The 132,814-nt window shown below is 44.4% G+C and overlaps 1 long non-coding RNA gene and 1 pseudogene across 2 annotated transcripts; both read left to right on the top strand.

Annotated features, from left to right (window-relative positions):
* The first annotated feature begins 13,015 nt into the window (after window positions 1-13,015).
* On the top strand, window positions 13,016-22,549 carry LOC102143892 (putative T-complex protein 10A homolog; annotated as a pseudogene).
* Window positions 22,550-37,463: 14,914 nt separating this feature from the next.
* On the top strand, window positions 37,464-127,785 carry LOC135970499 (uncharacterized). Of its 2 annotated transcripts, none has more exons than XR_010586161.2 (4): window positions 37,464-38,770; window positions 40,538-40,646; window positions 114,913-115,013; window positions 119,180-127,785. It is a non-coding gene; the product is annotated as an uncharacterized lncRNA (long non-coding RNA). The 2 variants fall into 2 exon arrangements; XR_010586162.2 differs by lacking the exon at window positions 119,180-127,785 and adding an exon at window positions 115,626-116,834.
* The last annotated feature ends 5,029 nt before the right edge of the window (window positions 127,786-132,814 follow it).

Below are 132,814 nucleotides of genomic sequence, written 5' to 3'. Positions count from 1 at the left end.
TTTTCCTTTTTAAAAACTTCTGCACCTTTTTGAAGTATTTTGATTCATCTTCTTAACTTCTGAAAGACACTAAATTGTTTTTCAGACCATCTCTTTTAAAGTTATAATATTTGAGCTTCTCCCTTAGGGATTTTGATTTATTAAACCTTATCACCCCTAGAGACTATTTTCAGTCATTACTACTATTTCTTCAATACTCTACTTGTTTAGGAAACTTCTTTGTGCTCATTTCAATTTTTATGATGTATATTTTATTTACACGTGTGCCTAACTTTAAATGAAAACTAAATTATTGCTTAAACCCACACATACATTTAAGAGTTTTTTGTTTGTTTGTTTGTTTAGAGACAGGGTCTTGTTCTGTTGCCCAGACTGGAGTGCAGTGGCACTATCATAGCTCACTGTAATCTCCAACTCCTAGGCTCAAGGGATCCTCCTGCCTCAGCCTCCTGAGTAGTTAAGACTACAGGTGTGTGCCACCAGACTCAGATACAGAAATTTAATTCTCTGCATTTTTCCTTTCTAATTTTTCTGTTATATCTTATAATAATCAGAGAGATGGTTATTCATAAAGACTGAATGAATACTCAGACTTAGATTCTCCTGCTACTTATTGTGAAGTTAGCCCACTGTGAGGTCTAGGGAGACAATACAGTTCCCACAAGACCACCTTCTGCCTGACATTAACTTAAAGTTGGGGATCCCCAAGACCACTCTCAGGTTAGATAATTCTCTAGAAGGACTCACAGAACTCACAGGAAGCTGTTACATTCTTAGCCATATCTTTTTTTTACAGTGAAAAGACACAGGTTAAAATCAGCCAAGGGAAGAGGTACATGGAACAGAACCCAGGATAATTGTAAGCATGGGGCTCCCATTGTCCTTTTGCTGTGAGTCAGGACAGTGTTACTTTCTCAGTATTGATGGATGACAGTGCCCAGACCACTACCATGCTGGGAAGCTCACCTGGGTCTCCTCATCCAGAGTCTTTACTGGAGTCCCTCACCTAGGCATAGCTGGCCACCTGTGAGGCTGTCTTTAGTCTCCAGCTGCTCTGGGGGCTGAGCCAAGGCTGCAGGACCAAAGCCCCCACCCTAAACCACATTATTACTGTCTGTCTAGCTGAGGGTCCCCAGGCAAACAAAGACATCTCCATTGGGCATGACATCCTAAAGCCTGGGAGATGACCTCCTGGCTACTGAGGGCCGGGATCAGACCTCTTTAACGTTGCCTTTTGGGAAAAGTTAAGCTCTTTTCTTATTTACTCAACAAATTTAGAACACATTGCATGTCACTCATTTCACACTGAGGATACAAATGCTTACAGTGTTACCTGAAAGGGGTCCAGATCCAGACCCCAAGAAAAGGTTCTTGGACCTAGTGCAGGAAAGTATTCAGGATGAATTCATAGAGTAAAGTGAGAGCAAGTTTATTAAGAAAGTAAAGAATGGCTACTCCATAGGCAGAGCAGCCCCAAGGCCTGCTAGTTGGCTATTTTTATGGTTATTTCTTGATTATATGCTAAAAAAGGGGAGGATTATTCATGATTATTCCTCCCCTTTTTAGACCAGATGGGGTAACTTCCTGATACTGCCATGGCATTTGTAAACTGTCATGGCACTGGTGGCAGTGTCTTTTTAGCATGCTAATGCATTATAATGAGCGTATAATGAATAGTGAGGATGAGCAGAGCTCACTTTTGTTACCATCTTGGTTTTGGTAAGTTTTGGCCAGCTTCTTTACCACATTCGTTTATCAGCAAGGTCTCTGCAGCCTGTATCTTCTGCTGACCTCCTATCCCATCCTGTGACTAAGAATGCCTAACCATCTCGGAATGCCGTCCACTAGGTCTCAGCCTTATTTTCCCCAGCGCCTATTCAAGATGGAGTTACTCTGGATCAAACAATAGTACACTCTGACTTTAAGGGGCTTATGTTCTAGTGGGAAAGACGAATGTGGGAACAGACTTGTAGAGAACAATATGATACAATTAGCTAGAAGGTGCCCCTGCAGTGGGGGTGGGTGTTATGGAGAGAGGTGTCATGGAGAGAGGAGAATGAAGAGATGTCAGCTAGGGGGCCGAGGGAAAGGGGAAGCTCTGGACAGGGAATGTCCAGTTGGGCATAAGGAAGGAGACCACCCCTCATATCATCTTGTGCCCAATTTCTGCCTCCAAAGAAAGAAGAAGTAAAAACTAAAAGGCAGAAATGAAATCCTCAGGCAGACAGCCTGGTGCCACACCCTGGGCCTGGTAGTTAAAGATTGACCCCTGACCTAATCGGTTATGTTATCTATAGATTACAGACATTGTATAGAAATGCACTGTGAAGGCCGGGCGCGGTGGCTCAAGCCTGTAATCCCAGCACTTTGGGAGGCCGAGGCGGGTGGATCACGAGGTCAGGAGATCGAGACTATCCTGGCTAACATGGTGAAACCCCGTCTCTATTAAAAATACAAAAAACTAGCCGGGCGTGGTGGCGGGCGCCTGTAGTCTCAGCTACTTGGGAGGCTGAGGCGGGAGAATGGTGTGAACCCGGGAGGCGGAGCTTGCAGTGAGCCGAGATCACGCCACTGCACTCCAGCCTGGGAGACACAGCGAGACTCCGTCTCAAAAAAAAAAAAAAAAAAGAAATGCACTGTGAAAATCCCTATCCTGTTTTGTTCCGATCTAATTACTGGTGCATGCAGCCCCCTGTCACATACCCCCTGCTTGCTCAATCAATCATGACCCCCTCACACGCACCCTCTTCGAGTTGTGAGCCCTTAAAAGGGACAGGAATTGCCCACTCAGGGAGCTTGGCTATTGAGACAGGAGTCTTGCCGATGCCCCTGGAAGAATAAACCCCTTCCTTCTTTAACTCGGTGTCTGAGGAGTTTTGTCTGTGGCTCACCCTGCTACACTTAGGCAGTGTTTGAAGGACTCCTATGGGTAGAGGGAACATACTGGGGAAAGGAAAGACACAGTGTTTTTCTTAGAATTTGAAGAAATTTCTGTAATTGTTTTTTGGAAGAAGAAGTAAAGTATGGGACGCCATAATTTAAAATGAGATACTAAATTGTACTCATTGGTTATAAAAATTAAAACACTCTCATCATGATGCAGAAATAGGAAGATCCATGGAAGAGAAGAAAAAAGAAAATAAAGTTGAGAATGTGGAATATGATAAAGGTGCCTCCACGTGCATTGTACTTGTTTTAAAGAATGTATTCTGCACATTGTTTTCTGTTCCACAATACAGAATTACAGATGCTCTTCCAGGTGGCAGACCTGAGTCAGTCAGGAACTGTCAACCTGGAGATGAGGTGCCTCACTGGGTGGCCTGTGCATCATGTGTGATGAGGGAAGTGCCCCTGCTGTCACCCAGCCATGAATTCCTGCACATGGTGGGTTCCAGCAGTCAGCCAGAGGCCATCATCAAAATTGTTTTGCTTTGTATTAAATTAAACTCTAACGGCCGGGCGCGGTGGCTCACGCCTGTAATCCCAGCACTTTGGGAGGCCGAGGCGGGCAGATCACAAGGTCAGGAGATCGAGACCACGGTGAAACCCCGTCTCTACTAAAAATTACAAAAAATTAGCCGGGCGCGGTTGTGGGCGCCTGTAGTCCCAGCTACTCGGGAGGCTGAGGCAGGAGAATGGCGTGAACCCGGGAGGCGGAGCTTGCAGTGAGCCAAGATCGCGCCACTGCACTCCAGCCTGGGCTGGGCGACAGAGCGAGACTCCGTCTCAAAAAAAAAAAAAAAAAAAAAAAAAAAAAAAAAAAAAAATTAAACTCTAGAAACAGTACCAGGTCAGGAAAGGCAGTCATCAAGGCCATCGACCTCTAGGACTTTACATTTGCTGTGAGTAGACCTTAGTGTGCCAGAAGAAGTTACTCATCGAAACCCAGCTTCCACCAGCAAAGAAAGGAGGAAGCCAAGTCAGGACCAGAGCCCCCTCTCTCCTGCAGATGGAGGATACATTCAGGAACTCAGAACCTGTAAGAGAGGTGAGCAGGGGGTTAGCAATGATATGGTTTGGATTTGTGTTCCCTCCCAAATCTCATGTCGAATTGTAATCCTCAATGTTGGAGGAGGGGCCTAGTAGGAGGTGATTGGATCATGGGGGCAGATTTCCCCTTTGGTGCTGTTCTCATGATAGTAAGTGAGTTCTCAGGAGATGTAATTGTTTGAAAGTGTGTGTCCCCTCCCCTTTCTCGTGATAGTGAGTTCTCAGGAGATCCAATTGTTTGAAAGTGTGTAGCCTCTCCCCCTCCTTGTGATAGTGAGTGAGTTCTCACGAGATCTAATTGATTGAAAGTGTGTGGCCCCTCCCCTTTCTCTCTCTTCCTCCTGCTCTGGCCATGTAAGATGTGCCTGCTTCCCCTTCACGTTCCACCATAACTGTAAGTTTCCTGAGGCCTCCCTGCTGCCATGATTCCTGTGCAATCTGTGGAACCGTGAGACAATTAAACCTCTTTTCTTTATAAATTACCCAGTTTCAGGTAGTTATTTATAGCAATGAGAGAATGGACTAACACAGCAATGACGTCTGACATTGCAAATAACTCATAGCTTCCCTTTCCCAGAGAGTGTGCTCCCACAGGAACATAATTCATCAAATGGCACAATTCCTGTGCACTCGATCTCATGGGCTGAGGATTCTGCCACAGCAATTCTTTCTCATGTTTAAACTCACCATTCTGTAACTTAATTTTAAAATTTATAATTGGTTTCTTATTATCAAGGTAATGTATTCTGTTATAGAAAATATAGGAAAGTGTAAAGTGACATAGAAAAAATAATAATCATTTGTAATCCCACTACCTAGAGATAGCTTCTTGCTAAGATTTTAGTAAATTTTCTCCTAGTATTTTATATAAAGAAGTAAATTGGGTGCTACCGCACACATAATTTGCATTGTGACTTTTTCCCCTCCATTTAATCTGTAATCTTATATAACTTATCATATTAATGTTATTTGAAATATTTAGAACTTGAAAAATTTAGTACCATAAGCACAGTATAATGCATATCCATTCAGCCACATCTTTGTTTATTTAATTAGCTTTGCTTTATGAAAGATTTCAATAACTGGAATTGTGTGTGAAAGGCTCTAGAAGAATTTTTTGCATGTGTTTGATTTTATTTTTTTCTGTTTGCTTTTAAATAATTAAGTGTAAAGTCAACCAAGAATATTTTACATTCCTTTTGTATTCTTTCTACACTTGCTAGGCCAGGAATTGAGGAAAGAAAATAGTACTTTGGAAGAATTTGCTGAGGAACAACTTAAGATGGATTCTCTGACAATAGAAAATTGTGTCCAGCTACTCAGGGAACAGGTGCAGCTCCTTGGTGTAGACGGGCTATGGGGTCGTTTTGTCCACCCATGGGGAATATGTTTGTATCCTGTACAAAGTGTGGTCCTGTCACCTTGTCAGTGGCCTGAAGAGTTGTGGCATGAAGAGGGATGTTTTAAATTCTAATTGAAACTGACTTTCTGTGAGCCTGGATTCCGAGAAGTGCTGCCTGATTTCCATCCAGCTCGAGGCCCTTGGATCCTGCATTTTAGGGACAGGCCCTCATTTTTGTTTCTCTGACTCATGGCTGGCGTTTCTTCCCCAAGCTGTGATGCTCCATGAGTCAGGCCCTTGTATGGTTAAGTGGTGGGTTCCCACAGGGGTCAGGAGGAGCCCCAGGGCTTGGAGGTCAGGACAATTTTTAAAGACAATCAGATTTTATCAATCAAATATTCATTTTCATGTATCTATAGTCATACAAAAACTGAAATGACACTCGTACATAAGTCCTCACAGTTTGGGAGGCTCAGGGAGAAGGAGACTCTGACTTGATACTCAGATGGCAGAGAGTGATGTCTGGGGGAGGTGGGCCTGCCCCTAATATGGCCAACTTCCACAATAGAGAGCTTCACTATGACAGAGGAAAGGAGAGGAGAAGAGGAGCTGGTGCTCCCAGAGGACCTCATGCAGGGCCAGCAGGGCCCCTCAACCTGAGATCTTCCGTGGGGTGGGGGAGTCAAGGGAGCATTTTATATTGTGCCCTAAAATACAACATCTTGGCCACAGTAAACTAGACATTCTCCAGTGCATTTGAAGAATGTTATGATCTGATTTATGAAATTGTTCTTATTGAGGAGATTATAAGGCACAATTACTATATATTATTTTCAGTGTTTTTTCCTCAATGGTCATCCTTAACCACAAATGATCTATGAAATCATAGAATCACAGCTTTTTGGAACTAATTGAGGTCTCAGAAATTAACTGAAATCTCTCACTTTATAGATGAAGAAAACAAACCCTGTGGAGATTTATTGCTTTGACTTTGACCAGGTTCCCTTGATTCATGTCTTTTTTCTCCTTGCATCTTCCTAGAATCCTCGACTGCATCCAATGCTGTGGACAATACTCTCCTGCAATGCCTGGTGCCCTCAGGGCCCGCATGGCCCTGATTCTTCTAATCTGCTGTTTTGTTGGCCAGCCCTCTCTCCTCCTCCAGGTCTATGGTTCCCTGTGGGCAGATCCTTGCCCTGTCCCTCTCTCCTTGTAACTCCAATAACCCGATCTAACTTCTTCCCCTCGACTATCAAACTTGTGCAGCGAGTTGACTCTGTATCTTCAGTATCCTGCTTGTAGCTTAGCTTCGAGCCCACAGTTTCGGATGCTTCCTGCATTAGGGCACCTGGTCAGCCATGCTGCAGACCCAGTGCAACCAAGAGGGGACTCTCCCCTCTGCGGGCCTTTCCTCTGTGCAGCCACTCAGCCTCCTCCTTCCTCTCTGGCTGGAAACGTGAGACCCATCCTGGCCCAGGTGCTTCTTCATCATCATCAGAGCCTCATCGATTTCCGGAACCTCCATTTCTGTCCGCCTAGAGTTAGTAGTGGTGGCTCTTTCTTCATATTTCTGTTCCTTACCATCAGCCATGTTTTCTTACAGTGTCATTCTTGGCACTTGGTCAGAGTAACTTGGGGCACTTATTCCAAATTCATATTCTCAGCCCAGAACTATTGAATCAGAATTTATGTGGGTAAGGCCTAGGAATGTACATTTAAAAAGAGTTTCTGCTGTAACAAAGTACTGAAACTTAGTGGTTTAAAACAACAATCATATGTTCTCTTACAGTTCTGTATGTCAGAATCCTGGCTGAGTCTCGTGGAGCTACAGATCAGGCCTTGGCAGGCTCGTTCCTTCCAGAGGCTGGAAGTGGGCTCTGCTTTCTTGCCTTTTCTGAGGTTGAGAGCTCCTGGGCTCCTGGTCCCTTCCTCTCTTCAGGCAGGAGTGGAGCCTTCTCAAACCTCTCTTTTCCTTTTTTCTTTCTTCTTCCTTTATTTCTTCTTTCTTTCTTTATTTCTCTCTTTCTCTTTCTTTCTTTTCTTTCTTTCCTTTTCTTTCTTTCCTTTTATTTTCTTTCTTCTTCCTTTTTAATTTCTTCTTTCTTACTTTCTCTCTTTCTTCCTTTCTTTCTTCTTTTTCTCTTTCTTCTTTCCCCTTCCCTTCCTTCCTTTCTTTTTCTTTCTTTCTCCTTTTTGTTCCTTCCTTCCTTCCTTCCTTCCTTCCTTCCTTCCTTCCTTCCTTCCTTCCTTCCTTCCTTCCTTCCTTCCTTCCTTCCTTCTGTTCTTTCTTTCTTTATTTTCTTTTCTCTCTTTCTTTCTTTCCTTATTTATTTATTGAGACAAGGTCTCACTCGTCTGCCCAGGCTGAAATGCAGCAGCACTATCTTGGCTCACTGCAGCCTCTGCTTCCCAGGCTCAAGTGATCTTCCCACTCCAGCCTCCCAAGTAGCTGGGACTACAGGTGTGCACCACCACACCTGGCTAATTTTTGTATTTTTCATAGAGATGCGGTTTCATCATGTTGGCCAGACTGGTCTTGAACTCCTGGCCTCAAGTCATCCACCCACCTCAGCCTGCCAAACTATTGGGATTACAGGCATGAGCCACCACACCCGGCTGCCCTCCTTTCATTGTCACATTGTCTCTGACTCTGACCCTCTGGCCTCCTTCATGTAAAGACCCTAGTGATGACATTGAGCCCGCCCAGATCATCCAGGATAACCCCTCCATCTCGAGATCCTTGACTTCAGCACCCCACAGTCCCTTTTGTAAGGTGACATATTTCCAAGTTCCAAGGATTAGGATGTGGGCATCTCTGGCGACCATTATTCTGTCTATAACACATTTTATGCACTAAATATGTAAACTTGGTAGCTTAGACCTTTTTCCCTCATGACTGGATTACTAAGTGGTTTCCTAACTGGGCTTGGCTTCTCTCTCCTCCTCTTCCAATTTCTTTATATGCTTCTGCCAGAATAGTCTTTTATAATCTACAAATTTCATCATGGTAAACTTAAAACCATTCTGTTGATGACCATGTTAAGTCCAGGTTGAGTGTCTGAATTTTGAAAGGATCATGATCTGAGCCATACTATACCTCCAGGTTTATGTCCTGAAGAACAGCTCCTCTACCATTGGGCCAGTCTTTGCACAGCTCCCCACAGGTGAGGAAGCACAGGAGAGGAGGCACAGGTGAGGAGGCACAGGTGACGAGATGTAGGTGAGGTGGCACAGGTGAGGAGGTGCAGGTGAGGAGGCACAGGTGAGGAGGTGCAGGTGAGGAGGTGCGAGTGAGGAGGCACAGGTGAGGAGGTGCAGGTGAGGAGGTGCGGGTGAGGAGGCACAGGTGAGGAGGCACCCACTGCTTCCTCCTGGGCTTTGGTTGACCACCTTCCTTTGGAAATATCCCTTCTCTCTCTCTGATTCTACAGAAAGCTGCCTCAGCTCAAGACCTGGAAAGGTGTCCCCTCTTGTGTGAAATATTCTGCTCAGCACCATGCTATTAATATCTAGATGCTAATTGTCCTACTGCAGTCTCTTTGTCTCTCTTACTATGCCCTGACTTCTCAGGCACCCGGGACCACATCTCATACTCATCTTTAAGCCTTGCAATGGCCTGCACAGTGCTGGGCACTGGAGATTGTCGGTTAGTTTACAGTTAATGAATTAGAATATAACAAGTAACAGAATAGAAACATGTTGCATTGAGCTTTTACCTTCACTGATGACTCAAAAGTCCCATGATTTTGTAGTATTTCGAGACTAATATTATGAGCATTATTTTCATTTTTCTGGCAACTATTTTAGTTATGTCTAACAGAGCTCTGACTGGATAAGTATCAGGTCACAGAATATTTACCATGGGTTCATATGATAGAGTAAACCTGTGTCTTTCATGGGGGCTTTTAGCTAAAGTAGTAATTAGAGGTATCTGTAAGATGAACTCCTTAGCTAATTGTTAAGCTGTACCTGACGTCTCCCGTGAAGACAAGCAGTTAGATCCTGACGTCTCCCATGGTGACGAGCAGTCAGATCCTGACGTCTCCCATGATGACGAGCAGTCAGATCCTGATGTCTCCCGTGATGACGAGCAGTCAGATCCTGAAGTCTCCCGTGGTGATGAGCAGTCAGATCCTGACATCTCCCATGGTGATGAGCAGTCAGATCCTGACGTCTGCCATGGTGACGAGCAGTCAGATCCTGAGGTCTCCCCTGGTGACGAGCAGTCAGATCCTGACATCTCCTGTGATGACGAGCAGTCAGATCCTGAGGTCTCCCATGGTGACGAGCAGTCAGATCCTGACGTCTCCCATGGTGATGAGCAGTCAGATGCTGAAATCCATGACGGTGACTTGTGAAAGTCTAATGGATATTCTGCAATGATGTGTCATGAGCCTCTGTCATTTCACCTCACTATCATGCCACAAATTACTACTCACAGCTGAGAGTTTAGACCTAGAAGAGGCAATAAAATTGAGTTCAAATACTGTATTAAGGGACTTGTTCAAAATTACATAATTCTTTTGTGTAAAGGCCAAATTATACAAATCCTTAGATTCTGAGGTCAGAGTTTCTTTTCCTATAACATGTTTCTTCAAACATGGCTGTATCCACATTTCATATCGAGCAGATCCAGGAAAAATCATGAATAATCAGATAGCATGAGATGGACACAAGGTCATGAGCAATAAAGGGTTTGGATAGAGCTATTAGGAAGAGCATGAGGCGCACGAGCAGTAGGAACATTGTTCTATGTATTTATTGGCCTTGTAACTATGGTTTAGAAGTGGTGGGGATCCACAGAGGTATACCTACAGAAAGATTTAAAAGAAGTAAAACTCCCAGCCTCAATGTGGTATCATCCCACCCTCAGCACCACTGTCTCAATCTTGGCCTTCATACACATATCAAGAAACTTTCCACTTCTTGTAATACAAGAACTTTCAGATGTTAAAAACCTTCTCAGGATTCTCTCTCCTCTGTGGCCTCTTCAGCACTGGTATTGGAAGCCATGGGTTGATGTTATCTGGCTGCGTGGCTTATCTAGAAATGTCTCCTGACCCCTGGTCCCTTTAGGTCTAAGTTAGCTTCTTCCCCTGTCCGCACTCATTCTCAGCTGGTCACTGACTATGTGATATCCTTTCTAATCACTTGGGTCCTATTACAAAACAAAATAACACAACATAGAGTAAATACGTTATCGGGATGGCTAACAATCATTGGACATTCTTCTCTGTTCATTACCTTGAAGAGCATAATGTGCTCTCCCAATTCGTTTTAAACAAAAAACTTTAGAATGTAATTATTGTAAGTACTCACTAATGTGGATTAAGTAGTTTTTGTATGTTGCCTTATCACCTTGTTTAAAGGGGCAATGTCTTTTCTTATTCTCAATTTTTACAAAATATTGTACAGAGAACATGCTTAAAGAGTGTGTAATCCCAGCACTTTAAGAGGCTGAGGTAGGTGGATCGCGTGAGTCCAGAAGTTCAAGACCAGCCAGTGCAGCACTTGAGAGGAGCACAGAAACTAACACAACCCTCACACACCTCAGGACACACACACAACACCTCACACACCTCAGGACACACACAAAACCCTCACACACCTCAGGACACAGACACACACACACACAACTCCTCACACACCTTAGGACTCACACAACCCCTCACACACCTCAGAGACCCACACACAACCACTCACACAGCTCAGGACACACACACAACACCTCACACACCTCAGGACACACACACAACCCTCACACAGCTCAGGACACAGACACACACACACACACAACTCCTCACACACCTTAGGACTCACACAACCCCTCACACACCTCAGAGACCCACACACAACCACTCACACAGCTCAGGACACACATACGACCTCTCACACACCTCAGGACACACACACACACCCTCACATACCTCAGGACCCACGCTCCCACGGTTAGAATGACGCTCAGGGACAAAAGTGCCTCTGTTTCCTCTTTGTGGTAGTTTCTTCATTCATTCACGATGTCGGTGTTTACTTCCTATTGCATATGAGTCGCTTGCAGAACTATCCAGGTGACACACAGCATAAGCAGGCTCAGGGGAGCCCCAGGCGTGTTTTCCACAGGCAGCACGTGGATGAGAAGGACGGCCAGGGCTTAACAGGAACATGGACTCTCACTTGCTCCTCATTCTCTTCTCTATCACAAAAATCACATGACAATTCAGATGGAGATGCATTTTGTGAAATGATGAAAATTTGAATCCTGTCTCCTATTTAAACTCACATATAGTATTTTCCCTTCATAAAATTTTTTTTCTAGTAAATAATTTGACATCCAAAGAAAGTTTATATTTCTTCAAGAATGTATGCTCAGAGAAATGAGCTCTTACTACACGTTGCATATTGAAGACCTGACATTAAACACATGGTTTTTGTCAATGAGAAGGAGCAGTTTGACTCTTTCCAATGTCCTTTGTGGATGGATGGACTCCACTGACGAGCTTCTTTGTTCGAATTGCAGGTTTGGGATGTTTAATTATTGTCTGAGCTGGTCCAGTGGTGATGCTGAGTGAGACGCTCATGCCCCTTTAAGACAGAAAGTCCGTTGGAACCGTCTGCTGCTCCCTGGTCTCCGGAGATGAGGCGGGAGGACTTGGGGACAGCTGTGGGGACACGGCCCAGATGATCCGGTCCCGGCAGAAGTGACTGGCGGGGATCAGGTGAGGTGAGGAGGTCTGGTGTTGGGGCTGAGGGAAGGGGTCTTCCCTGGACTTAGGGGTCACGAGTTTGGGGTCAAGGACACTGGGGTATCCCCTCGGAGGAGCCGGAAAGAAGGAGCTTTCTCAGGGCTGAGGACCCGCCCACTTCCGCAGAAACTGTCCCAGTCCCCGCGGGGAGGGAACGGCCAGGGATCTGCTTACTGGTAGGTCTTGCTCTTGACCTTCGATTCGCTTCCATCAGGAGACTCTCTTTTAAACAGCATTTCTGCGATCACTGTGGTTAAACTGTTCATTCTCAGATTTGTATACAGTGAGAAGTTTATGAATAAACAGTCGGGGTTTTGTTGGGGTCACTCGCTTCCTAAAACCGAGAGGGTGAGGCAGGGGTGGGAGCGGCTTTCAGAGAGGACCCTGCAGGCTTGCAGGAAGGTTTGCGGTTTCTCTTTTGTTTTAGTTTTCTGATTGCTGTGAGCTTCCTAGAACTGGCATAAATGCTGTACCTATAAAAAGGGGTTTCCTTTCCACATCTTCACCACGAATTCACAAAAGACATCTGATGGTTCAAGACTCAGACTCAACACAGTGGAGGGCCTGCCTGTGTCCTCACACCCTGTGACCATCCTGCTCACACCCGCTCACACTCTGTGACCATTCCATTCACATCCCACTCACATCTGCTCACACCTGCTCACATCCTGCTCACACTCAGTCCCTCCGTCTGTGGTGTCCTTTCACCTGGTCAGCTTCAGGCTTAGGAATGTGCACAGGACCCCGGGGGAGAAGAGCGGCTGTGGTTCCTGCTCACCCTTAGGTTGAGGTTGGGGCCTTTAGCCCACACTGACAGGGTAGCGGGGGTCCATTCAGGCCTCACTGTAGCCCTTCACTTCCCAACCAGGATGCTGGAGGGTCAGGTCAGTTCGAGGCCGGGGAGCCTAAGGAGGGCACTCACCCGGAGGACCTGTGCCCAGGAGCTGGGGCTGCCATGGATAAGACAGCTGCAGCAGCTGAAGTCCCCAGGGAGGATGGCAATGCCAGGGAGATGCTGGTGAGCTGAGCTTTGTGGGGACAGTCAGTCTCACCAGGCGGGACCCTGATTCCTGTCCCTGAGGCCTGTCATTGGAGTTTCCCTCGCTGGGCCCCTGTAGGAATGATCCACCCTGGGATGCTGATGCTGAACTTCCTCTCTGAGGGGCACGTGGCTCTCTTCCTCTCTGCAACCTTCTCTCTTGGTGGATGGGAGGCAGGGCAGGGAGTTAAAGAAAATATTAACATTCCAGCTTTGCTCCTTTAATCCAGAAGAAGGCACCAGACTTTAAAAACTTCATTAAAGAAAATCAGAAGGTTGATATGCCTCACATCATCCCAGCACCACCTTCCTCACCAGACCCTGTTGGACAGTGCTTGCTCTGATGAAAGTGCCACGGGTCCCTGTGGCCAGGGCCACGCAGTGCAGGGCTGTACCTTTATCACGATCCTGCTTATTATTCAAAAAAGGAAGGAAAAAGAATACCAGCCTCTTATTGCTGTAGTAGTGTTTTAACAAAGAATCATAATTCACTAACCATCTTTATCTGGTTATAGTATGTGGACTAACTCATAATAAACACTACTTAATAAGAATAAAGTTGTGGCCAGGCTTGGTAGCTTATGCCTGTAATCCCAGCACTTTGGAAGACTGAGGTGGGTGGATTGTTTGAGCCCAGGAGTTTGAGATCAGTCTGGGCAACATGGTGAAACCCCATCTCTACTAAAAATGCAAAAGTTAGTCAAGTGTGGTGGTGCATGCCTATAGTCCCAGCTACATCAGAGGCTGAGGCAAAAGGATCACTTAAGCTCATGAAGTTGAAGCTTCAGTGAGCTGAGATCATGCCACTGCACTCCAGCCTGGGTGACAGAGTGAGACCCTGCCTCAAAAAAAAAAAAAAAAAAAAAAAAAAAAGACTGCGATTGTCCTGTTTATCTCATCGGGTATCTTTTTGTCTAGAAAGATGTTGGTCTTACATCAGAGAGGGCTTAAGTATTTTGCAGATGAATGTGCTGGTTGTGTGTCTGAGAGATTTTCTGGTGTTCTTTTCCCAATAACAGCCATTACAGCAGCAGATCACCAGACTCCAGCAAGAGCTCGGGAGATAGGAGTCTCTGTGGGCTGATGTTCACAGAAAACTACAGAGTCAAATAGATGCTTTGAGGAAGCAGAACCTGGAGCTCTGAGAAGAGCTGAGAGGTCTGCAGTGGCAGAGTGGAAAGCCAGGAAGAAACCTGCAGTGTCCCGACACGCAGGGCGAGAATCACACACTCTGGTACCAAAAGTGCATTTCCATTTTTGTGTCGTTTGCATTATGTAAAAATAGCGTCCCCGTAAAGATGTGTATTTTATCGCTGGGTGACGTGGTATCACTCACGCTCCAGGTGGTGGGGGGTTCCCTATCTTTCCATCAACTCCATTTCCCATAAGTTCCCATGATTAAAGAACTGGATACATCAGGCCTCTCAGCTGGCGCTCCAGCAGGCAGAAGCACAGCCGCCTCCAGGCTGCGTGTCTCATGTCTAGAATTCTAAGACATCTCATAATGCTTCAGGGCAACAGCAGCAGACCCTTACTGTGGACTTTACATGGGCTAGGTAGGGAGCTTTACCGTCTTACTCTCTACGACGACCCTATGAAATGGATATTATTACTAACTCCATCACAGTCATAGGCTGGAGAATGCAGAGCTGGGATTCGAACCCAGACTGACTCCAGAGACAGCTCAGGGGCCTGGTGTCCTTCTGTTCATCCACTAGGACAGCTGTGTAGAATGCAATAGAGACCTGTTGAAATGGGAAAAGTTCCCTTGTCCTCCTCACAGGGTGTGCGATGCGGGTGTGGCTCACTTCCTCAGTGTCCCACTGCTCAAACCTCCAGGGGAGTGTAGAGACCGGCAGGCTGTGCAGCTCTGACCCCACGGCAGTGTCTGGGGTGAATGTTTACAGCTGAAGCCCCAGTGGGCGTGTGTTACAGGGCGCTCTTTCAGTTTAGCTGTCTGTAGGCGGCTTGTGTTTATCAGCTCAGTTAGACCCTCTGCCCTATCACTAGGACAGAGGGCTTTCTGTATCCTGGGTTCTTGCTTTGGTGTACTGGAAAAATAAGATCACATGTGGGCTTGGAGGATGGGTGCAAGGATTTTTACTGGGTGATGGTAGCTCTCAGCAGACGGGGGAGCCAGAATGGAGATGGAGTGGGAAGGTGGTTTTCCCATGGAGTTGGGCTGCCCAGCGGCCGTGCTCTCCTCTGACTGCCCTGACCAATCTCGGTGTCATTCAGCCAGTCAATGGCTTGCTGGCATCTGCCAATGTGTTCCTTTTGAGGCCAGCCACTTGTGTCTCTGCCCGCTAGGGTCTTGGGGATTTTATAGGCATAATATGGGAGTGTGGTGGGCCAGGGTGGTCTTGGGAAATGCAACATTTGGGCACAAAAGCAGAAATGCCTAGGTCCGTGGGCACAGGCCTGGGGGCGGAGCCCTAGCCAGGGACCTGCCCTTCTCTACCCAGGACTTTCCTGCCCCCATCCTGTGTCACTGCCCTGCTCTCTCCCAAAGGAAGAACCAGCATTATCACGCTGAAGTAGTCAGTGCCTCCCAGCACCTGCCTGCCTTTATAGAACACTGAGCTTTCGAGCTTGATCACATGTGGCTCAAAGACCGAGCCTAAGACAGTGTGAATGTGGCCAGTGTTACCACTGCCTTGTCTGGGCTCTGTTTCCCGCACATGGGTCTAAACAGCTTGAATCATTAAAATTGTATGTACAGGTAACGACACATGGAACCATGTGAACAGCCTCCAAATGTAAGTGGAGATGTTTCTCAGTGGGTTAAGAAAAGTACTGACATTTCCTATCTGCACTTATGGTGTGAACTTTTAAATCGGTACTTCCAGGACTTAGAATAGTTCCTATACGGCACAGTGATTACAACACATGCACACACACACACACTCTCTCACACACATACACACACACGCGCACACACACGCATGCACACACGCACCCACGCACCCACGCACACACGCATGCACATGCATGCACATGCACACCCGCACACGCATGCACACACGCACACACGTGCACACGCACGCACGCATGCACACACGCACACCCGCACACGCACGCACATACACACACGCACACATACACACACACATACACACACACACGCACACACATACACACAGGCACCCACGGAATACATTCCAGAGGAGCTTGCTCTGTGGTCGGTTCTCCCAGCATGGCAAGAACAGCCACAAATTCCTCTACAAGAAATTACGGGAAATCTTGGAAGTTACTCCCACTCTTCGGGAGCTCTGCGAGAGCTTTTTCTCCATGGAGATGGCTTCTGTTGCCTCAGAAAGAAAGCGGGTTTAGCCTCTCAGCACAGCAAAGCGCCCAGTCCTTCGGTGGAAGGAAGAGTGGAAGCTGGGCAGGCTGTTCCTCCGTCAGAGGTAGAGAGGGGGAAATTGCCACAAATACTGGCCGGGATTGTTTGCCTTCTGTGGGGAGACCCTGAAAAGACCCACAGGGACTTTTTTCGCTGCGTATACTGTATGCCAGTTCCTAAAAAATAGCATCTACTGCCCCATTTGCATCATTGTATGTTGGTCGAAATGTTACCATAACAATAACCCCAAGAGTCAATGAAGTCTCATTCTGTCTTCACACTCCCTGCAGTTTTGATCATTCTCTTATTTCGAGACTGGAGTTTGGTGAATTTCCAAATGTTTTTGATTCTGTGCATCGTACTGGCCACCATGGGGCTGTTTATGAGAAGAGGATCTATGCTCACAAGAGCAGACCTGATCTGAAGAAAGAGGACGGGACATGTGAATCCCACACTTCAAATATGCGTAGGTGTATCTGTGTAGTCGCAGTTTTAGGGACTGAGTATCTAAAAGGCTGAGGCACGAGCACCCACGGAACGCGGGCACGGCTGTGTGGGTGAGCCACTCCGGATCTGGTATTAAGGGTTCATTCATAGCAACCGTCTCCCCTTCTCACTCCCTCCTCCTCCTCAGAGGGGACAGCGGGGGATAATTAGACATTCCAGACCGAACACACCTCCTCCCACCTGAAGGATCATGCTGTTCAGGTCAGTCTGCTGGTAACAGGGAAAGTTGGGAATTTGCATTTCAAATCTTAGACAAGTTGTAGAGACAACACTAGAATGAGCATCACACTTTCCTCCTCCGTTACCACATTCCCCGTTGAAGACACAGGAGTCTAAAGGAAGATATGTTGGGTATTGTTGATTCTGTGGCCTTTGGGAGCCTGTGATCATTTTGAAACAGGGAACCACAATAAGAAACACAAAGCAAACATGGGCTCCGCAAAGGTTGCTTCACAAACACTGGGTGAGGGTTTGTGTTCTTATCAACATGTTAGGGGGAAAACCCAGTCCAAGTCCCCCCACCTTGTACCCTAATATTTTCTAGGACAGTCCAGTTATTTTTGATTGTATTAAAATTTGAATTTATTTTCCCTTCGAAAATGTGAACATTTTCCCTGCATTTTGTCTTTTAGGCATGGGAATCTGCTTTTGGAAAAATTTCATCTCTGTCATTTGATGAGGAGACGATGCCCAAACACATTTGCCACAAGAGTCAGAGTGCCACTGTCCTGAGACAAAGGTCGTCATCTAACAACTTAACTCCTTCAAAGGTGACCCTTCATGCTTATCATCTATAAAGAGCAGCAGAGGTTCTGGACGCAAACACACACACCCCGTCAGCTCCTCACCACACAATCTCACCTCCCTGGGCGAGCATGGTGCTCCCTGGAGTCCCGCGTTCTTTTAAGGACCCAGGTGCGTGCCTTTCAAACAAGATCCTAACCCACAGCACTTCCGCTGTAGAGCGGATTCCAAGTCCTCCCAGCGGCTTCCCTCTGAGCACACTCACAGCAGCAAATGTCTGGCTGGGGCCAAGTGGACTCAGGGCTTTGCTTCCGTGGATGCCACCCATGGAAGTGACATGCATGGTGCTCTCTCCACACGCCGTGGCCCATGTGTCTTGGGGCTCACAGCCTCCTGAGCTCCCTGCTTCTGCACTGCGGTCTTGCACCTGCTGCTTGTCAGCGTGGACCCCTCAGAATGGGGGCTGTGCTGCTTGCTTGGGAGCCACAGTGCAGGATGCTATTTTGTCTCCATCACATTTTTCCTTGTTAAAATTAGCTCCTCTTTAGAACATTCTGCTGGCCAGTGTGTCTCTTCCCGTCCCAGCTTTGTGTCACCCTCACACTTGAGAGGAAATCTCGTGAGTCCTCAGCCAACAACTGAAACTAGTTGATGTGGATGGAGAAGACAGCCCCCCAACTCCTGAAGATGATTTATCCCCTCGAATTCTTTCCCAAAGCAACTGCTGAGCAGATAATACTTTATTCCCTGAAGGAAGATCAGATCTACTCCAAGCATTTGTCACAAGTAGGAAAATAGCCTTTTCAGATCCTATGAGTACAAAACATCGAAAGTCTCAGGATGGACTGCATATGTCCAGCCTCCTGTGAGATGTGGACTCCTCTCACACTCCCTCATTGACCTGAGTTAATCACATGTGTGCCGGGCAATGTACGAGTAAATAGATAACTGAATGGGTGGCTTATCCACGCCTCGAAACCATGAATTTTTAAACAGCAGAAAAGGTAGAACATTATTTTCATTATGCATTTTTGAATTGAGTTTCAAACACTTTATTTCACTGTTGACTTTATTCTACAATATCAGCCATACAGTTCCTGAATTCCTCAGGAGCGTGGAAGGTAAAGTGTAAAACGTAAAATGGGGAATGAGAGACACCAAGTGTGGATGCCTCGTGTGTCCTTCTGTAGGAAACGGGGATAGAATCATCTAGATTCTGTGGTAGCTGGTGTGATGTGTTGCTTAACATTTTAAAATAATATGATGGTTACTAATGCAAAAATATTCCCACATTTATTTTCAGCCAATGAGTTTAAAGACAGAAAGAATTAGCTTGGGGAAAACACCACCACAGGAAGATAGAGAGAAAGGTCCTCCCGGGAGACATCAAGACGGAAATCTGACACCCACTGGAAGGCCGACTTCCGGTGCAGAAAGACGGGGGGTGTCTGAAGACGGAAAGGTGACTTTGGAAACCTGGGTCACTCTACACTGGCCGCATGGAAAATTCAGATTCAGATAAACTTCCACTTAGGTCTATTAAGAGTACTCAATTTGGTATTCAAAATAGACCTAGTATTAACCTAATTATGTTTTAATTTATGTATTAATATAAATAAATAACATTATTTATTAACCTAAATATGTTTCTATAGATAAAACCTTGAATTTCTTCAGACATGTCTTTAATGCTAAAAAACTGAACAACTTGAATTGGGTTTGAAAAATCAATTGCTTTCTCGAGCTCTGGAGTTGGTACATTTCTGCAGAGTCTTTAAAAGAATTGACCTACCTTGTAGTGTGGAGTGCAGGGCTGTTGGGTGAGCCCTGGGTTCTTGCTGGAAACTGTGGATGGCTGAAGATGGCTTCATGCTCCCAGCCTTTGGGCATGAGGCATTGCCGGCTGCAGGGACCTTGTGACAAGGGGGGCCTCTGACTGTCGTTGCCCCAGGTTATGCACCCATCTTCCCGAAGTCCACAGAACTCCAGTGGCAGAAAATCACCAGTGCAGGCTTCCCAGGCCGCCACGCTGCAGGAGCAGACGGCAGCAGCTGGAGGAGCTGGTGAGCAGGGTTGGGGACTCCTGTTTCCATGCTTCCTGTAAAATGTGGGGCTTTCTTGTCGATACGCGTGAGTAGAACATCCTACTATAGCAAGGACATGTCCTTCATGGAGCTGCCTAATTTCTGGCCGCTTTTTGTCTGATTCCCTCATTGGGTCCTCACCTGGGAGTCTTGCCGACACCCCCAACTGCCACCCCACACACAGCCCACATGCTGGTCTCCAGGGGCTGTGGCTGCAGATTCCGAATCCTACTGGCTGCTTCCCCCTGAGCACACTCCTAGCAGAAGGCTGGGCCTGGGTGGCCTCAGGGGCTCTGTTCCGTTTTCTCTGTTTGCCTGCGCATGGCATTGCTGCCACCCTGATGGAGTGCCCTCTCATCTGGCACCTGCCTGGCCCCTTTCCCAATCCCCAGCTCTGTCCATGCAGCCGTGGGTGCTTTCTGCATCAGGGGTCCCAGCAGGAGGAGCCAAGAGTGCCCCTGGGAGAGTCGGGAAAGAATTCCTTCCTCACGTTGCTGCCAGAAAATGACCATAGCAGCTTCACGAACCCCGCAGGAACCTATCTTGGTAAAGAAACAGAGGCCTTGTAGTGGGCAAGCCTCAGGTGTGGTCCTTATGCACAACACAGCCCAACCCCGTGGGCACCACATCCCCTGGGCTGCCTGGCACCTGGACTCCTTCCCATCCTTGGCCCAGGCCTGGGTGGCCCTGCAGGGCAGAGCCCAACACTGTTTTCTTCCCAGGTCTGCTCCCTAGGCCTTCTGTCCCCCAGGCTGCTTCATGGCCTCTGCAGGGAGCTTCGTAGAGGTGAGGCTGGTGCCATCTGTCTGCTTCAGACCACCCCAGGCTCTGCGTGCCCTCACAGTACCTTCTGTGCTCCTCTGCGGGGCAGGGAAGCCCTTCCCATCGGGTCTGCACCAGCCTGGCCACCTTGTTCCTGCCGCCCCTTTCCCTTCAGGTGCCCGGAAAAGACATTAGTTTACTTGCTGGTGCCGGGCAGAACGGGAGGCCTTGTCTCCCACATACCTGCTGGCACCTCCGCAACCTCCAGGCATCATCTCAGCTGCCAGTGAGGCCACCCTGGGGAAGCCCCCGCTGATCCCTGGCTCTCCTGGAAGCCTGTGATGCTCCTTCACCACGGCCCTGTCCCTTCGTAGGTCCCGTAAGCCAGTGGCGCAGGGATCCGGCTTTTCTCTCCTGTGTCTGCCTCCCGCAGTACCGGGAGAAGCTTCAGGGCCGAGGCAGTGCCTTTCCATCCATGAATCACCTGATCCATCAGAATACTCGAAAGAGAGCGAAGCCCAAGAAATACTGACTGAGTGTATTCATTAAAGAAGTAATGTTCCTTACAGGATCACCTGTTGTTGAACTGACCTGACATGTGTATAGTGATCTCATGAACAAGAGAGAACCTGTTCACCCGTTCACTTAGCAATTGCATTAGAATAATGATATTTCCACAATATATATGCACTGTCCTTCTAAATTTAACTTTTTGCATTTTAGACGGAAGCTCATCAGTCTTAGAGAGTTCTGAAGGCAGATTTCTCAGCCACGTTGAAGCTGACGAGTTGACCGGTTCTTCCCCAAACATTGAAGAGCTGCAGGTAGGTGAGCTGAGTGGCTTCTGCGAGGGTGGCTGGCCCAGCTCCCCTCAGGGAGACCTGAGAAGGTGACCTTTTCATCTTGGGGAAGTGAGATTCAGAGCGGGTGTCAAAAGACGGTTGCATCTTCCCATCTTCTCGACAAGAACAGAAAATTAAGATGATTCTAAATGTCTCTTTATTTCCTGAGGTTCAGCCTTTCAAACAGAGACTTTCTTTTAAAGCTTTAAGTTGGTTGCGTTTAGCACATAGTCAAACAAGATTAATATTTTTCATGACTTATGAGTTCCCCGTGTCAAAATTTCATTTTTTATCATTTTGATTTACAGTTTTCAGTTGACATTAATAGACTGGAAGGCAAGAATAGCAAACATACTTCTAAGCCCTAGCTAGTGGTCCACTTGTAACATGCTGTATTTTACAAAAAAGTGTCTGTAAAATGAAATTATTTTCTCTATGGCAGGAAATTTGGGCTGTGAACTTACATATGATGTAAAAGTAGGCACCTGGCAAAAGCCCACATTCTGTTCTGCCCTTTCTGACATCTTCAGTTGGGGGATGGGTAGGAACATCTTTCTTAGGGTTTTGTTTTGTTTGGAGATCCAGCTAATGAGTTCACCTGGAAGCCTCAGGGCTAATGATCTGCATTTAGAAAGGGCAGTAGCCACGGCAGGTGGTGTCTGTGTGTTGTTTGTATCAGGTGTTGAATGGGGCAGTTGTCACTGTGGCCACCCTGGCCCCAGGGCAAACATACAAGTAGGAGATAAGCACTTTAATAAAACATACAAGTAGGAGACAAGCACTTTAGTAAAACACAAAACATAGTCCAAAGTCCTGGTGCTGATTGTCTGGGGCTCAGCTGCACCCACCGACTTAGAGGCAGAGGCTGCAAAATGCCAGGGCGAGGTGCATTTCTCCCACCTCATACTGCAGTGTTCATGGAGACCACGGGAGACTAGGATTATGCTCTTTCTGCAGAATCTTCCTGTAAACCCACCCCCTTCCCTAGAAACAGCACAGGCCATGGACACTAAGATGAAAAAGGAGGAAATACAGGAAGAAAAACGACATCCAAATGGCAAGGCAGATGGCAGCCGGTGGTCCGGTTTCCCCGAGTCAATTTCCAGGAGCTCTGCATGCCGCTCCCTCCAGACAGGCCACGGGGCCCTGACCTGGAGGCCAGACATTTCTAGCATTGTTGACTGCCAGTTTATTTCCAGCAAATAAAGCAATACACTTTTCAGGAGGAAAATTTGTTTTAAATACTTAAAAATTCCCCCAAACTATAGCCTCAAGTATCTTCCAGCCACATTTTAGCCCTTGAGGAGAGCTCAGTTCCGGAACACGTCAGTTCCAGACACGTCAGAGTGGCGGTGGTCGGCATTGACTCAGGAAGGGGTTAGAAGAGGCACCAGCTGAGGCTGCAGCCACGGTGTTTTGTGAGCTCTGAGGCGACCCCGTCCTGCTTGGGGCAGCACATCATTGCTGCTTCTTCAGCTCGACAGGTCATTCATCTCGCACCTCTTGTTGGTCTGTTAGAAACTGGAAGTCGGCCTCATGCTTGCTTTGCTGAGTAAACTCTGCCTCAGTGAAGGCGAATTTATGTCTTGCAAGCGCATAAAGCATTTGGACAAGTGAGCAACAGGGAATGCTACTTGCAGTAACAGTTTGAATTCACTGAAATGCTTTTGTCTTTAGTGCAGTGGTTGTAGCAGTTTGTCAGGGGAAAAGGAAACCCACATCATTTGAGTACCTGATCTTGCCGTCTCCATAGGTAGGTCCATGAGACATAAGTGATGTTCCTCCTTGGCTAAGTGCATGGAGGAATCAATCACTCAAGCTCATGAAACTGTAAAGGTGAGGACATAAAAACTAGGTAACGTGCTGTGCCCTCTGCTAGTGCCATCCTTCCCTTCTCCCCACAACCAATGGTCTCCCACCTCTGCCTGCCCCTATGTCCGTGGCTCCCCCACCCTCCCTCCCAGGTCTTCATCATGTTCCTCTTCTCGTGACTCATCTTGCCTCTACTTCTTGTGTATCTTGCACTGGATATGCCAAAGTTCTTTCCGTGTTTTGTTTCTTTTAATGATATAAACTCCAAAATAGATTGTATGATTCTTTTCATGTGGAACGTTTTAAAAATTATTTGTGCTTTATTACTTCTGATTCTTTAAACGATGCTGGAGTTTTTAGTGTTGGTTAAAAATTCACCTTCGGATACAGAACTGAACACATCCTTGCTTCATTCACCGAGTTGGTTTGAGAGTAGGTGAAGGAGTCGTCTTGGTTCAAACCCCATCAAATAGGAGGCTGCTGTCCCGGCCAGCAGGTGGCGCACACCGTCAAGGTTTGTTTGGTGGATGGTTGAAGACAGTTTAAGCAGTCAAGCATTCGCTTTTATTCCCTTTGTGTTTTCTCAGCTGAATTAACGCCTATATTTCTGAGCTATGGTTAAGAGTGACAGTGTGATATAAATAATGAAAACACATTTTGCCATTTGGAATTTTCAAATGCACTTATCTTAACTCCCCAGATCTTGAGACTATTTCTCTCAGATATTTTCTTTTGCTAATTTTCACGAGTAATATTTTCAATGCGAAGACAAAGATATTCTTTCTACATTCCTTGTCAAGCATTATGCATATGAGGTTATATAATATTTGCTGATAGTTAATGAGAATCAATACATCTTTGGGATGGGCCGTAGGAGCGTACAGATCAGAAGAATGGGATGAAAAGGAAAGAAAAAGGTGCCAAGAGTAATTTTTACATAGTAATTACCACAATTCCTATGGCCCAGGATTCTAAACTCACCAAGTCACCAGCCATGGATGATCTAGACTGATGGCCACTGTGTGACACAAGCTCATAAAAGACGGATGTTTGTGGGACAGATTGTAGCACTTATTCATTACTGATAACCACCCTCATGGATGGGAATTTGGACCTGATCTATTCCGTTAGTACAATCTGGGGGGAAATATCACAGCTGGTGTCAAGAATGCTATGTAGGCGATAATCATATAACAATTCTGAATAGGAGAAAAAAAATGAAACCACAATAATCAGGCTTTACATCATTTTTCATCTTGGAGTTTTTGTGTTTCCATGAAGGTAGGACGGGCACCGAGCGAAGGTTGTGCCATCACCACCTTCCCCGACACCAGCCAGAAGGACCCGAGCATGGATAAGAAGACGACCATCATCCGGTTTTCTAACGGCAACGTGAAGAAGGTCAAACCCGATCAGAGAGTGGTGTGTACAATGGATCTTTTTTGTTTTTAAAGAGTCTTTTTTTTAAAGAAATCAAAACTAACTCAGTTATTAGGAACGATTTTGCACGTCCCATACCCCTTTCCTCTGGGTGTTCAGGATGGGTTGAGGGGGAACAGGCAGAGCACAGGCTGTGGAGTCGGGCGAGCCTGTGTGTTAGCCTGGCTGTTCTGCTTCCTCGGTGCACTCAGGCGAGTAAGACCCTGTTGTCAAGACCCTCCGATCTGCGTGGTGACACAAGAGTGCACCAGCACCCCTCCTGGCTCTGAGTTCAGTCATTGTTTTCAGCTTTTCTAAACCTCTGCAAAATGTGGTGGATAATTACGAACTAACTCAACAGATGGCTATGAAAGTTAACTAACATAGTCCACTAAATAAAGTCTCTTCTGCAGAACTCTCTAGAAACACAATGGCAAACACTTAGTAAATGTGCATTGATTGTAGAACTAGCATTAGTATTGCAACAAAGTTAGAGTCAGGAGCTAATCCCTGGTACAAGCTGGAGGTGAGATCCAGGGAGATGGTTTTTACAGCCGGGAGGAGGCACTGTGCCCGGCAGCCACCTCGCAGGTGGAGCAGAAAGCATGGACTTGGGGTTCACAGGCTTGGCCGACTCGCAGCTCTGCCAGACCAGCTGTGCCAACACCAGCCAATTAATTGATCTCATCAATTTCTGCATCGAAAAAAATCAGGAAATATTCCCAGGTCTTCTTCTCAACTGGGGGCAATTATTCTCCCTGCCTTGAGGGCATTTGCAATGTCTGGAGACATATTTGGTTGTCACAACTGGGGGTGGTGTGGGTGCTACTGGCATCTAGATAGTGGGGCCTGGGGATGTTGTTAAACATCCCAATGCCCAGGAGAGCCCCCCCAACCCCACAAAGTTATCCTGCCCAAATTGTCAATAGTTCTGAGGCTGGGAAAGCCCCTTGTAGGTTATTATAAGGACCAAAGTTATGCCATGCATGTATTGCTTGGCACACAGCAAGTACTCAGCAGTTGACAGCTGCTGCTACCATGACGATCTTCACTGGTCAAAGCCCATGAGGTGTTTGTGGAAGAAAAGCCGCAGATGACAGTAGTTGGGGCCCACTTGATGCTGAGGAGCTGTGAAGACACTGTGACCCCTGGTTCCCACTACATGTCTCTGTGTGTCCAGGGGTCACAGACGGAAAACACAGACGTTGAGGAGTCTGGAGGGTTTCCAGTCAAGGTCTCCAGGGTGGTAACACTTTTGTCCAGATAATCCAGGGTATAACTTGATTCTAACTGAAGAAAACCTGGGTAATTTACAAAACAGATTGTAAATAAGGTGAGATAAGGGAGGTTAGGGCAGGGCTTGTAGTGCATTGAGAATAGTCTCTTAGTACCCACACATTACCAAATTCTAAACATTTCCTTCTTTAGAATGATCAATTTCCCTGTTGTTAGCCAAGCTTTGGGTACAAATTTAGAGGCACAGGGTCCAGGAGTTCCAAGAGACTGCAGAGCGCGTCTCTGGTTTTTGTGTTACTTGCTTTAATGAGAGGTGCCTATTTGTGGCTCTGTGATTTTTATCCCAGCTGAGCTTCTCAACCCTTCCTGAGGGTGGATGCTAGAAGCCCTGAGTGTGGACACAGGTGTGGTGTGCCCATCACGTGCTCTTCCACCAACCTGAACTAACTCGCATGCTCCCTTTTTCACAGGGAAATGCAAACAAGGAGAGCTTGCATGACCCCCTTTAGACGGTGGCCTGTGTTATACCACGGCCCAGTGGAGGAATCTGTGATACTGATCTCATAGCCTGCCCCAGCCTTTCATTGTGAGGTCTGGGTTTCTGTCACTTTAGAGTAGGAAATAGCTATTTCTTAGCCAGACGTGCAGGTGTAGAGAGTCAGAGTGTGACAATTTAAGAATTGATGAGGTGAGGATGAGTCAGTGGGAGAGAAAAGGGCCTGGCACAGGTCTTGGAAGGACATCCTCTTGTTCCAACCTTTTGCGTAGTCAGAGGTAATGGCCACTGCAGGCTAGTGAGTGTGCACCTCCCCAGGTCTCCTGAGGGCACCTCCATTCCCTTCAAACCTCTCTGGTCTCCTAAGGGAACCTCAACCCCAGCAAGGAGCCAGAGCTTGGACTTGATCATTATTGGAATGATGCAGAATTGAGCATTTGTGGCTTTCTTCTGACATTTGGACAAATTTCCCATGTGAGAAAAATGCCTTTAAAATAATGGCACAGAAATAGTTCCTTCGACTTCAGTGTGGTGGTTTTTCTAAATAAGTCACCTCTCCTATTCTCTTCTGCCTTCTCTCAGCCTTTCTTTGACGGGCAGCGATGCTCTTGCCCTGATAGATGCAGACATGCAGTGACCCGCCAGGGTCCCAGAGCTCGGGAGAGAGTGGATGCCTGTCCGTGGTCCCTCTGCAAAATGAACATGTACTTCCCACGGTTTTCTAGTTCTGAATCCTTAATTTTTAAATAATTCCCCCTCCCCTCTTGGATGACTGTCCTCTTCCAAAGCAGCTCTTCCCCTCTTTTTTTCCCCAGTTTATTGGAAACCAGAGGGGGTCACAATGGTGGGAAACTTCACAGTAACATGACAATTCGAGGCACAACCCGGGACAGTTGATGACTGGAGCATTTATGTTGTTTGGAGCTGCTGGGAGACCCTTGGTCTGTGAGCTGTGGGGTTTGGGTCTTAGGGTCTTAGCTTTAATTTTGAAGATTATATTGATTTCATTTGCTCTTTTTCAAAACCACCAAAAATTTTTTCTCTTTCATTTTTAATTTTTAAAATATTCTACAAACATTTGCCTTATATCTGTTTCTGGTAGCATGATACTTGCCGTCTCGGAGCTCTGTGTGGTGCTGGCTGCCACTGGCTTGTCTCTGCTGTTACTTCCTCATGGTGTTGCATTCCCTCACCTATTTTATGTTTGTGCTGGCAGCTTGTGTTGGTGGCAATCCTATGGGGCCCAGTCTGGGAGATACTATCCAGAAAGCTTTGTGTTTGCTTCTGCCAGGTGGCCCAGGGCACGACCAGCCTGGAATCACTTCACATTAGCTTCTTAGTTTAAGGTGTTCCAGGTACAGGTAGCAGAACTGCAATTGCTGATGGTAAATGAGGGTCACCCGGTAGTGACACATTTTTTGGAAATAGCTCAGAGATAGACAGCCACACTCCTTGTGCTCTCCATCTGCCAGCAGGGAGATATTTTCTAGTTCCCTCTTTCCTTGGGGCTCTAACCTTCAGAGAGTGTCCTCTTTAAGCATGGACGCAGTTTCAATTCCCAGACAAAGCCCTTCATCCTATCCCAGCAGAGTGACTAAGGGCCAAACCTCCTGGAGACTGCAGAGGACAACAGGGCAGCCGCAGGTCAGGTTCGGGTCTGCGTTCCAGCACCTTCTGGGATTTGTGGCCCCTTCCATGAACTTGGGTATTCATTTCCCAGGATTTTTGTGATTTGCTTGAGCATTCCTCAGGATTTGTAGTGGATGTGTGGGTGGGATGTCTGATCTGCCCACTGCAATGGCAGAATCAAGGCCTCTGTGGGTCATCTGCTCCTCTGTGACACAACAAACCTCCAGATGGGCCCTTGAAGCTGCTGAGACTTAGGCTGTCCTACGAGTTCCTGGCTCCCAACCCTTTTTCTTTTTGTCCTAATATTTCAGCCAGTGCAGCTGTGTGTCTTGTTAGAATTTTTGCCGTCATAAACTGTCATTTAGGCTCTGACTGGGTATGTAGCAGCAAAGTGGGCACTAGAGCAATTATTTTCTTGAGTGACCTCCAGCAAACATTCAACAAAAAAAAATTACACTTGCTCGTTTGCAAAGACCATGCTGAGCGATTGATTAATATTAGTGCCAGTCTTTTGAAAAGTATTTATAGGTCTGTATTTTATTTTTGTTTAAAAGGCCTAAAACTGACTCTCAGCTGGTCCATGTAGAAGGTCTCTGATCAGTTCATTTTCCAGCAGGAATTCTAAGTTCTGTTACTATTCTTGGATATATTTGTCATACGTTCAACAGTTTTGCCTATGGCTGACATTTCCAGAACAGAGTGAAGCAGAAGTGCCATTGTTTCCACTCCTTCCATTTTACAGGTGCAATTGTGTGTGACGTGCATGGTTCTTATACATTCAGTCAAGAGTCGTGCATTGATATGGACCAGGCAGTGAGTGAATTCATTTGCTCTCAGCTGTGGACACAAAGAAGAGCCCCCAGTTTCTCCAGGGTGTTCCATTAATACACAACAGGAAAACAATCTTTTACAATTTTGTGCTAAAAATCATTTTAAGGGGTAGAATTTTTCCTCAGTTGTCAGGTTCTTCACTGTATTCATTTTTCTTAAATATATTTTGTGGGCTGGGCACACACTTAAATATATTTTAGTGTGTGGGCTCACACTAGTTATCCTGGTGCTTTGGGAGGCCACAGTGGGAGGGTCTCTTGAGGCCAGGAGTTAGAGACCACCTGGGAAACATAACAAGACCCTGGTCCTACAAAAAATAAAAAATTAGCTGGGCATCGTGGCATGCTGTTATAGTCCTAGCTACTTGGGAGGCTGAGGCAGGAGGATCACTTGAGCTCTGAGTCTGAGGCTGCAGTGAGCCATGATCACACCACTGCACTCCAGCCTGGGCGACAGAGCGAGGCCTTGTCTCTAAACACACACACACACACACACACACATACACACACACCAAAAAAGAGGCAAATGGATGTTAAAAGAACAAACGGAGGCCGTGCATGGTGGTTCACACTTGTAATCCCAGCACTTTGGGAGGCTGAGGCAGGCAAATAACTTGAGATCAGGAGTTCGAGACCAGCTTGGCCAACATGGTGAAACCCTGTCTCTACTAAAAATACAAAAATTGCCAGGTGTGATGATGTGTGCCTGTAATCCCAGCTATTGGGAGGCTGAGGCAGGAAAATCGCTTGAACCTGGGAGGTGGAGGTTACAGTGAGCTGAGATCACACCACTGCACTCCAGCCTGGGTGACACAGTGAGACTCTGTCTCAATGAAAAAAAGAACAAATGGAAACTCATCAATTAAGTTTAATTTGGCAGCTTTTCTTTTGTTCACAAACACATCAAGCAGCTGTGCATGTACCCCACACGCAGGCACTGTAATCACGTTCCTGTTCCTATAATGAAATAGGCACAATGCAGCAGTATTTCAGCAGGCTCCACAGCCAGTTCCTCTGCGTCCAAGGGTTCTGTCTCCAGTACAAGGTGAAAATCACTGTTAATCATCCCTGGAAGATACTGTAGAGGGTGAATTGTGGCCCTTTCCTACAATTTATTATCCAGCTGAAAACTGCAAATCAATATGAAAATGTAAAGTTGAATGTTTACCATAGTCAGTCAAAAGCATTCAGAAGCAGAGGGCACTGACTGTGCGGTTAATAATGGACCTTTGACCTCAAACACAGGGACTCAGGGAGTCAGACAGCATATGGGAGGGAAAGGAAAATTTCAGCCAGAGATGACTCAGCAAAGTTGGGAGAATCTAAATTTTGTGTTTTAATGAGACCAAGATCATTCTGCCTACAGCAAGATGTTCAAGTGTAAATAAAAAATGACAGAGCAGGTACAAAACTGCATGTTGAATATTGGTTCTTTATGGAGTGTGCCTTATCCTGTTCAGGCTGCCATAGCAAAATGCCACAGACTGGCTGGCTTGCCAACAACGGTGTTGGGGGCTGGAAGTCCATAATGAAGGTGCCGGCAGCTGCAATGTCTGGTGAGGGCTGCTGCCTGGTTCACAGGTGGCATCTTCTCTTTGCAGCCTCACATGGTGGAAGGGACGAGACAGCTCTCTGGGGTCCCTTTAGTAAAGGCGCTAATCCCATTCATGGGGCTCCACCCTCATGACCACATCACTGCTCAAAGGCCTCATCTCCCAACACCATTGCTTTGGGGATTAGGTTTCAACACAGGAATTTGGGGAGGGCACAGCATTCAGCCCATGGTAGAGCAGATCAGCACCAAATATATTTAAGCAGCTAAGTGACACACAAGTGTCCTGGTTTACAAATATAAATCTACTGAATTTGCAAAGATAGGTGTGTATGTTATTTACATCCTGGTTGAAACAGTGAAACACAGTAAATGCGCTCGCAGATGTTCACACAGTTTTTCTTCTTGAGTATTTTCATATAGTATTGAAGTCCTTAAACTCTTATTATAAGTAGGGTTGCCAGATTTAACAAATAAAGATTCAAGTCCCTCACTGAATTTGAAATATCAGATACACAACAAGTAATTTTTGGTATAAAAGTATGTTCCATGCAATATTTGAAATATACTTATGTTAAAAAGTATTCATCATTTGGCCAGGCACAGTGGCTCACGTCTGTAATCCTAGCACCCTGGGAGGCCGAGGCAGGTGGATCACCCGAGTTCAGGAGTTCAAGACCAGCCTGGCCAACATGGTGAAACCCTGTCTCTATTAAAAATACAAAAATTAGCCAAGCCTGGTGATGCATGCCTGTAATCCCAGCTAGTCAGGAGGCTCAGGCAGGAGAATTGCTTGAACTGGGGGGGCAGAGGTTGTAGTGAGCCGAGATCATGCCACTGTACTCCAGCCTGGGCAACAGAGTGAGATTCTGTCTCAAAAAAAAAAATAATATAAATAAATTATTCATCATTTATCTAAAATTCAAACTTCACTGGCCATTTTGTATTATACCTGGCAACCCTAGTTATAAAGCCAGATGATTAGAAAATACTCTCTATATAAATCTCAGGAATATTTTATAGATTACTAGGATAGAACATGTTTCTAAACAGATTCAATGTAACATACACTTAAAAACTGCATTCTGCAGAAAAATTCTACCCCGATGGCTCCAAAGAAATTGTGTTTCCTGCCGGGACAGTGAAACATCTCAAGGATGGACAGGAAGAGACCTTATTTCCTGATGGGACAATCGTAAGGGTGGAAAGGTCAGTAATGTCAGACAATGCGAACCCGAAACATCCCCAGTTTTTGTTTGTGTATTTAATAATTTCCTTATATTAATTTAGATTTTTGCAAACATTTAAGTGCTTGTATAAAAAAATAGAAAATAATGTCATTGACTCTAGAAGTTTTGTCTTATGGCCTTGATTTAAATCCCTTTATAGAGACTGTGGGTTTCAAATGGACTTTTAGGTATTTACTTCACCGACATTAGCTGCCTTTGAATTACAACCGTAAAAATCACTCCAGTTTTCAGTGCCCACTTCAGACCACGTGGTCTAGAAGCCCGAGTCTATTGCAGAACATGTGCAAGCAAATATTTAAGGCACACCAAGGAAGAGCTCATCAGAGCTACAATTTCAATGCTAGTTTGTGCAGAAAGTAAAGATCCACCCAGCTGCCTGAGGGAAAGTGTGGGAAGTTTAGACCTTCCCTTTCTTTCCTGATATCAAAGTGAACACCGAGCGCTGTGGGCTCTGTCTCCTCGCTGCCCCACCTCCACCCTTTCTTTGAGTTCTGCCGTCTCCCCCTCTCACCATTTCTCTCCTGGACAATTACAATAGACTCCCATAGCTTCCTCATGGCAGTCAGAATCTTTTCTGAAATGATTCAACGTGTGTCCCTGTCACTCCCTGTGTCAACCCTGCTGTCCCTCTCACCATCAGAGCCAGCTGTCAGCACAGGCTTCAGCCTGCAGGTGAGCAGATGCGACTGACCTCCCGCCCTGCCTCCTGGCCCTCCCCACCTGCCCCCTCTCACCCACACTGAGTTTCTGCCAATTCCCTGAGCCCCCCGTGCACCTTTCCTGCCCCTGCCTATGGCCTTCTGCACCCTCATCTAACGAGATTTGGAAGGAAGGCTCCAGACCCGGGTGGGGGCATTATTCTGTGCTCCCTCACCCCCCACTGGCCGCCACACTGGCAGCACTGGCCCTGGTGCAGGCCACCTTACCATGTGTTTCTCCTCTTCTGGGAATGGCGACAAAACTATTGTGCTCACCAATGGGCAGAAAGAAATCCACAAGACCCAGTTCAAGAGAAGGGAGTACCCAGATGACACCGTAAAGACTGTGTATTGCAGCGGCTGTCAGGAAACCAAGTACATCTCCGGGAGGGTAAAGATCAAAGATGAAGCTGGAAACATCATCCTGGGCAAGAAACAGATGAGCCTGCAACACGCAGCATCACATGGGAAATGCCAATTGCAGTTTTTTGCTAAAACAGACGAAAACTAGTAACACATTAGCTGCCCTAAATGATCTTGGAGAACCACCAAAACTTTAGGACTACCCAAGTCATCTAGAAATTGCAAAGGAAAAGACATTCTCTCCTCTATTTAGGAAACTTGGTTAGAGCAGCATGCGTCGGAGAACAGGAGGCTCACAAAATAATGATTTCCAGTGCCCCCAGCAAGGCTGCACCCTCTTTGATCATGACGGGACATTTCTGCCTTGTGATGAATCCAGGAGGTCTCTGCAGAGCAACTGCCCTTGGACCAGCTGATTCACAAAGTGCTGAGCCCCTCTTCCCTGTGTGGCCCACCCCAGGCATGGCTCATTCCTCCAGCATTATAGAAACTTAGCCCGGAAAGTTCACCTCTGCTCACCGACACCCCTGTCCTCGCTGGGACAAGAGGGAGACAATTCTAGTCACTACAAGGATACTCAAGTGGCGTCCAAGTCAGGTCAGGTCTCCAATAGTGCAGTTATCATGGCCTGTCGCTGCCCGGGGAGCATGTTGCCTCCTGAAACTCGAGATTTTTAAAATCCCGATATAAAAATAATAACCAGTTACTTACTTCTTTTGTTGTTTTGCAGGCCACCTAGAAATATAAAAGCAGACTGGCATTCATCTAATTTTTACACTGAAATGTAGATGCCCCCAAACGTGATTTTGGAAAGAGATAATTTCTTGAAAATCTTATCAGAAGATGCATAGTTTTTTAATTTTTTCCAGTATGTACTCATGTTTTTATGAAATACAATACCATATTTTAGTGCCAGGGATTATTTTAACCTTAAACAATATTGTGCACACATCATCGTAGTCCTCAATATATAGTAATGCTATTTACAGTAACTCAAGAACCATGTGCTACCTGGCTTTGAAGGAAAAAAAAAGAATTCTACTACATTACAGTGGATGGAGGCCTTTTGTTTTCAGATGAATGCTACAGCAATGCGAGGCCGTTTGTCAGGCATAACTGGCAAAACAAATCCATTATTAAAAAGCCACTTTGGACTTTCCTATTGCTCTGATTGTTTTAAATCAGCTTATACTAAAAATTGTCACTGAAGCAAACAAAACGATACACGGCTGTACTGAAAAAATGCACTTCTCTTTATCTGTGGGAGATCAGGGAAGAATCAAACATGCAATTTTATCAGGAAGCCGTGCGCAGGCATCAGATCACCTGCCTGACTGGAAGTTTTCATTAAATATCATCTGCAGTACACTCTCCAGTAGTGACGGGTGCAAAATCTGTCATCCAAATAAGATTAATTCAGTGTGCGCATTCGGCGGGAAGCCCTTTGTGGAATATATATTCTGCAATATTGTAAATCAGTACAAGCTTATTAAAACAACATTTCATATTGATTTGCAAAAAACCAGAATTTACTTTTAGTTCTTAACAATTTCCTGAAGGCTTCTCATTAGATGTACAATCTGATTTATTACATTAATTTTGAGGAGGGGGGTCTCTATCCAACTATTTGCAAACACGTTTATTTGAAAATCGTACCAAGCATGTTTACTTGTTCAAAAAGGTAGCATTAAGACAATCATAAAACAACGATGGAGTATAAAGAGCTGGAAGATGGGATGAGTCACACCTATCTGGGTCACTGTCTACTGCCACCTTGGAAAAAACCCTCAGCTGTCCCCCACTTCCTTTTCCCTAAGTGGGTGACATTTCATCCCCCGCATGGCTCAGGGATGCTGGGGGATGGATGAGAAGGGACCAGGACAGAGTCGTCCCATCCATTCCACCCAGGTGCTGCTCCTGAAGGGAGTCTTGGATGCAGCCCTCCTCTCTCTGCACGTGGAGTCCTGTGGAGCTCCATGTTTTCCTAAGGAGCACAGGCCCTTTCAGAGCACGGGCCCCAAGTTTCATGGCCATCAGGTGCAGCCCCTCCTGCCTCTTCTGTCCTTGCAACAGAGCAAGTCACACAAATATTTTGTTTTCCCAGTGCCTATAAAAGTTTGGTTTATGTTATACTGTAGTCTATTAAGTGTATAATAGCATTATGTCTAAAACACGAACATATCTTAAAAGTACTATATTGTTTATAAAAAGGCTAATGATCATCTGAGCCCTCAGTGAGTTATAATTGTTTTACTGGTGGAGGGCTTTGCCTGGATGTTGATGGCTGCTGACTGATCGGGGTGGAGGTTGCTGAAGGTTGGGGTGACTGTGGCAATATCTGAAATAAGACCACAATGAAGTTGACTGCATTGATTGAATCTTCCTCTCATGAAAGTTTTCTCTGTAGCATGTGATGCTGTTTGATAACATTTTACCCACAGTATGACTTCTTTTAAAATTGAAGTCAATCCCCTCAAACCTTACCCACTGCCTCATCAACTAAGTTTACGGACTATTCGAAATCCTTTGTTGTCATATCAATAATGTTCACAGCATCTTCACCAGGAGTCAATTCTATCTCAAGAAACCACTTTCTTTGCACAACCATAAGAAGCCGCTCCTAATCTGTTCAAATTTTATCCTGATATTGCAGCAATTCAGCCACATTTTTAGGCCCCACTTCTAATTCTAGCTCTTTTGTTATTTCCACCTCATCTACAGTTACTTCCTGCACTGAAGGCTTGAACCCCTCAAAATCCTCCATGAGGAATGAAATCGACTTCTTCTAAACTCCTGTTAATGTTGATATTGTTTCTCCTCCCATGAATCATGCATGTTTTTAATGGCATCTAGAATGGTGAATGCTTTCTAGATGGTTTTTAATTGACTGCCCAGATCCATCAGAGGAATCACTATGTATGGCAGTTACAGCCTTTTGAGATGTATTTCTCAAGTAACAAGACTTGAAAGCTGAAATTACTCCTTGATCCATGGGCTGCAGAATGGATGTGGTGTTAGCAGGCATGAAAGCAACATTACTCTCCTTGCACATCTCCAACAGAGCCCTTGGGTGCATTGCCAACGAACAGTAATATTTTGAAAACGGTCTTTTTTCTGAGCAGTAGGTCTAAACAGTGGGCTCAAAATATTTAGTCAACCATTCTGTGAACAGATGTGCTGCCATCCTGGCTTTGTTGTTCTACTTATAGAGCAAAGACAGAGTAGATTTAGCATAATTCTTTTTTTTTTCTTCTTCTTTCCGAGATGGAGTTTCGCTCTTGTTGCCCAGGCTGGAGTGCAATGGCACGATCTTCTCTCACCGCAACCTCTGCCTCCTGGGTTCAAGCAATTCTACTGCCTCAGTCTCCTGAGTAGGTGGGACTATAAGCACGTACCACCATACCTGGCTAATTTTTGTATTTTTTTTTTTTTTTTTTTTTTTTAGTAGAGACAGGGTTTCTCCATGTTAGTCAGGCTGGCCTTGAACTCCCAACTTCTGGTGATCCACCCACCTTGGCCTCCCGATTTAGCATAATTCTTAAGGCCCCTAGGATTTTTGGAATAGTAAATGAGATTGGCTGCAAGTTTAAGTCACCAGCTGCATTAGCTCTTAACAAGAGACATCCTGTCCTTTGAAGCTTTGAAGACAGGCATTGACTTTTCCTCTCTAGCTATGAAAGTCCTGGATGGCATCTTCTTCCAACAGAAGGTTGTTTCATCTACACTGACAATCTGTGGTTTGGTGTAGCCACCTCCATCACTTATCTTCACTAGGTCTCTGGATAACTTGCTGCAGCTTCTCCATCAGCACTGGTTGCTTCATCTTGCACTTTTATGTTATGGATATGGTTTATTTTCTTAAACCTAATGAGCCAACCTCTGCCACTTTCAAACTTTTCTTCTGTAGCTTTCTCACTCCTCTTAGCCTTTGTGGAACTGGAGAGAGTTGGGGCTTTACTCTGGAGTAGGCTTTGGCTTGAGGGAATGCTGTGGCTGATTTGATCTTGCATCCAGACTACTCAAACTTTCTTCATATCAGCAATAAGGCTGTTTCACTTTCTTGTCATTAATGTGTTCACGGAAGCAGCACTTTTAATTTTCTTTAAGAGGTTTTTCTTTGCATTCACAACTGGGCTAACTCCTGGGTGCAAAAGGCCTTGCTTTCAGCCTATCTCAACTTTGAACAGGCCTTCTGCACTAAGCTTAATCATCTCTAGCTTTCAATTTAAAGTGAGAGATGTGTGTCTCTTCCTTTCACTTGAACACTTAGGGGCCATTGTGGGTTATTAATGGTATAATTCCACAATTGTGTCTCAGGGAATAGGGAGGCCTGAGGGGAGGGAGAGAGATGGGGGCAGCTGGTCAGTGGAGCACATGGAACACACCTGACATTTATTATGTTTTCCGTCTTACCTGGGTGTGGTTGTTGGTTCCCCAAAACAATTACAAAGTAAAATCGAAGATCACTAAGTACAGATCACCATGACAGGCATAATTATAATGAGAAAATTCAAAATATTACAAGAATTACCAAAATGTGACACAGAGATATGAAGTGAGCACAAGCTGTTTGAAAATGGGACCCATTCATGTGCCCCAATGGAGTTGCCACAGACTTTCAATTTGTAAAAACAAGTGCAGTATCTGCAAGGCACAATAGAGCAAGGCGCAATAAAACGAGGTCGGCCTGTGCGTGCAAACCCCTCACAGAGCGCTGAAAACACAATGTAGGAACGTCATGGAAAAGCCCGTTCTGAGCACCGGGCTACAGGGGGCGCTGTTGGGTAAACAGGTTATTTGGCGGCACAAAGCAGCTCACGGCCCATCTCTGAGGTAACGCGGTCAGATTTACCTTTTCAGCATGTGCCGGGCCACAAACTGGGTCACTGAAAACCGCGGAAGTTCATTCTTCGCCCCCGGACCAGGCGGGCTGCGCCCTCAGGGAGCTGAGCGGTCCCCGTGAGGCCCCTTCGCTGCCCGCGCAATTCAGCTGTGCCGACCCCAGCGCGGCGGTGCCGGGACCTGGTGTGCAGAGGAATCGTGGTGAGAAATGTGCACACGTCGTCCAGACAGACGGTCCCGTGAGTCTCCCGACAGAAAAGAGGACGGCGAGGCGGAGTCCTGAAGGCGAGGCTTGCAGAGGCGGGAGAACCAGGCAGACGGCCGCGGGCCTGCGGGGCTCCCGACGGCGACGAGGGCGGCGCCCCCCACACGCCTGCGCTCCGGGAAGGCGGAGTCTGTCAGCGCCGCCTGCGGGGTGTGGGAGCTGCGCGCTCCTTCCCTGTGGGGCGGAGCTGGCTGGAGCCGCTGCCTGAAGAAACCGGGCTGTGTCCTCCGCTCCGGGGAGGGGAACGTGGCCAGTGGAAGCCGAGTTCCTTCTGTTGCCTTCCGCAGCCCACAGCGAAGTCACTCTGAAGAGCACCTCGCAGGCCTGCGCTTCTGCTTCTCGTCGCCTTCGAGGCGGCTCTGACCCTGACACCCCTTTCCTCCTCTTGTCTCCTCGAATCCTACAGTAAGGGAAATGGGGGTCCTGTTTTGAAACAAAATGAGAAAGAACCATAACCTTCAACTTCAAAACACTTCCAGTCTCCTGAAGATTTTTCACATTCAGAGATCTCCACCCATTTCCCAGGGTCCTTGAAATATTTCCTGGAGCCGCGCCTCTCCCAGTGCTCTGGCTGGAGACAGCAGCGGGGGCTGTCTTCCTTTGCGTCCTCTTGAACACCCAGTTTGGGGTGGAAGAGTCAAAAAGAAAACCCAGGAACGCCCCATCCTGTCGTTCTCATGGTCCCCCGAATCCCCGGGGCTTCCTCTCTCCGCCTCTGGTCTTCCTGCGTTTGTTTGACGGGCCCTGCCCGAGGTTTCCGGTTGCACCTGCGGGAAGGAGGAAAACGCACGCCTGTTCCATCTTCCTAGGAGGGGAAATCTGAGGCTTTTTGAATGGCCACCATATATTGCCTTAATTCTCCTTCACTTTCAGCGGTTTTGTCTGCCCCACCTCAGGAAGACCGTCTGTGTTCTCCATAGCCCGGGCACCGAAGGCACATGCCGTGCCTATAAATTTCCTGTCTGCTGTCAAACTCTAGGTGAGCTCGTTATTTCTTCAGTTTAATCTGCGCACGTTTCACCCTAGGAGAGACACTGCCCAGATGTGGCAGCTTTTCCTGACAGATAGCCCGAGGCTATTCTTGCCCTAAAACTTGAAATGCTCACTTAAAATCATCCTTCATAACAACACAGGTTTTCCCATTTCTATGAGGTTGACCTTTACACCTGAAGAGTCATCAAAACCCAGCTGGTGATGAAGAAGTGACGATTTCAAAAAAACGGAGGGAGAATGGAATCTGGTCTGTGGTTTTCAAGTGATTCCAGTTGCTTGATTTGGTCTCATTGGAATGTCTGAGTATTTGTGGAAAAGGCCCTTAACTCGATTTGCCAAACCCCATAAAGCAGGAGCTAAACTGACATTTAAGTCTTTCTTGTGTCCTTTAAATCTTTTTCTGGAAAGATTTTTCTCTGGGTTCACTCTTACATTGCATGAAAACAGGCAATGAACAAAGTGTTCATTCCAGCCTCACGTCGAAACCCCTGGAACATGTTTTTTCTCTTGTCTTTTTTTCTGAACTCCTTGCAGGTCAAGTCACAGGCCTTACTATTTTTTTTTTTTAAAGACAGATTCTCACTCTGTGGCCCAGGCTGGAGTGCAGTGGCGCGATCTCAGCTCACTGCAACCTCCACCTCCCAGGTTCAAGTGATTCTCATGCTTCAGCTTCCCCAGTAGTTGGGATTACGGGCACACCCCCACGCCTGGCTGAGGTCATAGGCTTTGTCAGCTGTATCCTCAGCCTCCCTGTGACCCAGCCACGGTTAGAGGTTGCTATATTGACCCTGACAGTGACCCTTGCTCTTTGCAGTTTTGCCGCCCACTCTGCATTCCTATTCGCAGCAGCTCAATCTTGTCTCTTTCAAAATAATTTCAAACAACAATAATTATATATATGTATTAGGTACAATGTGAATATATGTTTTGATATATGTTTGCATTGTGAAATGATAGAATCAAGCTAAATAACATTACTGCACATCTTTTTTTGTGAAGAAAACATTGAAAATCTGTTATTTTAGCAATTTTGAAATATGCAATACAATATGTTGACTATCATCACCATGCTATGCAACAGATCACTAGAGCTTCTTTTAAAAAAAAACACACTTAACTTTATTTCTTCATTTTTCACTTAAAGCTTGATTTTATAAAACAAGTGTTTTTAAGAATTCTGCATCACAAGACACTAAACAGCAGAAATATTCATTGCTTCACAGGTTCAAGTTATAGAAATTAAATCTGTAAATTTATTCAATATGGAAAGCTAGATGATGAAATAAATGTGAAAAGGTCCCGGTAGAGCAATATTGCTTTGCTTATGGATTATTGGTTACTTTCAGGATTTAAACAAAGATTCTAAGTATTTAGACTTCTTTCATTGTATTTTATATTTAAATATCTCCCTACCTGTACTGAGTTAAGCTACTTGACCAAAATGTCTGATTTAGGGAAGCATTTCATTTTTTCCATCTACAGTTACCATCTGCAATGGAATTTACATTAGGGTGCTGACAAAAACCTCCTGGTTCCTTTTGAACAATGTGCAATGAATTCATTATGTCAACCCCATGGTGAGTCAAACAGGTATCAAAAAACATGGAACAATTACACACAGTTCAGTAAAGTATAATATTGATTTTTTCCATGTAAACATTAACCAATGAAATAAAATGTATCAGCTGTAGTTGACTTGGTTTCAGGAAAACCACATTCGAAAATTACATTATCTTCCTCTTGTCATCCTCAGTCGTTGTGGGCCACCATGCTGTGAGCTGTGTGGATGTAGCAGTAAGTGAACGAAGGCAAATTTCCTCGGATTGGTAATGAACTGAGGTCCTCACTCTTCCATCTTCCAGGTACAACCAGATCTTTGCATAAATCACATATCAAATAAACATGAAAATTCCAACAGTGGCAGAAATGTCATTAACTATGGGGCATCTGATCCCTGGATGGATTGTGTCCTGGATAGCTCTCTGAGGCTTTTCTCAGGGTCCACTGTCGTCTTCTCTCAGGGCACACTGTCTTTTCTCTGGGTTCACTGTCACCTTTTCTCTGGGTACACTGTCATCTTTTCTCTGGGTTCACTGTTGTACTTTCTGTGAATTCACTGTCGTCTTTTCTTTGGGTTCACCGTCATCTTTTCTCTGGGTCACTGTTGTCTTTTCTCTGGGTTCACTGTTGTTTTTTCTCTGGGTTCACTGTTGTATTTTCTGTGGGTTCGGTGTCGTCTTTTCTTTGGGTGTACTATCATCTTTTCTCTGGGTTCACTGTTGTCTTTTCTCTGGGTTCACTGTTGTATTTTCTCTGGGTGCACCGTTGTCTTTTCTCTGGGTGAACTGTCATCTTTTCTCTGGGGTCACTGATTTATTTTTTCTGGCTTCTCGTTTTTTCTCTGGGTGCACTCATATTTTCTCTGGGTGCACTGTCGTCCTTTCTCTCGGTGAACTGTCATCTTTTCTCTGGGGTCATTGTCATCTTTTCTCTGGGTTCACCATTGTCCTTTCTCTGAGTGAACTGTCATCTTTTCTCTGGGGTCACTGATGTATTTCTCTGGGTTCACTGTTGTTTTTTCTCTGGTTTCACTGTTACGTTTTCTCTGGATGCACTGTCATCTTTTCTTGAGGTTCACCATTGTCCTTTCTCTGGATTCACTGTCACCTTTTCTCTGGGTGCACTGTCATCTTTTCCCTGGGTGCACCGTTATCTTTTCTCTGGGTTCACCATTGTATTTTCTCTGGGTTCACTATTGTCTTTTCCCTGAGATCACTATTGTATATTCTCTGGATTCACCATCGTCTTTTCTCTGAATTCACTGTCATCTTTTCTCTGGGTTCACTGTTGTTTTTTCTCTAGGTTCACCATCATCTTTCCTCTGGGTGCATTTTCATCTTTTCTTTGGGTTCATCGTCATCTTTTCTTTGGGTTCACTGCCGTGTTTTCTCTGGGTGCACCATCATCTTTTCTCTGGGTAAACTGTCATCTTTTCTCTGGGTTCACTGTCTTTTCTCTGGGTTCACTGTCGTCTTTTCTCTGGGTTCACTGTCCTCTTTTCTCTGGGTTCACTGTTGTTTTCTCTGGGTACACTGTCATCTTTTCTCTGGGTGCACCATTGTCTTTTCTCCAGGTTCACCGGCTTCTTTCCTCTGGGTTCACTGTTATCTTTTCTGTGGGTGCACTGTAGTGTTTTCTCTGGGTTCACTGTCATATTTTCTCTGGGTTCACTGCTGTATTTTCTCTTGTTTCACCGTCATCTTTTTTGTGGGTTCACTGTCGTCTTTTCTCTGGGTTCACCGTCGTCTTTTCTCTGGGTTCACTGTCGTCTTTTCTCTGGGTTCTCTGTTGTCTTTTCTCTGGGTTCACTGTTGTATTTTCTCTGGGTTCATGGTTGTCTTTGCTCTGGGTTCACTGTCCAATTTTCTCTATGTTCACCGTCGTCCTTTCTCTAAATGCACTGTCATCTTTTCTCTGGGTTCAGTGTTGTCTTTTCTTAGGGTGCACTGTCATCTTTTCTGTGGATTCATGGTCATCTTTTCTCTGGGTTCACTGTCGAATTTTCTCTATGTTCACTGTTGAATTTTCTCTACATTCACCGTCATTCTTTCTGTGAATGCACTGTCATCTTTTCTCTGGGTTCACTGTCGTCTTTTCTCTTGATTGACTATCGTCTCTTCTCTGGTTTCACTGTCATCTTTTCTCTGAGTGCACTATCGTCTTTTCTCTGGGTTCACTATCGTGTTTTTTCTGGGTTCACTGTGGCCTTTTCTCTGTATTCACTGTTGTCATTTCTCTGGGTTCACTGTCCGTTGTCTGATTTCACTATAGTCTTTTCTCTTGGTTCACCGTCGTCTTTTCTCTGGGTTCAGTGTGGCCTTTTTTCTGGGTTCAGTGTGGCCTTTTCTCTGTATTCACTGTTATCTTTTGTCTGGGTTCATTGTTGTATTTTCTGTGGGTTCACTGTAGTATTTTCTCTGAATTCACATCTTTTCTCTGGTTGCACTCTTGTTTTTTCTTGGGGTTCACCTTTGTCTTTTCTCTGGGTTCACTGTTGTATTTTCTCTGGATTCACCATCATCTTTTCTGTGGGTGCACTGCTGTTTTTTTCAGGGTTCACCTTCATCTTTTTTTCTGGGTTCACTTGTCTTTTCTCTGGGTTCACTGTTGTCTTTTCTCTAGGTTCACTGTCATCATTCCTCTGGGTTCACTGTCATCATTCCTCTGGGTTCACTGTCATCTTTTATCTAGGTTCACTCTTGTTTTTTCTTTGGGTTCACTGTTATATTTTCTCTGGATTCACTGTCATCTTTCCTCTGGGATCACTGTCATGTTTTCTCTGGGTGCACCATCGTCTTTTCTCTGGGTAAATGTCGTCTTTTCTCTGGGTTCACTGTTGTCTTTTCTTTGGGTGCACTGTCATCTTTTCTCTGGATTCACTGTTGTCTTCTCTGGGTTCACTGTTATATTTTCTCTGGGTGCACCATCATCTTTTCTCTGGGTTCACTGTTGTATTTTCTCTGCGTGCACCATCATCTTTTCTCTGGGTTCACTGTTGTATTTTCTCTGGGTGCACCGTCATCTTTTCTCTGGGTTCACTGTTGTATTTTCTCTGAGTTCACTGTTGTATTTTCTCTGAGTGCACTGTCATCTTTTCTCTGGATTCACTGTTGTATTTTCTCTGGGTGCACTGTCATCTTTTCTCTGGGAGCACCGTCGTCTTTTATCTGTGTTCACTGTATTTTCTCTGGGTCCACTGTCATATTTTCTCTGGGTTCACTGTTGTATTTTCTCTGGGTGCAGTCGTCTTTTCTCTGGGTTCACTGGTGTATTTTCTCTTGGATCACCGTCGTGTTTTCTCTGGGTTCACCATCATCTTTTCTCTGGGTTTACTGTCATGTTTTCTCTGGGTGCACTGTTGTATTTTTTCTGGATTCACTGGTGTATTTTCACTGGGTTCACTGTCATCTTTTCTTTGGGTTTGCTGTCATCTTTTCTCTGGGTTCACTGTTGTATTGTCTCTGGGTGCACTGTCATCTTTTCTCTGGATTCTTTGTCTATTTTCTCTGGGTTCACTGTCATCTTTTCTCTGTGTTCATCGTCGTCTTTTCTCTAAGTAAGTTCACTGTTGTCTTTTCTCTGGGTTCACTCTCATCTTTTCTCTGGGTTGACTGTCATCTTTTCTCTAGGTGAACTGTTGTCTTTTCTCTGGGTTCACTGTTGTATTTTCTCTGGGTTCACTGTCGAATTTTCTCTGGGTTCACTGTCGAATTTTCTCTGTGTTCACCATCGTCCTTTCTCTGAATGCACTATTGTCTTTTCACTGGGTTTACTGTAGTTATTTCTTTTGGTTCACTGTCGTCTTTTCTCTGGGTGTACTTTCATCTTTTCTCTGGGTTCACTGTGGCCTTTTCTCTGGGTCGACTGTTGTTTTTTCTCTGGGTTCATTGTCATATTTCCTGGGGGTTCACAATTGTATTTTCCCTGAATTCACCGTCATCTTTTCTCTGGGTGCACTGTTGCACTGTTGTTTTTTCTCAGGGTTCACCTTTGTCTTTTTTCTGGGTTCACCAATGTCTTTTCTCTGGGTTCACTGTGGCCTTTACTCTGGGTACACTTTTGTCTTTTCTCTGGGTTCACTGTGGCCTTTTCTCTGGGTTCACTGTGGCCTTTTCTCTGGGTTCACTGTTGTCTTTTCTCTGGGTTCACTGTTGTCTTTTCTTTGGGTTCACTGTTGTCTTTTCTCTGGATTCACTGTTGTATTTTCTGTGGGTTCACTATCGTATTTTCTCTGAATTCACCATCGTCTTCTCTCTGGGTTCACTGTCATTTTTTCTCAGGGTTCACCTTCGTCTTTTCTCTGGGTTCACTGACATCTTTTCTCTGGGTTCACTGTCATCTTTTCTCTGAGTTCACTGTTGTATTTCCTCTATGTGCACTGTCATATGTTTTCTGGGTTCACTGTCATCTTTTCTCTACGTTCACTGTCGTCTTTTCTCTGTTCTCAGTCGTCTTTTCTCTGGATTCACCATCACCTTTTCTTTGGGTTCACTTTTGTGTTTTCTCTAGGTTAATTTTTTTATCTCTCAGTGCGCTATCATTTTTCCTCTGGGGTCACTACTGTCTTTTCTCTGGGTTCACTGCTGTCTTTTCTCTGTGTTCACAATCGTCATTTCTCTGGGTTCACCGTCATCTTTTTTGGGGGTTTACTGTTGCCTTTTCTTTAGGTTCATTGTCGTTTTTTTCTCTGTGTGCACTATCATCTTTTCTTTGGGTGCCCTCTAATTTTTTCTCTGGGTTCACTGTCATCTTTTCTTTGGGTGCACTCTCATCTTTTCTCTGGGTGCACGGTCATCTTTTCTCTTGGTTCACTGTTGTATTTTTTCTGGGTACACTTTCATCTTTTGTCTGGGTTCACTATCGTCTTTTCTCTGGGTTCACTGTTATATTTTCTTTGGGTTCATTGTTGTATTTTTTCTGGGTTCACTGTTGTATTTTCTCTGTTCACTGTTATTTTTTCTCTGGGTTCACTGTTGTTTTTTCTTTGGGTGTGCTGTCGTCTTTTCTCTGGGTGTACCGTCATCTTTTCTCTGGTGTCACTGTCATCTTTTCTCTGGATTCACTGTATTTTCTGTGGGTTCACTGTCGTATTTTCTCTGGCTTCACTATCGTCTCTTCTCTTGGTTCACTGTCATCTTTTCTCTGGGTTCTCTATCGTCTTTCCTCTGGGTGCACCATTATGTTTCTCTGCGTTTCTCTGTTGTATTTTTTCTGGGTTCAATGTCGTCTTTTCTCTCGGTGCGTTGTCATCTTTTTTCTGGGTTCACTGTTGTCTTTTTCCTGGGCTTACCATCGTCTTTTTTCTATGTTCACTGTCAAATTTTTTCTAAGTTCACCTTCGTGTTTTCTCTGGGTTCACTGTTATCTTTTGTCTGGGTGTACCGTCGTCTTTCTCTGAATTTCTCTGTTGTATTTTCCCTGTGTTCACTGTTGTATTTTATCTTGATTCACCGTTGTCTTTTCCTGTTTCACTGTCATCTTTTCTCTGGTTTCACTGTTGTGTTTTCTGTGAGTTCATCATCTTCTTTCCTCAGGGTTCACCATTGTCTTTTTTTCTAAGTTCACTGTCATCTTTTCTCTGGGTTCACTGTTGTATTTTCTCTGTGTTCACTGTCGTCTTTTTGCTAAGTTCACTGTTTTCTTTTTAGGTTTTGCTGTCATCTTTTCTCTTGGTGCACCATCGTCTTTTCTCTGGGGTCATTGTTGTCTTTTCTCTGGGTTCACTGTATTTTCTCTGGGTTCACTGTATTTTCTCTGGCTTCACTGTCGTGCTTTCTCTGGGTTCTCCATTGTCTTTTTTCTGGGTTCACTGTCTTCTCTGGGTTCACTGTTGCACTTTCTCTGAGTTCACCATTGTCTATTCTCTGGGTGCACCATCATCTTTCTCTGCATTTCTCTGTTGTATGTTTTCTGGGTTCACTGTCATCTTTTTTCTGGGTGCTCTGTTGTCTTTCCTCTGGGTTTGCTGTCATCTTTCCTCTGGGTTCACTGTCGTCTTATCTCTGAGTTCACTGTCATCTTTTCTGTAGGTTCACTGTTGTCTTTTTTCTGAGTTCACTGTTGTATTTTCTTTAGGTCTGCCATCGTATTTTTTCTGGATGCGCTGTCATCTTTTCTCTGCATGTCTTTTCTCTGGGTTCACTGTTGTCTTTTCTCTGGGTTCAACTTCGTCTTTTCTCTGGCCTCACTGTTTTCTTTTCTCTAGGTTTACTGTCATCTTTTCTCTGGGTTCACTGTTGTCTTTTTTCTGAGTTCACTGTCATGATTTCTCTTAGTTCACTGCTGTCTTTTCTCTGGGTGAACCTTCGCATTTTCTCTTCGTCTACCGTCGTCTTTTCTCTGGGTTCACTATTTTATATTCTCCGGGTTCACTGTCGTCTTTTCTTTGAGTGCACTATTGTCTTTACTCTCGTTTCATTGTCTTTTCTCTGAAAGCAACGTCGTCTTTTCTCTGGGTTCACCATCTGTTTTCTCTGGGTTCACTGTCATATTTTCTCTCGATTCAGTGTCATATTTTCTCTGGGTTCACGTTGTATTTTCTCTGTGTTCTTTTTTGTCTTTTCTGTGGATCCACCATGTTTTCTCTGGGTGCACTCTCATCTTTTCTCTGGGGTCACTTCTGTATTTTCACTGGACTCACTGTCATCTTTTTTATTGGGTCACTGTCATCTTTTTTTGTGGGTTCACTGTTGTCTTTTCTCTGCGTTCACCATCATCGTTTCTCTGCGTGCACTGTTGTCTTTTATCTGGGGTCACTTTTGTATCTTCACTGATTCACTGTCATCTTTTTTCTTGTGTTACTGTCATCTTTTTTCTGGGTTCACCATTGTCTTTTGTCTGGGTTCATGGTCATCTTTTCTCTTGGTTCACTGTCATCTTTTCTCTGGGGTCGTTGCCTTTTCTTTGGGTACATGCTCCTCTTTTATCTGGGGTCCTGTTGTCTTTTCTCTGGGTTCACTGTCTTATTTTCTCTGGGTTCATCATTGTCTTTTCTCTGGGTTCACTGTCACCTCTTCTCTGGGTTCACTGTCATACTTTCTCTGAGTTCACCGCCATCTTTTCTCTGGGTGCACAGTCATATTTCTCTGCCTTTCTCTGTTGTATTTTTTCTGAATTTACTGTGTTTTTCTCTGAAAGTACTCTCATCTTTCCTCTGGGTTCATTGTCACGTTTTCTCTGGGGTCACTGTTGTATTTGCTCTGGATTCACTGTCTTGTCTTCTCTGGGTTCACTGTCTTCTTTTCCCTTGGTTTACTGTCATCTTTTCTCTGGGTTCATTGTCATCTTTTCTCTGTGTTCATTGTTGTCTTTTCTCTGGGTGCACTGTCATCTTTTCTCTGGGTTCACTGTTATATTTTTCTCTAGGTGAACTGTCGTATTTTTTCTGGGTGCACTGTTGTCTTTTTTCTATATTTACTGTCGTCTTTTTTCTAGGTTCACTGTCATCTTTTCTCTGTGTTCTCAGTTGTCTATTCTCTAGGTTCATCATCATCTTTTCTTTGAGTTCACTTTCATCTTTTTCTAGGTTCGTTTTCTTTTCTGTCGGTACACTATCATCTTTTCTCTTGGTACACTATCATCTTCTCTCTGGCTTCACCGTTGTCTTTTTTCTGGGTTCACTGTTGTATATTCTCTGTGTGCACTTTTGTCTTTTGTCTGGGTTCACTATCTTTTATCTGGGTTCACTGTTGAATTTTCTTTGGATTCATTGTTGTCTTTTCTCTGGGTTCACTGTTGTAGTTTCTCTTTGTTCACTGTCATCTTTTCTCTGGTTTCACTGTTGTTTTTTCCTCAAGTGCACTGTCATCTTTTCTCTGGGTGCACCATCATGTTTTCTCTGGGGTCACCATCGTCTTTTCTCTGGGTTCACTGTATTTTCTGTAGATTCACTGTCATATTTTCTTTGGCTTCACCATCGTCTATTCTCTGGGTTCACTGTCATCTTTTCTCTTGGGTTCACTGTCCTACTTTCTCTGAGTTCACTGCCATCTTTTCTCTGGGTGCACCATCATGTTTCACTGCGTTTCTCGTATTTTTTCTGGGTTCACTGTCATCTTTTCTCTGGGTATACTTTCATCTTTTTTCTGTGTTCACTGTTGTCTTTTCTCTGGGGTCACTCTTTAATTTTTGGATTCACTGTATTCTTTTCTCTGGGTTCACTGTTGTCTTTTCTCTGGGTTCACTGTCATCTTTTCTGTGAGTTCACTGTGTATTTTCTCTGGGTTCACTCTCATCTCTTGTCTGCATTCACCATTATCTTTTCTTCAGGTTCACCATTGTCATTTCTCTGACTTCACTGTCATCTTTTTTCTTTGTGCACCATGTCTTTTCTTTGGGTTCACTGTTGTATTTTCTCTGGGTTCACCATCGTCTTTTCTCTTGGTTCACTCTTCTTTTCTGTGGGTGCACCATCCTCTCATCTCTGGGTTCTTTTTTCTCTATTCTTTAGGTTCATTGTTATATTTTCTCTTCATTCATTGTCGTTTTTTCTCTGGCGGCACTGTCGTGATTTCTCTGGGTTCACTGTTGCCTTTTTTCTGCATGCATCTTCTTGTTTTCTCTTGATTCACTATCATCTTTTCTCTGAGTTCACTGTTGTATATTTTCTGGATTCACTATTGTGTTTTCTCTCGGTGTACCGTCATCTTTTTTCTGGGTTGCTGTCATCTTTTTCCTGGGTTTACCATCGTCTTTTTGCTACATTCACTGTTACATTTTCTCTAAGTTAACCATTGTCTTTTCTCTGGGTTCACTGTCTTCTTTTCTCTGAGTGCACTGTCATCTTTCTCTGCATTTGTTGGTTGTATTTTCTCTGTGTTCATTGTTGTATTTTCTCTTGATTCACTGTTGTCTTTTCTTGATTCGCTGTCATAATTTCTCTGGTTTCTCTGTCGTTTTTTCTCTGGGTTCACCATCTTTCCTCTGGGTTCACCATCGTCTTTTCTCTGAGTTCACTGTTGTCTTTTCTCTGGGTTCACTGTTGTATTTTTTTGGGTTCACTGTCTTTTTTTTTCTAAGTTCACTGTTGTTTTCTCTTTGGGTGCACTGTCATCTTTTTTCTGGGTGCAGTGTTAACTTTTCTCTGGGATCACTGTTGTCTTTTTTCTGGGTTCATTGTGTTTTCTGTGGGTTCACTGTTGTATTTTTTCTGGGTTCACCGTTGTCTTTTCTCTCTGTTCATTGTTGTATTTTCTCTGAGTTCACTGTCGTCTTTTCTCTGGGTGTGCCGCCATCTTTCTCTGCATTTCTCTGTTGTATTTTTTCTGGGTTCACTGTCATCTTTTCTCTGAGTTCACTGTCATCTTTCCTCTGGCTTCACTGGTGTCTTTTCTCTGGGTTTACTGTCATGTTTTCTCTGGGTTCACTGTCATCTTTTCTCTGAGTTCACTGTTGTATATTCTCTAGGTGCACAATTGTATTTTTTGTAAGTGCACTGTCGTCTTTCTTTACGTTCACTGTCGTCTTTTCTCTAGGTTCACTGTTGTCTTTTCTTGGTGTTCACAGTCATCTCTTCTCTGGGTTCACCATCATCTTTACTCTGGGTTCACTGTCATCTTTTCTGTCGGTTCAGTTCATCTTTGAATGAACTATTATCTTTTCTCTGGGTTAACTGTTGTCTTTTCTCTGGGTGAACCTTTGTGCTTTCTCTTGGTCCACCATCATATTTTCTCTGAGTTCACTGTTGTACACTCTCTGGGTGCTCCATTGTTTTTTTCCTCTGCGTTCTCTGTTGTCTTTTTCCTGTGTTCACCATCATTTTCTTCTACATTCAGTGTCGCGTTTTCTCTCAGTTCGGCGTCATGTTTTTTCTAGGTCCACTGTTATCTTTACTCCTGGTGAATCATCATCTTTCTCTGTGTTTCTCTATTGTATTTTGTCTGGGTTCACTGTTGTATTTTCTCTTGATTCACTGTCATCTTTTCTCTTTTCGCTGTTGCCTTTTCTCTGGTTTCAGTGTTGTGTTTTCTCTGGGTTCACCGTTGTCTTTTCTCTGGGTTTGCTGTTGGTCTTTTCTGTTAGCTCATCGATGCCTTTTTCCGGGTTTATTTTCTGTTCTCTGGGTTAACTGTCGTCTTTTCTCTCAGTTCCCTGTTGTCATTTCTCTGGGTGCACCGTCGTCTTTTCACTGGGTTCGCTGTTGTGTTTTCTTTACATTCATTGTTATCTTTTCTCTGCGTGCACTATCATCATGTCTCTGGGTTAGTTGTTGTCTTTTCTTTGTGTGCACCTTCATCTTTTCTCTGGGTTCACCTTCGTCTTTTCTCTGGGTTCACTGTCATCTTTTCTCTCGGTTCACTGTCATCTTTTCTCTGATTTCACTGTCGTCTTTTTTTTCTGGGTTCACTGTCATCTTTTCTCTGAGTACACTATCATCTTTTCTCTGGGTTCACTATTGTCATTTCTCTAGGAGTACTGATGTCTTTTTTCTGGGTTCACTGTCATCTTTTCTCTATTTGCACCATCATATTTTCTCTGGGTGCACTGTCATCTTTTCTTTATGTTCCCTGTTGTCTTTTCTCTAGGTTCACTGTTGTCTTTTTTCTGTGTTCACAGTCGTCTTTTCTCTGGTTTCACCATCATCTTTTCTTTGAGTTCACTGTCATCTTTTCTCTAGGTTCATTGTTATCTTTTCTCTAAGTGCACTATCATCTTTTCTCAGGATTAACTGTCATCTCTTTTCTGCGTTCTCTGTCATCTTTTCTCTGTGTTCACAGTCGTCTTTTCTATAGATTCACCGTCATGTTTTATTTGGGTTCACCGTCGTCTTTCCTCTGTCTTCATTGTCACCTTTTCTCTGGGTGCACTATCATTTGTTCTCTTAGTTCACTGTTGTCTTTCCTCTGTGTTCACAGATGTCTTTGCGCTGGGTTCACTGTCATCTTTTCTTTGGGGTCACTGTCATCTTTTCTCTAGGTTCATTGTCGTCTTTCTTGTGGGTACATTATTATCTTTTCTCTGGGTTCACTGTTGTCTTTTCTCTGGGTTCACCATCATCTTTTCTCTCGGTACACCGTCATCTTTTTCTGTTGTGCACCATCAGCTTTTCTCTGGCTTCACTGTCGTCTTTTCTCCTGGTGCACTGTCATCTTTTCTGTGTGTTCACTGTCATCTTTACTCTGGGTGTACCATCGTCTTTTCTCTGTGTTCACCATCATCTTTTTTGCTGGGTTCACTTTTGTATTTTCTCTGAATTCACTGTCATCTTTCCTCTGGGTGCACTGTCATCTTTTCTCTTAGTTCACAGTCATCTTTACTCTGGGTGTACCATTGTCTTTCCTCTGGGTTCATTATCATCTTATTTCTTGATTCATTGTCATATTTTTTGTGGGTTCACTGTCGTTTTTTCTCTGTGTGCGCAGTCATCTTTTCACTGGGGTCAGTGTTGTCTTTTCTCGGGGTTCACCGTCGTCTTTTCTCTGGGTTCATCATCGTCTTTTCTATGGGCGCGCTGTCATCTTTTCTCTGGGTGCACCATCATCTTTTCTCTTGGTTCAGTTTTATTTTCCATGGGTTTACCGTCATCGTTTTTCTGGGTTCACTGTTGTATTTTTTCTGGGTGCACTTTCGTCTTATGTCTGGGTTCATTATCATCTTTTCTCCAGGTTTACTGTTGTATGTTGTTTTGGTTTCATTGTTGTCTTTTCTCTGGGTTCACTGTTGTATTTTTTCTGTGTTCACTATTGTCTTTTCTCTGGGTTCACTGTTGTTTTTTCTTTGGGTGCACTGTCATCTTTTCTCTGGGTGCACCATCATCTTTTCTGTGGGGTCTCTGTCATCTTCTCTGTGGGTTCACTGTATTTTCTGTGGGTTCACTGTTGTATTTTCTCTGGCTTTAACATGGTCTATTCTCTGGGTTCACTGTCATCTTTTCTCTGGGTTCACTGTCATAGTTTCTCTGAGTTCACCGTTGTCTTTTCTCTTGTGTTTCTCTGTTGTATTTTTTTCTGGGTTCACTGTCATCTTTTTCTTGGGTATGCTTTTGTCTTTCTTCTGTGTTCACTGTCATCTTTTTTCTGGGGTCACTGTTGTATTTTCTCTGGATTCACTCTCTTCTCTGGGTTCACTGTCATCTTTTCTGTGAGTTCACTGTTGTATTTTCTCTAGGTTCACTCTCCTCTCTTCTCTGCGTTCACTGTTATCTTTTCTTCAGGTTCACCATCATCATTTCTTTGGGTTCACTGTCTGTTCTCTGGCTTCATTGTCGTCTTTTCTCTTTCTTCACTGTTGTGTTTTTTCTTTGTGCACCGTTGGCTTTTTTTTGGTTGCACTGTTGTATTTTCTTGGTGTTCACCATTGTCTTTTCTCTTGGTTCATTTTCGTCTTTTCTGTGGGTGCACCGTCCTCTCATCTCTGGGTTCTTTGTTCTCTATTCTCTAGGTACACTGTTGTATTTTCTCTTCATTCATTGTCATTTCTTCTCTGGCTTCACTGTCATTATTTCTCTGGGTTCACTGTCGTCTTCTGTCTGGGTGCACCTTCGTGTTTTCTCTTGGTCCACCATTGTCTTTTCTCTGGGTTCACTGTTGTATATTTTCTTTGTTCACTGTTGTCTTTTCTGTCGGTGCACCATGATCTTTTTTCTGGGTTCACTGTTGTCTTTTTCCTTGGTTTACCCTCATCTTTTTTCTATGTTCACTGTGACATTTTCCCTAAGTTCACCGTCATCTTTTCTATGGGTTCACTGTCATGTTTTGTCTGGGTGTACTTTCATCTTTCTCTGCATTTCTCTATTGTATTTTCCCTGTGTTTGCTGTTGTATTTTTTCTTGATTCACTGATTTTTTTCTTGGTTCACTGTCATATTTTCTCTGGTTTGACTCGTGTTTTCTCTGGGTTCACCATCTTCTTTCTTCTGGGTTCACCGTCATCTTTTCTCTAAGTTCACTGTTGTCTTTTCTCTGGGTTCGATGTTGCATTTTCTTTGGGTTCACTGTTGTGTTTTTTCTAAGTTTACTGTTGTTTTCTGTTTAGGTGCACTGTCATCTTTTCTTTGGGTGCACCGTTATCTTTTTTACTGGGGTCACTATTGTCTTTTCTCTGGGTTCACTGTATTTTCTGTGGGTTCACTGTCATATTTTCTCTAGATTCAACATTGTCTTTTCTGTGGGTTCACTGTCATCTCTTCTTTGGTTTCACTGTCATACTTTCTCTGAGTTTACAGTCATCTTCTCTCTGGGTGCACTGTTATCTTTCTCTGCATTTCTCTGTTGTATTTTTTCTGGGTTCACTGTCATCTTTCTTCTAGGTACACTGTCGTCTTTCCTCTGGGTTCACTGTCGTCTTTTCTCTAGGTTCACTGTCGTCTTTTCTCTGGATTCACTGTTGTCTTTTCTCTGAGTTCACTGTTGTATTTTCTCTAGGTGCACTGTCCCATCATTTCTGGGGGCACTGTCATCTTTTCTCTACATTCACTGTCATCTTTTCTCTGGATTCCCTGTCATCTTTTCTCTGGGTTAACTGTCATCTTTTCTCTGTGTTCACTGTTGTTTTTTCTCTGGGTTCATTGTCATCTTTTCACTGAGTTCACTGTCGTATTTACTCTGGATTCACCATTGTTGTCTCATCTTTTCTCTAGGTTCATTCTTGTCTTTTCTCTGTGTTCACAGTTGTCTTTTCTCTGGGTTAATCATCGTCTTTTCTCTGGGTTCACTGTCGTCTTTTCTCTAGGTTCACTGTCATCTTTTCTCTGGGTGAGCTATGTTCACCTTCATCTTTTCTCTGGGTTCACTGCTGTCTTTTCTTTGGGTTTACCGTCCTCTTTTCTCTGGGTTCACTGCCATCTTTTCCCTGTGTTTACTGTCGTCTTTTCTCTGCATTCACTCTCGTCTTTGTTCTGGGTGGACCCTCGTCTTCTTCTTGGTGCACTATCTTCTTTTCTCTGGTATCACCGTCATCTTTTCTCTGGATTTACCAGTCTCTTTTCTCTGGGTTCACTGTCGTCTTTTATCTGAGTTCGCTTTCGTCTTTTCTCTGGGTTTACTGTCATCTTTTTTCTGGGTGGACCATCATCTTTTGTCTGGGTGCACTGTCATCTCTTCTCTGGTTTCACCGTTGTCTTTTCTCCAGGTGCAGTGTCATCTTTTTTCTGGGTTAACCATTGACATTTCTCTGGGTTCACTGTCATATTTTCTCTGGGTTCACTGTTGTATTTTCTCTGGGTTCACCGTTGTACATTCTCTGGGTTCAGCATCATCTTTTCCCTGGGTTCACTGTCATCTTTTCTCTGGGTTCACCAGAGTCTTTTCTCTGGGTTCACCATCGTCTTTTCTCGGGTTTCCCTTTCATCTTTTTTCTGGGTTCACTGTTGTTTTTTCTCTAGCTGCACCTTCATCTTTTCTCTGGTTGAACTGTCATCTTTTCTCTGGATTCACTGTCATCTTTGGGTTAACTGTCGTCTTTTCTCTGTGTTCACTGTCGTTTTTTCTCTGGGTTCATTGTCGTCTTTTACTGAGTTCACTGTCGTATTTACTCTGGATTCACCATTGTTGTCTCTGTGGGTTCATCATCGTCTTTTCTCTGGATTCACTTTTATTTTCTCTGGGTTCACTGTCATCTTTTCACTGGGTTCACTGTAGTGTTTTCTCTGGGTTCACTGTTGTTGATTCTCTGGGTTCACTCTCATATTTTCTCTGGATGCACCGTCCTATATTCTCTGGGTTCTGTTTTATCTTTTCTCTCGGTTCACTGTAGATTTTTCTCTGGGTTCACCATCATTTATTCTCTGGGTTCTGTTTTATCTTTTTTCTGGGTTCACTGTCATCTTTTCTCTGGGTTCACTGTCATCTTTTCTCAGGGTTTCCTGTTGTCTTTTCTCTGGGTTCAGTGGCATCTTTTCTCTGGGTGCACTAAGATCTTTTCTCTGAGTACCCTGATGTCTTTTCTCTGGGTTCACTCTTGTATTTTCTCTGGATGCACAGTCATCTTTTCTCTGTGTTCACTATCATCTTTTCTCTGGGTCAGTGTCATATTTTGTCTGTGTTCACCATTGTCTTTTCTCTGGGTTCACAGTCGTCTTTTCTCTGGGTTCACCTTTGTCGCTTCTATGGGTTCACTGTCATATTTTCTCTGGGTGCACCGTGCTCTATTCTCTGGGTTCATTTTCATCTTTTCTCCGGATTCACTGTAGAATTTTCTCTGGGTTCACTGTCGTCTTTTCTCTGGGTTCACCATCGTCTTTGGCTGCACCTTTGTCCTTTCTCTGGGTTCACTGTTGTATTTTCTCTGGGTTCACTGCCGTCTTATCTCTGGATGCACCATCTTCTTTTCTCTAGAATCACTCTTGTCTTTTCTCTGGGATCACTGTTGTATTTCCTCTGGATTCCCGGAGGTCTTTTTTGCTGGTTCACTGTTGTCTTTTCTGTGTGTGCACTGTCATGTTTTCTCCGGCTGCACTGTGGTATTTTTCCCAGGTTCCTTGTCATCTTTTCTCTGAGTTTTCTATTGTATTTTGTCTAGGTTCACTGTCATCTATTCACCGAGTTCACTGTCATCTGTTTCCTTGGTTCACCATCATCTTTTCTCTGGGTTCCCTGTCATCTTTTCTCTGGGTTGACAGTCTTTCGCATGAGTGTGCTGTCATCTCTTTTCTGGGTTTATCATCATCTTTTTTCTGGGTTCACTGTTATATTTTCTTTGGGTTTAACCTCCTCTTTTCTCTGGATTCACTTTGCATTTTCTCTGGGTTCACTGTCATCTGTTTTCTGGGTGGATGATCATCTTTTGTCTCGGTGCACTATCATCTCTTCTCTGGCTTTATCGTCATTTTTTTCTCTGAGTTTACCATCCTCTTTTCTCAGGGTTCACTGTCATCTTTTCTCTGTGTGGACCGTCATTTTTTGTCTGGGTGCACTATCATTTCTTCTCTGGGTTCACCGTCATCTTTTCTCTGGGTTCAATGTCATCTCTTCTCTGGATTCACTGTAGTATTTTCTCTGGGTTCACCATTGTTGATTCTCAGGGTTCACTGTCATATTTTCTCTGGGTGTACCATCTTCTATATTCTGGGTTCAGTTTTATCTTTTCTCTGGCTTCACTGTAGAATTTTCTCTTAGTTCACCTTCATCTTTTCTCTGGGTTCACCATCGTCTTTTCTCTGGTTTCACCATCATCTTTTCTCTGGATTTACCGTCATCTTTTCTCTGAATTCACTGTTGTCTTTTCTGTGGGTGCACTATGCTCTTTTCTCTGGGTACACTGATGTCTTTTCTCTGTGTTCTCTGTTGCCTTTTCTCTGGATTCACTGTTGTGTTTTCTCTGGGTGCACCATCGTTTCTTCTCTATGTTCACTGTCATCTTTTCTCTTGGTCACCACCGTATTTTCTCTGGGTCCACCATTGTCTTTCCTCTGGGTTCACCATCATCTTTTCTCTGGGTTCACTGTCATCTTTTCTCTGGGTTCACTGTCAGATGTTCTCAGGGTGCACTGTCATCTTTTCTCTGGGTTCACAATTGTCTTTTCTTTGGGTTCACTATTGTCAATTCTTTGGGTTCACTTTTTTATTTTCTCTGAATGCACCATCCTCTATTCTCTGGATTCACTTTCATATATTCTCTGGGTTCACCTTAGGTTATTTTCTCTGGGTTCACCTTAGTATTTTCTCTGGGTTCACCACCATCTTTTCTCTGGGTGCAGTATCATTATCTTTTCTTTGGGTTCAACGTTGTCTTTTCTGGGTTCACTGGTGTCCTTTCTCTGGGTGCACTGTCGTCTTTTCTTGGGGTTCATTGTCATCTTTTCTCTGTGTTCGCTGTCGTCTTTTTTCTGGGTTCACTGTCATCTTTCTCTGGGTGCACTGTCATCTTTTCTCTGGGTGCAGTGTCTTTTCTCTGGGTGCAGCGTCTTCTTTGCTATAGATTCACTGTCATATTTTCTCTGGGTTCACCATCGTTTTTTCTGTGGCTTCTCCTGTATTTTCTCTGGGTACGTGGTTATCTTTTCTCTGGGTTCACTGTCATCTTTTTTCTGGGTCATTCTCGAATTTTCTCTGGATGCCCCATTGTCTTTCTCTGGGTTCACTGTTGTCTTTTCACCGTCATTTTTTTCAGTGGGTTCACTGTTGTCTTTTTTCTAAGTTCAATGTTCTCTGGCTTCACTGTTGTCTTTTCTGTGGGTGCACTTTCTTCTTTTCTGTGAGTTCGCCGTGGTCTCTTCTTTGAGTGCACGGTCATCTTCTCTCTGGGTTCACTGTCATATTTTTCTGGGTTTACTTTTATATTTTCCCTGGGTTCATCATTGTATTGTTTTGGGTTCACTGACGTCTTTCCTCAGGGTTCACTGTCATCTTATTTCTGGCTTCACTCTCATCTTTTTTCTGGGTTCTCTGTCGTATTTTCTCTGGGTTCATCGTATTTTCTCTGCGTTCATCATCGTGTTTTTATGGGCTCACTGTTGTATTTTCTCTGGGTTCACTGTCATTTTTTCTCTGGGTTCACCGTCATCTTTTCTCTAGTTTGATCATTGTCTTTTCTCTGGGTGCATTGTCGTCTTCTCTGGGTTCACTCTTGTCTTTTCTCTAGGTTCACTATTTCTCTGGGTTCACTATCTTTTTTCTTCTTTCCCTGTCATATTTTCTCTGGATTTATTGTCATCTTTTCTCTGGGTTCACTATCATCTTTTCTCGGGGTTCATTTTCATGTTTTCTCTGGGTTCACTGTCGTGTTTTCTCTGGTTTCACCATCGTCTTTTCTCTAGGTTCCCTGTTGTCTTTTCTTTGGGTGTACTATTATCTTTTTTCTTGATTCCATGTTGTATTTTCTCTGGGTTCACTGTCATCTTTTCTCTGGGTTCAACATCATCTTTTCTGTGGGTTCACTGTAGTCTTTTCTCTGATTTCACTCTCTTTTCTCTGGGTACACTGTCATCTTTTCTCTAGGTTCACTGTTGTATTTTCTCTAGGTTCACTGTTGCCTTTTCTCTGGGTTCACTTATGTATTTCCTCTGGTTACACTATCATCTTTCCTCTGGGTTCACTGTCGTCCTTTCTTTGGGTTCACTGTCATCTTTTCTCTGGTTTCTCCATCATCCCTTCTCTGGGTTCACTACCTTATTTTCTCTTGGTTCACCATCATCTTTTCTCTGAGTGCACTGTCATCTTTCTCTGCGTTTCTCTGTTGTATTTTTTTCTGGGTTCACCATCATCTTTTCTCTGGGTCCAATGTTGTCTTTTCTCTGGGTTCACTGTTATCTTTTCTCTTTGTTCACTGTTGTATTATCTCTGGGGTCACTGTCATCTTTTCTCTGGGGTCACTGTCGTCCTTTCTTTGGGTTCACTTGCATCTTTTCTCTTACTTAACTGTCATTATTTCTCTTGGTTCATTGTCATATTTTCTCTGGGTTCACTGCCATCTTTTCTGTGGGTGCACCATCATCTTTTCTCTGAATTCTCTGTCATATTTACTGTGGGTTCACTGTTTAATTTTCTGTGGGTTAACCATCATCTTTCCTGTGGGTTCACTGTGGTCTTTCTTTGGGTGCCTTGTCATCTTTTCTCTGGATTCACTGTCATCTTATCTCTGGACTCACTGTTGTCTTTTCTCTGAGTGTACCATCGTCTTTTCTCTGGGTGCAGTGTCATTTTTTCTTTGGGTACTTAGTTGTCTTTTCTCTGGGTAAACTGTCTTGTTTTCTCTGGGTTCACAGTCATCATTTCTCTGGGTTCACCATCGTCTTTTCTCTGGGTTCACTGTTTTTTTCTTTTGGTTCACAGTCATCTTCTCCTTGGTTTCGTCGTCATCTTTTCTCTAGATTCACTCTCATCTTTTCCTTGACTGCACCGTCATCTTTTCTTTGGGTGCACCATCCTCTTTTCTTTGGGTGCACCATCATCTTTCCTTTGGGTGCATCGTCATCTTTTCTCTGTGTTCACTGTCATCGTCTTTGGGTCACTCTCGAATTTTCTCTGGGTTCATCGTCTTTTTTTCTCTCGTTTCACCACTGTTTTTTCTCTGGGTTCACTGTCATCTTTTCTCTCGGTTCTCCATTGTCTTTTCTCTGGGTTGACTGTCGTCTTTCCTCTGGGTTCCCTGTTGTCTTTTCTCTGGGTTCACCATTGTCTTTTCTCTGGCTTCACCGACATCTTTTCTTTGGGTGCACTATCATCTTTCCTCTGATTTCACCATCATCTTTTCCCTGTATTCACTGTCTTTTTTTCACTGGTTCACTGTCGTCTTTTCTTTAAGTTCACTATTCTCTGGCTTTACTGTTGTCTTTACTCTGGGTGCACTTTCTTCTTTTCTGGGAGTTTACCATCATCTTTTCTTTGGGTGCATGGTTGTCTTTTCTCTGGGTTCACTGTTGTATTTTTTTTGGGTGCAGCATCATTTTCTTTCTGGGTTCACTGTCATCCTTTCTCTTGTTTCACTGTCATCTTTCCTCTGGGTTCACCGTCGTATTTTCTCTGGGTTCTCTGTCATCTTTTTTGGGTGGTTCACTGTCAATTTTAGTTTCCCTGTCGTCTCTTCCCTGGGTTCTCTGTTGTCGTTTTCGGGTTTCACCATCATCTTTTCTCTGGGTGCCCTGTCATCTTTTCTGAGGTTCACTCTTGCATTTTCCCTGGATTCACTGTTGTATTTTCTCTGCGTTCACTGTTGTATTTTCTCTGCGTTCACTGTTGTATTTTCTCTGGGTTTACTGTTGTATTTCCTCTGGGTGCACCTTCATCTTTTCTTTGGTTTCATCGTCATCTTTTCTCTGGTTTCTCCACTGTCCCTTCTCAGGGTTCGTGGTCTTATATTCTCGGGGTTCATCGTCATGATTTCTCTGAGTGCACTGTCATCTTTCTCTGCATTTCTCTGTTGTATTTTTTCTGGGTTTACTGTCGTCATTTGTCTGGGTGCACCATCCTCTTTTCTCTGAGTTTACCATCATCTGTTTTCTGGGGTCACTGTTTTACTTTCTCTGGATTCACTGTTGTCTTTCCTACGTGTTCACTGTCATGTTTTCTTGTAATTCACTGTCGTCTTTTCTCTGGGTTCACCATCTTTTCTCTGGTTTAACTGTCATCTTTTTTTCTGGGTGCACTGCCTTCTTTTCCCCAGATGTACCATCGTCTTTTCTCTGAGTTAACTGTCATCTTTTCTCTGCGGTCACCTTTTTCTTTTCTGTTGGTTCACTGTCGTATATTCTCTGGGTTCACTGTCATATGTTCTCTGGGTTCACTGTCATTTTTTCTCTAGGTTCACGGTCATCTTTTCTCTGGAGTCACTGCCATCTTTTCTCTGGAGTCACTGCCATCTTTTCTCTGGCATCACTGTTGTCTTTTCTCTTGGTTCACTGTCATCTTTCTCTGCATTTCTCTGTTGTTTTCTGGGGTGGGGGAGTCACTATTGTCTTTTCTCTGAGTTAACCATCATCTTTTCTCTGGTTTCACCATTGTCTTTTCTCTGTGTGCATTGTCCTCTTTTCTTAGAGTTCACTCTTGTCTTTTCTCTGGGTTCACTATTTCTGTGGATTCACTATCTTTTCTTTTCTTTCTGTGTCATATTCTTTCTTGGTTCACTGTTGTCTTTTCTCTGGTTTCACCATCATCTTTTGCCTGGGTGCCCCATTGTCTTTTCTCTGGGTTCACTGTCGTATTTTCTCTAGGTTCACTGTCATCTTTTCTCTGGGTACACCATCGTCTTTTCTCTGAGTTCATCGTATTCTTTTCTCTGATTTAACTGTCATCTTTTCCTGGTTTCACCATCATCTTTTCTCTGGCTGCCCTATCATCTTTTCTCTAAGTTCACTCTTGTACTTTCTCTGGGTTCACTGTTGTATTTCCTTTGAGTGCACCCTCGTCTTTTGTTTTGGTTCACTGTCATCTTTTTTCTGGTTTCCCCATCATCCCTTCTCAGGGTTCATGGTCTTATATTCTCGGGGTTCACGGTCATCTTATCTCTTAGTGCACTCTCATCTTTCTCTGCATTTCTCTGTTGTGTTTTTTCTTGGTTTACTGTCATCATTTCTCTGGGTGCACCATCCTCTTTTCTTTGGGTTCTCTATCGTCTTTTTTCTAGGGTCACTGTTTTATTTTCTCTGGATTCACTGTTTTTCTCTGTGCTCACTGTCATGTTTTCTTGTAATTCACTGTTGTCTTTTCTTTGGGTTCACTGTCATCTTTTCTCTGGTTTCACCATCGTATTTTCTCTGGGTTCACTGCTGTCTTTTTCTTGCGTTAACTGTCGTTTTTTCTTTGGGTTCATTGTCATCTTTTCTCTGGATTCACAGTCGTCTTTTCTCTGGATGCACCATCTTTTTTTCTCTGGGTTCACTGTCATCTTTTCTCTTTGTTCGTTGTTTTTGTTGTTGTTGTTGTTGTTTTTTCTGGATTCACTGTCATCTCTTCTTTGGGTACACCATTGTGTTTTTTCTGAATTCAATGTCATATTTTTCTCTGGCTTCTCTGTTTTATTTTCTCTGGGTTCACTATCATGTTTTCTCTGTGATTACTGTTGTCTTTTTCTGGGTGCAATGTCATCTTTTCTCTGGGTTCACTGTTGTCTTTTCTCTGGTTTCACTAGTCATCTTTTCTCTGGGTGCACCATCGTCTTTTCTCTGGGTTCACTGATGCCTTTTCTTTGGGTGTACCATTGTCTTCTCTCTGGGTAAACTGTCATCTTTTTTCTGGGTTCACTGTTGTCATTTCTCTTGGTTCACTATCGTCTTTTCTCTGAGTTCACTGTTGTATTTTCTTTGGGTGTACCATCATCTTTTCTCTTGGTTCACTGTCATCCTTTCTCTTGTTTCACTGTCATCTTTTGTCTAGGTTCACTGTCGTCTTTTCTCTGGGTTCACTGTTGTCTTTTCTCTTTGTTCACTTTTTTTGTTTTCTGGATTCACTCTCATCTTTTCTCTGGGTGCATCATTGTCTTTGCTCTGAATTCACTGTCATATTTACTCTTGGTTCACTGTTTTATTTTTTCTGGGTTCACTGCTGTCTTTTCTGTGCATTCAGTGTCATCTGTTTCTGGGTGCACTGTCATCTTTTCTCTGGGTTCCCTGTTGTCTTTTCTCTGTGTGCAGTGTCGTCTTTTCACTGGGTGCACCATGGTCTTTTCTCTATTTCTTTGGGTGCACCATTGTCTTTTCTCTGGGCAAACTGTCATCTTTTCTCTGGGTTCACTATCGTCATTTCGGTGGGTTCGCTATCGTTTTTTCTCTTGGTGCGCTGTGGTCTTTTCTCTGAGTGCACCGTTGTCTTTTCTCTGGGTTCACTGCCGTCATTCCTCTGTGTTCACTGTCGTCGTATCTCTGGGTTCACCATCGTCTTTTCTCTGGGTTCACTGTTGTATTTTCTCTTTGTTTACCTTCATCTTTTTCTGGGTTCACTGTTGTTTTTTCTCTCTGTTCACCATCATCTTTTCTCTGGATTCACTGTCATCTTTTTTCTGGTTTAACTGTCATCTTTTTTCTGGGTGCATTACCTTCTTTTCTCTGGATGCACCATTGTCTTTTCTCTGAGTTCACTGTCATATTTTCTCTGCATTCACCATCGTCTTTTCTTTTAGTTCACTGTCGTATTTTCCGTGGGTTCACTGTCATCTTTTCCCTGGGTTCACTGCCGTCTTTTCTCTGGCATCACTGCCATCTTTTTTCTCGGTTCACCATCATCTTTCTCTGCATTTCTCCGTTATTTTTTCAGGGGTTTCACTGTCATCTTTTTTCTGGGTTAACCATCATCTTTCCTCTGGTTTCACCATTCTCTTTTCTCTGGGTACATTGTCCTCTTTTCTTAGGGTTCACTCTTGTCTTTCTCTGGTTTCACTATTTCTGTGGGTTCGCTATCTTTTCTTTTGTTTCCATGTCATATTCTTTCTTGGTTCACTGTTGTCTTTTCTCTGGTTGCTCTGTCATCTTTTCTTTGGGTTCACTGTCCTATTTTCTCTGGGTTCACTGTCGTGTTTTCTCTGTGTACACCATCATCTTTTATCTGGTTTCACTGTCGTCTTTTTCTGGTTTTACCATCGTGGTTTTTTTGGTGCCTTGTCACCTTTTCTCTAGGTTCACTGTTGTATTTTCTCTGCATTCACTGTTACCTTTTCTCTGAGTTCACTGTTGTATTTCCTCTGGTGCACTGTTGTCTTTTCTTTGAGTTCACTGTAATCTTTTCTCTGGTTTCTCCATCGTCCCTTCTCAGGGTTCATTGTCTTATATAATTCTCTGGGTTCACCATCATCTTTACTCTGAGTGCGCTGTTATCCTTCTCTGCATTTCTTTGTTGTATTTTTTCTGGGTTTACCGTCATCATTTCCCTGGGTGCACCACTCTCTTCTCTCTGGGTTTTCTGTCATCTTTTTCCTGGGGTCGCTGTTTTTTTTTTTTTTTTTCCTCTGGATTCACTGTTGTCTTTTCTCTGTGTTCACTGTCATCTTTTCTTGTAATTCACTGTTGTCTTTTCTCTGGGTTCACTGTTGTCTTTTCTCTGATTGCAGCATTGTCTTTTATCTGTGTTTACTGTCACCTTTTCTCTTTGTTCACTGTTGTATTATCTTTGGTTGCACATCATCTTTCCTCTGGGTTCTCAGTTACCTTTTCTCTGGTTTCACTGCTGTATTTTTTGGGGGTTCACCATCATCTTTTCTCTGCATGCACTGACTTCTCTGGGATCACTGTTGCTATTTCTCTGGGTTCATTGTCATCTTTTTTCTGGGTGCACTGTGGTCTTTTCACTGTGTTCACCATCATCTTTTCCTTGGACTCACCATCATCTTTTCTCTTGTTTCACTGTCATATGTTCTCTGGGGTCACTGACACCTTTTTTGGGGGTTCACTGTCCTCTTTCCTTTACTTTTACTGTCATCTTTTCTCTGGGTTAATTGTCATCTTTTCTCTGGATTCACTGTCATCTTTTTCTCTGGGTGCACCATCGTCTTTTCTCTGGGTTCACTGTCATCTTTTCTCTTTTGTTCACCTTTTTAATTTTTTTCTTCTGGTATCACTGTCATCTTTTCTCTAGGTGCACCATCATCTTTTCTCTGAATTCAATGTCATATTTTCTCGGGTTCTCTGTTTTATTTTCTCTGGGTTCACTGTCTTCTTTTCTCTGTGATCACTATAGTCTTTTTCTGGATGCATCGTCATCTTTCCTCTGGGTTATTGTTGTCTTTTCTCTACGTTCACTGTTGTCTTTTCTCTGGGTGCACCATCATCTTTTCTCTGGGTTCACTGTTGTCTTTTCTTTGGGTGCACCATTGTCTTTTCTCTGGGTAAACTGTCATCTTTTTACTGGGTTCACTGTTGTCATATCTTTGGGTTCACTATCATCTTTTCTCTGGGTTCACATTTTATTTTCTTTGGGTGTACCATCATCTTTTCTCTTGGTTCACCGTCATCTTTTCTCTTGTTTCACTGTCGTCATTTCTCTGGGTTCACTGTCGTCTTTTCGTTCACTGTCCTTTTTTTTTTTCTGGATTCACTGATGTCTTTGGGTGCAACATCATCTTTGCTCTGAATTCACTCTCATATTTACTCTGGGTTTATTGTTTTATTTTCCTTGGATTCACCATCACCTTTTATCTGTGTTCACTGTCATCGTCTTTTTTCTGGGTGCACCATCATCTTTTCTCTGGGTTCACTGTTGTCTCTTTTCTGGGTGCACTCTCATCTTTTCTCTGTGTGCACCATTGTCTTTTCTCTAGATTCATTTTTTTTTTTTTTTTTTGTGGGTGTACCATTGTCTTTTCTCTGGGTAACTGTCATGTTTTCTCTGGATTCACTGTTGTCATTTCTCTGGGTTCACCATTGTCTTTTCTGTGGGTTCACTGTTGTATTTTCTCTTTGTGTACTATCATCTTTTCCCTGTGTTCACTGTCGTTTTTTCTCTTTGTTCACCATTGTCTTTTCTCTGGGTTCGTCATTGTCTTTTCTCTGGGTTCACTGTCATCTTTTGTCTGGTTTAAGTGTCATCTTGTTTCTGGGTTCACTACCTTTTTTTCTCTAGATGCACCGTCGTCTTTTCTCTGAGTTCACTGTCACCTTTTCTCTGCATTCACCATCGTCTTTTCTTTTGGTTCACTGTCGTGTATTCTCTGGGTTCACTGTCATCTTTTCTCTGGCATCCCTGTCGTCTTTTCTCTTGGTTCACCATCATCTTTCTCTGCATTTCTCTGTTGTTTTGGGGTGGTGGGATCGCTATTGTCTTTTCTCTGGGTCAACCATAATCTTATCTCTGGTTTCACCATTGTCTTTTCTCTGGGTGCATTGTCCTCTTTCCTCAGGGTTCACACCTGTCTTTTCTCTGGGTTTACTATTTCTGTGGGTTCACTATCTTGTCTTTTGTTTTCAAGTCATATTCTTCCTCGGTTCATTGTCGTCTTTTCTCTGGTTTCACCATCATCTTTTCTCCCGTTGCCCTGTTGTCTTTTCTCTGGGTTCACTGTCATATTTTCTCTGGGTTCACTGTCATCTTTTCTCTGGGTTCATTGTAGTCTTTTCTCTGATTTGACTCTCATCTTTTTCTGTTTTCACCAACATCTTCTCTCTGGGTGCCCTGTTATCTTTTCTCTAGGTTCACTGTTGTATTTCCTCTGGGTGCGCGGTCATCTTTTCTTTGGGTTCACTGTCATCTTTTCTCTGATTTCTCCATCGTCCCTTCTCAGGGTTCACGGTCTTATATGCTCTGGATTCACCATCATCTTTTCTCTGGGTACACTGTCATCTTTCTCTACGTTTCTCTGCTGTATTTTTTTCTGGGTTTGTTGTTGTCACTTCTCTGGGTGCACCATCCTCTTTTCTCTGGCTTCTCTGTCGCCTTTTTTCTGGGGTCACTGTTTTATTTTCTCTGGATTCATCGTTGTCTTTTCTATGTGTTCACTGTCATAGTTTCTTGTAATTCATTGTCATCTTTTTTTGGGGTTACTGTCATCTTTTCTCTCAGTTCACTGTCATATTTTCTTTGGGTTCACTGTCTTTTCTTGGGTTCACTGTCATCTTTTCTTTGGTTTCACTGTCGTCCTTTTTCTGGGTTCATTGTCATCTTTTCTCTGGGTCCACTGTCATCTTTTCTCTTTGTTCACAGTTGTTTTGTTTGTTTATTTATTTTTCTGGATTCACTGTCATCTTTTCTCTGGGTGCAGCATCGTCTTTTCTCTGAATTCAATGTCATATTTTCTCTGGGTTCTCTGTTTTCTTTTCTCTGGGTGCACTGTCATCTTTCTCTGGGTGCACCATCATCTTTTCTCTTGGTTCGCTGTTGTCTTTTCTCTGGGTTCACCATCGTATTTTCTCTTGGTTTACTGTCATCTCTTTTGAGTGTTCACTGTCATCTTTAGTTTCACTGTCATCTTTTCTCTGGTTCATTGTCACCTTTTCTCTGGATTCACTGTGATTTTTTCTCTGGGTGCATCATTGTCTTTTCTCTGGGTTCTCTCTCATTTTTCTCTTGGTTCACTGTTTTTTTTTTTTCTTTTTTCTGCATTCACTCTCATCTTGTCTCTGTGTGCACCATTGTCTTTGCTCTGAATTCACTGTCATATTTTCTCTGGGATCACTGTCCTACTTTCTCTGAGTTCACTGCCATCTTTTCTCTGGGTGCACCATCATGTTTCTCTGCGTTTCTCTCTTGTATTTTTTCTGGGTTCACTGTCATCTTTTCTCTGGGTATACTTTCTTTTTTCTGTGTTCACTGTTGTCTTTTCTCTGGGGTCACACTTTAATTTTTGGATTCACTCTATTCTTTTCTCTGGGTTCACTGTTGTCTTTTCTCTAGGTTCACTGTCATCTTTTCTGTGAGTTCACTGTTGTATTTTCTCTGGGTTCACTCTCATCTCTTCTCTGCGTTCCCCGTTATCTTTTCTTCAGGTTCACCATTGTCATTTCGCTGGGTTCACTGTCTGTTCTCTGTCTTCACTGTCACCTTTTCTCTGGTCGCTGTCTTCTTTTTTCTTTGTGCACCATGCCTTTTCTTTGGGTTCACTGTTGTATTTTCTCTGGGTTCACCATCGTCTTTTCTCTTGGTTCACTCTCTTCTGTGGGTGCACCATCCTCTCATCTGTGGGTTCTTTTTTCTCTATTCTTTAGGTTCATTGTTATATTTTCTCTTCATTCCTCGTCATTTTTTCTCTGGCGGCACTGTTGTCATTTCTCTGGGTTCACTGTTGCCTTTTTTCTGCGTGCATCTTCGTGTTTTCTCTTCATTCACTATCATCTTTTCTCTGAGTTCACTGTTGTATATTTTCTGGGTTCACTATCATGTTTTCTCTCGGTGTACCGTCATCTTTTTTCTGGGTTCACTGTCATCTTTTTCCTGGGTTTACCATCGTCTTTTTGCTACATTCACTGTTACATTTTCTCTACGTTAATCATTGTCTTTTCTCTGGGTTCACTGTCTTGTTTTCTCTGGGTGCACTGTCATCTTTCTCTGCATTTCTCGATTGTATTTTCTCTGTGTTCATTGTTATGCTTTCTCTTGATTCACTGTTGTCTTTTCTTGACTCACTGTCATAATTTCTCTGGTTTCTCTGTTGTGTTTTCTCTGGGTTCATCATCTTTCCTCTGGGTTCACCATTGTCTTTTCTCTAAGTTCACTGTTGTCTTTTTTCTGGGTTCGCTGTTGTATTTTTCTGGGCTCACTGTCTTCTTTTTTCTAAGTTCACTATTGTTTTCTCTTTGGGTGCACTGTCATCTCTTTTCTGGGTGCAGTGTTAACTTTTCTTTGGGATCACTGTTGTCTTTTCTCTGGGTTCCCTGTGTTTTCTGTGGGTTCACTGTTGTATTTTTTCTGGGTTCACCATTGTCTTTTCTCTCTTTTCACTGTCGTACTTTCTCTGAGTTCATTGTCGTCTTTTCTCTGGGTGTACCGCCATCTTTCTCTGCATTTCTCTGTTGTATTTTTTCTGGGTTCACTGTCGTCTTTTCTCTGAGTTCACTGTCATCTTTCCTCTGGCTTCACTGGCGTCTTTTCTCTGGATTCACTGTCGTGTTTTCTCTGGGTTCACTGTCATCTTTTCTCAGAGTTCACTGTTGTATATTCTCTAGGTGCACAATCGTATTTTTTCTAAGTGCACTGTTGTCTTTTCTTTACATTCACTGTCATCTTTTCTCTAGGTTCACTGTTGTCTTTTCTTGGTGTTCACAGTCATCTTTTCTCTGGGTTCACCATCGTCTTTACTCTGGGTTCACTGTCATCTTTTCTGTCGGTTCACTGTCATCTTTTCTCTGAATGAACTATTATCTTTTCTCTGGGTTAACTGTTGTCTTTTCTCTTGGTGAACCTTTGCGCTTTCTCTTGGTCCACCATCATATTTTCTCTGAGTTCACTGTTGTATCCTCTCTGGGTGTACCATCGTTTTTTTTTCTCTGGGTTCTCTGTTGTCTTTTTCCTGTGTTCACCATCATTTTTCTTCTACGTTCACTGTCGCGTTTTCTCTCAGTTCGGTGTCGTGTTTTTTCTAGGTCCACTGTTATCTTTACTCCTGGTGAACCATCATCTTTCTCTGTGTTTCTCTATTGTATTTTGTCTGGGTTCACTGTCATCTTTTCTCTTGTTTCACTGTTGTCTTTTCTCTGGTTTCACTGTTGTCTTTTCTCTGGTTTCAGTGTTGTGCTCTCTCTGGGTTCACCGTCATCTTTTCTCTGGGTTTGCTGTTGGTCTTTTCTGTTAGCTCATCGATGCATTTTTCCGGGATTGTTTTCTGTTCTCTGGGTTAACTGTCGTCTTTCTCTCAGTTCCCTGTTGTCATTTCTTTGGGTGCACCGTCGTCTTTTCACTGGGTTCGCTGTTGTGTTTTCTTTACATTCATTGTTATCTTTTCTCTGCGTGCACTGTCGTCATGTCTCTGGGTTAGTTGTTGTCTTTTCTTTGTGTGCACCTTCATCTTTTCTCTGGGTTCACCTTCGTCTTTTCTCTGGGTTCACTGTCATCTTTTCTCTCGGTTCACTGTCATCTTTTCTCTGATTTCACTGTCGTCTTTTTTTTCTGGGTTCACTGTCATCTTTTCTCTGAGTACACTATCATCTTTTCTCTGGGTTCACTATTGTCATTTCTCTAGGAGTACTGATGTCTTTTTTCTGGGTTCACTGTCATCTTTTCTCTATTTGCACCATCATATTTTTTCTGGGTGCACTGTCATCTTTTCTTTACGTTCCCTGTCGTCTTTTCTCTAGGTTCACTGTTGTCTTTTTTCTGTGTTCACAGTCGTCTTTTCTCTGGTTTCACCATCATCTTTTCTTTGGGTTCACTGTCATCTTTTCGCTAGGTTCATTGTCGTCTTTTCTCTAAGTGCGCTATCGTCTTTTCTCTGGATTAACTGTCGTCTCTTTTCTGGGTTCTCTGTTGTCTTTTCTCTGTGTTCACCGTCTTCTTTTCCATGGAATCACCATCATGTTTTATTTGGGTTCGCTGTCATCTTTCCTCTGTCTTCATTGTCATCTCTGGGTGCAATATCAGTTTTTCTCTGGGTGCACTATCATCTGTTCTCTGAGTTCACTGTTGTCTTTTCTCTGTGTTCACAGATGTCTTTGCCCTGGGTTCACTGTCATCTTTTCTTTGGGGTCACTGTCATCTTTTCTCTAGGTTCATTGTCGTCTTTTTTGTGGGTGCATTATTATCTTTTCTCTGGGTTCACTATTGTCTTTTCTCTGGGTTCACTGTCATCTTTTCTCTCAGTACACCGTCATCTTTTTCTGTTGTGCACCATCAGCTTTTCTCTGGCTTCACTGTCGTCTTTTCTCCCGGTGCACTGTCATCTTTTCTGTGTGTTCACTGTCATCTTTACTCTGGGTGTACCATTGTCTTTTCTCTGTGTTCACCATCATCTTTTTTGCCGGGTTCACTTTTGTATTTTCTCTGAATTCACTGTCATCTTTTCTCTTAGTTCATGGTCATCTTTGCTCTGGGTGCTGTCGTCTTTTCTCTGGGTTCATTATCATCTTATCTCTTGATTCACTGTCATATTTTTTCTGGGTTCACTGTTGTCTTTTCTCTATGTGCGCAGGCATCTTTTCACTGGGGTCAGTGTGGTATATTCTCTGGGTTCACTGTTGTCTTTTCTCTGGGTTCACCATCGTCTTTTCTCTGGGTTCACCGTCGTCTTTTCTCTGGGTTCACCATTGTCTTTTCTATGGGCGCACTGTCATCTTTTCTCTGGGTGCACCATCATCTTTTCTCTCGGTTCACTGTTTTATTTTCCATGGGTTTTACCGCCATCGTTTTTCTGGGTTCACGGTTGTATTTTTTCTGGGTGCACTTTTGTCTTATGTCTGGGTTCATCATCATCTTTTCTCCAGCTTTACTGTTGTGTGTTTTTTTGGTTTCATTGTTGTCTTTTGTCTGGGTTCACTGTTGTATATTTTCTGTGTTCACTGTTGTCTTTTCTCTGAGTTCATTGTTGGTTTTTCTTTGGGTGCACTGTCATCTTTTCTCTGGGTGCACCATCATCTTTTCTGTGGGGTCTCTGTCATTTTTTCTCTGGGTTCACTGTATTTTCTGTGGGTTCACTGTTGTATTTTCTCTGGCTTTAACATGGTCTATTCTCTGGGTTCACTGTCATCTTTTCTCTGGGTTCACTGTCGTCTTTTCTCTGAGTTCACTGTTGTATTTTCTCTAGGTTCACTGTCTCATCATTTCTGGGGGCACTGTCATCTTTTCTCTACATTCACTGTGGTCTTTTCTCTGGATTCACTGTCATCTTTTCTCTGGGTTAACTGTCATCTTTTCTCTGTGTTCACTGTTGTTTTTTCTCTGGGTTCATTGTCATGTTTTCACTGAGTTCACTGTCGTATTTACTCTGGATTCACCATTGTTGTCTCTGTGGGTTCATCATCGTCTTTTCTCTGGATTCACTTTTATTTTCTCTGGGTTCACTGTCATCTTTTCACTGGGTTCACTGTAGTGTTTTCTCTGGGTTCACTGTTGTTGATTCTCTGGGTTCACTCTCATATTTTTTCTGGATACACCGTCCTGTATTCTCTGGGTTCTGTTTTATCTTTTCTCTCAGTTCACTGTAGATTTTTCTCTGGGTTCACCATTTTTTCTCTGGATTCTGTTTTATCTTTTTTTCTGGGTTCACTGTCATCTTTTCTCTGGGTTCACTGTCATCTTTTCTCAGGGTTTCCTGTTGTCTTTTCTCTGGGTTCAGTGGCATCTTTTCTCTGGGTGCACTAAGGTCTTTTCTCTGGGTACCCTGATGTCTTTTCTCTGGGTTCACTCTTGTATTTCCTCTGGATGCACAGTCATCTTTTCTCTGTGTTCACTATCATCTTTTCTCTGGGTCAGTGTCGTATTTTCTCTGTGTTCACCATTGTCTTTTCTCTGGGTCACAGTCGTCTTTTCTCTGGGTTCACCTTTGTCGATTCTCTGGGTTCACTGTCATATTTTCTCTGGGTGCACCGTGCTCTAGTCTCTGGATTCATTTTCATTTTTTCTCCGGATTTACTGTAGAAATTTCTCTGGGTTCACTGTCATCTTTTCTCTGGGTTCACCATCGTCTTTGGCTGCACCTTTGTCCTTTCTCTGGGTTCACTGTTGTATTTTCTCTGGGTTTACTGCCGTCTTATCTCTGGATGCACCATCTTCTTTTCTCTGGAATCACTCTTGTCTTTTCTCTGGGATCACTGTTGTATTTCCTCTGGATTCCCGGAGGTCTTTTTTGCTGGTTCACTGTTATCTTTTCTGTGTGTGCACTGTCATGTTTTCTCCGGCTGCACTGTGGTATTTTTCCCAGGTTCCCTGTCATCTTTTCTCTGAGTTTTCTATTGTATTTTGTCTAGGTTCACTGTCATCTATTCACCGAGTTCACTGTCATCTGTTTCCTTGGTTCACCATCATCTTTTCTCTGGGTTCCCTGTCATCTTTCCTCTGGGTTGACAGTCATCTTTCGTCTGGGTGCACTGTCATCTCTTTTCTGGGTTTATCATCGTCTTTTTTCTGGGTTCACTGTTATATTTTCTTTGGGTTTAACCTCCTCTTTTCTCTGGATTCACTTTGCATTTTCTCTGGGTTCACTGTCATCTGTTTTCTGGGTGGATGATCATCTTTTGTCTCGGTGCACTATCATCTCTTCTCTGGCTTCATCGTCGTTTTTTCTCTGAGTTTACCGTCCTCTTTCCTCAGGGTTCACTGTCATCTTTTCTCTGGGTAGACCGTCGTCTTTTGTCTGGGTGCACTGTCATTTCTTCTCTGGGTTCAATGTCATCTCTTCTCTGGATTCACTGTAGTATTTTCTCTGGGTTCACCGTTGTCGATTCTCAGGGTTCACTGTCATATTTTCTCTGGGTGTACCATCTTCTATTTTCAGGGTTCAGTTTTATCTTCTCTCTGGCTTCACTGTAGAATTTTCTCTTAGTTCACCTTCATCTTTTCTCTGGGTTCACCATCGTCTTTTCTCTGGGTTCACCATCATCTTTTCTCTGCATTCACTGTTGTCTTTTCTGTGGGTGCACTATGCTCTTTTCTCTGGGTACACTGACGTCTTCTCTCTGTGTTCTCTGTTGCCCTTTCTCTGGATTCGCTGTTGTGTTTTCTCTGGGTGCACCGTCGTTTTTTTTTCTGTGTTCACTGTCATCTTTTCTCTGGGTCACCATCGTATTTTCTCTGGGTTCACCATTGTCTTTCCTCTGGGTTCACCATCATCTTTTCTCTGGGTTCACTGTCGAATTTTCTCTGGGTGCACTGTCATCTTTCTCTGGGTTCACCATTGTCTTTTCTTTGGGTTCACTGTTGTCAATTCTATGGGTTCACTTTTATATTTTCTCTAAATGCACCATCCTCTATTCTCTGGGTTCACTTTCATATATTCTCTGGGTTCACCTTAGTATTTTCTCTGAGTTCACCACCATCTTTTCTCTGGGTGCAGTATCATCTTTTCTTTGGGTTCAACGTTGTCTTTTCTGGGTTCACTGGTGCCCTTTCTCTGGGTGCACTGTCATCTTTTCTTGAGGTTCATCGTCATCTTTTCTCTGTGTTTGCTGTCTTTTTTCTGGGTTCACTGTCATCTTTTCTCTGGGTGCACTGTCATCTTTTCTCTGGGTGCAGAGTCTTCTTTTCTATAGATTCACTGTCATATTTTCTCTGGGTTCACCATTGTTTTTTCTATGGCTTCTTCTGTTGTATTTTTTCTGGGTGCATGGTCGTCTTTTCTCTGGGTTCACTGTCATCTTTTTTCTGGCTTATTCTCGAATTTTCTCTGGATGCCCTGTTGTCTTTTCTCTGGGTTCACTGTCGTCTTTTCTCTGGGATCACTGTCGTCTTTTCACCGTCATTTTTTTCCGTGGGTTCACTGTTGTCTTTTCTCTAAGTTCACTGTTCTCTGGCTTCACTGTTGTCTTTTCTGTGGGTGCACTTTCTTCTTTTCTGTGAGTTCGCCATGGTCTCTTCTTTGAGTGCACAGTCATCTTCTCTCTGGGTTCACTGTCATATTTTTCTGGGTTTACTTTTATATTTTCCCTGGGTTCGTCACTGTATTGTTTTGGGTTCCCTGACGTCTTTCCTCAGGGTTCACTGTCATCTTATTTCTGGCTTCACTCTCATCTTTTCTCTGGGTTCTCTGTCGTATTTTCTCTGGGTTCATCATATTTTCTCTGCGTTCATCATCGTGTTTTTATGGGCTCACTGTTGTATTTTCTCTGGGTTCACTGTCATTTTTTCTCTGGGTTCACTGTTATCTTTTCTCTAGTTTGATCATTGTCTTTTCTCTGCGCACATTGTTCTCTTCTCTGGGTTCACTCTTGTCTTTTCTCTAGGTTCACTATTTCTCTGGATTCTCTATCTTTTTTCTTCTTTCCCTGTCATATTTTCTCTGGGTTCATTGTCATCTTTTCTCTGGGTTCACTATCATCTTTTCTCTGGGTTCATTTTCATCTTTTCTCTGGGTTCACTGTCATGTTTTCTCTGGTTTCACCATCGTCTTTTCTCTGGGTTCCCTGTTGTCTTTTCTTTGGGTGCACTGTCATCTTTTTTCTTGATTCCGTGTTGTATTTTCTCTGGGTTCACTGTCATCTTTTCTCTGGGTTCAACATCATCTTTTCTGTGGGTTCACTGTAGTCTTTTCTCTGATTTCACTATCTTTTCTCTGGGTGCACTGTCATCTTTTCTCTGGGTTCACTGTTGTATTTTCTCTAGGTTCACTGTCACCTTTTCTCTGGGTTCACTTATGTATTTCTTCTGGTTACACTATCATCTTTCCTCTGGGTTTACTGTCATCCTTTCTTTGGGTCCACTGTCATCTTTTCTCTGGTTTCTCCATCATCCCTTCTCTGGGTTCACTACCTTATTTTCTCTTGGTTCAGCATCATCTTTTCTCTGAGTGCATTGTCATCTTTCTCTGCATTTCTCTGTTATATTTTTTTCTGGGTTCTCCATCATCTTTTCTCTGGGTCCAATGTTGTCTTTTCTCTGGGTTCACTGTCATCTTTATTCTTTGTTCACTGTCATATTATCTCTGGGTGCACTGTCATCTTTTCTCTGGCTTCTCTGTTATCTTTTCTCTGGTTTCACTGTTGTATTTTTTCTGCATTCACCATCATCTTTTCTTTGCGTGCACTGTTGTACTTTCTCTGGGGTCACTGTCATCTTTTCTCTGGGGTCACTGTCGTCCTTTCTTTGGGTTCACTTGCATCTTTTCTCTTACTTAACTGTCATTATTTCTCTTGGTTCATTGTCATATTTTCTCTGGGTTCACTGCCATCTTTTCTGTGGGTGCATCATCATCTTTTCTCTGAATTCTCTGTCATATTTACTCTGGGTTCACTGTTTTATTTTCTGTGGGTTAACCGTCATCTCTTCTGTGGGTTCACTGTGGTCTTTCTTTGGGTGCCCTCTCCTCTTTTCTCTGGATTCACTGTCATCTTTTCTCTGGATTCACTGTTGTCTTTTCTCTGAGTGCACCATCGTCTTTTCTCTGGGTGCAGTGTCATTTTTTCTTTGGGTACACTGTCGTCTTTTCTCTGGGTAAACTGTCTTGTTTTCTCTGGGTTCACAGTCGTCATTTTCTGGGTTCAGCATCGTCTTTTCTCTGGGGTCACTGTTTTTTTTTCTTTTGGTTCACAGTTGTCTTCTCCTCGGTTTCATCGTCATCTTTTCTCTAGATTCACTCTCATCTTTTCCTTGGCTGCATCGTCATGTTTTCTTTGGGTGCACCATCATCTTTTCTTTGGGTGCACCGTCATCTTTTCTTTGGGTGCATCGTCAAGTTTTCTCTGTGTTCACTGTCATCGTCTTTCTGGGTCACTCTCGAATTTTCTCTGGGTTCATCGTCTTTTTTTCTCTCGTTTCACCACTGTTTTTTCTCTGGGTTCAGTGTCGTCTTTTCTCTGGGTTCCCCATTGTCTTTTCTCTGGGTTGACTGTCGTCTTTCCTCTGGGTTCCCTGTTGTCTTTTCTCTGGGTTCACCATTGTCTTTTCTCTGGGTTCACTGTCGTCTTTCCTCTGGGTTCCCTGTTGTCTTTTCTCTGGGTTCACCATTGTCTTTTCTCTGGGTTCACCGTCATCTTTTCTTTGGGTGCACTATCATCTTTCTTCTGATTTCACCATCATTTTTCCCCTGTATTTACTGTCTTTTTTTCACTGATTCACTGTCGTCTTTTCTTTAAGTTCACTAGTCTCTGACTTTGCTGTTGTCTTTACTCTGGGTGCACTTTCCTCTTTTCTGGGAGTTCACCATCATCTTTTCTTTGGATGTCTTTTCTCTGGGTTCACTGTTGTATTTTTCTTGGTTTACTTTCATATTTTCCCTGGGTTCATTGTTGTATTTTTTGGGCGTTTAGTGTCATCTTTTCTCAGGGTTCACCATTGTCTTGTCTTTGGGTGCTCCATCGTCTTTTCTCTGGGTTCACTCTCATCTTTTCTCTCGGTTCACTGCAGTATTTTCCTGGGTTCGTTGTATTTTGTCTGTGTTCACTCTCATCTTTTTTTCTTGGTTCACTATTGTATTTTCTCTGGGTTCTCTGTAATATTTTCTCTGGATTCTTTGTTTTATTTTCTCTGGTTTTACCCTCATCTATTCTCTGGGTTCTCCATTGTCTTTTCTGTAAGTTCATTGTTGTCTTTTCTCTGTGTTCACTGTCATTTTTTCTTTCTTCATCATTGTCTTTTCTCTGTGTTCATTGTGTCTTTTCTCTGGGTTATTGCTGTCTTTTCTCTGGGTGCACTGTCCTCTTTTCTCTGGGTGCACCATTGTCTTTTCTCTGAATTCAGTGTCATATTTCCTCTGTATTCTCTGTTTTATTTTCTCTGGGTTCACCGTAGTCTTTTCTCTGTGATCACTGTCATCTTTTCTCTGGGTTATTGTTGTCTTTTCTCTGGATTCACTGTCATCTTTTCTCTGGGTGCACCATTGTCTTTTCTTTGGGTTCACTGTTGTATTTTCTTTGGGTGCACCATCATTTTCTTTCTGGGTTTACTGTCATTCTTTCTCTTGTTTCACTGTCATCTTTCCTCTGGGTTCACCGTCGTATTTTCTCTGGGTTCTCTGTCGTCTTTTTTGGGGGGTTCACTGTCAATTTTAGTTTCACTGTTGTCTTTTCTCTGGGTGCCCTGTCATCTTTTCTCTAGGTTCACTCTTAATACAAGAGTATTTTCTCTGTGTTTGCTGTCTTTTTTCTGGGTTCACTGTCATCTTTTCTCTGGGTGCACTGTCATCTTTTCTCTGGGTGCAGAGTCTTATTTTCTATAGATTCACTGTCATATTTTCTCTGGGTTCACCATTGTTTTTTCTATGGCTTCTTCTGTTGTATTTTTTCTGGGTGCATGGTCGTCTTTTCTCTGGGTTCACTGTCATCTTTTTTCTGGCTTATTCTCGAATTTTCTCTGGATGCCCTGTTGTCTTTTCTCTGGGTTCACTGTCGTCTTTTCTCTGGGATCACTGTCGTCTTTTCACCGTCATTTTTTTCCGTGGGTTCACTGTTGTCTTTTCTCTAAGTTCACTGTTCTCTGGCTTCACTGTTGTCTTTTCTGTGGGTGCACTTTCTTCTTTTCTGTGAGTTCGCCATGGTCTCTTCTTTGAGTGCACAGTCATCTTCTCTCTGGGTTCACTGTCATATTTTTCTGGGTTTACTTTTATATTTTCCCTGGGTTCGTCACTGTATTGTTTTGGGTTCCCTGACGTCTTTCCTCAGGGTTCACTGTCATCTTATTTCTGGCTTCACTCTCATCTTTTCTCTGGGTTCTCTGTCGTATTTTCTCTGGGTTCATCATATTTTCTCTGCGTTCATCATCGTGTTTTTATGGGCTCACTGTTGTATTTTCTCTGGGTTCACTGTCATTTTTTCTCTGGGTTCACTGTTATCTTTTCTCTAGTTTGATCATTGTCTTTTCTCTGCGCACATTGTTCTCTTCTCTGGGTTCACTCTTGTCTTTTCTCTAGGTTCACTATTTCTCTGGATTCTCTATCTTTTTTCTTCTTTCCCTGTCATATTTTCTCTGGGTTCATTGTCATCTTTTCTCTGGGTTCACTATCATCTTTTCTCTGGGTTCATTTTCATCTTTTCTCTGGGTTCACTGTCATGTTTTCTCTGGTTTCACCATCGTCTTTTCTCTGGGTTCACTGTTGTATTTCCTCTGGGTGCACCTTCATCTTTTCTTTGGTTTCATCGTCATCTTTTCTCTGGTTTCTCCACTGTCCCTTCTCAGGGTTCGTGGTCTTATATTCTCGGGGTTCACCATCATGATTTCTCTGAGTGCACTGTCATCTTTCTTTGCGTTTCTCTGTTGTATTTTTTCTGGGTTTACTGTCGTCATTTGTCTGGGTGCACCATCCTCTTTTCTCTGAGTTTACCATCATCTGTTTTCTGGGGTCACTGTTTTACTTTCTCTGGATTCACTGTTGTCTTTTCTATGTGGTCACTGTCATGTTTTCTTGTAATTCACTGTCATCCTTTCTCTGGGTTCACTGTCTTTTCTCTGGTTTAACTGTCATCATTTTTCTGGGTGCACTGCCTTCTTTTCCCCAGATGTACCGTCGTCTTTTCTCTGAGTTAACTGTCATCTTTTCTCTGCGGTCACCTTTTTCTTTTCTGTTGGTTCACTGTCGTATATTCTCTGGGTTCACTGTCATTTTTTCTCTAGGTTCACGGTCATCTTTTCTCTGGAGTCACTGCCATCTTTTCTCTGGCATCACTGTTGTCTTTTCTCTTGGTTCACTGTCATCTTTCTCCGCATTTCTCTGTTGTTTTCTGGGGTGGGGGAGTCACTATTGTCTTTTCTCTGACTTAACCATCATCTTTTCTCTGGTTTCACCATTGTCTTTTCTCTGTGTGCATTGTCCTCTTTTCTTAGAGTTCACTCTTGTCTTTTCTCTGGGTTCACTATTTCTGTGGGTTCACTATCTTTTCTTTTCTTTCCATGTCATGTTCTTTCTTGGTTCACTGTCATCTTTTCTCTGGTTTCACCGTCACCTTTTCTCTGGGTGCCCCATCGTCTTTTCTTTGGGTTCACTGTCATATTTTCTCTAGGCTCACTGTCATCTTTTCTCTGGGTACACCATCGTCTTTTCTCTGAGTTCATCGTATTCTTTTCTCTGATTTAATTGTCATCTTTTCCTGGTTTCACCATCATCTTTTCTCTGGCCGCCCTATCATCTTTTCTCTAAGTTCACTCTTGTACTTTCTCTGGGTTCACTGTTGTATTTCCTTTGAGTGCACCCTCATCTTTTGTTTTGGTTCACTGTCATCTTTTTTCTGGTTTCTCCATCATCCCTTCTCAGGGTTCATGGTCTTATATTCTCAGGGTTCACCGTCATCTTTTCTCTGAGTGCACTCTCATCTTTCTCTGCATTTCTCTATTGTGTTTTTTTCTTGGTTTATTGTCATCATTTCTCTGGGTGCACCATCCTCTTTTCTTTGGGTTCTCTATCGTCTTTTTTCTAGGGTCACTGTTTTATTTTCTCTGGATTCACTGTTTTTCTCTGTGCTCACTGTCATGTTTTCTTGTAATTCACTGTTGTCTTTTCTTTGGGTTCACTGTCATCTTTTCTCTGGTTTCACCATCGTATTTTCTCTGGGTTCACTGCTGTCTTTTTCTTGCGTTAACTGTCGTTTTTTCTTTGGGTTCATCGTCATCTTTTCTCTGGATTCACAGTCGTCTTTTCTCTGATGCACTGTCTTTTTTTCCTGGGTTCACTGTCATCTTTTCTCTTTGTTAATTGTTTTTGTGTTGTTGCTGTTGTTGTTGTTTCTGGATTCACTGTCATCTCTTCTTTGGGTGCACCATTGTATTTTCTCTGAATTCAATGTCATATTTTCTCTGGCTTCTCTGTTTTATTTTCTCTGAGTTCACCATCATGGTTTCTCTATGATTTCTGTTGTCTTTTTCTGGGTGCAATGTCATCTTTTCTCTGGGTTCACTGTTGTCTTTTCTTTGGTTTCACTAGTCATCTTTTCTCTGGGTATACCATCGTCTTTTCTCTGGGTTCACTGATGTCTTTTCTTTGGGTGTACCATTGTCTTCTCTCTGGGTAAACTGTCATCTTTTTTCTGGGTTCACTGTTGTCATTTTTCTTGGTTCACTATCGTCTTTTCTCTGAGTTCACTGTTGTATTTTCTTTGGGTGTACCATCATCTTTTCTCTTGGTTCACTGTCATCCTTTCTCTTGTTTCACTGTCATCTTTTGTCTAGGTTCACTGTTGCATTTTCTCTGTGTTCACTGTTGTCTTTTGTGGGGATTCACTGTCAATTATAGTTTCACTGTTGTGTTTTCTCTGGCTTCATCGTCATCTTTTCTCTGGATTCACTGTCGTCTTTTCTCTGCGTGCATCATCATCTTTTCTCTGGGTTCACTGTTGTCTTTTCTCTTTGTTCACTTTTTTTTTTCTGGATTCACTCTCATCTTTTCTCTGGGTGCATCATTGTCTTTGCTCTGAATTCACTGTCATATTTACTCTTGGTTCACTGTTTTATTTTTTCTGGGTTCACTGTTGTCTTTTCTCTGCATTCAGTGTCGTCTGTTTCTGGGTGCACTGTCATCTTTTCTCTGGGTTCCCTGTTGTCTTTTCTCTGTGTGCAGTGTCGTCTTTTCACTGGGTGCACCATAGTCTTTTCTCTATTTCTTTGGGTGCACCATTGTCTTTTCTCTGGGCAAACTGTCATCTTTTCTTTGGGTTCACTATCGTCATTTCGGTGGGTTCGCTATCGTTTTTTCTCTTGGTGCACTGTGGTCTTTTCTCTGAGTGCACCGTTGCCTTTTCTCTGGGTTCACTGTCGTCATTTCTCTGGGCTCATTGTCATCATATCTCTGGGTTCACCATCGTCTTTTCTCTGGGTTCACTGTTGTATTTTCTCTTTGTGTACCCTCATCTTTTTCTGGGTTCACTGTTGTTTTTTCTCTCTGTTCACCATTGTCTTTTCTCTGGATTCACTGTTGTCTTTTTTCTGGTTTAACTGTCATCTTTTTTTCTGAGTGCATTACCTTCTTTTCTCTGGATGCACCGTCGTCTTTTCTCTGAATTCACTGTCATATTTTCTCTGCATTCACCATCGTCTTTTCTTTTGGTTCACTGTCATATTTTCTCTGGGTTCACTGTCATCTTTTCCCTGGGTTCACTGCTGTCTTTTCTCTGGCATCACTGCCATCTTTTTTCTTGGTTCACCATCATCTTTCTCTGCATTTCTCTGTTATTTTTTCAGGGGTTTCACTGTCATCTTTTTTCTGGGCTAACCATTATCTTTCCTCTGGTTTCACCATTCTCTTTTCTCTGGGTACATTGTCCTTTTTTCTTAGGGTTCACTCTTGTCTTTCTCTGGTTTCACTATTTCTGTGGGTTCACTATCTTTTCTTTTGTTTGCATGTCATATTCTTTCTTGATTCACTGTTGTGTTTTCTCTGGTTGCTCTGTCATCTTTTCTTTGGATTCGCTGTCCTATTGTCTCTGGATTCGCTGTCGTGTTTTCTCTGTGTACACCATCATCTTTTATCTGGTTTCACTGTCGTCTTTTTCTGGTTTCACCATCGTGGTTTTTTGGGTGCCTTGTCATCTTTTCTCTAGGTTCACTATTGTATTTTCTCTGCGTTCACTGTCGCCTTTTCTCTGGGTTCACTGTTGTATTTCCTCTGGTGCACCGTTGTCTTTTCTTTGAGTTCGCTGTAATCTTTTCTCTGGTTTCTCCATCATCCCTTCTCAGGGTTCATTGTTTTATATACTTCTCTGGGTTCACCATCATCTTTACTCTGAGTGCACTGTTACCTTTCTCTGCATTTCTTTGTTGTATTTTTTTTGGGTTTACCATCTTCATTTCCCTGGGTGCACCATCCTCTTCTCTCTGGGTTTTCTGTCGTCTTTTTCCTGGGGTCACTGTTTTTTTTTCCCACCCCCCCTCCCCCCCGCTCTGGAGTCACTGTTGTCTTTTCTACGTGTTCACTCTCATCTTTTCTTGTAATTCACTGTTGTCTTTTCTGTGAGTTCATTGTTGTCTTTTCTCTGATTGCAGCATTGTCTTTTATCAGTGTTTACTGTCACCTTTTCTCTTTGTTCACTGTTGTATTATCTTTGGTTGCACATCATCTTTTCTCTGGTTTCTCAGTTACCTTTTCTCTGGTTTCACTGCTGTATTTTTTGGGGGTTCACCATCATCTTTTCTCTGTATGCACTGACATCTTTTCTCTGGGATCACTGTTGCTATTTCTCTGGGTTCATTGTCATCTTTTTTCTGGGTGCACTGTGGTCTTTTCACTGTGTTCACCATCATCTTTTCTTTGGACTCACCATCATCTTTTCTCTTGTTTTACTCTCATATGTTCTCTGGAGTCACTGTCACCTTTTTTGGGGGTTCACTGTCATCTTTCCTTTAGTTTTACTGTCATCTTTTCTCTGGGTTAATTGTCATCTTTTCTCTGAGTTCATTGTCACCTTTTCTCTGGATTCACTGTCATCTTTTCTCTGGGTGCATCATTGTCTTTTCTCTGGGTTCTCTCTCATTTTTCTCTTGGTTCACTGTTTTTTTTTTTTCTTTTTTCTGCATTCACTCTCATTTTGTCTCTGTGTGCACCATTGTCTTTGCTCTGAATTCACTGTCATATTTTCTCTAGGTTCACTGTTTTATTTTCTCTGAGTTCATCGTCATTTTTTCTCTGTATTCACAGTCATCCTTTTCTGGGTGTACTGTCATCTTTTCTGTGGGTTCACTGTTGTCTTTTCTCTGGCTGCACTTTCATGTTCTCTGTGGGTGCACCATCGTCTTATCTCTACGTCCACTGTTGTCTTTTTTTGGGGTGCACCTTTGTCTTTTCTCTGCATAACTGTCACCTTTTTTCTGGGTTCACCATTGTCATTTCTCTGGGTTCACTATCTTTTCTCTGAGTTCACTGTTGTATTTTCTTTAGGTGCACCATCATTTTTTCTGTGGGTTCACTGTCATCTTTTCTCTTGTTTCAATGTCATATTTTCTCTGGGTTCACCATCATATTATCTCTAGGTTTACTGTCGTCTTTTTTTTTTATTTGTGGTTCACCATAATCTTTTCTTTTGTTTCACTGTCGTCTTTCCTCTGGGTTCGTGGGTTCATCATCACCTTTTCTCTGGAATCACTGTGGTCTTTTCTCTGGGTGCACTGTCATCTTTTCTCTGGGTTCACTATTTTTTTTTGGATTCACTGTCATCTTTTCTAGGGTGCATCATCATCTTTTCTCTGAATTCAATGTTGTCTTCTCTCTGGGTTCACTGCCATCTTTTGTCTTTGTTCACTTTTTTTTTTTTTTCCTGGATTCACTGTCATCTTTTCTCTGGGTGCACCATTGTCTTTTCTCTGAATTCACTGTCATATTTCCTCTGGGTTCACTGTTTTATATTCTCTGGGTTCCCTATCATCTTTCCTCTGGGTTCACCATCGTCTTTTCACTGAATTCAATGTTGTCTTATCTCTGGGTTCACTGTTGTCTTTCCTCTTTGTTCAGTGTTTTCTTTTTTCTTTTCTTTTCTTTTTTTTTCCTGGATTCGCTGTCATCTTTTCTCTGTGTGCACCATCATCTTTTCTCTGAATTCCATGTCATAGTTTCTCTGGGTTCACTGTTTTATTTTCTCTGGGTTCACTGTTGTCTTTTCTCTGGGGGCCCTGTCATCTTTTCTCAGGGTGCACCATCATCTTTTCTCTATTTCTTTGGGTGCACCATTGTCTTTTCTTTGGGTAAACTGTCATCTTTTCTGTGGGTCACTGTTGTCATTTCTGGGTTCACTATCATGTTTTCTCTTGGTGCACTGTGGTCTTTTCTCTGAGTGCACCATTGTCTTTTCTCTGGGTTCAATGTCATCATTTCTCTGGGTTCACCATTGTCTTTTCTCTAGGTTCACTGTTTTATTTTCTCTTCATGTACCATCATCTTTTCTCTGGGTTCACTGTCATTTTTTCTCTGTTCACCATCGTCTTGTCTCTGGGTTCACCGTCATCTTTTCTCTGGTTTAACTGTCATCTTTTTTCTGGGTACACTACCTTCTTTTCTCTGGATTCACCATCATCTTTTCTGTGAGTTCACTGTCATCTTTTCTCTGTGTTCACCATCGTCTTTTCTTTTGGTTCACTGTCATATTTTCTCTGGGTTCACTGTTGTTTTTTCTCTGGGTTCACTGTCATCTTTTCTCTGGGTTCACTGCCATCTTTTCTCTGGCATCACTCTCATCTTTTCTGTCCATTCACCATCATCTTTCTCTGCGATTCTCTGGCTTTTGCGGGGGTTTCACTGTCTTTTCTCTGGCTTAACAGTCATCTTTTCTCTGGTTACACCATTGTCTTTTCTCTGTGTGCATTGTCCTCTTAGGGTTCACTCTTCTCTTTTCTCTGGGTTCACTATTTCTGTGGGTTCACTATCTTTTCTTTTCTTTCCATGTCATATTCTTTCTTTGTTCACTATTGTCTTTTCTCTGGTTTCACCATCGTCTTTTCTCTGGGCGTCCTGTTGTCTTTTCTGTGGGTTCGCTGTCATATTTTCTCTGGTTTCACTGTCATCTTTTTCTGGTTTCACCATCATCTTTTCTCTGGGTGCCCTGTCATCTTTGCTCTAGGTTCACTCTTGTATTTTCTGTGGGTTCACTGTCATCTTTTCTCTGGGTTCACTGCCGTCTTTTCTCTCATTTCACCGTCCTGTTTCTCTGCATTTCTCTGTTGTTTTCTAGGGGGATTCACTATCATCTTTTCTCTGGGCTAACCGTCATCTTTTCTCTGGTTTCACCCTTGTCTTTTCTCTGGGTGCATTGTCCTCTTTTCTAGGGGTTCACTCTTGTCTTTTCTCTGGGTTCACTATTTCTGTGGGTTCACTATTTTTTCTTTTGTTTCCATGTCATATTCTTTCTTAGTTCACTGTCATCTTTTCTCTGGTTTCACCGTTGTCTTTTCTCTGGGTGCTCTGTCATCTTTTCTTTGGGTTCACTGTCATATTTTCTCTGGGTTTACTGTCGTCTTTTCTCTGGGTACACTATCATCTTTTATCTGGGTTCATTGTGGTATTTTCTCTGATTTCACTATCGCCTTTTTCTGGTTTCACCATCATCTTCTCTCTGGGTGCCCTGTCATCTTTTCTCTAGTTTCACTGTTGTATTTTCTCTGGGTTCACTGTTGTATTTCCTCTGGGTGCACCGTCATCTTTTCTTTGGGTTCACTGTCATCTATTCTCTGGTTTCTCCATCATCCCTTCTCAGGGTTCACAGTCTTATATTCTCGGGGTTCACCGTCATCTTTTCTCTGAGTGTGCTGTCATCTTCCTCTGATTTCTATGTTGTATTTTTTCTTGGTTTCCTGTCATCATTTCTCTGTGTGCACCACCTTCTTTTCTCTGGTTTCCCTGTCATCTTTTTTCTGGGGTCACTTTTATTTTCTCTGGATTCACTGTTGTCTTTTCTACGTGTTCACTGTCATCTTTTCTTGTAATTCACTGTTGTCTTTTCTCTGGGTTCACCGTCATCTTTTCTCTGGTTGCACTGTTGTCTTTTCTCTGGGTTCACCGTCGTATTTTCTCTGGGTTCACTGTCATCTTTCTCTTGGGTTTACTGTCATCTTTTTTTTTGTTTCACTGTCGTCCTTTGTCTTTTCTCTGGTTTCATCGTCATCTTTTCTTTGGTTTCACTGTCATCTTTTCTCTGGATGCACCATCATCTTTCCTCTGGGTTCACTGTCATCTTTTCTCTTTGTTCACTGTTTTTGTTTTGTTTTGTTTCTGGATTCACTGTTGTCTTTTCTTTGGGTGCATCATCTTTTCTCTGAATTCAGTGTCATATTTTCTTTGGGTTCTCTGTTTTATTTTCTCTGGGTTCACTTCACCATCATCTTTTCTCTGTGATCACTGTCATCTTTTTCTAGCTGCACCGCCATCTTTCCTCTGGGTTCACTGTTGTCTTTTCTCTGGGTGCACTGTCGTATTTTCTCTGGGTGCACCATCGTCTTTCCTCTGGTTTCACTGTTGTCTTTTTTTTTGGATGCACCATTGTCTTTTCTCTGGGTATACTGTCATCTTTTTGCTGGGTTCACTGTTGTCATTTCTCTGAGTTCGCTGTTGTCTTTTCTCTGGGTTCACTGTTTTACTTTCTTTGGGTGCACCATCATCTTTTCTCTTGGTTCACTGTCATCTTTTCTCTTGTTTTGCTGTCATCTTTTCTCTGTGTTCCCTGTCATATTTTCTCTTGGTTCACTGTTGTCTTTTTTGGGGGTTCACTGCCATCTTTAGTTTCACTGTCGTCTTTTCTCCAGGTTCATCTTCATCTTTTCTCTGGATTCACTGCATCTTTTCTCTGGTTTCTCCATTGTCTTTGCTCAGGGTTCACGGTCTTATATTCTGTGGGTTCACTGTCATCATTACTCTGAGTGTGCTGTCATATTCCTCTGCATTTCTCTGTTGTATTTTTTCTTGGTTTCCTGTCATTATTTCTCTGAGTGCACCGTCCTCTTTTCTCTGGGTTGTCTGTCATCTTTTTTCTGGGGTCACTGTTTTATTTTCTCTGGATTCACTGTTGTCTTTTCTAAGTGTTCACTGTCATCTTTTCTTGTATTTCACTGTTGTCTTTTCTCTGGGTTCACCATCGTCTTTTCTTTGGTTGCACCGTCTTCTTTTCTCTGGGTTCACTGTTGTCTTTTCTCTGGGTTCACCATTGTATTTTCTCTGGGTTCACTGTCATCTTTTTCTTGGGTTTACTGTCATTTTTTCTTTAGTTTCAGTGTCGTCTTTTCTCTGAGTTCCTCGTCACCTTTTCTCTGGTTTCACTATCGTCTTTGTCTGGGTGCACCATCATCTTTTCTCTGGGTATACTGTCATCTTTTCTCTTTGTTCACTTTTTTTTTTTTTCTGGATTCACTATCGTCTTTTTTTGGGTGCACCATCTTGTATCTGGATTCACTGTTGTCTTTTCTCTGGGTGCACTGTCATCTTTTCTCTGGGTGCACCATCATCGTTTCTCTGGGTTCACTGTTGTCTTTTTTTGGGTGTACCATTGTCTCTTCTCTGGGTAACTGTCATCTTTTCCCTGGGTTCACTATAATCTTTTGTCTGGGTTCACTGTTGTATTTTATTTGCTTCCACCATCGTTTTTTCTCTGGGTTCACTGTCATCTTTTCTCTTATTTCACTGTCATATTTTCTCTGGGTTCACCATCATATTTTCTCTTGGTTCACTGTCATCTTTTTTGGGAGATCACTGACATCTTTTCTTTTGTTTCACTGTTGTCTTTTCTTTGGATTCATGGTCATCTTTTCTCTGGATTCACTGTGGTCTTTTCTCTGTGTGCACCATCCTCTTTTTTCTGGGTTCACTGTTGTCTTTTCTCTTTGTTCACTGTTTTTTTTTTTTTTTTTCTGAATTCACAGTCGTTTTTGTTTTTGCATGCACCGTCATCTTTTCTCTGGATTCACTGCTGTCTTTTCTCAGGGTGCACTGTCATCTTTTCTCTGGGTGCACCATGGTCTTTTTTCTGGGTTCACTTTTGTCTTTTCTTTGGGCCATTGTCTTTTCTCTGGGTAAACTGTCATCTTTTCTCTGGATTCACTGTTGTCATTTCTGTGGGTTCGGTATCATCTTTTCTCTGGGTGCACCATCATCCTTGCTCTAAATTCACTATCATGTTTACTCTGGGTTTACTGCTTTATTTTCTCTGGGTTCACCATCGTTTTTTTCTCTGTGTTTACTGTCGTGTTTTTCTCGGTGCACCGTCATCTTTTCTATGGGTTCACTGTTGTCTCTTCCCTGGGTGCACTCTCATCTTTTCCTGGGTGCACCGTCGTCTTTTCTCTGGGTTCACTGTTTTTTTTGGGGGGGGGTGCACCATTGTATTTTCTCTGGGTAATTGTCATCCTTTCTCTGGGTTCACTGTTGTCATTTCTCTGGGCTCACCATCATCTTTTCTCTGGTTCACTGTTGTATTTTCTCTTCATGTACCATCATCTTTTCTCTGGGTTCACTGTCGTTTTTTCCTCTGGGTTCACTGTCATCTTTTCTGTGGCATCACTGTCGTCTTTTCTCTCGATTCACCATCATCTTTCTCGGCATTTGTCTTTTGCTTTTTTAGGGGGTTCGCTATCATCTTTTTCTAGGTTAACCATCATCTTTTCTCTGGTTTCACCATTGTCTTTTTATCTGGGTGCATTGTCCTCTTTTCTCAGGGTTCATTCTTGTCTTTTCTCTGGGTTCACTGTTTCTCTGGGTTCACTGTCTTTTCTTTTGTTTGCACGTTATATTCTTTCTTGGTTCACTGTGGTCTTTTCTCTGGTTTCACCATCATCTTTTCTCTGGATTCCCTGTCATCTTTTCTTTCGGTTCACTGTCATCTCTTCTCTTGGTTCAGTGTTGTGTATTCTTGGGTTCACTGTCGTCTTTTCTCTGGGTACACCATCGTCTTTTCTCTGGGTTCATTGTAGTCTTTTCTGTGGTTTCACTGTCATCTTTTTCTGGTTTCACTATCATCTTTTCTCTGGATGCCATGTCAACTTTTCTCTAGGTTCACTCTTGTATTTTCTCTGGGTTCACTGTCGCCTTTTCTCTGGGTTCACTGTCGCCTTTTCTCTGGGTTCACTGTTGTATTATCTCCAGGTGCACCATCATCTTTTCACTGGGTTCTCTATTATCTTTTCTCTGGTTTCAATGTCCTATTTTTGGGAGTTTCATCATCGTCTTTCCTCTGCGTGCACTGTAATCTTTTCTCTGGGTGCATCGTCATCTTTTCTCTAGATTTACTGTGATCTTTTCTCTGGGTGCACCATCGTCTTTTCTCTGGGTTCATTGTCATCTTTTCTCTTTGTTCACTGCTTTTGTTTTTGTTTTTTTCTGGATTCCTTGTCATCTTTTCTCTGGGTGCACCATCGTCTTTTCTCTGGGTGCACCATTGTCTTTTCTCTTTGTTCACTTTGTTTTTTTTTTTTTTTTTCTGGATTCACTGTCTTCTTTTTTTGGGTGCACCATCATCTTTTATCTGGATTCACTGTTGTCTTTTCTCTGGGTACACTGTCATCTTTTCTCTGGGTGCACCATTGTCTTTTCTCTGGGTTCACTGTTGTCTTTTTTTGGGTACACCATTGTCTTTTCTGGGTAACTGTCATTTTTTCCCTGGGTTCACTGTCGTCATTTCTCTGGATTCACCATTGTCTTTTCTCTGGGTTCACTGTTGTATTTTCTATGGTTGCACCATCATTTTTTGTCTGTGTTCCGTGTTATATTTTCTCTTGTTTCACTGTCGTATTTTCTCTGGATTCACTGTTGTATTGTCTCTGGGTTCACTGTCATCTTTTTTGGGGGTTCACTGTCATCTTTTCTTTTGTTTGACTGTCATCTTTTCTCTGGTTTCATCATCATCTTTTCTCTAGATTCACTGTCGTCATTTCTCTGGGTTCACCATTGTCTTTTCTCTGGGTTCACTGTTGTATTTTCTATGGTTGCACCATCATTTTTTGTCTGTGTTACGTGTTATATTTTCTCTTGTTTCACTGTCGTATTTTCTCTGGATTCACCATTGTATTGTCTCTGGGTTCACTGTCATCTTTTTTGGGGGTTCACTGTCATCTTTTCTTTTGTTTCACTGTCATCTTTTCTCTGGTTTCATCATCATCTTTTCTCTGGGTTCACTGTGGTCTTTTCTCTGGGTGCACCATTGTCTTTTCTCTGGGTTCACTGTTGTCTTTTCTCTTTGTTCACTGTTTTGTTTTCTTTTGTTTTGTTTTTTCCTGGATCCACTGTCATCTTTTCTCTGGGTGCACCATTGGCTTTTATCTGAGTACACCATGGTCTCTTCTCTCGGTTCATTGTCATCTTTTCTCTGTTCAATTTTTGGCTTTTTTTTTTTTTCCTGGATTTCCTGTTGTCTATTTTTGGGTGCACTGTCATCTTTTCTCTGGTTTCACCATCGTCTTTTTTCTGGGTTCACTGTTGTCTTTTGTTTGGGTTCATCATTGTCTTTTCTCTGAGTAAATGCTCATCTTTGCTCTGGGTTCACTATCGTCTTTTCTCTGGGTTTACTCTTGTGTTTTCTTTGTGTGCACCATCATTTTTTCTCTGGGTTCACTGTCGTATTTTCTTTGGGTTCACTGTCATCTTTTTTTGGGGTTCACTCTCATCTTTTTTTATTTCACTGTCTTTCTTCTGGGTTCATCGTCATCTTTTCTCTGGATTAACTGTAGTCTTTTCTCTGGATTCACTGTGGTCTTTTCTTGGGTACACCATCGTCTTTTCTCTGGGTTCACTGTCATCTTTTTCTGGGTGCTCCATCATGTTTTCTCTGTGTTCACTGTTGTCTTTTCTCTGTGTGCACTGTCATCTTTTCTCTGGGTGCACCATCATCTTTTCTGTTGGTTCACTGTTGTCTTTTCTTTGGGTGCACCATTGTCTTTTCTCTGGGTAAACTGTCATCTTTTCTCTTGGTTCATTATTGTCTTTTCTCTGGGTTCACTCTTGTATTTTCTCTGGGTGAACCATTATCCTTTCTCTGGGTTCCCTGTTACATTTTCTCTGGTTTCACCTTCATATTTTTTCTGGGCTCACCATCGTCTTTTCTCTGCATGCACTGTCGGCTTTTCTCTGGGTTCACTTTCATCTTTGAGATCACTGTTGTTATTTCTTTGTGTTCACTTTAGTCTTTTTTTCTGTGTTCACCATCGTCTTTTCTCTACTTTCGTCTTTTCTCTGGGTTCACCCTTGTCTTTTCTCTGGGTCCATCATCGTCTTTTCTATGGGTTCACTGTCATCTTTTCTCTCGTTTCACCGTCATCTTTTTTCTATGTGCACTGTCTTCTTTTCTCTTGATGCACCATTGTCTTTTCTCTGAGTTCACTGTCTTCTTTTCTCTCGGTTCACCAATGTCTTTTTTCTGAGTTCACTGTTGTCTTTTCTCTGGGTTCACTGTCATCTTTCCTCTAGGTTCACTATCGTCTTTTCTCTGGGATCCCCATCTTCTTTTCTGTGGGTGCGCCATTATCTTTCTCTGCATTTCTCTATTGTATTATTTCTGGGTTCACTGTCATCTTTTTTCTTGGTGAACCATCATTTTTCTCTGGTTTCACCATCCTCTTTTCTCTGGGTTCACTATTTCTCTGCATTCACCATCTTTTCTTTGGTTTCCATGTTGTATTTTGTATCATTTCACTGTTGTCTTTTCTCTGGGTTCACCATCATCTTTTCTCTTTGTTCATTGTCGTGTTTTCTCCTTGTTCGCTGTCATCTTTTGTCTGGTTTCACCATCGTCTTTTCTCTTGGTGCCCTGTCATCTTTTCTCTGGGTTCACTGTCATCTTTTGTTTTGGTTTATTTTCATCTTTTCTCTGGTTTCACTGTTGTCTTTTCTCTGGGTGCACTGTCATCTTTTCTCTAGGTTTACTCTTGTATTTCCTCTCGCTTCATTGTCATATTTTTTCTGGGTTCACTTTTGTATTTTCTCTGGGTGCAGTGTCATCTTTTCTCTCAGTGCACTGTCATCCTTTCTCTGTGTGCACCATTGTCTTTTCTCCGTGTGCACCATCGTCTTTTCTCTGGGTGCACTGTCATCTTTTCTCTGGGTGCACTGTCGTCTTTTTTTGAGGTTCACTGCCATATTTTCTCTGGGCGTACTATTGTATTTTCTCTGGGTTCACCATTGTCTTTTCTCTGGGTGCACTATTATCTTTTCTCTAGGTGCCCTGTCATATTTTTTCTGTTTGCATTCATTTTTACTCTGGGTTCACTGTCGGGTTTTCTTTGAATTCACCATCGTCTTTTCTGTGGGTCTACTGTCATCTTTTCTCTGGATGCAGTGTCATCTTTTTTCTTGGTTCACTCTCGTCTTTTCTGTGGGTTCACTGTCGTCTTTTCTCCAGGTTCAACATTGTCTTTTCTCTCATTTCACTGTCGTTTTTTTCTCTGGGTACACTATCACCTTTTTTCTGCGTGTACCATCATCTTTTCTCTGGGTGCACTGTCGTCTTATCTCTGGTTGTACCATCGTCTTTTATCTGGATTCACTGTCATCTTTTCTCTGGATTTACTGTTGTATTTCTCTGGTCTCACATTCGTCTTTTCTCTGGGTTCACTGTCATCTTTTCTCTGTGTTTTGTTGTTTTTTTCTCTGTGTTCACCATCATCTCTTCTCTGGGTGCCCCGTTGTCTTTTCTCTGGGTTCCCCATCGTTGTTTGTCTGGGTTCGTTGTTGTTATTTTCTCTGAGTTCACCATTGTCTTTTCTCTGGGTTCACTGTCATCTTTTCTCTGGGTTCACTGTCGAATTTTTTCTTGGTTCACCACCATCTTTTTTTTGGGGGTGCACTGTTGTCTTTTCTCTGGGTTCAGTGTTATATTGTTTCTGGGTTCACTATTGTATTTTCTGTTGGTTCACCATCGTCTTTTCTCTGGGTTCACCATCGTCTTTTCTTCGGGTTCACTGTCTGTTTTCTTGGTTCACTGTTGTGTTTTGTCTGGGTGCACTGTCATGTTTTCTCTGGGTTTACCGTCGTCTTTTTTCTGCGTTCCCCCTTCATCTTTTCTCTGCATTTATTTTTGTCGATTCTTTGGATTCACTGTCATATTTTCCCTGGGTGACCCATTCTCTATTCCCTGGGTTCACTGGCATTTTTTTTTTTGAGTTCACTGTTGAATTATCTCTGAGTTCACCGTTGTCTTTTCTCTGGGTTCACTGTTGTGTTCCTGGATACAGGAAATGTGGTATCTACTCTCTTAAGCTGAGTTTAGCCTAACACTGCCTCCTTGTAAGTTGGGTCTTAAGGATTCTTCATTCACAGTGAGCTGTCAGCTAACGGGAGGGTAAACAGACTATAACTTAACTGTTGTACTAAACACCAAGTAGTGATTAATACACTACTAATCATCCGATTACAGGCAGCCAAGTGCTCAAACCATGTTCAAAAAAGACAAACACCGTGTTGTAACAATGAGGAGGTTCTGTACCTCGCTTCCATTTTTTGTGCATCACTTTCCTTTTTCTCTCCATGAATTCTCGCCCACCTGGAAACAGTGTGGGGTCTTTGAACCTGTTCTGGTTTGGGGACTGCCAAATTTGTCAAGAGTTCTTGCTTAAACTCTGTTACTTTTAATTTATCTAAGGTTTTTCTTTTAACAATGAAATACTTCGGCCAAATTAAATTTACAATAGTTTAATTGAGCAATGAATGATTCATGAATCGTACAGCCCCCAGAGTCACAGCATATTCAGAGATACTCCAGAGGTGCCTCGTCATCAGAACAAATTTAGAGATATAAAAAGTAAAGTGACATATAGAAATCGGGAGTGAGGTACAGAAATAGCTGGATTGGTTACAGGTTGCTGTTTGCCTTATTTGAACACGGTTTGAACACTCAGCAGTGTATGCATGGTTGAAGTACGGCTGCTGGGATTGGCCAGGACTCAGCGATTGTTACAGGTGCACACTTCTAAGTTGGGGTTGCAATCTTGTCTACCTATTAAGTTGGGTTACGGTTCATCCACAAGGGCTCAAATATAGAAGTACAGAGCCCTTCTCAGGCCATATTTACTTCACTTTATCACTATTCAGCCACAAAACAGAATGAAATCCTATCATTCATGTCATCATGGATGGAACTGGAGAACATTATGTAAAGTGAAATAAGCTGAGAACGGAAAGTTAAACACCGCATGTTCTTACTCCTATATGGAAGCTAAAAAAACAGTGTATCTAATTGAAGTAACAAGCACAACAGAAGATTCTAGAAGCTGGGAAGGCTAGGAGAAGGGGGCATAGGGAGACATATTTTAAAGCACACAAAGTCACATCCACACAGGAGGAAGGAGTCCTAGTGATCTACGCCACTGCAGGGTGACCAGGGTTAACAGTGGTGTAATATATAATAGTTTCAAATAGCTGGAAGGAGGATATTGAACATCCCCACCACAGGAAATGATAAATATTTGAGACAATGGATACGCTAATTACTCTGATCAGATCGCTATACAATATATATGACAAAACTTCACTAGGTACCCTATGAATATATACAATTATTATTTTTCAGTTAATAAAATAAAATAATGAAAATAAAGGGAAAATGACACTCATTTGTATTGAGTACCTCTTGGAAAGCAAAGTCGTGCAGGAAGAGGAAGGGGCACCAGTGCACCATGACCTCACCCTGTGTTCTCCCAGCACAGCCAGGGAGCAACTGGGTCTAGCTGACGATGAACTGAGCTGCAGACTTTCCCTGTTGGGTGCTGTTGAGCCCTGCAGTGTTGCGCACTGCAGAAGGGATCACGGGAATGCCTGTGCTGCCCTCCAGGGTCTCTGGCTGAGCTTCCATCCCGAACACTCTCCCTCACTGCCCTTTTTGGTCCTGGGGCCTGTGTAATTTGGGAAATGTCCATTGGCTGCCTTGCTGGCTGAAAATACGAGGCCACGGGTGTCCTTTTAATCTGTGTTCCTGGAAATGGTTCCCTCATGTTTGTGGAATAAGTAAATGAATGAACCAACACACCAAAGTGCAGGGAGGGAAGGACACAAGGGTCTAGATCTTTTCCTTTAAATTAATGGAGTAAAACATTTTGTATATTGTTTTCTGTGTGTGTGTGTATGTGTGTGTGTGTGTGTGTGTGATGGATTTTCACTTTTGTCCCCCAGACTCAAGTGCAGTGGCACACTCTGCTCCCTGCAACCTCCCCCTGCCTGGTTCAAGCGATTCTCCTGCCTCAGCCTCCCAAGTAGCTTGAGTTACTGGTGTGCATCACCATGCCCGGCTAATCTTTTCTTTGTATTTTTAATAGAGGCAGGGTTTCGCCATGTCAGTCAGGCTGCTTTCAAACTCCCGACCTCAGGTGATCCACCTGCCTTGGCCTCCCAAAGTGCTAGGATTACAGGCATTAGCCACCTTGCCTGGCCAGTACATTGTTTTCATTTCAACCATTGAAAAACCATACTGAGTACAAGTAATACAGATACACGATTCTCATTCCATTGCTCATATCTGCCTAAAATTCTTCCTCCATTGTTATAACATCTGTTATCTAGGTCAGAAGCCAAGGAAATTTATGGCTAACTTAACCCTCTTGGCTCTGAACCCAAAATTCAGTGGAATATCTACTCCCAATAAAAACAAACATCACAAAACCTGACATTTTACCAAATAGAGTGAGTCCTACACTTTTACCCTCAGTGCTTAAATCAGTGTGTGTGTTGCATGTATGTGTATATATCACATCTGGGGGTGTGTGTATATATATATATATGTGTGTGTATATATGTGTATATATATATATACACACACAATCATTTATATAATATAAAATATGCCTTTGGATATTTGGACTTTTAGCCTATAATACATCAGATGTGCTAGTAGGAAATTGGTAAGATGGTGATAGAACCAGACAAGAATGACTGCTAGCATAATAAAATTCATGAAGGATACAAATAACATAAAACCACAGTGGTCTGAGGCACCTGATTGCAGAGGCTGGGTCCTGGCTAGGCCCTGAAGGCATCCAGCAGCCTTTTCATTGGGCATTGGTTGCGAGGGTGGCTTCCATGGATCTCTGTGTAGCAGCTGCAGTGCCCAGTTGAAATGCACGGAGGCTGGAGGGAGTGCTGGTTGCCTGATGATGCAGGGCCTGCTCTCCTCACAAAGGGGAGGCCAGTCATAGACTCAGGGCGGGGCCCACATCATGGGGATCCTTTAGGGACAGGAACCCAGCTTTAGCCAAAGCTTAAAATCAATCATTTAAATTATCTAGAGAAAATTAAATTAGGTTCACAGTACTCAGATTAAGAAGGCAAAGGAGCGTGTAATATGGTACAAATGTACTATACAAATATACAAATATATTACAACAAAATTATAATGTGAAATTATGAATTATCTAATAATATTTGCCACTTATTTGGGGCAGAGTCTGGGACACCTGTCAATTTAACCAACCCTGTCTTGAGCATAGATGGAAAAACCCAATTAAAAGACCTCTTAGGGCCTACAAGCTTTATCTGAAAAGAAGTCATTTAACATTCTCTCAAAATGTTGACAAACTGTATTTGGGTTTTCAGGGCCTCAGTGAGGGTTTTCAGCCTCACTGGGAAGTCACACTGTTGAGTCATGATAGTCTCTGAAGTGGTAAAAGTGTAATTTTTGTAATATATGTAATATGTTACATATGTAAACTACTAAGCAACTTTCTGATTATATCAGCAACGTCATGATCTCCACCTTGCACCGCCAAAAGCTTCCCGAGGTGGGAGGCTGGGTTTCAGGTGTGGTCCGTGGGAGGGGTTCTGCGAGCAGGTCCTCAAGGAGGCTGGGGCCACAGAGGGAGGGTTGGGCCCTTTGAACTGCAGACACTGAAAGTGCTCTTTTGTCAATGAGGCCTAGTACGTAAAGAGTCCGCGGCTGGGCATCCCAGGAGAGTGCGGTCAGACCTCCACATAGAAGCTTCCAGAAGGAAACTAGAGCACGTCTGAGCTATTCCCCCAACCAGTGTCCTTTTAGGGAGGGGGAGTGCACGCCCAGACAGTGGAGGGCCTTGTGCCCATTTCCATAGGTAGGGAAAGCCCTGCCCAGAATCTCACTATCACTGGTGAAGAACCCAGTACCTAGAACAAGGAAACACATACGGCATCTTCCACCATGCAGCCAACAGAGAGTCACTGAGAAGCCAGCACAGCTCTTCCCTCTTCAGGGCTAGAACACCCGTCAGTGTCATCAGGGCACAGACAGCATTCTAATGAGCAGGAGCCACCTGATTCTCTAGCTCCCACAGTCAAAATGTTGGTAGGTCATTATTATAATTGTAGAGATTTATGAACTCTTTGAGTCCGGTTCAGCCCTGGCTACAGACTCTCCTGGCATAGGAAGGAAGAAAGGGCCCTCCTTTCCCATACCTTGATGATATTGCCAGGTGTACGAGGTCCCACAGCAAGGAAGTCGGCCAAAGACAATGTATTCCATCAGTGCGGGATCCTGATCCCTAGATCAGGGCCCACTGCTTTCCCCAGAAGACTGATGGACAACAGGATGCAGGAGGAGAGAATGATTCCCAGGGACCGGCAGCCTCCTTAGACAACAGCTCCTAGTTTTGGTGCTTTCTTCCGTCCAAGACAGACTCTGCCAAAATAACTGTGAGTCCAGGCTTTTTGTTCACATTTTACCTTGTTAGCACATTCAACACTTAAAGCACAGACAACCCAGCATAAATGCCCACTCCTCCTCGAAGCCCTTCCTTTCCCCCACTGGGGGGATTTTCTTTTCCCCCTGGGGGGTCCATACCACTTCACACTTACCCTATGGAAACAATTATGCTCGGCCCTAAATTACAGCCATGTGTGTTTCATAGATGATCCAGTTCAGTCTCATAACCCTAGCATCTGTCACAGTTCTCGGAACACAGCGGCCATTCAATCGCTTTTGGTTGAATTCAGTTGAATTTCCTGTACCCACTATGGGATGCGTTTAACTTACACTCCCCTCCTTTGGTAACTTCAGTCTCAGAATTGGGTCTACTTCGTGCCCTGTTATATAACTGGCACCTCAGTCCGCAGGAGGCACTGGACACCATAGGAACTTTTTGGATTGAAAAAGTACATGACTTCATACAACCCTGGACTGCTTTTCCTTTGAAGGAGTGTGAAGGGCTGACTACCAATTGCCCTGGGGGGTCCCAATGCACACTGGCTGCTCCTAGCGTCCCCGGCCCCTGTGCTCTCAGGAAGGAGCTAGTCCTTGGACTGAGACGTGCTCAGGGATACCCTCCCATCCTGCGTGTCACCTCCTAGGCTTACCCCAGTGCCTGGCTTGGTGTGGAGGAACGCAGGTCGGGCCTTCTCATCAGGCGCTGGTTCTAGGGGTGGCTTCTGTGGGTTTCTCTGCAGCAGCTGCAGCGCCCAGTTGAAATGCGCAGGAGGCTGGAGGGAGTGCTGGTTGCCTGGTGATGCAGGGCCTGCTGTCCTCACAAAGGGGAGGCCAGTCATAGACTCAGGGCGGGGCCCAGAGCATCAGAATCCCTTAGGGACAGGGAAGTAGCTTTAGTCAAAGCTTAAAATCAATAAATTATCTAGAGAAGATTAAAATCACAGTACTCAGATTAAGAAGGAAAAGGAGCATGTAATATGATACAAATGTACTATACAAATATACAAATATGTTACAACAAAATTATAATGTGAAATTATGAATTATTTAATAATTTTTGACACTTATTTGGGGCAGAATCTGGGACACCTGTCAATTTAACCGACCCAGTCTTAAACTTGAGCATAGATGGAACAGTCCAATTAGAAGACCTCTGAGGGCCTACAAGCTTTATCTGAAAATAAGGCATTTAACATTCTCTCAAAAATGTTGACAAACTGTATTTGGGTTTTCAGGGCCTCAGTGAGGGTTTTCAGCCTCACTGGGAAATCACACTGTTGAGTCATGATTGTCTCTGAAGTGGTAAAAGTGTAATTTTGCTAATAATATGTAAACTACCAAGAAACTTTCTGATTATATCAGCAACATCATGATCTCCATCTTGCACCGCCAAAAGCTTCCCGAGGTGGGAGGCTGGGTTTCAGGTGTGGTCCGTGGGAGGGGTTCTGCGAGCAGGTCCTCAAGGAGGCTGGGGCCACAGAGGGAGGGTTGGGCCCTTTGAACTGCAGACACTGAAAGTGCTCTTTTGTCAATGAGGCCTAGTACGTAAAGAGTCCGCGGCTGGGCATCCCAGGAGAGTGCGGTCAGACCTCCACATAGAAGCTTCCAGAAGGAAACTAGAGCACGTCTGAGCTATTCCCCCAACAAGTGTTCAGGAAGGGAGGTGGGAGTGCACACCCAGACAGTGGAGGCCCTTGTGCCCGTTTCCGTAGGTAGGGAAAGCCCTACCCAGAATCTCACTATCACTGGCGAAGCACCCAGTACCAAGCTCAGAGAATGTAAACTCTGGGATCCTGGAGATTAAAAAGTCATTGCCACACCACAGCCTACAACAGCAGGCAATGTAGGTGAATGTCCCCTTTGTGTATATCAGACTCTGTTACTGTGAAATGCCACTTGCTAAAAACTCCTGAGGTCAGAGTCCTCATCTGGAAAGAAAATACCACCCACCATTCAGTACTGAGCCACCATTTAACCCAACTGCATATGCACCTAGAACAAGGAAACACATACGGCATCTTCCACCATGCAGCCAACAGAGAGTCACTTAGAAGCCAGCACAGCTCTTCCCTCTTCAAGGGCTGGAACACCCGTCAATGTCATCAGGGCACAGACAGTATTCTAATGAGCAGGAGCCACCTGATTCTCTAGGAGCCACAGTCAAAATGTTAGTAGGTCATTATTACAATTGTGGAGATTTATGAACTCTTTGAGTCTGGTTCAGCCCTGGCTACAGACTCTCCTGGCATAGGAAGGAAGAAAGGGCCCTCCTTTCCCATACCTTGATGATATTCCCGGGTGTACAGGGTCCCACAGCAAGGAAGTCGGCCAAAAACAATGTATTCCATCAGTGCGGGATCCTGATCCCTAGATCAGGGTCCACTGCTTTCCCCAGAAGATTGATGGACAACAGGATGCAGTAGTAAAGAATGACTCCCAGGGACCGGCAGCCTCCTTAGACAAAAGCTCCTAGTTTTGGTGCTTTCTTCCGTCCAAGACAGGCTTTGCAAAAATAACTGGGAGTACATGCTTTTTGTTCACATTTTTACCTTTTTAGCACATTCAATGCTTAAAGGACAGACAGCCCCAGGGCAACTTTCTGTATGACCCGGGATCCAGCTGAAGTGTTAAACTATTTGATTCAACACTAGGAATTTCCACCAATAATGAACTGAAATGAGGAGAAAATATTTTGGAGTAAGGGACAGGGGCCCTTCTTAGGGCCCTAATTTTACAGATGCTGTAAAAGCAGTTTTCCCCAAGGTAGAGAACAAAATAAACATCGGCCAATGAATAGGCAGTGCTGCTCTTTACCGCTTACATGTGCAAAAGATAGAAAGACAACAGTACGTTTTTTATATAAAAAGAGCTATACTTTTAGAATTTCAAACATTAATTACAAAAGCATCTTCCTGCCTTACTCAGAATTCCTAGAGGCTCACCATACATAACCTGCATGTTTCCATGTCTCTTGAGCAAATACGCACCACAGCACTCCAGCCTAGGTGACAGAGTGAGACTTCGTCTAAAAAAAAAAAAAAATTGCAACTGCTTCCCTCTTATTGACCTTCCTTTTTTTTTTCCCCCTTTCCTCTTTTCCCCAATGCCCACTCTTTTCCCTTTAATTATTAAGGTCCCCAGACCCTCTTCAGGGGAAAAAGCATAAGCCACAGACTTTTCCTGTGGTTCTGTGTTCTTTTTCCTGGGTGTGTCCTTAACCTTGGCACATAAACTTCTTAAATGATTGAGATTTGCCTTCGCCAATTTCTTTGATTTACATTGTCTACCAGAGGCATCCAGTCTTTTGGCTTCCCTGGGCCACATTGGAAGAATTGTCTTGGACTTCACATAAAATAAACACACTAATGACAACTGATGAGCTAAAAACAAAAAAACAAAAATCGCAAATAAACTCATGATGTTTTAAGAAAGTTTACAAATTTGGGTTGGGTCACATTCAAAGCTCTCCTGGGTTACATGAGACCCGAGGGCTTGGTGGACAAGCTTGGTGCAGACATACAAAATATTCCACCTCATTGGGTGGGAACACGCAGTAGCTGCAGGCCTTGTGCAGGATTGTTCTAGGTCAGTGAAACCATGTGTGGAGACCAGTTGCCCTCAAGCACTTGGCCTGTAAATGGTCAACATCCTGCTGGTCACCTTTCCTGATGCATAGCTGTGGCTTACGGTTTATATGGAATGTAGAATGCTTCTCACTCCAAGTATACATGAGACAGTCCCGTTTTTTAAGTTGGCCAACTTAAAAAACTTCTTACATAAATATTCTTTTGAATAAAAGTTTGTATTGCTTGAAACCAAGAATGATTATTTTATTATCAAACCCGAGACCATGTACTATTTTTTTCTGTTAATTATCAGGAAAGTTCTGTTTTCTCAAGAAAGTTCTGAGGTACTGGAGGCCAAAGATCACGTCCCATGTGTACGCTCAGCCCCGAGACACCCAGAGTAGCCTCCTTTCCAACAAACCTGGGGTAGACTGAGCTGCTTGAAACGCAAACGCCATCACTAGCCCAAGTTGGGAGAGCTGACTTTGCCCCTTTGCAGACGGGAGATGGGCAGGTGTGGTCTCTTCCCTCACTGTGACCTGTGCCTGTGGTGTGGAGGCCACAGGCCAGCATGCACTCAGGGCCTTACACCCATCCTCGGCCACTGTTCGGCCTGTCACAGCCTGCTTCCTGCTCACGTGTGACAACAGGAGCCCAGTGCTTCAGCCCACCCTCCTCAGCCTCAAAGGCCCCCAGAGCCCGAGTTTCTGCCGATGGAAGCCGCCTCTCCCAGGAAGCCCAGCATGAATGTCCCTCCTCCTCAGAGCCCTTCCTTTCCCCCACTGGGGGGTTCTCTTTTCCCCCGGGGGGTCCACACCACTTCACACTTACCCTATGGAAACAATTATGCTCGGCCCTAAATTATAGCCATGTGTGTTTCCCAGGTGATCCCGTTCAGTCTCATAACCCCAGCATCTGTCACAGTTCCCAGAACACAGCAGCCATTCAATCAGTTTTGGTTGAATTCAGTTGAATTTCCTGTACCCACTATGGGATGCATTTAACTTACACTCCCCTCCTTTGGTAACTTCAGTCTCAGAATTGGGTCTACTTCATGCCCTCTTACATAACTGGCACTTCAGCCCGCAGGAGGCACTGGACACCATACAAACTTTTTGGATTGAAAATTACCTGACTTCATACAACCCTGGACTGCTTTTCCTTTGAGGGAGTATGAAGGGCTGACTACCAATTGCCCTGGGGGGTCCCAGTGCACACTCGCCGCTCCTAGCGACCCCGGCCCCTGTGCTCTCGGGAAGGGGCTGGTCTTAGGATGGAGGCTCAGGGCCGCCCTCCCATCCTGCATGTCTCCTCCTAGGTTTACCCCGGCACCTGGGTTGGTGTGGAGGAACACAGGTCAGGCCTCACTGGGTGCTGGTTCCGAGGGTGGCTTCTGTGGGTCTCTGTGTAGCAGCTGCCACGCCCAACTGAAATGAGCGGGAGGCTGGAGGGAGCGCTGGTTGCCTGGTGATGCAGGGCCTGCTCTCCTCACAAAGGGGAGGCCAGTCATGAACTCAGGGCGGGGCCCAGAGTGTCAGGACCCCTTAGGGACAGGGACCCAGGCTTCATCACACCTTCCTTCCTCCAAGCTTCAGAGTTCTCTCTCCGCCCCAGTGGGCCTTTTGCCAGTCCCGATGCCTGAGGCCTCAAAGGGCAATGCACAGGGGGCAGGCCTGGTGGGCTGCCTGGTGGGGAGGCGCCTGTTCTTCCTGGGGTCTCCTGTCACTTTACCCACATAGAATCTTAAAATATTTTATTTCTACAAAAAACAGTCGAGTTTCCAAAATGAATGTGTATCTTTTTGTTTAAGCCAGATTTGCACCAGAGATCCCAGTTGGAGCCCTCCTTCCAGCTCCCACCATGTGCCCGCCACCCCTGCAGTTCAGCACTACAGGAACTGGAGAGGCCTTCCCCGCATCTCAGAGTTGTAGACTCTCTACCCTCAGGCTGTGTCAGCTCTGGCAAGTGGCTGCCTCTGTGGATGACATTCGAATGTTTTATTGCCATCTATTCAATTATAGGCATCGCCGTCATCTTCCAGAAACAATCAGTTGCTTCACGTAACTGTATAAAACTGCACAACAAGCCACTGAAGAGGTTGCCCAAGTTCTGTCAATCACAGGGAAACATGGCTAATTTCCTCATCCGCAAAGGCGAAGGGATCACGAGGTCAGGGGATCGAGACCATCCTGGCTAGTACTGCGAAACTCCGTCTCTACTAAAAATACAAAAAATTAGCTGGACGTGGTGGCGGGTGCCTGTGGTCCCAGCTACTCGGGAGGCTGAGGCAGGAGAAGGGCATGAACCCGGGAGGCAGAGCTTGCAGTGAGCCGAGATCAGGCCACTGCACTCCAGCCTGGGTGACAGAGTGAGACCCTGTCTCAAAAAAAAAAAAGTAATTCATAATACATAATCTGAAAGGCATTTTTCTTTTTCCATTTGACATGTTCATGCACGGTTAATTATTTATTGTTTTCCTCCCAGCACATGTGAGGATAAATTTTCTAAAAATGAAGTGAAATGAGGTTCTTCCACCAGGACTGTCTTCCTGAGCGTCATGTGAGGAAGAGTGGGTGGATGGGGTTTATTTATTTTTTTTTTGGAGATAGAGTCTCGCTCTGTCACCCAGGCTGGAGTGCAGTGGCTCGATCTCCACTCACTACAAGCTCCACCCCCCGGGTTCACGCCATTCTCCCGCCTCACCCTCCCGTGTAGCTGGGACTACAGGCGCCCGCCATCACGCCTGGCTAATTTTTTGTATTTTTAGTAGAGACAGGGTTTCACAGTGTTAGCCAGGATGGTCTCGATCTTCTGACCTCATGATCCGCCCATCTCGGCCTCCCAAAGTGCTGGGATTACAGGCGTGAGCCACTGCACCCGGCCAGGTGGGGTTATTTTATCTGGGCTTCCTGCACTACCAGGGAAGGCAGTCCTGGCACAGGTAAGAGCCCCTGGGCTCGGATCACTGGTGTGTGGATTTGTAAATCCTGCGTTCACTCAGCCATGTTTCGTCTGTCCCTTCCACTGGAGATGTTGCACCTGCACCTCCGAGACTTCATGCTAACTCTCTGCTTGGGAATCTGGCAGAGGAAGGGCAAAGCTATCCAGACAAAAGGAGACTGCTAAGGGCACTTCGGCAAGAAAGATATGCAGTGTGCATTTTTTATAAAAATGTGATTTTTCCTAAAGTGAGCACTAGACGCAAACACATTTCCCCAAACCATTTGTCATTCCCTTTGATTATCTCCCTGATTTCACATGGGGCTCAGTTCTCTCCTTGGCTTCAGTTCTCCATGAGACTCCTGGTTACCAGACATAGAAAGGCTTGGAGATGGGCTTTGCACCTCCTGGTGACTGACCACACAGATTGTGGATTTTGACGTCAGAGACCCAACCCAGAGGAGCCCTGCATCCCACCACAGTGTTGGTCCAGCGTCTCCTCCCGTCCTGGCTTCGTGCTGCAGTCAACGTGCTTGGGGGGTCTCTACATTCTGTTGTGTGGACCTCACAAATGCCCACTATTATGGCATAAATCTCTCCCCAGCTTCCCACTCTTGGCACCAGGACACACTTATTTTACATGCCTCCCTGATGGGATCAAGAGGAGGATAGATTTATTATGATGTTTACATCTATAATTTTGGCAAAGTGCAAGAAAACTCTGTACCGATATGAAGAATTTTCTCCGTTTTATGACACCCCTATCCTATCCCTCAACTGAGCACCAAGACTTGCATCCCAGGTGGTTGATGGAAGAAAAACCACTGAGAGAGAAAGACTAAGGGAACTCGGGGGGTCTTCTGTGCCTCCCAAAGATCTTCCCAACCCGGTGGCCGAACCCTAGACTTTTTTCCAGTTAGCATTCCCCAAGAACCCTACAAGGAGCACAGTACCTGATTCACTGGGGGAGACAGTAAATATTAACTGAGAAGGGACTTTTATTACCATCTTTACTTCAGTACTGTTTGAAGGACTATAATGAACATGATACTTTCATAATAAATGTTAATCAAGACAGAGATACATTGAATTAAGTGCATAAACCAAGCCTCCCGTTTTGGAAGCTGTTGCCTTGGGGGAAGTGGTGGCGAGGGGTCCCCAGGGTCTCGGCTGGTAACCCTGGTGTTCTATGACTTGGTCTGGGTGCTGGTTACATAAGTGTGTTCTGTGTAAAATGCTTCAATCTCTACATGTGCACAGTAGTGCCCCCCTAATTCATGGTTTTGCTTTCTGTGGTCTGAATATAGGTGAGTGCAGCACAATAAGATATGATAAGGCTGAGAGAGACCACAGTCACTTAACTCTTCTCACAGTATGTTATAATTGTTCCATTTTATTATTAGTTTTATTGTTAACCTCTTACTGTGCCTAGTTTTTAAATTTTTTATTATTTATTTTTTGTTTTACTTTAAGTTCTGGGATATATGTACTGAACATGCAGGTTTGTTACATAGCTATACATGTGCCATGGTGGTTTGCTGCACCTATCAACCCGTCATCTAGGTTTTAAGCCCCGCATGCATTAGGTATGTGTTCTAATGCTCTCCCTCCCCTTTCCCCCTACTCCCAGTCAGGCCCTAGTGTGTGATGTTCCCCTCCCTGTGTCCATGTGTTCACATTGTTCAACTCCTACTTATGAGTGAGAACATGCAGTATTTGGTTTTCTGTTCCTGTGTTAGTTTGCTAAGGATGATGGTTTCTGAAGGGGTGGCCTGCTCCTCCACACCTGTGAGTATATCTTGTCAGGTGGGATGAGAGACTGAGAAAAGAAATAAGACACAGAGACAAAGTATAGAGAAACAACAGTGGGCCCAGGAGACCGACACTCAGCATACGGAGGACCTGCACCGGCACCAGTCTCTGAATTCCCTCAGTTTTTATCAATTACTATTTTCAGTATCTCAGCAAGAGGAATGCAGTAGGAGAGCAGGGTGATAACAGGGAGAAGGTCAACAACAACAACAAAAAAAACAAAAAAAACCATGTGAGCAAAGGAACCTGTGTCACAAATAAGTTCAAGGGGAGGTACTATTCCTGGATGTGCACGTAGGCCAAATTTATGCTTCTCTCCACCCAAACATCTCAGGGTAGTAAAGAATAACAGAGCAACATTGTCGCCAGCATATCTCACCTTGAGCCACAGGGCGGTTTTCTGCTATCTCAGAATAGAATGAAGGTACAATCGGGTTTTATACCAAGACATTCGTTCCCAGGGGCATGCAGGAGACAGAGGCCTTCCTCTTATCTCAACCGCAAGAGGCTTTCCTCTTTTACTAATCCTCCTCAGCACAGACCCTTCCTGGGTGTCAGGCCCACCAGGTCATATCTCAGGCTGTCTCAGTGGGGAGAAACCTTGGACAATACCCGGCTTTCCTGGGCAGAGGTCCCTGTGGCTCTCTGCAGTGCATTGTGCCCCTGGTTAATCTATAATGGAAAATGGCAATGGCTTTTACCAAGCATACTGCCTGTAAACATATTGTTAACAAAGCACATCCCGCACAGCCCTAGATCCCTTAAACCTTGATTCCATACAACACATGTTTCTGTGAGCACAAGTTTGGGGTTAAAGTTGCAGATTAACAGCCTCTCAAAGCAAAACAACTATTCAGGGTACAGATCAAAATGGAGTACCTTATGTCTTCCTTTTCTACATAGTCACAGTAACAGTCTGATCTCTCTCTTCCCTGCAGTTTCCAACTTCATTCATGTCCCCGCAAAGGACATTAACTCATTCTTTTTTATGGCTGCATAGTATTCCATGGTATATATATGCCACATTTTCTTTATCCAGTCTATAATTGATGGACATTTGGGTTGGTCCCAAGTCTTTGCTATTGTAAATAGTGCTGCAGTAAACATTAAGGACTAACTACCAGGTGCCCCCAGGGGTCCCAATACATACCACTGCTCCTAGTGACTCCAGTCCCTGTGCTCTTTGGAAGCGGCTGGTCCTGGGACAGAGGCATGCATGGGGCCACTCTCCCATCTTTGGCTTGAGTTCTCCATGCAATTCCAGGTTATCAGACATAGAAAGGCTTGGTGATGGGCCTTTGTGTGCATGTGTGCCTGTGCCTTTACAGTAGAATAATTTATAATTTTGTGGGTATACCCAGTAACCCATTGCTGGGTCAAATGATATTTCTGGTTCTAGATCCTTAAGGAATCTCTACACTGTCTTCCACAGTGGTTGAATTAATTTACACTCTCACCAATAGTGTAAAAGTGTTCCTATTTATCTGCATCCTTGCCAGCATCCGTTGTTTCCAGACATTTTAATGATCACCATTCTAACTGGCAATGCTAAATGAAATATCTCATTGTGGTTTTGATTTTTATTTCTCTAATGACCAGTGATGATGAGCTTTTCTTCATGCTTCTTGACCGCATAAATGTCTTCTTTGGAGAAGTGTCTGTTCATATCCTTCACCCACTTTCTGATGGGGTTGTTTTTTTCTCGTAAATTTGTTTATGTTCCTTGTAGATACTTAATATTAGACATTTGTCAGATGGATAGATTGCAAAAATTTTCCAGTATTCTGTAGGTTGCCTGTTCACTTCTTTTGCTGAGCAGAAGCTCTTCAGTTTGATTAGATCCCATTTGTCAATTCTGGCTTTTGTTGCAATTGCTTTTGGTGTTTTCATCATAAAGTCTTTGCTCATGCCTATGTCCTGAATGGTATTGCCTAGATTTTCTTCTAGGGTTTTTATTCTTTTGGGTTTTACATTTAAGTCTTTAATTCATCTTGAGTTAAGTTTTGTATATAGTGTAAGGAAGGGGTCCAGTTTCTGTTTTCTGCATATGGCTAGCCACTTTTCCCAGCACCATTTATTAGATAGAGAATCCTTTCCACATTGCTTGTTTTTGGCAGGTGTGTCAAAGATCAGATGGTTATAGATGTGTAGTGTTATTTCTGAGGCCTCTGTTCTGTTCCATTGGTCTCTGTATCTGTTTTGGTACCAGTATCATGCTGTTTTGGTTACTGTAGCCTTGTAGTATAGTTTGAAGTCAGGTAGTGTGATGCCTCCCGCTTTGTTCTTTTTGCTTAGGATTGTCTTGGCCATACGGGCTCTTTTTTCGTTCCATGTGAAATTTAAAGTAGTTGTTTTTAGTTCTGTGAAGAAAGTCAATGGTAGCTTGGTGGGAATAGCCTTGAACCTATAAATTACTTTGTGCAGTATGACCAGTTTCACGATATTGATTTTTCCTGTCCATGAGCATGGAATTTTTTTCCATTTGTTTGTGTCCTCTGTTATTTCTTTGAGCAGTGGTTTGTAGTTCTCCTTGAAGAGGTCCTTCACATCCCTTGTAAGTTGTATTCCTAGGTGTTTTATTTTCTTCATAGCAATTTTGAATGGGAGTTCACTTGTGATTTGGCTCTCTGCTTGTCTATAATTGGTGTGTAGGAATGCTTGCAACTTTTACACATTGATTTTGTATCCTGAGGCTTTGCTGAAGTTGTTTATCAGCTTAAGAAGTTTTCGGGCTGAGACAATGGGGTGTTCTAAATATATAATCATGTCATCTGCAAACAGAGACAATTCCACTTCCTCTCTTCCTATTCGAATACGCTTTATTTATTTCTCTTGCCTGAGTGCTCTAGCCAGAACTTCCAATACTATGTTGAATAAGAGTGGTGAGAGAGGGCATCATTATCTTGTGCCAGTTTTCAAAGGGAATGCTTCCAGCTTTGGCCCATTCACTATGATATTGGCTATGGCTTTGTTATAAATAGCTCTTATTATTTTGAGACATGTTCCATCACTACCTATTTTATTAAGAGTTTTTAGCATGAAGGGGTGTTGAATTTCACCAAAGGTCTTTTCTGCATCTATTGAGATAATCATGTGGTTTTTGTCATTAGTTCTGTTTATGTGATGGATTATGTTTATTGATTTGCATATGTTAAACCAGCCTTGTTTCCCAGCAAGCTCACTTGATCATGGTGAATAAGTTTTTGATATGCTACTGGATTTGGTTTGCTCAGTATTTTACTGAGGATTTTTGCATCGATGTTCATTAGGGATATTGGCCTGACATTTTCTTTTTTTGTTGTGTCTCTGCCAGCGTTTGGAATCAGGATGATGCTGGCCTAATAAAATGAGTTAGGGAGAAGTCCCTCTTTTTTTTTTTATTGTTTGGAATAGTTTCAGAAGGAATGGTACCAGTTCCTCTTTGTACCTCTGGTAGAATTTGGCAGTGAGTCTGTCTAGTCCTGGGCTTTTTTTGGTTGTTAGGCTATTAATTACTGCCTCATTTTCAGAACTTTTTATTCATCTATTTATAGATTGAAATTCTTCCTGCTTTAGCTTTGGGAGGACGTATGTGTCTAGGAATTTATCCATTTCTTCTAGATTTTCTAGTTCATTTGTGTAGAGGTGTTTATAATATTATCTAATGGTAGTTTGTATTTCTGTGGGATCAGTGGTGATATCCCCTTTAACATTTTTTATTGTGTCTATTTCATTCGTCTCTCTTTTCTTCTTTCCCAGTCTGGCTAGTGGTCTGTCTATTTTGTTAATCATTTCAAAAAACCAGCTCTTGGATTCATTGATTTTTTGAAGGGTTTTTCTTGTCTCTCCCTTGCACTTCTGCTGTAATCTCAGTTATTTCTTGTCTCCTGCTAGGTTTTGAATTTTTTGCTCTTGCTTCTCTAGTTCTTTTAATTGAGATGTTAGAGTGTCAATTTTAGATCCTTCTTGCTTTCTGATGTGGGCATTTAGTATTATACGTTTTTCTCAGAATCTCTGTGTCCCAGAGATTCTGGTACATTGTCTCTTTGTTCTCATTTGTTTCAAAGAACTTTGTTATTTCTGCCTTAATTTCATTATTTACCCAGTAGTCATTTAGGAGCACGTTGTTTGATTTCCATGTAGTTGTGAGATTTTGAGTGAGTTTCTTAATCCTGAGTTCTAATTTGATTGCACTGTAGTCTGAGAGGCTGTTTGCTATAATTTCAGTTCTTTTGCATTTGCTAAAGAGTGTTTTACTTCCAATTATGCAGTCGATTTTAGAATAAGTGCTATGTGGTGCTGAGAAGAATGTATATTCTGTTGATTTGGGGTGGAGAGTTCTATAGATGTCTATTAAGTCTGCTTCATTCAGAGCTGAGTTCAAGTCCTGAATATCCTTGTTAATTTTCTGTCTCGTTGATCTGCCTGATGTTGACAATGAGGTGTTAAAGTTTCCCACTATTATTATTCGGGAGTCTATGTCTCTTTTTACTTGTTTTCTGAATCTGGGTGCCCCGTATTGGGTGCATATATATTTATGATAGTTAGCTCTTCTTGTTGCATTGATTCCTTTACCTTATTGCATTGATCCTTTTACCATTATGTAATGCCCTTCTTTGTCTTTTTTGATCTTTGTTAGTTTAAAGTCTGTTTTATCAGAGACCAGGATTGCAACCCTGCTTTTTTTGCTTTCCATTAGCTTGGTAAATATTTCTCCATCCCTTTATTATCTCACATGTCTTTGCATGTGAGATGTGTCTCCTAAATACAGCACACTGATGGGTCTTGACTCTGTATCCAATTTGCCAGTCTGTGTCTTTTAATTGGGGCATTTAGCCCATTTACATTTAAGGTTAATATTGTTATGTGTGAATTTGATCCTGTCATCATGCTGCTAGTTGGTTATTTTGCACACTAGTTGATGCAATTTCTTCATGGTGTCGTTGGTCTTTATATTTTGGTGTGTTTTTTGCAGTGGCTGCTAATGGTTTTTTTCTTTTTATATTTAGTGCTTCCTTCAGGAGCTCTTGTAAGACAGGCCTAGTGGTGACAAAATCCCTCAGCATTTGCTTGTGTGTAAAGGATTTTATTCATTGTGAAACTTAGTTTGGCTGGATATGAAATTCTGGATTGAAAATGCTTTTCTTTAAGAATGTTGAATATTGGCCCCCACTCTTTTCTGGGTTGTATGGTTTCTGCAGAGACATCCACTGTTAGTCTGATGAGCTTCCCTTTGCATATAACCTGACTTTTTTCTCTGGCTGCCCTTAACAGTTTTTCCTTTGTTTCAAATTTGGAGAATCTGACAATCGTGTGTTTTGTTGTTGCTCTTCTCGAGGAGTATCTTAGTTGTGTTTTTAGTATTTTCTGAATGTGAATGTTGGCCTTTCTTGTTAGGTTGGGGAAGTTCTCCTGGATAATATCTTGAAGTATGTTTTCCAACTTGGTTCCATTTTCCCCATCACTTTCAGGGACCCCAATTAGTTGTAGGTTTGATCTTTTCACATAGTCTGATATTTCTTGGGGCTTTGTTTGTTCCTTTTCATTATTTTCTCTAATCTTATCTTCTGGCCTTATTTTATTAAGTTGATCTTCGATCTCTGATATCCTTTCTTCTGCTTGATCAATTCAGCTATTGATACTTGTGTATGCTTCACAAAGTTCTTGTGCTGTGTTTTTCAGCTCCATCAGGTCATTTATGTTCCTCTCTAACCTGGTTATTTTAATTAGCAGTTCCTATAACCTTTTGTGAAGGTTCTTGGTTTCCTTGCATTGGGATAGAACATGATCCTTTAGCTCAGAGGAGTTTGTTATTACCCACCTACTGAAGCCTACTTCTGTCAATTCATCAGACTCATTCTCTGTCCAATTTTGTGCCCTTGCTGAAGAGGAGGTGTGACCATTGGGAGAAGAAGAGAGGCATTCTGGATTTTGGAATTGTTGACATTTTTGTTCTGTTTTTTTTCCTCATCTTTGTGGATTTATCTACCTTTGATCTTTGAGGCTCATGACTTTTGGATGGGGTTTTTCTGTTGATGTTGTTGTTGCATTTTCTGTTTGTTAGTTTTTCTTCTAACAGTCAGGCTCCTCTTCTGCAGGTCTGCTGCAGTTTGCTAGAGGCCCACTCCAGTCTCTCTTTGCCTGGGTATCAGCAGCAGAGGCTGCAGAACAGCAAAGATTGCTGCCTGATCCTTCCTCTGGAAACTGCATCCCAGAGGGGCACCGGCCTGATGCCAGCCAGAGCTCTCCTGCATGAGGTGTCTGTCAACCACTGTTGGGAGGTCTCTCCCAGCCAGGAGGCATGAGGGTCAGGAACCCACTTGAGGAGGCAGTCTGTCCCTTAGCAGAGCTTGAACACTGTGCTTTGAGAACCTCCTTGTCAGGATCCGCTGCTTTCTTCTGAGCCAGCAGGCAGGAATGTTTAAGTCCGCTGAAGCCATGCCCATAGCCACCTCTTCTTCCAGTTGCTCTGTCCCAGGGAAATGGGAGTTTTATCTATAAAGCCCTGACTGGGACTGCTGCCTTTCTTTCAGAGATGCCCTGCCCAGTGAAGAGGAACCTAGAGAGGCAGTCTGGCCACAGCCTCTTTGCCACACTGTGTTGAGTTTTGCCCAGTCCTTAGTACTGTGAGGGGAAAAACCACCTACTGAAGCCTCAGTAATGGCGGATGCCCCTCCCCCCACCAAGCTCCAGTGCCCCAGGTCGACTTCAGATTGCTGTGCTGGCAGCGAGAATTTCAAGCCAGTGCTTCTCAGCTTGCTGTGGGGGTGGGACCTGCTGAGCGAGACCACTTGGCTCCCTGGCTTTGGCCCCCTTTCCAGGGGAGTGAGCAGTTCTATCTCGCTGTGGTTCCAGTCACCACTGGGGTATGAAAAAAAAAACCTTCTGCAGCTAGCCCAGTGTCTGCCTGAACAGCTGCCCATTTTTGTGCTTGGAACCCAGGGCTCTGGTGGTATAGACACACGAGGGAGTCTCCTGGCCTGCAGATTACAAAAGTCATGAGAGAAGCATAGTATCTGGGCCAGCAGCACAGTGCCTCATGGCTTCCCTTGGCTGGGAAAGGGAGGCCCCCCACTCCTTGCACTTCCCAGGTGACGTGATACCCCACCGTGTTTCTGCTCGCCCTCTGTGGGCTACATCCACTGCCTAACCAGCCCCAGTGAGATGAACAGGGTACCTAAGTTGGAAATGCGGAAATCGCCCACCTTCTGCATTGGTCTCACTGGGAGCTGCAGACCAGAGCTGTTCCTATTCGGCCATCTTGCCGGATCTATCCTGCTTAGTTTTTAAACTAAACTTTGTCATAGGCGTGCATGCCTGAGAAATGTCATAGTGCATGCAGGGTTTGGTACTTTCTGTGGTTTCAGGCATTTTACTGAGGGTCTTGGACTGTGTCCCTGAAGGATAAGGGGCGGTATAATTGTGCATTTTCTGTATCAGTGTTATAATTCAATAACAAGTTTCAAAACTGAAGTGCACGCATGGCAGGTGAAGAGCATTTGGAGTTACTACTACTAACTAGCGTATTAGTAGAAAAGTATCTTGGCCAGCAGTTATGAAACAGATTCCAGTCCCGTGTCTTCCACTAGCCAGCTGTGTGACCCAAACAAGCCACTAACCTGCATGAATATTCTAGCGTTCCTCGTCAATATCATGTAAGTAATTTGAACTACAATTAGTGTAATGCCCGGTCCTTCCCAATCCCCAAATCTCTCCCTGGGTCAGGACCTCCACATTGCACTCCAGCTGCTGTCTCCTTTCTGGGAAACCCTCCAGGAGGGTCTGGGCACCCTCACCAGCTGCACTTTTTCTCTGGTCTCTTTAGGCCACTCGATTCAGGTCTTCATCCCCAAAAACTCCATTGAGCTGCTCTGGCCGTGGATGCCAGTGACATGATCCCTGCTAGACCCAAGATTCACCCTCAGTTCATGTCTAAGCAGACACGCCAGCAGCAACTGATGCTGTCGCCAAGTCAGTCTTTCTGGGATCACCTCTATCTGGGCCCTGGGCTGGCACGAACTCTTAGGTCTTCATTTACCTCACTGGTTGTGTTTCTGGCTCCTCCCCGTCTTCCTGACCTCTAAAGACGGGAAGGACGGAGGATTCCGATGTCCACGCTTTGCTCTCCTCCATCCTCACTCATCACAGCTGGTCTCTTGACTTCCAGTTTCCTATCTTTCCAGATGGAATCTCCAATAGATTCCAGTCCTATGGATCTAACTGCCCCTCAGTAAAACTACCTGACTGTCTGCTCACATGCAGAAATTAACTTTCCCAGCCCCAAACCTTGATTTCTTTACCCCACAAACCTGTTCCTCTCCCAGGCTTCCTCAGTCTGAGTAAACGACTTCCTCGTTCTTCCAGGTCTTTGTTAGGGCAAAGGCCTGGAGCTTTCCTTGGCCGTCTCTCTCTACACTGGCGTCTCCCTAGACTTTACCTTTAAAGAACATCCAAAATCTGACCACTTCTCAGCACCTCCCCTGCCACCATGACCACCTTGGTGTGAGCTGATGTTATTTCTTGCTGGGGTGATTTGACAGCTTCTTAACTCAGCCTTTTTGTCTTACTCCTGGGCTGATGGTGTCTTCTCCGTCTTGTAGCTAGAATGATCTTTTTATAAAGAAGTCACTTCATGCCACTCCTCTGATTAAGGCCTTCTAGTGGGTTCTGTACTGGGCTCAACAGTGTCCCCCAAAATTCATGTCTTCGCAGAACCTCGGGCTGTGACCTTTGGAAATGGGGTTGTTGCAGATGTGGTTAATCCAATACGACTGGAGTCCTTCTGTGGACACCAGTGACATGAAGTTCCTGTTCTTAGAGGAACTAGGCACAGAGACACAGAGAGGAGGAGGCTGAGCAAAGTCACAGACACACGGGGAAGAGGCCGCGTGGAGATGGCGGCAGAGATTGGAGGGGTCCATCTACAGGCCAAGGAACACTGGGGATGGCTCGCAGCTCCGGAAGCTGAAGAGCCAGGAAGGATGCTCCCTGAGGGTTTCAGAAAGGCCTGGCCCTACTGCCATCTTGATAGACTTCTGACCTCTAAACTGTGGGAAAATGAATGAATTCCTGCTGTTTTTGCCACCCAACTGTGTGGTGCTTTATTATGACATCCTGGGAAACGAATATGGGTTCCCATGTGGCTCAGAATAAAGCTTAAGGGCCTTACCTTGGTGCTGGGCCCTGTGCGATCTGGGCCCCTCCGTGGGCCTCCTCTCTGACTCCAGCTCCGCTTTACCTCCCTGGCTTTCCTGCTGGGCGCTCCAGCCTCTCCCACCAGCTTGTCAGAGGAAGCGGCGTTTCCGCCCTGCACACAGCTGCGCCATGCCTGTCCTCACACCCTCACCCTATTCCATTGCTCTTCCTGCCTCTGGCCACCCACAAACTGATTTTACATTTTTTCTGTAGAATAGAAACTTACTGAGAACAAAACATTGCTGTTTAATGCCTGCTTCATTGACTGTATCTATGTCAATGTGTGGCACTTAGCAAATGTTTGATATTAAGTACATACTTCTTGGATGAATGAATAAATATCCTAATTTGCTTATTAGATAATTTTCTTGTGTGATGAGAATGAGACCTGCTTGGAATTTGTCGGGGTTAAGGATGGAAGTTGAACAGATAGATGAGGTCTCAGGAAAGGTTGCTGCAAGAACAGAAATCACAATTGCCTTCTGCAGGACTGGGCAGGTGAGGGAGGAGTGAGGGGAGGGTCCTCCAAGGGGGCTGGCCTGGCGGGAAGGCCTGGGAAGGAGGGACAGGGATGCTGAGTGGGGCTTTCTTCCCTGCTTGGAGGCCAAGTGAGATCCATGGCTAAGTACTGAATGTGATGTTCCCAAATCTGCTTCTCTTCAAGGCCGCTGTGCTCTCCTTGGAGCGGAGTGTGTGGACTGTGCAGCTCATCGGATGTGCCCACAAACACACTGGTGCCCACGGGCACACTTCCAAGTTGAACAGGTAAACCCTCTGGGTTGCAGGGTCGTATTTTCAAAGGCCCACCCTGTCATCGGTGGCCTTGTAGGGCCATGGCTGGAGATGAAGCAAAGCCCGCACTGCCAGCAGTGGGCGGGAAAGAAGCATTCCCTGAGGAAGGAGGCTTCCTGTTGCCCACACGCATCAGGACAGGCAGACGGAGGCGTCATGGGAGATAAATAACTTGCTTTGCGTTCCTGGTGTGAGACTTTACCTTCCAAAGCAGACTGGTGGAACGCCTCTGTAGATTTTTGTTTTGTCTTATTTTTGCAAACAGAATGACTAAGGAAAGGGAGGGAGTCAGGGACTCAGGGAGGGACCCTTGCATTGGGAGTCAGAGGACTAAGGAAAAGGGAGGGAGTCAGGGACTCAGGGAGGGACCGTCGTGTTGGGAGTCAGAGGACTGAGGAAAGGGAGGGAGTCAGGGACTCAGGGAGGGACCCTTGCGTTGGGAGTCAGACGGACGCTCTCCGGACAAGGATGGTGAATCAGGCACAGGCCGGAGGGAGCAGGGAATGGGACATTTGCAACGTGGGTAGGATCGGGGCTTTACAGTCACCAGGGGAATCCCACAGAGGCGTCTGTCTTTCCCCATAGAGACTGTTCTCTGCGCATGCACGTTCCTTGAGGCCACGGTGACAGCCCCTGTCCACCAGGGCACCACGTCCCCGGCCACTGCTCCTTTGTGTGCTGGTCTGGCCGAGCAGGGGCCTGGGCAGGCGGTCTCGGAGAAGGAGTGTGGCTGGCCCCGTGGCACCTGCAGCTCTCTCAAGCGCCATTCCCACCGCACACGCGCTTCCTTCTGGATTTCCTGCCCCTTCCAGGGTGCTGACCCCATGGGAGGAAAGGAAGAAGGAGGAAGGAAGACAAAGCTTCCTGATTCTTGCCCCAGACTCAGACCTTCTTTCAGCGGGTGTGATCTGCCCTGGGGACCCTAGGAGAAGGTGGGTCAGGAACTTCTGAGAGAAAGAACATTCTGGAGGGACTGGAGTGGGATCCCGGGGACTCAGGCAGTTTTGACTTGGGCCTGGAAATGAACTTGGGAAGAGAAAGTAATGTCTGTTCCTTATTTGACTGTGAAGCTGGAACAGACTCAAGTACCTTTACAAAGGCCAGACACCTCAGTGCGCTGGAGCTCTCCTGTGGGTTACCTATCCCGGTGTCATGGCTTTCACTGGGGTAAGGTAGCGATCGCTCTGCCTCACTGACTAAACAGACCCAGACTGGGCGGGTGCTACAGAGGCCCCGAGCCCAGGCATGGAAGGCTCTCATCTCAGGAGGGTGCACACTCCTGGTCTCATTAGCAGACCTCGCTCACACACGTTCAGAGAATCACGTTCCAATGGGAGCACTGCTCTTATCAAAGATCACAATCACAATCAGCCATAACAACCCATCAGAGAAGAGTGTCCACTACACTCACTCCATGCTTTTTGGCTGGGGACCCACATGAAAATCCCCTTACATTTTGGCACCTAGAAAACAAATCTCTTTGCTGATGCTGGCAGGCCTCTTTTTATCAAAACTGACTATTTTATAATTTGCATTTATTTTTCTGCCATGGGTGCCAGGAAGCTCAGCAAGCTCTAATCTTAGAATGCGATAGTAACCGCAGACGGGAAACAGGTCTGGGTCAGCAGCACCCTCCCTCTCTCTTCATTGTATGCTCTTAACTTTTTAATTTCTATATTTAAGGGCTTTCTTATAGATAAATTTTTGGATTTTAGAAAATTCTGTATAATATATTGTGGCATACGTTATATTTTTAAAAATCTTGCCTTCATTAAATCTCTGATCAAGTAAAAACAGTGCATATTTGTCTCTGAGTCCTGGGAGCTGGGCCATGGAGACTTAAGACTGATGAATGACATGTTATGAAAGCTTAGAAGAGCTCATTGTGTTTAGGGATTGACTAAAAAGCACTGCATTTTAAGCTTGGTCTAGGGAATGACCGTTCTTATTGCTCCATTGTATAGCTCTTGATAGCATTTTATGATACACACAGTTTTAATTATTGTGAAGTAGGAATATTCCCATTTTACACACTGAATACTGAAAAAGAGCGAGGATAACTAATTTGCTTTGACACAATGGAAAGGGAGGCTCCTATTAAGAGTTTCACAAATTGGACCCTTAACCTGGAGACTGGTTAGAAGTTTTGTGATCAAAGTGACCTGGACGCACTAGCAGTCATGCGAAAACTGGAGAGAGAAACTTTTTTTTTCTGTAGTGTTTAGGTGATCTGATTGAAATAAATGCTATCTGGAGACCCCAAAAACCAAAAATTTGCTTTGAAGGCCCATTACTGTGCAACTTTCCAACTAAGTACGTGCTGGGCTGGCAATACTGATATGACCCAGGGACCCAGCCATACATCTTTCCCCCCGGGACCAGGAAGAGATCGGAATCTGGTTTGCTCTCTTTCTCTAGGCTCTCACCAGGGCACTTAGGCACATCCACAAATGCTTCATAAGTTCCAAAACGCAAAGGATGAAGAAATCAGAAAAGTCCCCAATGCCACCGGCCACCTTCAGGGAGAGCCTGGCTGTCCAGACAAGTCACTGGTCAGGTGCACAGCAGTGGGGAAATGCTGTATGTTGACGACATCTGTGTAGCTCCAGCCGGCCGCTCCTCATGGACTCCCAACAACCAGACCCTCCATTGAGCTCGACTGAACCCCTCCAGTGACTCAGAGGAGGCTTGGGCTCCTGTCACACAGAGCCTGGCACTTTCCTGTAAGCATTGATAGCAGCAGAATCCGATCATGGCTTAGTCTCTGAGCAGAATTCTGATGATCCTGCCACCTCAAGTGGACTCTTCTAAAGTAGCAAGTGCTCTGTCCCCAGAGTACTTGGAGAGGCTGCCCTGCTCCACCTCACTTCTGAAATGGAAATAGATCCTTGCTCCCTGTCACTGGGGTAAGGTTGGTCTTTGAGCCTGGAGTTCAAGATGGGGCCTCTCTACATGCTCCTCATGTTTGAGTGTCTGCCACAGTGTGTCAGAAAAATACCAATGGGCCAGGGGATTCCCAGCATTGAAATCCAGTCTCAGAGACTGAGTATCTCCCACAACAGCACTGACCACTCCCGCCCTCTTTTAAGCCAGGTCATTCCACCCTGCAGCTCACTCCAACGTCTAGTAGCAAGCCACCCAAGCACTAGGAAACGTCCAGGGTTGAAGATCGATGAGGGCTCCTCCCAGCCTCCCTTTAAAACAATTACAATAATAATCAAGACTGCTTCTCACACTCCCCTCTGCCTCTGGGCCCTGAACCTTGGGACTGGTTTGGACACGTGCACAAGCACTCTCCAACTCCTCTCAGCTCTGGGTCCTTGCCTTCAGCCTGTGGCCCAGGGCTCACTCCTTAGTGCCCCACACACCTCATGAGCAGGCCTAGTTCATTGTCTCCAAGACATTCTGCAAAGGCCTCACTACCCCCGAAAGTTTAAGGAGTTCCTACTGACTTAGGGTTTACAGGGTTCAAAATGCTCTGAGCAGACTGAGAAACCAAAGACCAGTTCCAAATAGGACTTATCCTGAGGAGCACCAGGAGTGCCCATCATCAATTTACAAAATCCTAAACCTCCAAGTGGAGGGGATGTGATATGTCACCTCGCCCTCAGTGAAGGCCCTCTACACAAATACCCTAGCCAGTCTCAACTCCTTTTGACATGACTGGAGCTCTGTGTTGTGGGAGATGCAAAGACTGTCATCGATCCCACAAACAGTAATGGTGCTGGGCAAGATGGCCATGGATCCCACAGCTAGGGATGGTGCCAGGCAGCCAGTGGCACATGGGGGGAAAGGGGAGGGCAAAGCAGGGCAGGGATTAGAGAGCGCAGAGGCCTAGCTTTAGGAAGATGGTTGAAACCTGCAAAGAGTTAACAGCATTCCAGTGGGTCTGGGAGGGTAAACATGGTTTGGATAGAGACACAGGAGCAGCATGAGCTAAGGGCCCACAAGGGAAGGACCTCGGTATTTAAAGAGACATTGGATAGAAATGTCTAGTGAAATGGACAGAAGGCTAGAGAGGTAGCTGGGATTAACTCACGGAGGCCTGGACTGTCCCGGCCAGGAGGTAAGATTGTGCTCTTTAGACGGACGCTGGAGGGTGAAGTGTCCTGTGTTTAGCAAAATCCCTCTCTTGATAGCCTGGAAGGAGGCGAGGACGAGCCCTGCAGGGAGGCCAGTGAACCAGGAAGCAACCGAGAGGAGGAATGGCAGAACCTGCTCCCTGATCAGTCAAGCAAGGGAGAGGGTGGCATGTCCCACATGAAGAGCACGTGAGCCTGGGTGACAAGAAGGTGGCTGCTGGTGGTCAGAGACACTGGGCTATCGGGGGAATTCTAACAGGTAAGAGAAAATGTGCAGCTCGATGTGGGGCAGCTCGAGAGGCCAGGAAACATTAGCTTGTGGCAGCTGCACTTTCTCTGCCTTTGATCGTTGCCCATCTGGGCAGCTGGCTGACACTGACTGGAAGGAGAAAGGGCCAGGAGGCATTGACTTCCCCTCCCACGGCCAGAGGCGGCCAGCGTCCTAATGAATGAGGGTGAGTGAAGGAAGCATTTGGAATTTCACAGAGAGGCCCATTTCCTTCCGCACATATGAAGCACCTGCTAGTGCTGTGTACTAGACGCTGGAAAACTGAAGTTCCAGGAGGAGGGGACGCTCGTAGAAACAATAAACGAACAACATGCAGGTGGGAGAGCCACACACAGGACCCAGAAGGTCTAGAAGAAGCCGCGGTGTGAACCAAAGAGGAAGGGGAGGAAGAGGAAGAGGAAGGGGAAGGAAGCAGCTTAAGGGGAAGGAAGCAGCTTAGGATTAAAGGAACAAAAGAGAAATGAAGCTCTAGGCACACAGGCTGGGGAGGGCTGGGGAGGCTGGGGAAAGGCCAGGGAGAGGCCAGGAAGGGCTGGGGAGTGAGGGGAGGGTAGGAGAGGGGCAGGAAGGTGGCTGAGGGTGCCGGGGGAGGACCTGGGAGGGAGATATGTGGGTGGAGGACTGAAGGGGGCCACTGAGGAGGGGTGCTGGAGAGGGTGCTGGGGAGGGAGGGGGCTGGGAAGGGCTGGGGAGGGTCAGAGGACCCGAGCATATTGGATAAGAAAGAAGCCTTGGAGATGGGCGGGCGGTGGCGCTGCTAGGAGGAACAAGGGAGAGAGGAGACCAGGTGCCAAGGGACCAGACGGTGACTGAGACGGGCAAATATTGCCCAACCCACTGCCGGTACCATTTTCCACATGAACAGGCACATGTAGCATCTCTGTGTGAAATGCTCTCAAAAGTCTACGAAGTCCACAGCACGCTAAAGCACTGATGCGATGAAGCGTGTGTGTGTGTCCGCGTGAGTATTTAGCACAACAGTACTTGGGCAGGAGGAGAGTCCGTTAAATAACTTCCTTTATTTAGAAACGCAGACCCCACACGTTTCAAGAATCTTGAGCCCCAGTCTGACTTTGTCACCCCTTGACTCTGTGGGGTTGAGTCAGCTGACTTGTCAGGAGGTTTTAATCCAAGTAGAGTTAGAAGTTTAAAAGTTTGCCCATTTGTAAAATTGTGGGGTTAGTCTACATTGTTTTAAGCCGTCTTCCAATTCTTAAAAACAACTACAGCAATAAAACTAGGGTGAATCTATGATTTCAGGCAAATTCTAATCGGCTGATTGTACATTAGACCTTTATCTTTTGTATCTAAAATCAAATTAACTGATACATTCATGTATACACTTCATCTCTGTTGATAAGATGGTGGACTAAAAATTTGTTAGAATAGAAAAAAATACATAAAGAGTGAAATAATATGATATCTTCACAATGGCCAAATTGTACTGAGATGGTGATGAGGCGCCGCTCCATGTCCTGAGGCATCTTCTAAGAAAACTTTCTGGCTGGTGCTTTCTGAGTTCATCCTCCTCGGACCTCGCTGCTCTCACATTTTTGTTCGTATTTCTTCATCTTCTGCTTGGTTCGCCTGTCCTGCAGCGTGGGGTCTGATCGCGTTCTTGGATTCCACACACTCCACAAGCCCATATGCCACCATGGTCAGGCTCAGGACCCCCAGCAGAATGTAGAGCTTGACTCGCACACACAAAAATGTGCTGTACCCAAAGGCAATGACGTATCCCAGGGCCTCCCACAGGCGGTCATTGGCGAAGGCAGCTTCCTTGCTCTTCTCAAACAGAACGCCGTAGAGAGCTGCGGAGGAGAGAGCAGAGTGAGAGCTCTGCCCTGGGCCCCACAGTGACCCTGTTCATGAAAAGAGCACAACGGCTTTCCCACTGCCCCATTTTCTCCCCAAAATCAGAAACTAAAAAAAAAGAAAAAAGAAAAAAGACACAGAGTGGTTTCACATTGTGGATGACAGCAAGTCAGTGGCAAGTCAGTGGCATGCCCAGCAGGGGACAGTCATCATCCCCGTGTGAAGCAGAACCCAGGAGACCCCGGCCCTGGGAGGAGTCTCAGCCCCTCCCCTCACTCTGCAGGCAAGGGGAACACAGCCCCGAGGAAGCTCGCCTGAGGTGGGTTGTGGCTGCCTACCAGCCTCCAAAAGCAACAGCAAACTCAGGTAACAATCACACGGGTAAAGACACTCCTCCTTTCCCTTAGGGAATGTCATCCGATATGTGTACGGCACCTTAGCAGAGAAGTGATTTTTACCTCCAAATTTTCAGATCACTGCAGCAGAGTCAGCAAAATCACTGCTGGGTGGGAGTTTCCTTCCCATGCGGAGACTTGAAGAGCAAAGTCTGTTCCCTAAGCACAGCTTCCACATCAAGGGACTCCTACCTGTGCCTAAAAGAAAGGTCTAATGTCTATTAAATGAGCCCTGGAGGAATGTTAAAGACCCCTCAGGTGGTTGCCTTCAGGTCTGGGGAGAAATGACCTAAGTCTGTGCCGCAGGCTGAATCCTGTCTCCCCAGATTCACAGAGTGAAGTCCTAGCCCCCAGTTCCTCAGGATGTGGCAGTGTTTGGAGACAGGGGTTTTGCAGAGGTGGTTCTGTTGAATGAAGCCTTTGGGGGGGCCCTGTCTGGTTTGCCAGGCTTGCGACTTCCAGCCTCCAGCCCTGCGGGACAGGTCTGTGGTGTAAGCCATCCATCTGCGGTACTTGTTTTGGCAGCCCAGGCTGACTCACACAGTCTGATCGATACCTGTAAGTAAAGGCAAGTTAATGTTTCTGTCCTATTTGCTGTGTGGTCATATTTTGAGATACCTGGATGAGAACAGCTAGAGATGGCTGGGTAGTGACCATACCTGGAAGGGCTGACGGTCCTACAAGGGACCCTCCAGAGCATCCGGTACATCCTCAGCCCCCTCCACCAAGGACCCCCTTCACCTCCTGAGCATGGCAGGCTCCTCCCCACGTGCCTGCCTCCTTCCCACCATGCCCAGAAAGGCCCCTGCATGGCAGGCGATCCCCTTGTCCCCTCCAGGGCTTTACACTGTCCCCTCAAGCCCCTCTCATGTAGCCTCCCCCTAGCCCAGAAGCAGGCCAGCTGAGTGGCAGCCTTTCCTTTCCTCCTCCCCTCCCCGTCTCTGACATTTCAAAGCACAGGAGAGAGGATGTGGGGGAGGAATGGCCCCACCAGCACTGAAGAGCCGGGTCATTCCAGCCCCTTCTGTCCATGCAAGCCAGGCCACAGCACACAGAGGAGCTGTGTCCGAGGCAACACCAGAGCCTGGAAGGCTGGGGGCGAGGCCCTATGCACCCCACTGCAGGAAGATGAGCATCCACTCTGGGCAACCTGAGCTTGTTGCAGTCTCCACCCCACAGCTTCACGCCCTCACCCTTTAGAAAGGGGAGACACCCAGTGGGAAGGCCCCACCCTCAGCATTAACTCAGCAGCCGGCACTGGCACACGTCGGGGGTCCCTGCAGGCTGCTGAAGGCCCGGTGGCCCCCATAGGCAGGCACAGCCCCCCAGTGAGGGACCGCAGGAGAAGCAGCCTCTTGCCTGTGATTTAAACGCAGTGGCCCCTTTTGGGGCTCCCCCCAGGTGACCAGCCACACAGACCCAGGAAAACCCTCCACAGGCTGAGGCCAAGTGGGCAGACGGAGCAAGGACAGAAACAGGGTCAGCAGCAGCCGAGGCTCTGGCCGGCCAGGGTATGTGGGGACTGCACGCGGGCAGAAGCATGCGGTTCCCAAGAGGATTCCAGACTGGGGTCCTTGAGGCAGGAAGGATTTTGTTTAACTTTGTAAGCTCCACGGCACCTGGCTCAGTGCGAGGCACACAGTGAGTGCCGAGAGAACCATCTTCCCAAAGACAAGCTCTGCTCGTCCCTCCTTAGTCCTGGAGATGATGCGGTATGCAGAGAGGCACAGCACGGCCTGTGCTTGGCGTGGGCGCCTGCTCAGCTGTGGCTTCAGGGAGGGCAATGACAAGGGCTATGAAACACAGCCTGGGAAGTCACCTCCCCAGCCGCAGGGCCCTGCACCTGGAAGAGCCTGAGGGGAATGAAGTCCGGTCTCTCCCAGACAAACAGATGATGTCACTGAGAGAGGGATTCCCTCCAACAAGGAAAGTGTCAGATAAACACCCCCGGAACACAGGCGCTCACCTTCCTGCGGGCCGGCCTGCTCCTTTCAACAGCACGGTTAAGGTTACGGATGTCCTGTGAACAAGGCCCCAGGGATATTCCACTCCCATCCACAGAGGTGGTTTTTTTTTTTCCTTTTTTTAAAAAGCTTTTCTTTGGATTTAAAGAAAGTGATAAAAAGCAGCTGGTCCCAGGGTTTGTTAATTGGTTTTGTATTAAACAACTCACATTATGAATATTCCTCTACTGCTGAGGACCAACACAGATGTGCTTACAGTCAGGGAGCCCCCACTTAGAACCCCAAGATTCACGTTTTAAACAGGTTATGAGCATTCGGGAAACAGCAAGCTCTTTGGAACCCTCAGGAGAAGGCGCCCTTCTTGTCCCACAGTTCATAGTGTCCACCTTAATGAAAGTAACAACCCAAAGAGAATCAAGTAACCAAATTTAGATGTAGTTGGCTTCTAAGACTATTCCAAACACCTCTTGTCTTTTTTTTTGTTTTGTTTTGTTTTGTTTTATTTTTGAGGGTAACTCTTAGCACTGGATCCTAAACCAAGGTTTAGGGAAGAAAATGCAAGTTGAGACACCGTGGCTACAAGTGGTAGATGACGCCACGTTCTGTGGCTAAAATCTCCCGGCTGCACCCCAGGCAGGTCAGAGAACCAGAGCCAATGGATCCAGATTATAAATATGCTAGTAATACAGGCAACTGTAATTTTAAGCTAACTTTTTGGGAATATGGGTTGGTGTCTTTCAAAGATTTAAAGATGAAATTTAGACTGTGCTGCCATGATTAGAAATCGCTGTCTTCCAAGAAAGGGACTCATCTCCCTTCATCAAGTTCTGGTTGGTTCAAGGCCAGCTCAGCTTCCTCCTAAGCAGACAGATGCTGCCCAGCCCTCTGAGCCTATGAACTTAAACTTCCTGGGCCCTCAATGCCTCATATGTGTCACATGAAGAACTTCACATTGTTGGAGTCTGGTTCCAAAATCTTGCCCTAAAGGGGAGATCCACGGCAAAGAGAGAAAGAGCTAGACGTCTGCTAGCTCACATACTTGTGTTCAAAATTGTCTGGATGTGTTTGGGAGACAGTAGGGTCCCCAGCATGGAGGACTTGGGACCCAGAAGGTGGCTGGAAAGTGGGCTGTCCCCTGGCCACAAAACAGAACTGAGGAGGCCGAATAAGACGGGAGTGGCCCCAGACAGAGGTGACACCCTCACTCCTGCCTGTCTCCTAACACAGCTCTACTCACAGAAGCAGGGTCCACGCCTACAGAGGGAGACGCCAAGGACCGGGACGATGCCACTGGAACTGCCTTTGTGAAAACGAGGAGGAGGAATGGGGGAAGCCATTCGCCCCACTCGGGAAAGCGGAAGCCACGTGTGTGAATGACATCAGCTCAGTCTAGGGGAGGAGAGGCCAATGCCAGTCATAACTAAAGTCGGGTTTTTCAGGGAATTACTCAAGATTTGGTTCCTATTTTAATCCAAACATAAAGCAATGCATTTATTGTTTCGAATTGCATGGAACTACACACAGCTAAGGACATAGTGGGGAAAGACATTTTTTAGAAAGGAAAGTAGACTGAAAACGGTATTTCAACAATCCTGAAATAACTGTACGCGTGTACAAGATTGAACACATAAGGAAGGGTCATACCTGGTGGGAACCAGGCTTCTGGCTGCCAGAGAAAGGAGTGACAGCTACGCAGTGGGGGTCAGAATAAGCCCCGTGGTCCTGGATGGGGCCAGGCATCCGTATGAACTCACGTGCACTGCAATGCAAAAGCAGCTGGAGACAGACATGAACACAGATGTGTGTACAGAGGCAGAACACAGGCAGGTGTCTCCTCCCTCCATCCCTGAGGGCCTGGAGACTATGGCACCTCAGCAGCCAAAGAGCACAGCCCGCAATCAAATCTTGGCTTCTAATATAATTTTCCAACAAAACAAATGTGGGTTCCTCTGAGAAATGCTGATTCTTGCCCTTAAGAAAGGGGAAAAAAAAGATAAGCGTGGAATACATTCTAGTGCTAGAAAGTAAGAACACACTGGAAAGAAAATCCATATACACATGTCTATATCTGTTTATGGCCCATCAGAAGGACACAAGAGCCAATGGGAAAGAGCTTGAAGTGGCCACAGAAGAAATAATGTAGCGTTGGATGGTGACCCAAAGTGCAAAGTAAATATACGAGCCCATGCTGATGCAGTTCAATGATTGAATAAGCAAATACATCGGGGAGAAGGGACAGGTATTTTTTGTGGAAGAATTACAGTGTACACATAGACGTTCCTCAGGGTGGAGATTAGCTGCTCTCTCCTTGACTGCTGGCTTCCTGGGCAGTCGCTCCTGCAGAACCGCATGTGGAAAGGGAAGGTGGAGAGTTTGCAGTGGAGAGATGTGGCTGGCACCACGGTACCCACGGGATCAAGGTTAACATCGCTGGTGAGGAGGCCTGTCCCTCTTCTGTATCCCCCATATGATGGGACAGGGAAGCACCTCACCAGGGGATTGTCCTCCCCAAACCCTCAGCCCCAGCCTAATCATGAGAAAACAGCAAACAAACCAAAGTTAAGGGACAGCCTACAAACTACAGTGCTCTTCCAAAGGGTCCAGGTCATGAAAAACAAGGAAAATGAAAAGCTGCCACAGAGCAGCCAGAAGATATGATGACTGAGTCCAACAGGGAGTCCAGGACAGGATCCTGGCACAGAAAAAAGAACGCTCGTGGGAAACCTGGAGGAACCCGAATAAAGGCTGTCCCTCCACTAACTGTCATATGGCAGCGTTACTTCTGAGCTGTACCAATGTGCCGTGGCTGTGGGAGATGCTCAGCGTTTGGAGAAGCAGGCACAGGCCTATGGGGTAAATGCATTGGGTCTATAGGTTGGTAGCTTGCAAGGGGACTCTCTACATTTTCAACTTTTCTGTAAATCTAAAACTATTTCAAAATAACAAGTGTATTTAAAAAGACAAAGCATTGCTCTCAGCCTGGCCTGTCAGCCTCCTCTTCCCAGGTGGCCCAGGGTTAAAGAGACCAGGATGTGGCTCCTGTCCTCAAACACTGGGATGTGGATGAGAAGTCTAGCAATGTTGTTTGGTCAAAGAAGATCTTTAAGTGAGTGGGACATTGAAGAGAAGTCAGATTTTCTGAGTTTATCGGCCTGAAAACAGCCAAAAGGGCAAAAGAGTATATTTATTTATTTATTTATTTATTTATTTATTTATTTATTTATTTTGAGACGGAGTCTCGCTCTGTTGCCCAGGCTGGAGTGCAGTGAACCGATCTGGACTCACTGCAAGCTCCACCTCCCGGGTTCATGCCATTCTCCTGCCTCAGCCTTCCGAGGAGCTGGGACTACAGGCGCCCGCCACCATGTCTGGCTAATTTTTTGTATTTTTAGTAGAGACGGGGTTTCGCTATGTTAGCCAGAATGGTCTCGATCTCCTGACCTGGTGATCCACCCACCTCGGCCTCCCAAAGTGCTGGGATTACAGGCATGAGCCACTGTGCCCGGCCGCAAAAGAGTATTTTTAGATTAGACATTCTGTATCTTCACCGCAGTGCATTGGTGAGGAAGCGTTGCCGTGGCAACCACACCCATCTTTCATTAGCTGTCAGAGGGAATAAGCAGAGAGGAGTGCCTGGCACAGATCTCCCTTTGCAGAGGCCGGGGATCACTGGAGCCCAGTGGGACAGGGAGCCGCAGAGCCTCAGTTCTGCCCCAGGAAGGAGGGGCTTGAATGGTGTTCTCTGACTTACTTCTAAGCAGGAGACTGTAATGATCAGTCTTTAAATTGAGCAGTGATGACTGAAAGGTGAAGGCAAACTGCATTGGGTTTTATTTAGTGTCATTAATTAGGAAAGTACGTGTCCCACATATTTTCTTTTTCTTTCTTTTTTTTGGAGACAGAGTTTCACTCTTGTTGCCCAGGCTGGAGTGCAATGGCGCGATCTCAGCTCACTGCAACCTCTGCTTCCGGGGTTCAAGTGATTCTCCTGCCTCAGCCTCCTGAGTACTGGGATTCCAAGCATGCGCCACCACATCTGGCTAATTTTATATTTTTAGTAGAGACAGAGTTTCTCCATGTTGGTCAGGCTGGTCTTAAACTCCCGACCTCAGGTGATATGCCCGCCTCAGCCTTCCAAAGTGCTGGGATTACAGGTGTGAGCCACTGTGCCTGGCCTACACTTTTTCTTTTTCTTTCTCTCTCCTTTCTTTCTTTCTTTCTTTCTTTCTTTCTTTCTTTCTTTCTTTCTTTCTTTCTTTCTTTCTTTCTTTCTTTCTTTCTTTCTTTCTCTCTCTCTCTCTTTCTTCCTTCCTTCCTTCCTTTCTTTCTTTCTTTCTTTCTTTCTTTCTTTCTTTCTTTCTTTCTTTCTTTCTTTCTTTCTTTTTCTTCCTTCCTTCCTTCCTTTCCTTCCTTCCTTCCTTCCTTCTTTCCTTCCTTCCTTCTTTCCTCCCTCCCTCTCTCCCTCCCTTCCTTCCTTCTTTCCTTCTTCTTTCTTTCTTTTCCTTTCTTTTTTTCTTTTTTCTTTTTCTTTTCTTTTTTTTTTTTTTTTTGTGAGACAAAGTCTTGCTCTGTCGCCCAGGCTGGAGTGTAGTGGCATGATCTTGGCTCATTGCAATCTTTGCCTCCCAGGTTCAAGCGATTCTTGTGCCTCCGCCTCTGCAGTAGCTGGGATTACAGGTGCCTGCCACCACACTTGGCTAATTTTTTTGATTTTTAGTAGAGACAGGGTTTCACCATGTTAGCCAGGCTGGTCTCGAACTCCTGACCTCAGGTGATCCACCCGCCTCAGCCTCCCAAAGTGGGAGGGAAAGATTACAGGCATCCCACATATTTCCTTAAAAGAAAGCACACATTTGGGGAGAATAGAATTAGAAATCTAACTTGCTATTTAGCAAAACAAAAATGAGAGAGAGCTGTTCTTGAGATGTAGCCAAAGCTACATAAAAAATTTCCAGTTTTTTCAAAAAGTATAGAACAGAGACCTTGTGTGTGGGCTGTGCTGCATGGAGAGCCAGCCTGCTAGGAGTGCACGAACGTGGTACTAAAATGCCACTCATACATGATGATTGCAAGAATAAAGTCCACAGGAGCTTCTCAAGTATGTGAAAATATTTTCCCCAACATTTTTTTTTTGTGAGACAGAGTCTTGCTCTGTCACCCAGGCTGCAGTGCAATGACGTGATCTCAATTCACTGCAACCTCTGCCTCCTGGGTTCAAGTGATTCTCCAGCTTCAGCCTCCCTAGTAGCTGAGACTACAGGCATGTGCCACCACGCTGGGCTAATTTTTGTATTTTTAGTAGAGATGAGGTTTTACCATGTTGACCAGGCTGGTCTCGAACTCCTGAGCTCAAGTGATCTGCCTGGCTCAGCCTCCCAAAGTGGTGGGATTACAGGGGTGAGCCACTGCACCCGGCCAATTTGGTTTATTTTTGAAAAAAATTACTTTTGCCTGTACAGAAAGACATAAATAATTTCAATTTAAGTTAGCATCCCTTATTAAAAGGAGTCTTTATTCCAGTCATTCACTGGACTTGGACATTCATACTCTTTGTCCTTGGGTAACTTTGTTTGCACAGTTCAACAAGACCTTCCCTGAGAGTACCGTGTGTCCATGTAAGGAAAAGGAGAGTTAAGTCCACTATTCACATAGCTCAGGAAGAACAGAAATTGAATATGAATTATCATATTCATTGGGAGCATTTAAAGAATTATGGAATATTGTGGGGATATTTGTCTCAGTGTTTTCCTTTTAATGTGTAAATACCTTTTTAAATCAAGTAAGTTCAGATAAGTCACTGTGCACTTCTCGTAATGGGATGTGCATTTGGGGAGCTCAGTAAAACACCGGCTCTGCCACACGTCCTGGGGATGGTTGAAATCAATGGTGTGATGCTTATTGGTAACGTAGCTAGGAGCCCTGCAGGCGACATGACACGCTGCTAGCTTTTAATTCTGCACTGCCAAAAATACCAAAGTGAGCTGCTGTTTGCTCCCCTCCATTAAATCAGTATTTGTTCTGTTAAGCAATGCCCTGGCCTGGCCTCGGGTCCAATCTACCCCTTCCAGGCTCCCGGCCTTGATCCCGACAAGCCAGAGCATGGCGCTGGGCCAAGCACACACTCATTTTGGTGAAGAGCTTCACTACGTCCACCTGCATTCCTGGGGCAGCAGAAAGGACTGTGAAACACGGCTCCTTAAATCCAACAGTGCGGGTTTGTTCAAAGATGATTCTCAGCTGTCCTGTGGATGGCAACCCACCAGGAAGACAGAAAGGACATGGCTGGAGTGTTCGGTCCGTGATCTGAGGTCACATGTGCTCTTTATCCTCAGTGCGGGACAGCAGCCAGGTCCGTCATCTCAGAAACATTGGCCTGTACTTCCTTCGTGGGTTTGCTTTTTCCAATTTCTAAGCCCCGAGTGTTTGCCAGATAAAGGCAGAATGTTGATGTCTCTCCTGGAGGGAAGAGGGTCTCATGTGAGCCATGCTCACCTCCAAGAGGACCCTTCATCTTGCCTCATCGGCATCTCTTAGACACGCAGTCTTGCCTCTTTGGGCCTCTGACACCCCTTGGGGCCTTAGATGGGATTTGTGGGAATCTCAGCGTTCCCACCCTAAGCCCTCATCTCTGTCATTTTCAACACCACCCAGTACGCACACCCTCCAGTGAGCAGCCACACACACTGACCCAGCTTCCTTCTCTCCCTAATGACCTTCCTCCAAAACCCTGTCGTGCATCTCCTTGTGGAAAACATGGCCAGCCAGCACAAAGCACCTCAGGGCATGTCAGCAAGGGCCTTGTCCCCTCCCAGCTGGGCTTGCCTGCCTTCAGTCCTCTCTTGTGCTGCTGCCTGAGCCTGGAGCTGCTTCCTCCTGGCTCCTCCTGGCTCCTGGGCTCCTGCTCATCAGCCGTCCAAGCCCTTGACCTGGTCCTCAGCTCTCAGCAGCCCTCAGGGAGAGGCTTCTTTCTTTGTGCACACAGTGGTTTGGCAGGTCCTGGAACCTGTAGCCCAATGCGGCTGGTGGAGACGGGCAGGCATGCACCACCGAGAGGGTGTCCCCATCACTGGGGGTGCTGGGGTGCCTGACCCAGACCTCAGCTCCAGGGCGGGGTGGGGAGAAGGAGGTGACGTCCAAATTGAAAGCCGAATGAGAATTTGGAGGCCTGCAGCTAGAAAGGTTGAGAGGAAGCGGTAGCTGCAGGGGAGGTGCCACAAATGGGTGTCCTTGGTCCCCAGGCAAGGGGACCTAGTCCAGACCAGGGCAAGACTCATGGAAACCCTTAGGAACAAGGCCCTGTCTTCCCACTGGGGCTGCTGAGCTCTGAGGAGGGAGCCTGGGGATGCGTACGCCTCGTTGGGGCTTGAAAGCAAAGCTAACCACATAGAAGCCTTTGATTCATGGAGAGAGGTGGGCTCGGCTCCTCAGTGTGGCAGGCACCCAGCCATCCCCGAGTCATTTCTATCTACACACTCCGTACTGCTCGTGCAGGTCCTGACTAGCAGAGACAGCTGTCCCCGTGGCTAGAGGGTTAAAGCATGTCTGCTTCCTCCCAGTCAATAGGCTGGGGTGGGGCTGGGACACAGGATGGAGAGGGGGCTGGGGGAGTGTTCCACACCCCTGGGACCCTGCTGAGTGAGAGGTCTGGCCCTCCTGCATCTCCAGTCTTTTGAGGAAGAAGGACTCACACCACGTGACAGCAGGTCCCACTGCCACCAGTCCAGGCAGGAGGTGTGTGAAGTGCTGGTGGGGTGTGGGCCACATCTCCTCCCTGTGCTATGAGTCCTGCCATCACAGCCTGAGAGGAGGGACCCCCGGCAGCTCCTAGGCCCCTCCAGCCCCCTTCCTCTGGCTTCCAACTCCAGAGGCCAATTTTCAGACAGGGGCTGAGCCACAGGGGATCCGCTGAAACCGGTTCCTAGGCTGACCCCAGGGGAGCTGTCGTGCCAAGACAGCAGGGTCCCCTTCTGCAGGCAGGTGAGCTTTCTAAGGAAAAAGGGCTACTGACCTGTCCACATCCTTGAGCCCCGCTCCTTCCAGAAAGTGCACTCCAACCACATTCAACATGTGCTCACTTCAACCCAACAATAAAACAGGCATTTCACTCGCACCAGCATTCTGTGACAACAACACAAAGTTCTGGGCGAAGCGAGGACTCCAAACGTAATGAACCATCGCGGCAAGAAAAGAGACTGTGTTCCCTTCCACTTAACTTTGAGAGTCACCGTTGGCTGCCATTTTATCCTCTGTGTAAGCCTGATCAGAAATAGGACCAGATAGGAGTTCAGCAAAAGGAAACATTACTTGAGAATTCAGGACTGGATTCCAGCTTCATTGGCAACCCAGGAGTCCCAAGTCTTTGGACAACAGTGAGAGCAGAAACCTCGGATTCTGAGCTCCTGGGTGTGCTTTTCCGATTCTGTACTATGCACACAGTAGGTGCCCAATTCTTGTTCTTCATTGACAAGCCATGTAAGACCACACTAATTTGTCATCAGAAGCTCTGAAATGTTTCGTTATGTGACCACCCCAGGCCACAGGGTATGACACTGTGGCAATGAATAACCGGGGGAGTAACAATAGCCCTACTTCCTGACCGGCCGCTGGAATTCCCTGGAATTCAGACTGGAATCCAGGTAAAGATCAGACTTGAAATGTAACCAGCTTGGGAAAAATATGTCAGGTCTATCTCTAGATGCACATGATGAACGCTGCAGCCTTTCAGAGAATGCCGTTCAGCTTTTTCGTGGGCCCACAGGCCTGTGGAGGAGAGCATGCCATAAGGAGTTCAAAGTATAGAGAGACCACGTTGTCAAAGTTCACAGTTTTGCTTAGAGTAGACTTGGAATCTATAAGTTCTAGTGACATTTGATAAATTCACATGGCTGCCCCTAACCACAAAGCCAAGGGCATGCAATCATAAAATTCACAATGACTTTTCCTGTATCTCTTTTTAACCACCCAAAGGCAAAGAATGTCCCAACAAATCACGATCCCAAGACCCGTGCTGTCCTTGTCGAAGATCAACGCGTGCCTCGTTGTTGTCCAATCCTATTGAGACGTGAGTGGGAACTGCTCGCTGTAGGACTGCATCTGAGAACCACTGTTCGTTTTAAAGGATTTGGTGCTGAGTGAAAAAGAAACACCAGGTGAATTAGACATTTCAGATTTCCAATTCATTATTGTCTGTGACCACAGGGATTCTTGGAGGCCAAGAGCTGTTCAGAAG

This window comes from Macaca fascicularis, chromosome 4, assembly GCF_037993035.2.
Source record: "Macaca fascicularis isolate 582-1 chromosome 4, T2T-MFA8v1.1".
Classification (NCBI taxonomy): Eukaryota; Metazoa; Chordata; class Mammalia; order Primates; family Cercopithecidae; genus Macaca; species Macaca fascicularis.
Note: the sequence above shows the minus strand (reverse complement) of the source record. Positions and strands in the feature narration are given on the sequence as shown.